Here is a 117862-nt window from a genome sequence, read left to right as displayed (position 1 = left end):
ATTTGCCTCTCATGCCCATGCCCCCACCTTGCCCTGCCTCTGCCCTGGCAGAAGGAGCCACCCTCCCTTTCCCACCTGGTGGCTTCCCTTTAGGGTTCCAGTCTCTGAGAGGGACAGCTGCCAAGGGAACAGAAGCCACTCCTAGTTGCTGTGCCTGGGAACCTAAGTGGGTGCCAAGAATGAAGCGAGGGAATTAGGACCTCGAGGGGCACCCAAGGGTGGGACTGGCAGGGCCATGGCGCGGATCTTCCATCCAGCTCTACCTTCAGCAGCCACTGGAGCTTGGGGTTTCCTTTCCTTTGACCTCAGGGCACCCGGCCCAGCTCAACCTGGCCCTGCAGCTTCCCTACTGCTGGGAGTAGCCATCTGGGCTGACTTCTGACTCCACCCACCCCACCCGACGGAGCTGGCTGGAGTGCAGTGGCGTGACCTTGGCTCACTGCAACCTCCGCCTCCCGGGTTCTAGCTATTCTCCTGCCTCTACCTCCCAAGTAGCTGAGATTACAGGCGCCCGCCACCATGCCCAGCTAATTTTTGTATTTTCAGTCAAGATGGGGTTTCGCCATGTTGGCCAGTCTGGTCTCAAACTCCTGACCTCAAGTGATCCACCCGCCTCACCATCCTAGAGTGCTGGGATTGCAGGCATGAGCTACTGTGCCCAGCCATAAACATCATCATTTTAAAGTGTACTATTCAGTGGTTTTTAGTATGTTCATGGTGTTGTGCAGAACTTGCCACTATCTAATTCCAGAGTATTTTCATCACCCCAAAGGAAACCCTGCACCCATTAGCAGTCAAATTCCATCCCCTGGCAATCATTAATCTAATTTATTTTCTGTAGGTTTGCCTATTTTGGGCATTTTGTATAAATAGAATCATACAATACATCCTCTTTTTGTTTTTGAGACGGAGTTCCGCTCTTGTCACCCAGGCTGGAGTGCAGTAGCGCAATCTGGGCTCACTGCAACCTCCGCCTCCCGGGTTCAATCGATTATCCTGCCTCAGCCTCCTGAGTAGCTGGTATTGCAGGTGCCTGCCACCACACCTGGCTGATTTTTATATTTTTAGTAGAGACAGGGTTTTGCCATATTGGCCAGACTGGTCTCAAACTCCTGACCTCAGGGTTCAGCCTCCTGAGTAGCTGAGATTACAGGTGTGTCTCGAGCTCCTGACCTCAGGTGAGCCACCTGCCTCAGCCTCCCAAAGTGTTGGGATTACAGGCATGAGACACTGTGCCTGGCCCATGCCCTTTTCTGTCAGGTTTTGTTTGGTTTTGAGACAGTCTCGCTGTGTCACTCAGGCTGGAGTGCAGTGGCATGATCTCTGCTCACTGCAACCTCCACCTCCCGGGTTCAAACAGTTCTCCTGCCTCAGCCTCCCGTGTGGCTGGGACTACAGGCGCCCGCCACCATGCCAACTGATTTTTGTATTTTTTGTAGAGACAGGGTTTCACCATGTTGCCCAGGCTGGTCTCGAACCGCTGACCTCAAGTGATCCACCCACCTTGGCTTCCCAGAGTGTTGGGATTACAGGTGTGAGCCACCGCGCCCAGCCTGTCAGGTTTGTTTCACTTAGCATGATGTTTTCAAGGTTTGTCCCTGCAGCAGCACGTATCAGTCCACCATTGTCTTCTGTGGCCGAGACCCCGCCGTGTGGCTGAGACCCCGCTGTGCGGCTGTCAGTCCGCCATTGTTTCCTGTGGCCGAGACCCCGCCGTGTGGCTGTCAGTCCGCCGTTGTTTCCTGTGGCCGAGACCCCGCCGTGTGGCTGTCAGTCTGCCGTTGTTTTCTGTGGCCGAGACCCCGCCGTGTGGCTGTCAGTCCGCCGTTGTTTTCTGTGGCCGAGACCCCGCTGCGTGGCTGTCAGTCTGCCGTTGTTTTCTGTGGCCGAGACCCCGCCGTGTGGCTGTCAGTCCGCCGTTGTTTTCTGTGGCCGAGACCCCGCTGTGTGGCTGTCAGTGCGCAGTTGTTTTCTGTGGCCGAGACCCCGCTGTGTAGCTGTCAGTGCGCAGTTGTTTTCTGTGGCCGAGACCCCGCTGTGTAGCTGTCAGTGCGCAGTTGTTTTCTGTGGCTGAGACCCCGCTGTGTAGCTGTCAGTGCGCAGTTGTTTTCTGTGGCTGAGACCCCGCTGTGTAGCTGTCAGTGCGCCATTGTTTTCTGTGGCCGAGACCCCGCTGTGTGGCTGTACGGTATTGGTATTTTGTTGATCAGTGCATCCACTGTCGGGTTTTCCCACTTGTTGACTATTATGAATAGTGGAGGCTTGGGTACAAGCTTTGTGTGAACACCTGTTTTCAGTTATCTTGCGTATGTTCCTAGGAATGGGGAGGGGCTTTAGATTTATGAAGGAAGACAAGGCAAAGAGAGGGAGGGAGGAGGGACAGAGGGTGAGAGACGGGTAAAAGAAAAGAGGGAAGGACAGAGGGAAAGAGGGAAGGGAGGCAGTGATGGACCTGGAATGGTGCTTCAGAGCCAGACCATGGTCTTGCTAAGGCATTTGGACCTGATTCTTTCTGCCCCAGAGAATCTTGGAAGGGTTTGCCTCCCACCCCCTGTGCCTCACCCTGACCACCCAACAAGGACCAACTTAAGAGGAGTCCCAGGTGCAGCCCCAGTATCTAGGAGCACGTAGCAAAGGGGTGGTTTGAGCAGAGAAGGGCTCAGGGGAGGGGCCTGGATCTGTTGGGGCAGGTTGGGAGGAAGAGGGGCACCAAGTGGGCCATTAGAATACTGGAAACAGCACTCCAGTGAGACCTGGGCATTGGAGGGGTAGATGTGGGAGTCACCGCAGTCAAAAGCCACGAAACTGGAGGCGCTGGGAGGGTGGCCGAGAGAGGGATGGGCAAGATCGTGCCATGGAGAGAATTTTGGCCAGCACTAGCACTTAGCATCACCGATCAACAAGGCACAGGGTGGGATTGGCCTGGGGGCAGGGGAGAGGAGGGGTGGCAGCAGAGAGGTGCTGGGATTTCTGGCTAGAGAGACCACCGGAAGACACCCATGGTTGTTCATGGCGAGACTCCCAGCTGCATTCAGGCATTTGGGCCCTTCTGTCACCGCCCTTGGTCTTTCTGGGTCTCCAGTCCCCAAGCGACCATGCCTACTGCTGCTTTCTTGGGTCAGCCCTGGAAATGCCCAGGGGTCTAGGGGCTGGCCTCCCCTCGGACCCACCTGGACCACTGCCGGCTCTGAATTCCCCCATCCTGCGCCGCCTCTTCCCAGGGCTCTAGGCTCCTCCCCACCCAGAGCCTGCCTGACAGCTGAGGCCTTGCAGCTGCCCAGGCCAAGGGGCCACTGGGAGGTCTCAGAAACAGCTGCTGCCCATGACCCCTCTGACCCTGGCCCCTGCACACTGCTCCCTGAGATCCCAGGTTTCTGCCCAGCGGCCAGTGGGGCCCAGCCAAGCCCCATCGTCTCTGCTTACTCCCATCGCTCCCAGATCTTCCCAGGGGCTGAAGCATTTCATGCTGAGTCAGCAGGCCCCACCCGAAGAGTGAGAAAAGCTGCTGAGTAAAGGCGCCCCTAGCCCCGCTCCTGCCCCAGAGGAAGTGCCTTTCCGGGGTGGATGAGGGGTACACCTGCCTCCATCAAGCAGGCTGGGCCCTGTTCAGCAGGGTGGGGACCCTGCCCTCCCACCACCTGCCTCCCACCACAGAGCAGGGCACGAGGGTGACACAGGGGGCAAAGGGAGAAGGCACCGTCACTCCTGATTCCCGGCGCATAGGGGGAAAAGGCTCAGTCACTCCTGATTCCTGGCAGCTTCTTCCCTTGAAGGTTCAATTTCTCCCTGAGGACTTGAGGCCCCTTCAAATTGTCTGCCCCTTAGAATGTTTCTAGTAATAGTAGTTGCCTCTGGGGATGGGTGTCCAAGAGCTAGGGGTCAGGAGCAGGAGGGCTCGGAGAATGATTTGTCATGTCCACACTCATATGCTGTTTGAATTTTTTTTTTAATTTTTTTGGAGACAGGGTCTCACTCTGTCGCCCAGTCTAAGTGCTGTGGTGCAATCACAGCTCACTGCAGCCTCAACCTGCCAGGCTCAAACAAGCCTCTCGCATCTGCCTCCTGAGTAGCTGGGACCACAGGTGTGCGCCACCACACCCAGCTAATTTTTGAGTTTTTGGTAGAGACAGAGTTTCGCCATGTTGCCCAGGCCAGTCTCAAACTCCTGGGTTCAAGCAATCCTCCTGCCTGAGCATCCTAAATTGTTGGGACTACAGGCATGAACCACCACACCTAGCTGTGTTTGAAATTTTTTACTGTGTGTCTGGATTACTTTAAAAGAAGGTGGGGGCCAGGCGCGGTAGCTCACGCCTGTAATCCCAGCACTTTGGGAGGCCAAGGTGGGTGGATTGCGAGGTCAGGAGATTGAGACCATCCTGAGTAACACAGTGAAACCCCGTCTCTACTAAAAATACAAAAAATTAGCCAGGCGTGGTGGCGGGGGCCTGTAGTCCCAGCTACTTGGGAGGCTGAGGCAGGAGAATGGCGTGAACCCGGGAGGCAGAGCTTGCAGTGAGCCAAGATTGTGCCACTGCACTCCAGCCTGGGCGACAGAGCAAGAATCCGTTCTCCAAAAAAAAAAAAAAAAAAAAAAGGAAGAAGATAGGACGGGCACACTGGCTCATGCTTATAATCCCAGCAATTTGGGAGGTTGAGGCAGGAGGATTGCTTGAGTCCAGGCAGTAGAGATTGCAGTGAGCGGCCGGGCGCGGTGGCTCAAGCCTGTAATCCCAGCACTTTGGGAGGCCGAGACGGGCGGATCACGAGGTCAGGAGATCGAGACCATCCTGGCTAACACCGTGAAACCCCGTCTCTACTAAAAATACAAAAAACTAGCCGGGCGAGGTGGCGGGCGCCTGTAGTCCCAGCTACTCCGGAGGCTGAGGCAGGAGAATGGCGTAAACCCGGGAGGCGGAGCTTGCAGTGAGCTGAGATCCGGCCACTGCACTCCAGCCCGGGCTACAGAGCAAGACTCCGTCTCAAAAAAAAAAAACAAAAAACGAGATTGCAGTGAGCTGACATTGTGCCATTGCACTCCAGCCTGGGCAATAGAGCAAGATTCTGTCTCAAAAAAAAAAGAGGAGATGGGGTGGGGAGAATAGACACATACAAATGTTTATATGTAGATCCAGCTTTCTGTAAGCACCCCACACCCGACAGCTGTTGTAGCATCCACTTTCCTGGGAGGCAGGCTCTCAGAATCCCTGCTCCCTGAGGGCAGGGACTGTCATGTTCACTGTTGTCTCACTGGTCCCTAGACAGTACTTGGCACATAGTAGGCCCACAAAGAAACTCCTGCAGAAGCAGTGCCTTCCCATGACATGCCTCCTCTCCACCTTCCAGAAGCAGGCAGCTTGGAAAGAAAAGCGGTGGGAGGCCCGCCTGTGGGGACAGCACAACACCCGCTAAGGGCCCTGCAGGATGGAGGTCTTTTCTTGGCAGCAAGATGTGAAGACGACTGAACGGACAGAATCTCTGCTGCCACCCAGAGCTGCCACTCCAGCACGGAAACCTGTAAACAGTGGACACTGCAGAGCATCAGATGAAGCCAAATGTGTCAGACGGAGAAAACCAGAGCAGGCCAAGGGCAGAGGCACCTGGTGTTGTGGGTGCTGCACAGAGGGGTCACTGACTCCCGGCTTTTATTTCCTAAACATTTGCCTCCATACAGCCCCTTCTTGCTATCCCCAGCATCCTACCATCCACCCATCCATTTACCTAACCATCCATTCTTCCATCCATCCATCCATCCATCCATTCATCCACCCACCCACCCATCTATCTGTCCATTCACGTAACCATCCATCCTTCCTTCCATCCATCCATCCATCCATCCATCCATCCATCCACCCACCCACCCACCCATCTGTCCATCCACGTAACCATCCATCCTTTCTTCCATCCATCCATCCATTCATCCACCCACCCACCCATCTATCTGTCCATCCACGTAACTATCCATCCTTTCTTCCATCTATCCATCCATCCATCCATCCACCCACCCACCCATCTGTCCATCCACGTAACCATCCATCCTTTCTTCCATCCATCCATCCATCCATTCATCCACCCACCCACCTATCTATCTGTCCATCCACATAACCATCCATCCTTTCTTCCATCCATCCATCCATCCATCCATCCATCCACCTACCCACCCACCCATCTGTCCATCCACGTAACCATCCATCCTTTCTTCCATCCATCCATCCATTCATCCACCCACCCACCCATCTATCTGTCCATCCACGTAACTATCCATCCTTTCTTCCATCTATCCATCCATCCATCTATCCATCCATCCATCCATCCACCCACCCACCCACCCATCTGTCCATCCACGTAACCATCCATCCTTTCATCCATCCATCCATCCATCCATCCATCCATCCACTCATCCACCCACCCACCCATCCATCCACTCATCCATATTCACTGGGTGCCTACCACATGGCACACACTCTAGGGGACTGGCTATGGGCCAGTGGAAGATGGACATGAACCAAATGACAATGACATGGAGAGGACCATGGTCCAGAGTTTCCCACGGTATCACAAGGGGACCCAACATCGATGGGGGTCCAGAAAGTTTCCCTAAAGGGAGACATCACAGCTGAGAGCCACAGGAGGCATGGGGGTGGCCAGGTGAGGTGGAGGGAGCCAATCCCGGGGCTCATGGAGGAGCGTGTGCAGGGACCTAGCCCTGGAGGCTGGGCACAGCCGACAGTTGACAGGCACGTGTTCAGGGCAGCAGGTGCGGAGCACTGGCTGGAGGCTGAAGAGGCTAGCAGGGGCCCTGCTGCAGGTTGTGGCCATGGCAGTACATGAACAGGGCACGTGGCAGTCAGAGTGGTGTTTCTGTCTATCACCATGTGGAGTGGAGAATAGGCAGCACATCATCCTGGCCCCCAAAACCCTTGGGGGCTCCATTGTCCCCCCACCCCCACCCTGTCACCCAAGTTTTAAGCCTGAACTGGGCCTGATGCCCCCTTCTTCCTCCATGGCCCCAGTCGGGGCTAACCTATCACCTAATCTCACCTTCCAACTTCATTATCTCCATCTCCAGCTCTCACACCCCTCCTCAGGGCCAAGTTTTCTTTCACTCCTACACTAACTGTCGCCAGAAGTGGCCTCTGCCTCTAGTCTGGCCTCCCTCCAGGCCCCACTCTCCAAAGCTGCCCGGCACCACCTCCCTAAGGGAAATTCTGCAGTTCATTCACCAAAAAGAAACACATGTGGCTCTTAAGCAAATGAAAAGGTGGCCAGCCTCACGCGGCATAAGAGACGCAAACTCTAACCACACCCAAATTCCTTTGTTTTGTTTAGTTTTTACCTTTCAGATGGACAAAAATCAAAATAGGTGGAAACCAGGGGCTGGTGAGGCTGAGGAGAAACAGCTCTGTCGACTGTGTGGGGGCCTGGTACCTGGCACAGTCTCCGAGAAGGACAAGCTGACAGAGCTGACAAAATGACCACTGCAAGCTGGGCATGGTGGTGCATGCCTGTAGTCCCAGCCATGCAGGAGGCCAAGGCGGGAGGATGGCTTAAGCCCAGGAGGTCAAGGCTGCAGTGAGCTATGATGACACCATTGTACACTGTACTCCAGCCTAAGTGACAGAGCAAGACCCTGTCTCTAAAATAACAATAATAAGACACTACTGCACGTATCTTTTGCCCCCTAATCCTCCCAAGTCCCTTCTGGGAATGTATTCTGCAGCAGCGCTCACGCATGTGTGAAAGGGCTTTTGTACAGACGACTCACCACGGCACTGCCTGTCTTGGGAAAGGGCTGGAAGCAACCTGAAGCTCCCTCTGCTGAGAAGTGCATTTGTAAATTACCACACACCCTTGTGCTGGAATACCGTGCGGCTGTGAAAACAAGGACACACTCTATGTATTGATGTAGAGTGGTCTCCAAAATATAATGTTAAATGGAAAACGCAAGGTGTCAAACAGCACGAACAGCAGAGGGTCAATGAAAGGTGGCTTCTCACAGTCCCCAGCAGGACTGCCCTCCGCCAGCTCCCACCAGGGCCTGCAGTACTTTGGGGCTCTACTTGTCTGAATATTGACATTTGTGTTTTTAAAAAAATGAGAGGGGCTCTGCTTGTACATGCAAGAATATCCCTAGAAGTGTTTACAAGAAACTGATAACACCCGTTGGCTGTAGGAGAACGGAGACCTGTCCCTTAAGGACAGGGATGAGGAGACTTCTTGCCTCTTAGGACTTCTGAATTTCTTTTTCTTTCCTTTTTTTTTTTTTTGAGACAGAGTTTCACTCTGTCGCCCAGGCTGGAGTGCAGTGGTGTGATCTCGGTTCACCACAACCTTCGCCTCCCAGGTTCAAGCAACTCTCCTTCCTCAGCCTCCTGAGTAGCTGGGATTGCAGGCGCCCGCTACCATGCCTGGCTAATTTCTGTATTTTTAGGAGAGACGGGGTTTCACCATGTGGGCCAGGCTGGTCTCGAACTCCTGACCTCAGGTGATGCGCCCCCTCTTGGCCTCCCAAACTGTTGGGATTACAGGTGTGAGCCACCGCGTCCAGCCAACTTCTGAATTTTGGTTTTTTTTGTTTGTTTGTTTGTTTGTTTTTTTGTTTGTTTTTTGAGACGGAGTCTTGCTCTGTCACCCAGGCTGGAGTGCAGTGGCCGGATCTCAGCTCACTGCAAGCTCCGCCTCCCGGGTTTATGCCATTCTCCTGCCTCAGCCTCCCGAGTAGCTGGGACTACAGGCGCCCGCCACCGCGCCCGGCTAGTTTTTTGTATTTTTAGTAGAGACGGGGTTTCACCGTGTTAGCCAGGATGGTCTCGATCTCCTGACCTCGTGATCCGCCCGCCTCGGCCTCCCAAAGTGCTGGGATTACAGGCTTGAGCCACCGCGCCCGGCCCTGAATTTTGAATCACATGAAAGCATTACCTCAGCCAGGCGCATTGGTTCACCCTTGTAATCCCATCATTTTGGGAGGCCAAGGCAGACGAATTGCTTGAGCCCAGGAGTTCAAGACCAGCCTGGGCAAGATGGCAAAACCCTGTCTCTATAAAAAATGCAAAAATTAGGCCGGGCGCGGTGGCTCAAGCCTGTAATCCCAGCACTTTGGGAGGCCGAGGCGGGTGGATCACGAGGTCAGGAGATCGAGACTATCCTGGCTAACATGGTGAAACCCCGTCTCTACTAAAAATACAAAAAACTAGCCGGGCGTGGTGGCGGGCGCCTGTAGTCTCAGCTACTTGGGAGGCTGAGGTGGGAGAATGGCGTGAACCCGGGAGGCGGAGCTTGCAGTGAGCCGAGATCACGCCACTGCACTCCAGCCTGGAAGACACAGCGAGACTCCGTCTCAAAAAAAAAAAAAAAAAAAAAAAAATGCAAAAATTAGCTGAGCATGGTGGCATGTGCCTGTGGTCACAGCTACTCAGGAGGATTGCTTGGGCCCAGGAAGTTGAGGCTGCAGTGAGCAGTGATCACACCGCTGTATTCCAGTGATAGAGCAAGACCCTATCTCAAAAAGAGAAAAAGAAAAGAAAAAGCATTACCTAATCAAAAAGTAATTATTTTTATGTGTTTATTTATTTTTGAGATGGAGTCTCACTCTGTCGCCTAGGCTGGAGTGCAGTGGCACAGTCTTGGCTCACAGCAACCTCCACCTCCCAGGCTCAAGTGATTCTCCTGCCTCAGCCTCCCGAGTAGCTGGGACTACAGGCGGGTGCCACCGCGCCTGGCTAATTTTTGTATTTTTAGCAGAGACAGGGTTTCACCATGTTTCCCGTGCTGGTCTCGAACTCTTAACCTCAGGTGATTCACCCGCCTCGGCCTCCCAAAGTGCTGGGATTACAGGCATGAGCCACTGCGCCTGGCCTCAAAAAACAATTTAAATGAAAGAAAATGTAGTTCTGATGGCATTGTACCTGTACACACAGATCCTCGTTGCCTTTCCCATGGCATTCGGCAATTCTCATGAGTGATCACCTGCCTTTAGCTCCTCTGCAATGGGCCCTTCATTCTCAGTGGCAAGTGACAGAAGCCCAACCCTAATTGTATTAAGCCAAAACTGAAATGTGTTGACTCGTAGAATGGAAACTGCTTCAGGCATGACTGGATCCAGCAGCACAGGCAATGTCATTGAGATTCATTCTCTTGGTGCTGTTTTCTTCTATGTTGGCTTTATTCTTAGGTAGGCTCTCCCCTTAGGGTGGCAGAGCTGGCCACCAGCAGCTCTGGCCTGGCATCTTGGCATCTGTGACCCTAACAGTCCCAGCAAGTTCCTGGGCTCTTTGATGTCATATGCCAGAGCCTTTCCCATGACTCAGATGGGCTAGGCACAGGACTCAAACCCACTTTTAGAGCTTGGGGGTATGGGTTCAGTCACACTGGAGACTAGAAAACTGAGGGACAGTCATCAGAGTGAGAGATGGATGCCGGGCAGGAAATATAGTGCTTACCCACTACCCTTTTGGCCTGGCCCCTCTCCTATGCCATGGGCAACTGGACATCTCTTGTTTTCTGATCATACCATGACTTTACTTGCAATCCTCCTGGCCTTTGCCTTGCCAGGCCTCTGCCTGCTTCCTCTGGAATGTCCTTCCTTTTCTGTGCCTGGAAAACTCCTATTCATCCATTTGTGACCTGTTCACATATCACCTTCTCCTTAAAGCCCTTCTCACTCTCCCATCTGCTTTCCCACCTGTAGCAGACAGATCTCATGGCTGTCCTCTTTGGTTTTTCATTCAATTCCCAGTCATTGGCTGAGTCTGCTCCATGCTGGCCTGGGAAGGACAGAGGGCAGAATCAATTATTTGTTTCTCACGCAGGCTATCTGTTCCCTGAGGGCTGGGCCCAGCTTTGGCCACCTGTGCCTTCTCTAGTCCAGCATAGCCCTAGGCACAAGAGAAATGCAAGCCTAGGTTTTCAGAATGAGTAAGGACAAGATACCTGGAAGGCACAGAAAGTGTGGAAGACAGCCTCTGCTGACTCCACAATTTACTCCCTAGGACAAAATGACAGCTTTGGGGCTGGGACACTCCCAGAGGGCTCCCCGCCAGAGGGAGGAAGTGCTTGGGCTGGTCCCTGCTAGGACAAGGCTGTCACCACGCTGGAAACCCCCATAGCCCTGGGCCCGAGACCAAAATCCAGATGCAAAGGAAAGTCCCCCCAGCAAGGCCCTGCCACCCAACTCCCAAGGAGGGGTCCCAGGCAGAGGCAGCAGCTGGAGGTAACTCCGAGGGTGACCTCTCATCTCAAATCCCAGCCTGCAGTGGGTCACAGTTCTCTGAAGTGGGGTGAAGAGCCAGGAGGGTAGGGCTGGAGTTGGCAGGAGTCTAGGGGAGGAAGGAAGCAAGAAACAATCAAGGAAAAAATCCAACCCAGGTCTGGGGTTGGCTCAGGCCACAGGGCCCTGCAGGCTGAGCTCAGGCTGGGACGTCGGAAGCTTCCGGAGGGTGGCTAAGCACCTTCTCAGGTCTCTGCCACCCTGCATCCTAGCAGAGGGACTGGGGCACCTCCAGAGACCCCTGTCACCTCTTAGCATTTCCCCTAGATGCACCCCCAAGATGCGCCTCCCCTAGATACCACCCTTCCCTGTGACTCTGCTCCCAGACCCTAGGTCCCTGCTATCTCATCTGCCTCCCAGGGTCCTGGGTTCCAGGTGGTGCGGCCATGGAGAGCTGGCTTCAGCCTCCCCGGGGGTAGGAGGGAGCTTCCCTGCTGGTCCCTCCAATCTGGCCAGTGTTGCGGGAGGGGGCTTCCAACTCCATCCCCCAGGTCCCATGGGGGTGCTATGGCCGCTGATGATGGCGATTTCCAGGAAAGAGAGGCTGGGAGGGGAAGGAAGGGCTGAGTCAGTCCCTGTGTAGTGATCACAGTGGGGGAGGCGGCTGTGGGGTTGGTGGGGGAGCCTATTGGGCCCATCTCAGGACAAGGGAGAGGCTCCAGGCTGAGGAGACGGAAGCCAAATACCCTACTCTGGATGTTTCTCCATTGTGGCCTGCTCTGCCCCTCCCAAATGCCCCCCTTTTTTTTTTGTATTATTTTTTAGACGGAGTTCACACACTGTCCCCGAGGCTGGAGTGCAGTGGTGCGATCTCAGCTCACTGCAAGCTCCGCCTCCCGGGTTCACGCCATTCTCCTGCCTCAGAGTAGCTGGGACTACAGGCACCCGCCACCACGCCCGGCTAATTTTTTGTATTTTTAGTAGAGACGGGGTTTCACCGTGTTAGCCAGGATGGTCTCGATATCCTCACCTCGTGATCGGCCTGCCTCGGCCTCCCAAAGTATTGGGATTACAGGCGTGAGCCACTGTGCCCGGCCTTTTTTTTTTTTTTTTTTTTTGAGACAGAGTCTGCTCTGTCACCCAGGCTGGAGTGCAGTGGTGTGATCTTGGTCACCGCAACCTCCGCCTCCCAGGCTCAAGCAATTCTTCTGCCTCAGCCTCCCAAGTAGATGGGACTATAGGCGTGCACCACCACGCCTGGCTAATTTTTGTAATTTTAGTAGAGACAGGGTTTCACCATGTTGGCCAGGCTGGTCTTGAACTCCTGACCTCAGTTGATCTGCCCACATTGGCCTCCCAAAGTGCTGGGATGACAGGTGTGAGCCACTGCACCCAGCCCCAGATGCCCTTTTGGATCCTCTCCTGAACTACCGGGGTGTCCAGGAGCCCTTCTGGCTAGGACAGTTCAGGCCCTGGCTGAGGCATCAGACCCTGGGGTCCAAACTGGGGGATGCAGCACTTGACCTGAGTGTCTCTTGGGTAAAAAATGCAGGCCACACTTCCCTGTGGCTCAGGCTATTCCAGCCTCCCTACCCACACCCCAGGCCCCTACATACAGCCTGAGAACTTGCACAAAAAAGCCAATTTTAGGAAACGAAATCCTGTTTTATACATGGCCTTATGAATTGCAGGGCTCCCATGGCGGTGCTGGGTGTACACACAAAGATCCTGTCCATTCAGCAGAACCTCCCCAGGGATTCCCTGGGCCCCAGCCAAGTGACAGCCGCATCTGTGAATGGGGAGAAAGAAGCGCCCTCCCTGCGTGCTTGCACAGCGCAGAACCCGGGGCCAGGCACCGATCACTTCTGCAATGTGGACTTGGTCAGGGCCCCTGCTCTGAATGACAGCAGGAGTGGATCGAACGGCAAGGGGAATGGCACTGGGCCGAACACTTCACATCCAGGTGGGTTGAAAACAGAGTGCAGGTAGCATTTCTAGTCCTGGTTGGAAGGCTGAGGGAGGAAAGCAAGAGCTTGCACCAGGTTTGGGGGCTCCGCTGCTCTCTATCCCTACTCGAGGGTTCCCTAATCACCCACCCAGCCCAGAACTTCTTCAAAGAGCTCCGGGTTGGTCCCCAGCTGTGTGTGGCCTTGGGTGAGTGGCTTTGTCTCTCCCTCTTCCATCCCTGTAACTTGTTTTGTCCCCAGCTCTGAATGGAGCATCTGACCCTTCCCTGACCCCTACCCTCCCCAATCAATGGAGGACTCTCAGCAGATGGGCAGGGGATGGGGGCTTGGCCTCAGCCTCATTCCCGCAGGCTCAGGTGGCTTCAACATTACAGCCATTCCGATCAAGCAGCACAGCCAGCTGGCCAGGCCCCAAAGCTCTTGTTCTCATGTTTCCGTGAAACCATGTCACTTGAGGGGCTGCGTATTCCCACAAACAAAATACGTGCACGTCCATCCCTTATCTGGTTTGGGACTTGCCTGAGCTGATGCTACCACCCCATATTACAGACAAGGAGGCTCCGAAAGGGAAAGTCCTTTGCCTGTGGTCACAGAGCAAAGCAACAGCAGAGACAGCTCAGAACCTGACTGATGGCTCAGAGGCCAGGACTCAAGGCACTGAGCTGCTCCTCCTCTCTGAGAGCTGCGTCCTGGGGATGGGCAGGAATGATGATTGTGAGGTTAGAAGCCTGAGAGGAGAAGGAGGGGCCAGAGCCCACATGCCTTGCCACTTCTAGGCTCAGCAAATCACTGTCAGTGCCCTGAGCTTTAGTTTCCATCTGTAAAATGGGGATCGTGATTCAGGCTCTGGCCACGTCACTAGGCACCCCCAGGAGGATGTAAGGAATTCAGGAACAAGAAGCAATGGGTAAAGGGCACAGGGCGGCCTGGGTGGACTGGCGCCTGGCAAAGCCTGATGGCAAGAATGGGGAGAGGCACACCCTTTACCCACCCCCACCACAGCTTGGCCCAGGGCCATCATCCCCACTTACTCAATGGTCCAGGCCTGTTTTCCTCCAACCTGCCAGGCCATTCCTGGCAGAATCCACCTGATCAATACTCCCTGCAGAGTTGAGGGCACGCTCAAGATTAAAACCTGAACTTTCCTGGATTCGTTTTCTATCACTGCTACAACAAATTATCAGACTAGGTGGCTTAAAACGACAGAAATTTGTGATCTTACAGTTCTATAGGTTAGAAGGTCAATGTGGGGCTGGGCGCAGTGGCTAATGCCTGTAATCCCAGCACTTTGGGAGGCTGAGGTGGGCAGATCACTTGAGGTCAGGAGTTCGAGACCAGCCTGGCCAACATGGTGAAACCCTCTCTCTACTAAAAATACAAAAATTAGCCAGGCATGGTGGTGGGCTCCTGTTATCCAGGAGGCTGAGGCAGGAGAATCGCTTGAACCCCCCCAGGAGGTGGAGGTTGCAGTGAGCCAAGGTTGCGCCACTGCACTCCACCCTGGGCGATAGAGCAAGACTCTGTCTCGAAAAAAAAAAAAGGCCAACATGAGTCTCACTGAGCTAAGATCAAGGTGAGGAGGTGAGGGCAGGGCTGTGTTCCTTCTGGAGCCTCTAGGGTAGATAGGGTAGAATCTGTTTCCTTGTCTTTTCCAGCTTCTGAAGGAGTTCCTTGGTTTGGGGCCTCTGCCTCCATCTTCAAAGGCAGCAGCATAGCATTTCTCTGGCTCTTCGGTCATCATATCTCTTTTTTTTTTTTTTTGAGACGGAGTCTCACTGTGTCACCCCAGCTAGAGTGCAATGGTGCGATCTCGGCTCACTGCAACCTGCGTCTCCCAGGTTCAAGCGATTATCCTGTCTCAGTCCCCCCAAGTAGCTGGGACTACAGGCACGTGTCACCATACCCGGCTAATTTTTTGTATTTTTAGTAGAGATGGGGTTTCACCGTGTTAGCCAGGATGGTCTCGATATCCTCACCTCTTGATCCGCCCGTCTCGGCCTCCCAAAGTGCTGGGATTACAGGCATGAGCCACCGCGCCCGGCCCATCACATCTCTTTCTCTGTCTCCTGCTTCTACTTTTTTTTTTTTTTTTTTTTTTTTGAGACGGAGTCTTGCTCTGTCGCCCAAGCTGGAGTGCAGTGGCGCGATCCTGGCTCACTGCAAGCTCCGCCTCCTGGGTTCACGCCATTCTCCTGCCCCAGCCTCCCGAGTAGCTGGGACTACAGGCGCCCGCCACTGCGCCCGGCTCATTTTTTTTTTTTTTTTTTTTTTTTTTTTTTTTTTGAGACGGAGTCTCGCTCTGTCGCCCAGGCTGGAGTGCAGTGGCGCGATCTCGGCTCACTGCAAGCTCCGCCTCCCTGGTTCACGCCATTCTCCTGCCTCAGCCTCCCGAGTAGCTGGGACTACAGGCGCCCACAACCGCGCCCGGCTAATTTTTTGTATTTTTAGTAGAGACGGGGTTTCACCGTGGTCTCGATCTCCTGACCTTGTGATCCGCCCGCCTCGGCCTCCCAAAGTGCTGGGATTACAGGCGTGAGCCACCGCGCCCGGCTCATTTTTTTTTTTTGTATTTTTAGTAGAGACGGGGTTTCACCGTGGTCTCGATCTCCTGACCTTGTGATCCGCCCGCCTTGGCCTCCCAAAGTGCTGGGATTACAGGCGTGAGCCACCGCGCCCGGCCTCCTGCTTCTACTTTTAAAAACCCTTGTTATGACACTGGCCCACCCAGATACCTCAGCATAAGCTCTCTGTTTTAAAGTCACTGATTTGCAACCATAATTTCATTGGTAATTTTCTTTTTTTTTTTTTTTGAGACGGAGTCTCGCTCTGTCGCCCAGGCTGGAGTGCAGTGGATCGATCTGGGCTCACTACAAGCTCCGCCTTCCGGGTTCACGCCATTCTCCTGCCTCAGCCTGTTGGGTAGCTGGGACTACAGGCGCCCGCCACCACACCCAGCTAATTTTTTGTATTTTTAGCAGAGAGAGGGTTTCACCATATTAGCCAGGATGGTCTCGATCTCCTGACCTCATGATCTGCCCACCTCGGCCTCCCAAAGTGCTGGGATTACAAGTGTGAGCCACTGCGCCCGGCCCTCATTGGCAATTTTCATTTCCATTTCCCATGTAACAAAACATATTCACAGATTCCACAGGTTCAGATGCGGGCTTTTTTTTTTTTTTTTGAGATGGGGTTTTGCTCTGTTGCCCAGGCTGGAGTGCAGTGGCATGATCACAGCTCACTGCAGCCTTAACCTCCAGGTTCAAGCAATTCTCCCACCTAAGCCTCCAGAGTACCTGGGACTACAGGCTTGAGCCACCATGTCCAGCTACTTTATTTTTTGTAGAAACAGGGTCTCACTATGTTGCCCAGGCTGGTGTCAAACTCCTGGACTCAAGCGATCCTCCCACCTTAGCCTTCCAAAGTGCTGGGATTATAGGCATGAGCCACAGCACCTGGCCAGATGTGAACATATTTAGGGGGGCTGTTATTTTGCCTACCACGATCCCCTTCTTCCCATCCAGACCTCCCAGCTTGTCTGGCATCTTCCCCCACCACCAGCATCCTGCCTTCCTCCCTGAGGTCTTCCTGGCCCTGCCTCCCTAAAAGCCCTTCCCACAGTGACAGCATAGAAGCCAACCATTCTGGTCACACTGAGCTGGCATAGCTGTCATCCTCTAGAAAGTGAGGTCTGTCCACCCCATCACTACCCACCACGTCCTCCACCCCACTCTTCTTAGCACTTACCCACCTGGAAGAGTATCATGATGTACCTGGGAACTTGGATTTCCCCATTTCCCTTCTCTGGGCTGCAGGTCCCAATCCAGAGGCTGAATCCCCAGGGACAAAAACAGCGCTGGGCACTTGGTAGATACTCAATAAATTTCTCTTGAGTCACTGAGCGGTGCAGTTGCCTTCAGTCTGTCTCCAGCACCCTGTGGGGTGCCTGCCCTTCAAAACATGTTTCTGGGCCGGGCGCGGTGGCTCACGCCTGTAATCGCAGCACTTTGGGAGGCCAAAGTGGGCAGATCACCTGAGGTCAGGAGTTCGAGACCAGCCTGGACAACACATAGAAACCCCGTCTCTACTAAGAATACAAAAATTAGCCGGGTGTGGTGGCACATGCCTGTAATCCCAGCTACTCAGGAAGCTGAGGCAGGAGAATCTCTTGAACCCAGGAGACAGAGGTTGCGGTGAGCCTCACGCCATCGCACTCCAGCCTGGGCAACAAGAGCGAAACTCCGTCTCAAAAAAAATAAGTTTCTGGCCCTGTAAGAATGACTGACTGACTTAATGAACGAATGGACCAGGAACTAGTCTGAGTATGAGCCCCACCTTCACTCTGGAAGCCTGACAGCAAAGACGGGGGTCCAGGCCACGCGGCCTCTGCCTTCCCATATTCTCTTTTCTCGTGGAAGGTAAACTCATCAACTCGCTTGTAAGTTTGTAGTATTCTTTTTTTTTTTTTTTTTTTTTTTTTGAGACGGAGTCTCGCTCTGTCCCCGGGCTGGAGTGCAGTGGCCGGATCTCAGCTCACTGCAAGCTCCGCCTCCCGGGTTTACGCCATTCTCCTGCCTCAGCCTCCCGAGTAGCTGGGACTACAGGCGCCCGCCACGTCGCCCGGCTAGCTTTTTGTATTTTTTTAGTAGAGATGGGGTTTCACCCTGTTAGCCAGGATGGTCTCGATCTCCTGACCTCGTGATCCGCCCGTCTCGGCCTCCCAAAGTGCTGGGATTACAGGCTTGAGCCACCGCGCCCGGCCTTTTTTTTTTTTTTTTTTGAGACGTAGTCTCGCTCTGTCGCCCAGGCTGGAGTGCAGTGGCCAGATCTCAGCTCACTGCAAGCTCCGCCTCCCGGGTTCACGCCATTCTCCTGCCTCAGCCTCCCGAGTAGCTGGGACTACAGGCGCCCGCCACCTCGCCCGGCTAGTTTTTTGTATTTTTTAGTAGAGACGGGGTTTCACCGGGTTAGCCAGGATGGTCTCGATCTCCTGACCTCGTGATCCGCCCGTCTCGGCCTCCCAAAGTGCTGGGATTACAGGCTTGAACCACCGCGCCCGGCCAAGTTTGTAGTATTCTAACGTAGGCGCTTCCAAGGCCTCATTCATTCCCAGGAAGTCACTGAATATACTTGTGCCATCGCCTCCCCGATCCAGCCCTGCAGGGAAGGATTCTGTCCAAGGTCTCTCTGCGATTTCTGAAGAATTCGGTCTTCAGGGAGCCTGTCTCTCGGCCTTTCTAAAACCGAGGGTTTTAGTTCCCATGGGCACAGCCGGAGTCCCGGGAGGCCACCCTGCGCCATACGGACCTCAGCCGCCTGAACCAGGACAGGACCCCAGGGCGCGCGCGACCGCTGGACCCGGGAGCTGCACCTCCCACACCCGGAGCCCCGGGCGGTGCCCGGAGTGGGGCGGGGCCTGGGCAGGGATGGGGAGGCGCTTGGCTGGCGCGGCCCAGGCATTGGCTCCGCGGGCCGGGGCGGGGCTGCGGGGTCCGCGGTGGGCTCTGTAAGTTCACCGCCGGTCGGGTTCCGCAGCCGCGCTGTCCAGCTCCTGAGACTTTGCTGTCCGCCAGTCCGCCGTCTGCTTGCCTCACGGTGAGTTCAGGCTGGGATTTTCGCAACTCCGCGGCCCCCCCGCCCCCGAGAGGCCCATCTCTGTGGCGCCCCGCCCCAGCTCGCGCCCTGGCCCTGCCTCTCACCTCGCTCAGGTCCTTTCGAGGGCGCCTAGGGCTCCATGGGTTTCCCGCCTGCATGTGGGTGCCCGCAGCCTCGCCCGTGCCCGCCACGGTCCGTGGGGCGCCGCGCATCCCGACCCCGAATTCCCCGTTCTGCCCTCCATTCTGTACCCGGGCCCCCGCCCCCCTCCCGAGACCCAGGGGTGCCCCGCCGCCCAGCGTCCCCACCGGGGCTGGGGGCCATATTTTTAGCCGATGGTGAGGTGTCCTCCTATCTTTAGCTGCGGCCGCGAGTGTCCTGAAACGGATCCGTGCTGGGCTGGGCTGCGCCCGGGTAGGAACGGGGAGGGGTCGGCGCCGGAACCCGAGCCGGAGCTAAGGAGCCGGACCCGTGGGAGGAGCGGGGGCCCGCACGCCCGAGCTCTGGCCCTGCGCCAAGCGGACACTAGGACATCGCCCAGGCCGGAAAGCACGGGGGCGGTTCCTCCCAGAGCTTAGAGACTAGGGCAGGGTCCCCAATCGCCTCCTTTTTCTCCGATTGTGGGACCAGAAACCCCGAAGCAAAAAGATCTCGCAGGCAATCCCCGTCTGGTACTTGAACGCGCAGCTCCTTGGGGAGCGCCTGCCTGGAGCCCGGGGGGAGGGGCGTTGGAGACCCCGGTGCGCTCTCGGAATCCTCCGGGACACGGGGCGCTCAAGGGAGCACGCGCGCCACCTGGCGGCCGCGGAGCCGAGCGCCTCTCCAGAGGCACGGGGACCCCGGAGACCCAGCGGCCGGCTAGAGGGACTCTGCATCCGCGAGGTCTAGGAGGGCGGGAGGAGGTGGATGCCTGGGGCCAGCCGCCGTTCGTTTTTGATATTGTTCAAAGCACTGGCCCCGGAGAACCGAAGTGCTTGAGGAAGGAAGGTCTTGTAGATATTTGCTGAATGAATGATAGAACCTACAGTAACCCGCTGAACCCCGCTGTTGTACACTGGTGCTCTCATTTGCAATATTGCAGTGGGATCTCCAGTAGCCCTCTACTTCATTGGCTTCATTGTCAGCCCATTTTATAGATGGGAAAGGTGAGACCCAGAGAGGAGAGGCGTCTTCCTGAAGGTTACAGAGGAAGTCCCAGGTGGAGCCGGATTTAAGGACAGTCTCTTGATTTGGGGGGGAGGGAGGTGTGAGGTGGCCTAATATTCCTCATGATTGGAGGATCCCTGCCTGCCGGAAGTCATTTTCTCGTTGGGAGGTCCAGGGCTCCTGTCCAGGGCAATCACAGAGAGCTAGGATGCTCCTATCTGCTCCCCTACTGCTGCAGGGAGCTCCCCTCCCAGCCCGCATAGCCCTGTCCTGATGGAGAGCTCATTCTCATATCTCTAGACACATGAAAGTTGGGCAGATGGGGGCAGCCAAAGGTCAGAATGTAGATGGAGGAGGTCTGGGGACCCACTGTTCCCAGCCTAGCTGTTTCTCTCCCGCTCCCCAACCATATTATGGAGGTAGGCGTGGCCCACTGCATGGAAGCCACACGGACCAGGCTGGGTACCCACTCTTCCACTTCCTAACTGGATGACCTCGCCAATGTTACTTAACATCTCTGAGGTTCAGCTTTGACTTCTGTAAAGGGCGATAATGACCCCACCATGCTGTGGCTAGAAGTATTAAAATGGGAAACTGTGCGTGACAGGCTGGATCCTAGGGTCTTGCGGTTGCCAAATCTGAATTCTTCCGGTGTGAGGGTTGTAATTCCCAGCTCTCCCCTGGGCCGCTGATGCTGGCCTCACCCTTAATTCTCCCCACATCTGGAATTGGGTGTGTACATCTGGCTGTGAGTGAGACAGCTGTCAGGGACGCCCAATTTGTTGTGGAAACACTCAGGCTGTCTTGGCACTGCTGTGTGATGGGGTTGGGGGTGTGGGGAGGACCTGGCCAAGGCTCTGGGCACATCCCACCAGTCAGCCCCACCAGGACTTCTCTCCTAATGAGCAACAAGTTGCATGTTTGTCAGCATGGCCCCCAGGCCTGGCATGGTTGACACAGGATGAATGCGTGACGGGATTCCAAGACCTCAGGGTGCTCATGCGTCCCCACCCTCCCCCCAGCTCCTTGCAAGCTGAGCTGGATTTCTACCATGGGAAAGTTATTCGTTTGTTTCCTGTTAAGCTCCAGGTGCTCTGGGAGGGGCAAGATGTCCGGCCTCTGTGGCTCAGTACGACTGACCCGGGTGTCCGGTCCTGGGGTGGGGTTTCCTGAGCAAGGGCCTCAGCTGGTGGTGGGGGTGCAGTTGGACTCTGCTTCTCCTGCATCCTCCTTCCTCCTTCCTGCTCCCTCCTCCCAACCCCCTCACCCCCACCCTCACCCTGTCCAGAATGAAAACTGAGGCAAAGAACTGGCAAGAGCCACCTTTGGTGAGCCCTGGCTGGGGCTGGTGGTGGGGTGTACAGGAGGGTGGGCACATCTGGCTTGAATTCCCACCCTGCCCTTACTCACTGGGTGACCTTGGACAAGTTTCTCTCTTTGCCTTTTATGCTGAGTCTACATCTGGGCTTGTGTGTACCGGACCAATGAGGTCCCACATGCATCCCCCACCCTCAAGCAGAGGGACTGCTGGCTTCATTTCTTTTTTCTGTTAAATCAGTATGACACCCCTTCATAGCTATTTATTTTTCTACATTAAAAATAGCTTAATTTTTTTCTGACTACATAAATATTATGTGCATATAAATAATACATTGCTTATTAGTAAGAATTTGAATTCATAGAGGTCTGAACAAGAAAGGAAATGTCAACCTGAAATTCTACCACTTTGAGATAACCATTGTTAACATCTGGATGACCATCTTTTCATATTTATATATACTACACACATTGATCATGTCATAGTCATGGAACCAAAATATTACAGGTTATTTTTATTGATGACTCCTTTCCTCCCACATCAGTGACCCCACACCCCATCCCTGCTGTGTACCCTAGTCAAGGTAGCCCATATGGCAACCTAGGGCTGGCCTTCTAGATTTTTCTCTGTTTTTTTTGTTGTTGTTGTTGTTTGTTTTGAGGCAGAGTCTCACTGTCACCCAGGCTGGAGTGCAGTGGCGTGATCTTGGTGCACTGCAACCTCTGCCTCCTGGATTCAACCAATTATTCTGCCTCAGCCTCCTGAGTAGCTGGGATTACAGACGTGTGCCACCACACCTGGCTAATTTTCATATTTTTAGTAGACACGAGGTCTCCCTATGTTGGCCAGGCTGGTCTCGAACTCCTGATCTCAGATGATCTGCCCGCCTCGGCCTCCCAAAGTGCTGGTACTACAGATATGAGCCACCGCACCCAGCCTCTTTATATATATATATATATATATAGGATAGAATTCTACACAGACCTGTACACATGCAGGTGCATAACATGCATATGTATCAGAGCGGGGAGGCAGGCAGTCAATTCTTTCAATAAACGGATCGTCTATATCATGTTTTTGCATTTTGCTTCTCTCTCTCTGCAATGCCCTGTGGGAATCCTCCAAAATTTTTCACCTCTAGGTTCACCTCAGGTTCAATTTTGAATTTTGACACCTCTGATTTTTCTTTTTATTTCTTTTTTATTTTTTTTTGACGGAGTCTTGCTCTGTAGCCCAGGCTGGAGTGCAGTGGTGTGATCTCAGCTCACTGCAACCTCTGCCTCCTGGGTTCAAGTGATTCTCCTGTCTCAGCCTCCCGAGTAGCTGGGACTACAGGCGCCCGCCACCTCGCCCGGCCACCTCGATTAAGCCACCATGCCCAGCCCCAACACCTCTGATTTTTTTTTTTTTTTTTTTTTTTTTTTTTTTTTTTTTTTTTTTTTTTGAGACGGAGTCTGGCTCTGCCGCCCAGGCTGGAGTGCAGTGACCAGATCTCAGCTCACTGCAAGCTCCGCCTCCCGGGTTCACGCCATTCTCCTGCCTCAGCCTCCCGAGTAGCTGGGACTACAGGCGCCCGCCACCTCGCCCGGCTAATTTTTTTTGTGTTTTTTAGTAGAGACGGGGTTTCACTGTGTCAGCCAGGATGGTCTCGATCTCCTGACCTCGTGATCCACCCGTCTCGGCCTCCCAAAGTGCTGGGATTACAGGCTTGAGCCACTGCGCCCGGCCACCTCTGATTTTTAAATGGGGTTGATAATAGGGTGGTTGTGTTGATTAATTGAGATGTGTCTGCAAAGAGCACAGAAGAATGCCAGGTACAGAGCAGAGCCCCCCTCACCTAAAAAATATACGTACTCAGGCCGGGCGCGGTGGCTCAAGCCTGTAATCCCAGCACTTTGGGAGGCCGAGACGGGCGGATCACAAGGTCAGGAGATCGAGACCATCCTGGCTAACATGGTGAAACCCCGTCTCTACTAAAAATACAAAAAAACTAGCCGGGCGAGGTGGCGGGCACCTGTAGTCCCAGCTACTCGGGAGGCTGAGGCAGGAGAATGGCGTGAACCCGGGAGGCGGAGCTTGCAGTGAGCTGAGATCCGGCCACTGCACTCCAGCCTGGGCGACAGAGCGAGACTCCGTCTCAAAAAAAAAAAAAATATATATATATATATACGTACTCCCCACTCCACCTTCTCTTTAGGTGCCAGGGTAGGGAGGAGGGCCAGAAACTATCCTAGACTCAGCCCCTGCCCATAAGGAGCTCCTAATAGGGAGAGGAGAAAACGCGACCCCGCCTCCAGGTGGGATACAATTGGGTCAAATGGGAAGTGCCAGCCACCCAACACCCTTGGCCAAACGCCTGCTGTGCTCCAGGTCCCTGCCAGGCCTGGGCAGGAGAGACAGTGGTCACAAAGCTCTCTGTCCTTGGTCAAGTAGGGAGCCAAGGCCATTTGTGAGGCACCCCACAATCTGGCACTTACATTGTGGGGCACACGTGATATGCAGTGGAGGTGGGGGGTATGGCATGAGTACCTGGATAAGGGTGATGAGATCTACCTTGCCGGGGACCCAGGGCAAGAGACTAGAGTAAGACTTTCTGTGTGACTTTGGACCTGTCATTCAGGTTCCACCTCAGTTTCCCACCTGTAAGGGGAGGGGCTTGGCCCTGGTGGTGAGTCTCTAAGATGCAGTGGGTCTTAGAGTGAAGACATGCTTCTCCCAGCACAACTCCCTGCAAGGGGAGTGCCCCACCCCCTCAGGCTCCCATGGCTACCACAAGAGGCCCAGAAACAAGACAGATGTTTCTGGCCAGGAACAGTGGCTCACACCTGTGATCCCAGCACTTTGGGAGGCCGAGACGGGCAGATCATTTGAGGTTAGGAGTTCAAGACCAGCCTGGCCAACGTGGTGAAACCCCATCTCTACTAAAAAAAAAAATGCAAAAACTAGCCAGGCGTGGTGACACATGCCTGTAGTCCCAGCTACTCAGGAGGCTGAGGCAGAAGAATTGCTTGAACCCAGGAGGCAGAGGCTGCACTGAGCTGAGATTGCGCCACTGCACTCCAGCTTGGGCAACAGAGTGAGACTCCATCTTAAAAATAAAAAAGATCGGCCGGGCGCGGTGGCTCAAGCTTGTAATCCCAGCACTTTGGGAGGCCGAGGCGGGCGGATCACAAGGTCAGGAGATCGAGACCACAGTGAAACCCCGTCTCTACTAAAAATACAAAAAATTAGCCGGGCGCGGTGGCGGGCGCCTGTAGTCCCAGCTACTCAGGAGGCTGAGGCAGGAGAATGGCGGGAACCCGGGAGGCGGAGCTTGCAGTGAGCCGAGATCGCGCCACTGCACTCCAGCCTGGGCAACAGCGTGAGACTCCGTCTCAAAAAAAAAAAAAAAAAAAAAAAAAAAAAAAAAAAAAAAGATGTTTGCGTCTGACTTTCGTCCTGCTGTCTCTGACAGGTGTGCACCCTTTGTGTTTCAGCTCCTCAGCCCTGGACCAGGGACAAGTAACCCTCGGTGACAAGACCAAAGTGCACTGCTGCCCACACAGCTCCTACCTTTCTGGCTTCAGTTCTTCAGAAGAGTTTGTCGTCCTTTGGGGAGAACGTGATTTTTGTTATCTCAGCCCTCTGACTTCATTGATCTCTAATCTTTTTTAATTCCTTGGGCCAACTTTGGTCGTGCCCCACCCTGTAGCCAGGAGCCCTTTGGTGAGCTTTGGGCACCAGCAAACCACCCCTTGGAACGGGTGTTTCCTCTGGCTGAGAGTTTGAGAGGAGGCGTGGTCTCCGCAGGCAGCCTGTAGCCTCACAGCCAGGCCTGGTGGTGAGGTCACCATGTCCACCAAGGTGCCCATCTATCTGAAGCGTGGCAGTCGCAAGGGCAAGAAGGAGAAGCTTCGGGACCTGCTGTCCTCGGACATGATCAGCCCGCCACTGGGGGACTTCCGCCACACCATTCATATCGGCAGTGGTGGCGGCAGCGACATGTTTGGTGACATCTCCTTCCTGCAGGGCAAGTTCCACCTCCTGCCAGGGACTGTGGTAGAGGGGCCTGAGGAGGATGGCACCTTCGACCTCCCCTTCCAGTTTACTCGCACCGCAACTGTGTGTGGGCGGGAGCTTCCGGACGGCCCATCACCTCTGCTTAAGAACGCCATCTCCCTCCCGGTTATTGGTGGACCCCAGGCTCTCACCCTGCCCACAGCCCAGGCTCCACCCAAGCCCCCTCGCCTGCACCTGGAGACCCCTCAGCCTTCCCCACAAGAGGGAGGGAGTGTGGACATCTGGAGGATTCCAGAGACTGGCTCCCCCCACAGTGGGTTGACTCCGGAGTCAGGGGCTGAGGAGCCCTTCCTGTCCCATGCCAGCTCCCTACTGTCCCTGCACGTGGACCTGGGGCCTTCCATCCTGGACGATGTCCTGCAGATCATGGATCAGGACCTGGATAGTATGCAGATCCCCACATAGGACCCAAGGCTGACTAGGCTGGGGGCCCAGGTGGGGCTGAGCCAGGAGGTGGGGTATGGACACGGCCCTGGCGGTGGAGTCAGGGTCCCAAGATCCCACCTGTGTGGTCGCTGGCCAGTGATTCTCCTTCTGAGCCGTGTTTCCCCTCTCCCTCCCTCTCCCCGTGGGCAGGACAGGCCCCATCGTTTTCCTCTAGTAACCACATGGACACGTCCTGAAGTCAGCCCAGGGCGCCCTGAGCGTCTTGGGGCACCTGGACCCCACCACAATACTCCTTCTTCCCTCAGGTCCCTGGGTGAAGGCTTTGCTGAAACCGACCCCCATTTTCACCTCCCTTCTGCCTCAGCCCCGTTGGATGCCCTGACTGGGGGCAGGGGAAGAGACAGGGCACAGCTGGCCGCAGGGCTCGGCCACTGGGCGAGCTGTTCCGGGCCTTTGGCTTTGCATCCTGGACAGGGACTGCCCTGTCAGGGACCAGATGCGTCCTGCCTCATCCCCAGTTCCATCCCTTCCCCACGTGACCGGGGATTCTGGTTGCAATAAAACATGCTGCTGCTGGTGGCTGAGCTCCCTGTCCCCTTGCCCCAGGTTTCCTCATGGAGGTAGACAGTCTCCCAGAGCTGAGGGCTCGCCTCTGGAGACCCCAGCCCCAGAGGGCTTTGTGGAGGACAGGCCTTGCCCTCAGGAAGGTTGTACCTGACGCTGAGCCTGTTGTGAGAATGCAACAGGAGCAAACCAAGTGTTGCTGTGGATATTCCAACATTGATTCAGATGTTTGGGAAGAGGTGGCTGAGCACTCAGATAGGCTCAGCACTGTGCCAAGCCTGGGGCCAATCCCTGCCCAGTCAGCTGGGGTCTGGTGGGGGACACCCAAGAATAAAATAATAACCACAAAGTGTGCAAGGGACCAACAGCTTCTCCAGCTTCAGAGCATCGAGGGAGCATGCAGGAGGGATGCTTGGAGCTGGGAGGGTCTCACGGTGCTGCTTCAAGATTCATCCCATCCACAGCTGTTTACTGAGCATTTCCAGTACACAAGGCATGGCTCCGGGTGCTGGGGATACAAGGCAGATGTCATCCCTGCTCTCTGGGAGTTTAAATTCTAGTTGGAAGGGGGATATTAAATTGGTAAACAAATAAGAGATGATTTCCAGCAGTGGTAAAAACTTCGAAGAAAACAACATGATCAGGAATGCCTAGCAGGGAGGGCAGGGGGTATCAGGACTCATTAATGTGATCAGATGTGATTCTGAGCCAAACCAGAGCTACCAGCTAGAAAACTCATGTGTAAGCACAGGCACTGAGGAACCAGAGTGAAGACAGAGCCGCCACCACACAGCAAAAGAGTGTGGACCTCCAAGTTGCACTTAGCCTGAGACCCAGTTTCCCCATCTCTAAAATGGAGCAGGCCAGGCATGGTGGCTCACATCTGTAACCCCAGCACTTTGGGAGGCCAAGGTGGGCAGATCGTGAAGTCAGGAGATCGAGACCGTCCTGGCCAACATGGTGAAACCCCGTCTCTACTAAAAATACAAAAATTAGCTGGGCGTGGTGGCACGTGCCTATAATCCCAGCTACTAGGGAGACTGAGGCAGGAGAATCACTTGAACCTGGGAGGCGGAGGTTGCGGCAAGCCAACATTGCACTACTGCACTCCAGCCTGGCGACAGAGTGAGACTCCATCTCAAAAAAAAAAAAAAATTAAATGGAGCCACTGATGGCTACCTCACAACGTTACTGAGAAAATTAGGGATAACACTACTAGCCACAGGGAAGTTTTGTTTTTGTTTTGGTTTGGTTTGGTTTGTTTTGAGACAGAGTCTCACTCTGTTGCCCAGGTTAGAGTGCAATGGCGAAATCTTGGCTAACCGCAACCTCTGCCTCCCGGGTTCAAGCTACTCTCCTGCCTCAGCCTCCCAAGTAACTGAGATTACAGGTGCACGCCACCATGCCTGGCTAAATTTTTCATTTGTTTGTTTGTCTGTTTTGTGATGGAGTCTCACTCTGTTGCCTGGGCTGGAGTGCAGTGGCACAATCTTGGCTCACTGCAACCTCTGCCTCCTGGATTCAAGCAATTCTCCTGCCTCAGCCTCCCAAGTAACTGGGACTACAGGCACCCACCGGCACGCCTGGCTCATTTTTTGTATTTTTAGTAGAGACAGGGTTTCACCATGTTGGCCAGGCTGGTCTCTAACACCTGAACTCAGGTGATCTGTCCACCTTGGCCTCCCAAAGTGCTGGTATTACAGGCACGAGCCACCATGCCCATCCAGGAAAGGTGTTACAAATGGTTGCAATGTGTTATGAAGGAAGAAGCTGGAGCTCGGGAAGGGCGGGACTGTGAAGCTGGAACACAGGCTGGTGTCAGCGGGGATAGTTTTGCTGGCCAGGCTGACGCTGAGACGATGGGACACTGCTGAAGGACATGAAAGCAGGAGAGGTAGGTGGTCAGATGGAGACTTGAGGAAGAACACCACCCAGGCCAGGTCGGGGATGGAGGTGGCCATGGCAGGCATGACCAGGAGGAGTCGACCCAGGTGAGGATGCTGGGGACAGAGAGGAGGGGGGTGGCCTAAGGTGGGGCCCAGTGGCCCCTTCTTCCACCCTCAGCCAGTTCTTTTCCAACTGTATGACCCTCAAATCCCAGACACCCACCACTCCCCCAGCCTTTCACAGACATTACTGTGTGTGTGTGTGTGAATGTATTTTTTCTTGTTATTATTTCTGGACATCTTATTTATGTATTTCGAGATGGAGTCTTGCTCTGTTGCCCAGGCTAGAGTACAGTGGCACCATCTCGGCTCACTGCCACCTCTGCCTCTGGGTTCAAGTGATTCTCCTGCCTCAGTCTCCCGAGTAGCTGGGATTACAGGCGCCTGCCACCATGCCCGGGTAATTTTTGTTTGTTTTGTTTTGAGATGGAGTCTCACTCTGGTGCCAGGCTGGAGTGCAGAGTCGCCTATCTCAGCTCACTGCAATCTCCGCCTCCTAGGTTCAAGTGATTCCCCTGCCTCAGCCTCCCAAGTATTTGGGACTATAGGCTCGCACATCACGCCCAGCTAATTCTTTGTATTTTAGTAGAGACAGGGTTTCACCATGTTGGCCATGTTGTGATCCTCCTGCCTCGGCCCCCAAAAGTGCTGGGATTACAGGTGTGAGCCACCGTGCCTGGCGCCGAGCTCATTTTTATAGAACAATTTTTGTATTTTTAGTAGAGACAGGATTTTGCCATGTTGGCCAGGCTGGTCTCAAACTCCTGACCTCAGGTGATCTGCCCACCTTGGCGTCCCAAAGTGCTGGGATTATGGGCGTGAGCCACTGTGCCTGGCCTTTATTATTATTATTATTATATTTTTGATACAGAGTCTCACTCTGTCACCCAGGCTGGAGTGCAGGGGCACGATCTCGGCTCACTGCAACCTCTACTTTCTGGGTTCTCCCCCAGCCTCTTTGGTAGCTGGGACTACAGGCGTGTGCCACCATGCTCAGCTAATTTTTGTATTTTTAGTAGAGACGGGTTTTCACTGTGTTAGCCCTGATCCACCTGCCTCGGCCTCCCAAAGTGCTGGGATTACAGGTGTGAGTCGCCGTGCCCAGCCGTTTATTTTTATTTTTGTTTTTTGTAGAGATGAGGTTTTTCTATGTTGCTCTGGCTGGTCTCAAGCTCCTGAGCTCAAGTGATCCTCCTGCCTTGGCCTCCCAAAGTGCTGGAATTACAGGTATGAGCCACTGCACTCAGCCCGCATTTTTTTTTATTGTGGTAAAATATATATAACATAAAATTTACCTTTTTTTTTTTTTTTTTTTTTTTGGAGGCGGAGTCTCGCTCTGTCGCCCAGGCTGGAGTGCAGTGGCGGATCTCGGCTCACTGCAAGCTCCGCCTCCCGGGTTCCCGCCATTCTCCTGCCTTAGCCTCCCGAGTAGCTGGGACTACAGGCGCCGCCACCACGCCCGGCTAATTTTTTTGTATTTTTAGTGGAGACGGGGTTTCATTGTGTTAGCCAGGATGGTCTCGATCTCCTGACCTCGTGATCCGCCCGTCTCGGCCTCCCAAAGTGCTGGGATTACAGGCTTGAGCCACCGCGCCCGGCCAAAATTTACCATTTTAAGTATACATTTCAGTGGTATTAACTACATTTAGGTTATTTTGCAACAATCACCACCATCCATCTCCAGAATTGTTTTCATGTTTTCTTTTTTTTTTTTTTTTTTTTTTGAGACGGAGTCTGGCTCTGTCGCCCGGGCTGGAGTGCAGTGGCCGGATCTCAGCTCACTGCAAGCTCCGCCCCCCGGGTTTACGCCATTCTCCTGCCTCAGCCTCCCGAGTAGCTGGGACTACAGGCGCCCGCCGCCTCGCCTGGCTAGTTTTTTGTATTTTTTAGTAGAGACGGGGTTTCACCGTGTTCGCCAGGATGGTCTTGATCTCCTGACCTAGTGATCCGCCCGTCTCGGCTTCCCAAAGTGCTGGGATTACAGGCTTGAGCCACCGCGCCCGGCCTGTTTTCATGTTTTCAAACTGAAGCTGTGTCTCCATTAAACATTAGCTCCCATTCTCCCCGCCCCCTAGTGCCTGCAACCACCATGCTACTTTCTGTCTCGTCCAGCTAATTTTTAAAAAATATTTTTATAGGCCGCATGCAGTGGCTCACACCTGTATTCCCAGCACTCTGGGAGGCCAAGGCAGGCAGTCACAAGGTCAGGAGTTCGAGACCAGCCTGGCCAACATGGTGAAAACCCCTCTCTACTAAAAATACAAAAATTAACCAGGCATGGTGGTGCGTGCCTGTAATCCTGGCTACTCAGGAGGCTGAGGCAGAAGAATTGCTTGAATCCGGGAGGCAGAGGTTGCAGTGAGCTGAGATTGCACTGCTGCACTTCAGCCTGGGCAACAGAGCAAGACTTTGTCTTGGGAAAAAGAATACACCAGCATCATCTCTGGGTTTTTCTTCCAAGCTGCTAACACCTATTCTGCATGTTTTGAAACTGGTGCAGGGTTAGCAATGACAAATACCTCACAACTCTCATCTGCTAAATATGATTTTAAGACATAGGAGGCCCGGCGCAGTGGCTCACACCTGTAATCCCAGCACTTTGGGAGGCCGACGCAGGTGGATCACGAGGCCAGGAGTTCGAGACCATCCTGGCTAACACGGTGAAACCCCATCGCTACTAAAAATACAAAAAATTAGCCAGGTGTGGTGGCGGGCGCCTGTAGTCCCAGACACCCGGGAGGCTGAGGCAGGAGAATGGCGTGGACCCAGGAAGCGGAGCTTGCAGTGAGCCAAGATCGTGCCACTGCACTCCAGCATGGGCGACAGAGAGACTCCACCTCAAAAAGAAACAAAACAAACAAAGACATAGCAATGGTAACATGTGTCCTGCTTCTGAAATATTAAAATGAGGGGGGAGAATATGTGCATCTTGGAATTGGTGAAATAAGGTATATTGGAAAAATGATAGCCAGTGTGGTGGCTCACGCCTGAAATCCCAGCACTTTGGGAGGACGAGGCAGGCGGATCACTTGAGGTCAGGAGTTTGAGACCAGCCTGGCCAATGTGGTGAGACCCCATCTCTACTAAAATTACAAAAATTAGCTGGGCATGATGGCGGGAACCTGTTATCCCAGCTACTCGGGAGGCTGAGGCAGGAGAATCACTTGAACCTGGAAGGTGGAGGTTGCAGTGAGCTGAGATTGCACCACTGCACTGCAGCCTGGGCACCAAGAGCAAACTCTCTCAAAAAAAAAAGGAAAAGAAAAGAAAAGTGACAAGTACCAATGACCAAGCCCTGAGGACTCTGACAGAGGCTGAACAGAGGAAGAGGGTGAAAGGAAATGCCAGTGGGGAAGGACAGCCAGGAAGGAAAGGCGTCTCAAAGATCTGGAGAAGAAGGGGCCGGGCGCGGTGGCTCACGCCTGTAATCCCAGCACTTTGGGAGGCCGAGGCGGGCGGATCACAAGGTCAGGAGATCGAGACCACGGTGAAACCCCGTCTCTACTAAAAATACAAAAAATTAGCCGGGCGCGGTGGCGGGCGCCTGTAGTCCCAGCTACTCAGGAGGCTGAGGCAGGAGAATGGCGTAAACCCAGGAGGCGGCGCTTGCAGTGAGCCGAGATCGCGCCACTGCACTCCAGCCTGGGCGACAGAGCGAGACTCTGTCTCAAAAAAAAAAAAAAAAAAAAAAAGATCTGGAGAAGACTTTGAAAAGCAGAGAGTGGCCAACGGTGTAATGCGGGTCGACAGGCCCATGAGGACAGAAAATAGATCTCTAAATCTGCTGAAAGGGAGGTCGTGGTGACAGGAGCTGTTTCAAGTGAACAGGTGGGAACAAAGTTCCCATTAAACTGGATGGAAGCGGGACCTAGAAACAAGGTAACAGAGATAGGGAGTACTATTTGCTTTTAAAGGGTGAAAAAAGGTGATAGTTGAAGATTGACTTGGGCTGTTTTTTGTTTTTTGGTTTTTGGTTTTTTTGAGACAGAGTTGGCTTTGTTGCCCAGGCTGGAGTGCAGTGGCACAATCATGGCTCACTCACCTTCGACCCTCCTGTGCTCAAGCAATCCTGTCACTTCAGCCTCTAGAGTAGCTGGGAACACAGGTGCACGCCACCACATCCGGGTAATTTTTAAATTTTTAGTAGCGAGGAGGCCTCGATATGTTGCCCAGGCTGGTCTCGAACTCTTGAGCTCAAAGCAATCCTCCTGCCTCCGCCTCCCACGGTGCTGGGAGCCACCGTGACTGCCCTCCTCCTGCTCTTTTTTCTTTTTTTTTTTTTTTTTGAGACAGAGTCTCGCTCTGTCTTCCAGGCTGGAGTGCAATGGCATGATCTCAGCTCACTGCAACCTCCACCCTCCAGGTTCAAGCGATTCTCCCCCTTCAGCCTCCCGAGTAGCTGGGATTATAGGTACCTGCCATCATGCCGGGCCAATTTTTGTATTTTTAGTAGAGATGGGGGTTTCACCACGTTGGCCAGGCTGGTCTCGAACTCCTGACCTCAGGTGATCCACCCGCCTCAGCCTCCCAAAGTGCTGGGATTACAGGCCTGACCCACCGCGCCCGGCTCCTGCTCTTATTTTTTTATTTTATTTTATTTTTTTTTTTGAGACCGAGTCTGGCTCTGTCGCCCAGGCTGGAGTGCAATGGCGCAATATCGGCTCACTGCAAGCTCCGCCTCCCGGGTTCACGCCATTCTCCTGCCTCAGCCTCCCGAGTAGCTGGGACTACAGGCGCCCGCCACCACGCCCGGATAATTTTTTGTATTTTTAGTAGCGATGGGGTTTCACCGTGTTAGCCAGGATGGTCTCGATCTCCTGATCTCGTGATCCGCCCGCCTCGGCCTCCCGAAGTGCTGGGATTACAGGCGTGAGCCACCGCGCCCGGCCCCGCCTCCTGCTGCTCTAAATAGACGAGGCGGCCCTCGAACCGAAGCTCCGGGACGCACGCCAGTCTCCGGTTGCGCCTGCGCGTCGGGCTCCCGTGGGGTCCTACCCGGCCCCCGGGAACAGGCCTAAAGTTCTTTCTTCGGTGCTCGCTCTCGTGAGCGCGCCCGGAAGGCGCCTGCGCAGAGGGCGAGGAACCTGGTACCCTGGTGCGGTCCCGGCGCCTGCGCGCTGCGGACTTTGGGGCCTCCCGGCCCGAGGTAGAGGAGCAGGGAAGATGGCGGCTGTGGTGGAGAATGTAGTGAAGCTGTGAGTGGTGGTTTCTTTCTCTCCTAGGGCGGCAGGTTTTGTAAAGGGCCTGGGAGTAGGGGGCTGTGGGGAAAGGGACTAGGCGGAGAGAGGGACATCCCCGGGAAGGCCATGTTGCGACTCCTGGTGGGGAGGGCAATAGGAGACTCCGGAGAAGACGTTGCGCTTCTTTGGAAACTTGTGGAGGCCCTGATGGGGGCACACTGGAGCCCCGACGGGCAGCCTCTCTGCTGGGCTGTGTGGCGTCAGCGTTCCTCGGGGCTGACGGTTTCCAGAGCATGGCGCCCTGCCTGCACGCGAGACTCACCGTCCCGGTCCTCTCCCGAGACGCCTCAGTCCGGAGGAGCGGGGCCGAGGCCCGGGCGGCCCCACGGCTAACCCGCCGCCCATCCCGCCCCGTCCCGTCCGCTGCAGCAACAGGCTCGGCGGCCCCTGTGGGGTGCACTGCGGGGCTGGCTGTTTCAGTTCCAAGCAGCCCCGTGATGTTTGGGAGGATCTTGGGTGGCAGGTACCTAAGACTACAAATATTCTTGGGAAGCATTTGTCGAGGAGCGGATCCAAAAGGGGAGTGGGCCTTGGCGCCTTCCAGTGGCAACCATCAAAAACCTGCAACTGAACCAAAGCCGTTCAGGACAGCTTAGTAGCCTAAAGGGGCATCTAAGTGGGCATTCTTCCTATGATGCGATACCATTGTGCTGGTCAGATTTCAAGCAAAGTTAAAGTTAATAGCTGTTGGGGCCATGGACACTGACCTATGAACTGCTTCCTGTGAGTTAAAGATGCTTTGGGACTGACTTGATTTATTCCTACAGGAGAATCAGAATGAGTTTTAGATTGGGTTAATGCCCGGTGGGCGAATAGAGCTTCTTTTAATGGGTATATTGGGCTTGGTGCAAGGGTGGGAAAATTGAGTGGTGTCTAACTGTCCAGTCAGGGTTTTTGGATTTTGGCTGGGTGATGAGGTAAAGGTTCGGTAAGTATTCTAAGGGACTCACAGCTTCTCATCTGTCTTTGTCGTGGCCTGAGCCCCTCTCTTCCTAGGGGCCTTTTTAAAGAGTAAGTTGCTTCTCCCTCCTGCCTGAAGCCTTTTCTTTGAGAATGCTTTCCCACTTCCATTAAGCTAAGTGCCTTTCCTCCTCTTGTGGTTTTTTTTTTTTTTTTAAGTTGCTTTCTGCTCTATCCTGCTGTCTCTTTCAGCCACCCCTCCTCCCAACACTATTGTCTTTCTGATCTGCCCACTCCAGTTTCCCCAGCTCTCTCTTCAGGCTGACATTTTTCTCAATTTAGAAATGACACTGTTGATCTACCATTTATCCAGTTATCCTTTCTGACTCAGATGTTCTTTCTTTGTTTCCCTGTGTCTTTGTTGACTTCCCTCATCCCATTGTAAGGGGATGTTTTACACAAGTTTCTCCAAAAATAAAAAGAAAGATTCTCATTGTACTGGAGGAGTATCAGACTTGCCTAGGTTTTGAGAGTTAAACATAGTGAGGCTCTTTGTGTTGGAAGGTTTTCCTCGGGGAAATAGGGTTGCCAGTGCTTTCAAGTTGTGTCATAAGTGAGGGGTTGCCCATTTAAACAGAGCATGACATCTTGTTTCTCTTTGAAAAACTGTAGAGATTGTGAGCATCACCAGCCACTAATTCCTGAATGCCAGTAATGAGAAACCAACTCTCTCCTCCTCATTTCTAGCTGCACAGGGCCTCAGATCACAATTAATACGTACTCCCGCAGAATTATCCCTTTAAGAAGGGGCTTCCATTCTTCCAGTTCATTTGGAGATAATTTTCTGGCACTTCTCTTGATTATAGTGTACGTAGTCTTCTGACAGCTGATGTTATACATTGAGTATGTTGAGGTCGGACCACTGGCTCATCTTTTCTTTTTTTTAATTTTTTTAGACAGAGTTTCGCTGTTGTTGGCCCGGGCTTGAATGCAGTGGCACGATTTTGGCTCACTGCAACCTCCGCTTCCTGGGTTCCAGCAGTTCTCCTGCCTCAGCCTCCCGGGTAGCTGAGATTACAGGTGCCCACCACCACATCTGGCTAATTTTTGTATTTTTAGTAGAGATGGAGTTTCATCACGTTGGCCAGGCTGGTCTTGAACTCCGGACCTCAGGTCATCCACCTGCCTCGGCCTCCCAAAGTGCTGGGATTACAGGCGTGAGCCACCGCGCCCGGCCTTAAGAATTTTCTTATTTGTTTCTGTCCCTGCCAAATGTGACGTCAGAAATGGAAGTCTTGGCTGGGTGCAGTGGCTCACGTCTATAATCCCAACACTTTGGGAGGCTGAGGCGTGCTGATCGCTTGAGGTCAGGAGTTCGAGACCATCCTGGCCCACATGGTGAAACCCCATCTCTACTAAAACTATAAAAATTAGCCAGGTGGGGTGGCACACACCTGTAGTCCCAGCTACTCGGGAGGCTGAGGCACAAGAATCGCCTGAACCCAGGAGGCGGAGGTTGCAGTGAGCTGATGTCACACCACTGCCCTCCGGCCTGAGTGACACTTTAAGACTCTGTCTTAAAAAAAAGAAAGAGGCGACTGGGCGCGGTGGCTCTGTAATCCCAGCACTTTGGGAGGCCGAGGCGGGCGGATCACAAGGTCAGGAGATTGAGACCATCCTGGCCAGCATGGCGAAACCCCACTCTACTAAAAATACAAAAATTAGCTGGGCGTGGTGGCATGTGCCTGTAATCCCAGCTACTCGGGATACTGAGGGAGGGGAATCGCTTGAACCCAGGAGGTGGAGGTTGCAGTAAGCCGAGATTGCGCCACTGCACTCCAACCTGGGTGACAGAGCAAGACTCCATCTCAAAAAAAAAAATGAAGCTGGGCCGGTGGCTCACGCCTATAATCCCAGAACTTTGGGAGGCCGAGGTGGGCGGATCATGAGGTCAGGAGTTTGAGACCAGCTTGGCCAACATGGTGAAACCCTGTCTCTACTAAGAATACAAAAATTAACTGGGCATGGTGGTGCACGCCACTCGGGAGCCTGAGGCAAGAGAATCGTTGGAACCCAGGAGGCAGAAGCTGCAGTGAGCCGAGATTGCGCCACTGCACTCCAGCCTGGGCGGCAAAGCAAGACTCTTGTCTCGAAAAGATATATATGTATATATATATAGAGAGAGAGAGAGAACAGTGTTAATGTTAACTTGACATTTCTTGGTACTGGAGCCTTAAGTTTTTGTTGTTGTTGTTGTTTTGTTTTGTGTTAAGAGACAGAGCCTCCCTCTGTCCCCCAGGCTGAAGTGCAGTGGTATAACCTTGGTTTACTGCACCCTCAACTTCCTAGGCTCAAATGATTCCCCTACATCATCCACCCCAGGGGACCACAGGCCTGCACCACCAAACCTAGCTGATGGTTTATTTATTTTTAACGTTTTGTAGAGATGGGATCTGACTATGTTGCCCAAGCTGGTCTCTAAGTCTTGGTCTCAAGAGATCCACCGGCCTTGGCCTCCCATAGTGATGGAGCATGAGCCACTGTGCCCAGCCTCCCTTAAGTTCTTAAGAGCTCACTCTCATCCTGTCCTGTTCTCTCTTCATCAGATTCTCCCCTCACAAACACTTCCATGTTTCATTCCCAGCCCTTGTATCCCCAAGACTGTTTGCTTTACCTTTTGAGATCCCACGTAGCTCACAAGAGCCCTGACAGAACATCTTTCATTCATTCCTCCCAATACTGTTTCCAGCCTCCTTGCTCTGACTTTGCAGCCCTCGCCAGCCTGGCCCTGCCTTCCATTTGACTTCCAGTGTCAGTATCAATTCCCATCAGCAGAAACAAAGGAGCTGCGGCACTCAGCCTTGTTTATCCAGTTTTATTCTGTGTGGTGAAGACGTGGCTGCCTCCTAAAGGCGAGCTCGCAGAGGCGAGGCTGCTTTATCCATTCTGCTCTCCAACGTGAGATTCGTGCCTACCTCAGATTACAGTCATTACAGCTCATTGAATCATACCAGGCCGTATTTGTGGCGTTGCCATCTCTGTGTGTGCTATATGTCTTTTTTACTTGCTGGGCACATGGTAAGTTATGCAGTGGTCTATTGTGGCTGCTCGCTGAAGGCCCCCATCACATTCCAGATCAGGATTTTTTGGTGTAGCCCGAGTTACGGACAGAAACCACAGAGACTTAATCTGTTTGCTGTTTCATCCACAGGCTGTTTCTTGTAAAATCCTGATATGTCAAAGCTCATTTGGTCCAACCTCCTCAATCTATAGAAGAATAGCCAAGGTCCACCTGGGTTGACTAAATGTCCATGTTCATGTGGTGACTTGCAGGCCAGCCAGGTCTTTTTACTCTCAAGTCAGGTCTGACTGTATCTCAGACATCTTCGTGAGTATTGGGGATACTATGAGAAAGAAATCAGTTCTGCCTTTGGTTTAAGATTGATTGACACCAGGTACTGTGACACATGCCTCTATTCCCAGATACTTGGGAGGCTAAGGCAGGAGGATCACTTAAGCCAGGAGTTTGTGTCTAGCTTGGGCAACATAGTGAGACCTTGTCTCTAAAAAAAAAAAAAAAAAAAGATTGATTGAATATAAATATGAACTGATAGAGTTTGTTTAACCTCCGTTACCAAAGTGCTGGTTAAACCCTGCAAGATGAGAACAAGATAGGTTCTATGTACATGCTTCTTAGAACCTGGCACTGTGCAGTTTTCCAGTTTTCCCCTTAAAGGTTTACCCTTGATTCAGATTTCAAATTGAGTCTTTTGAGACCAAGGAGATTTTTTCCTATATAATTTTATTTTGTAAGAATAGAGAAGCACCCTAAGATGGGCCTTAGAGCAAACAAGTTTCTTATCAGTGATGGCGCTCAATAAAAACTTCAAGGAACTTCAGGTACTTGTAGATATCTTCCATAAATGTAAAATTAATTAGTTGATTAAAAACCTAGTTCAAAATTCAAAAGCTATAAAAAGGCATATGGAAGGAAATGGCCTAGTCACCCACTTTTTCTCCCTGCTGACCTGCAGTTTCTTTTCCATTTTGTTACATAAATGATAGCTTTCTTTGACACTTCTCAGCAGTGTACCTTGCTTTGCTTTTTGTCCCTAGTTAACTTGAAATTCTTTAATATCAGTATGTGAAGAGCTTCCTTCTTATGGCTAAATAGAATTTCATTGTATGGATTTACTAGTTTGCTGAATACATTTTAATAAGTCCCCTAGACCTTGAACTCTTTCCCTCTGGAGCAGACCCTGGGGCAAGGATGTGGGAGCATGTAGTTTATTTGGGAGGTGATTCTAGGAAGGAGGAAATAAGGAGGAACTTAGTGGGGACTATTGTTTGCTTCTCAGCGTCATAAGGGTTAAGAGAAACAACATCTTAACTAGCACAGGGCTGGGCTTGTGAGACACATGGAGTGAACATTAGTTCCTTACCCTCTTTGGGGGTTAGACTTAAGTCTGATTAGACATATGATGAAATCATGTGTTCCTGATAGTAATTTATTCGTAAAGTAATTCCTAATGGTGGCCTAGAAAAGGGGCTTGGTGTCCCGTGAGGCAGAAGTGGAGGCAAATAGAATGGAAGAGACAGCCTCCCAGTCCCTTGAGCCTTCTAGAGAAGCAGATGACAGGGGAGAGGAATAGCTCAGCACCCTATGCTCCCCACTCCAACACACACGCCTGGTTTCTATCTTCTCTGCAGCCTTGGGGAGCAGTACTACAAAGATGCCATGGAGCAGTGCCATAATTACAATGCTCGCCTCTGTGCTGAGCGCAGCGTGCGCCTGCCTTTCTTGGACTCACAGACCGGAGTAGCCCAGAGCAATTGTTACATCTGGATGGAAAAGCGACACCGGGGTCCAGGTGAGGGTCCAGACTTGGGAGAAGGAGCATAAGGAGGAAGGAGCCTCCTCATCTTAGGTGATGAGACAGTTGATAGGGTTTTCCCTACTGCCTTCCACCTATGGATGAATATGGTCTTCCTGTGGTTAGAAACGCAGGGAGGATGAAGCAGATAGGTTGATACCAGCATCTTTGTTTTCTACCCTGCTGAGGCCATTGTGTGTCTGGAGAACTATGTATTAGCCAAGGCCCCTAAGCTTATATATCTATTTTTCTTTTCCACAGACTGTTCCATCTAACCCCCTAGGCCCTCACTGTCAGAATTCCTCCCTTGCTCTAGAACTCAAAAGGGGGGGACTACATATTTAGAAAGTGTTTGGTATTATTTTCTAATACTGGGTTAGGGCCTGACTTCTATCTTTCTTCCTGCCGTAGGATTGGCCTCTGGACAGCTGTACTCCTACCCTGCCCGGCGCTGGCGGAAAAAGCGGCGAGCCCATCCGCCGGAGGATCCACGACTTTCCTTCCCATCTATTAAGCCAGGTAAGGCACATACTTCCTGCGCAGAGGCGTGGCCTGCTGCATGGTGAGAGCCTGCTAATCACTACGATATACCAGGCCCAGTACTAGATCCCAAATATACTCAAGTGAATATGATGTGATTCTTTCCTTTAAAGAGCTTAGTCTAGAAGGGGAGACAGGTAAACAGATAAGTTATGGTGCCAAATGAACTAGGGTGTCTTAATTCCTGGGCATCCGGGGAACAAAAGACAGTGACAGACCTTTGGTAAGCCCTAGCATTATGTGGACTCAGAGCAGTCTGCTTTCAGCCATTCTGAGCTTTGCTTCATCCTGATCTTGCTTGCAGACGCAGACCAAACCCTGAAGAAGGAGGGGCTGATCTCTCAGGATGGCAGTAGTTTAGAGGCTCTGTTGCGCACTGACCCCCTGGAGAAGCGAGGCGCCCCGGATCCCCGAGTTGATGATGACAGCCTGGGCGAGTTTCCTGTGACCAACAGTCGAGCGCGAAAGGTACAAGATTACCCCTGTGGCTAAGGGAGCTTTGATGGAAATCAGCCTCCTCTTCACTGGGGCCATGCAGTTTCTAGAACTGAAACAGAAGCTGGGGTCCAGGAAGCAGGCCCCTGCAGTTCTGTTCTTACTTCAATCCCTGGTTATTGTCAGGTACTGACTGGCTTCTCTTTTGCTTCTAAGTATAGACTCTCACTCATTCATCCACTTTTATCACAGAACGTTATTATTATACACATATATAATTTTCATTTAAAAAATTAAAAGAGGCCAGGTGCAGTGGCTCATGCCTATAATCCCAGCACTTTGGGAGGCCAAGGCAGGAGGATTGCTTGAGCCCAAGAGCTCGAGACCAGCCTGGGCAACAAAGTGAGACCCCATATCTACAAAAAGTAATAATAAAAAAAATTACCCGGGCATAGCGGCATGTGCCTGTTGTCCCAGCTACTAGGGAAGCTGAGGTGGGAGAATCGCTTGAGCCTGGGAGTTGGAGGCTTCAGTAAGCCGGGATCATGCCACTGCACTCCAGCCTGGGCAACAAAAAAAAATTAAAACCAGAAGGTACAAGAATAGTACAAAGAAATACCGTATACTCTTTACCTAGATTTATCAGTTTCACATTTTGCCACATTTGCCTTATCTGTCTTTGCTAAACCGTTTGAGAGGAAGATGCATATATCAAAAACTTTTCAGTCTAGGCAACATAGCAGGACCTTGTCTCTACTAAAAATAAAAATAAAAAATTAGCTGGGCATGGTGGCACACACCTGCAGTCCCAGCTACTCAGGAGGCTGAGGTGGGAGGATTGCTTGAGCCCAGGAGATTGAGGCTGTAGCTCTGCTCATGCCACTGCACTCCAGCCTGAGTAACAGGGAGACCCTGTCTGGGGAGGGAGGGAAACAAACTTTTATCCCTAAATACTTTACTCTTTTATCACAAAAGTTTGTGTCACAAAGTTTTTTGGTCCCTGAGGTTGCACAGTGAAACACACTTGGTCTCTGCCAACAGAGAAGATAAGACTATATATAAAAATAAGAGCTATAAATATGCCAGCATTGGGCTAAGTGCTTTCTCATGCCCTTTCTCCTTTAGTCTGTACAACCTTATGGGGGAGGTCCTGTGTTCCCCATTTCACAGACAAGCTGAAACAAAGCAGTTTAAAAACTTCCCATGGGCTGGGCACGGTGGCTTACGCCTGTAATCCCTTTGGGAGGCCAGGCAGGCAGATCATGAGGTCAGGAGATCAAGACCATCCTGGCTAACATGGTGAAACCCCGTCTCTACTAAAGATACAAAAAAAATTAGCCAGGTGTGGTCGTGGGCACCTGCAGTCCCAGCTACTCAGGCATGAACCCGGGAGGTAGTGCTTGCAGTGAGCTGAGATTGCACCACTGCACTCCAGCCTGGGTGACAGAATGAGACTCCGTCTCAAAAAAAAACTTCCCATGGCCAGCCACGGTGGCTCACACCTGTAATCCCAGCACTTTGAGAGGCCGAAGTAGGTGGATCATCTGAGGTTGGGAATTCAAAACCAGCCTGACCAACATGGAGAAACCCCATTTCTACTAAAAATATAGTATTAACCGGGCATGCTGGCGCATGCCTGTAATCCCAGCTACTTGGGAGGCTGAGGCAGGAGGATCACTTGAACGCAGGAGACGGAGGGTGCAGTAAGCCAGTATTGCGCCATTGTACTCCAGCCTGGGCAACAAGAGTGAAACTCCGTCTCAAAAAAAAAAAAAAACTTCCCACAAAGTCACACAAATAAGCAACAACATTTTCATTTAAACTAGGAGGCGAAGGCCGGGCGCGGTGGCTCAAGCCTGTAATCCCAGCACTTTGGGAGGCCGAGACGGGCGGATCACGAGGTCAGGAGATCGAGACCATCCTGGCTAACACGGTGAAACCCCGTCTCTACTAAAAATACAAAAAACTAGCCGGGCGAGGTGGCGGGCGCCTGTAGTCCCAGCTACTCGGGAGGCTGAGGCAGGAGAATGGCGTAAACCCGGGAGGCGGAGCTTGCAGTGAGCTGAGATCTGGCCACTGCACTCCAGCCCGGGCTACAGAGCAAGACTCCGTCTCAAAAAAAAAAAAAAAAAAAAAAAAACTAGGAGGCGAGTGTCAGGACAGAACCACCAATAATGTGCTCCCAGGGTGGCCAATCAGAGGCAGGAGAGGGCATGGCTGCTTGTGGCATTGGGGCAGCCTTTTGGAAGCATGCTATTTGTTTTTTTTTTTTTTTTTTTTTTTTTTTTTTTTTTGAGACGGAGTCTGGCTCTGTCACCCAGGCTGGAGTGCAGTGGCGCGATCTCGGCTCACTGCAAGCTCCGCCTCCCGGGTTTACACCATTCTCCTGCCTCAGCCTCCGGAGTAGCTGGGACTACAGGCGCCGGCCACCTCGCCCGGCTAGTTTTTTGTATTTTTTAGTAGAGACGGGGTTTCACCGTGTTAGCCAGGATGGTCTCGATCTCCTGACCTCGTGATCCGCCCGTCTCGGCCTCCCAAAGTGCTGGGATTACAGGCTTGAGCCACCGCGCCCAGCCTGGAAGCATGCTATTTGATTTGGCCATGTGTCATGGTAGGGAAAGCATTTCAGGCTAAGGAAATAATGTGAAGCACAGGGGAAAGAAATCCCAAAGTATGGAAGGGAGCAGGAGCAGGATTGTAGGGTGCTTGAAGGGCGTTGGTGAGAAATGAGGCTCATTCACCTGTGGGTGGGACCAGGTCACAGAGGAGGTTCTGGGTGGCCTTGGCCAATCTCATCATAGGGGAGCTTTTGGATGCACATATTTCTACCCATGCTAACCCTGCTGTCCACTCAGCGGATCCTAGAACCAGATGACTTCCTGGATGACCTCGATGATGAAGACTATGAAGAAGATACTCCCAAGCGTCGGGGAAAGGGGAAATCCAAGGTGAGGGGCCAGCGTGCTACCTGCATCTTGGGACAGGGTGGCCTAGGGAATTCCTTGTTTTATTTCAAGTGAGATTAGCAGCCACTTCCCAAAGAGTCTAACTCCTCAGGCCCAGCTACCGCAATAAGGGTGTCTCTTTGCTCTTCTTGGCAGGGTAAGGGTGTGGGCAGTGCCCGTAAGAAGCTGGATGCTTCCATCCTGGAGGACCGGGATAAACCGTATGCCTGTGACAGTGAGTGCCTCACAAGTGGGTGGGTAGACCTTGCCTTGGACCCAGCTCCTGCTCAGGCTATGAGAGGAGGGAGGGTTATGTTTTTGCCCAGAGTATTAAAACAAACCTGGGTTCTTGTCCTGCCTGCTGACTGCTTCCGTCTGAGACCCCTGGGAGGCCTGGGGCCCTGCTATATGACGGGTGGGACCTGCATGCTCTGGGAAAGATTTCTGCCATCTTCTGGGGTGGGGTTGCTTGTGGGGGCCACAGCAGGCAGGGTTGGCCTCTCAAGAGACAGCCTGCAGGTCTCCTGGCCTCAGTTAAGCCAGGGCCCCAGGGGTCTGACACTGAGTTTTTCAACGTCTGTTCTCTTTTTCTTTCTCTCTGCCTTGCCCCGCTTCTGTCCCTCCACCCTGGGAGCACCATCGCCGCTGGGGTTTCTCTCTCGTTTGCTCCGCTTTCCTGCTGATGCTGCTCCTGTCTCAAGTGTATCAAGGCCTTCTTCTCATGACTTTTCTTTCTGTCTTTCAGATAGTTTCAAACAAAAGCATACCTCGAAAGCGCCCCAGAGAGGTAGCTCTCTCAACTTTTCAGACTTGTGGTTTTCCTGTCCCTTTTTCCCTCTTCCCTTGTTCCTCCTGCCTTTCTCATTTCCTGGGATGCTAGCTTTAAAATCTCTGGAATGGCATGGGGGTAGGAGCAGTGGAACTTCTGCTGTGCTCTACTCCTCAAAGTCCTGGAGGCTGCCTTTACCACTGCTTGTCTCCCACGAACCTACTCCTAGAGCTGCTCAGCCCAGTGCATGGGGTGGCTTCAGAAGCATTATCAGGAGCCCATTACAATCAGACCCTTCCGCTCCCTCCCCAGATCAGGCACCTGGTGGTCAGCTCATGTTCCCCACTGCCCCACCACCTCCTGCCATCCTCTCTCCCCATTCCTTTCCTGCTGGCCCCCTTGCCCTTCTTGGTATTACCTGTCAAGATGACAAAATGCCTCGTGGGGATCTGCTTTCCTTGCTGATTGGCAGGCCTGGACAGGGCAATTATGTGGGAGTGTGTTTGAATTTCTCTGGGGACAACTGCCCAACTGGCTTCATTGATAGGATATCCCCAAGAAACCCACCCCTGCTTGTTTACGCACATTCAGAGGAGATGGGCTCCATGGTCTGTGTGGGGTAGCTGAGCCTCCCACGTTTACTGATGGGTAAAAACGTTTGGAGTTTTATCCGCTTTTCCCCCTTCCTGCCACACCAAAGACTTATAGGAATATCCTTCCCTTTCCTGACCTGGAGCGTCCCAGACTGTTACTATATCCCAGAGCAACTAACTAGTGATGGGGCGAGGGCTAAGCCCCCAAAAGTCAACATGGAAGAGCAGTGGTGGCCATGGGGTTGGAGTTTAGGAGGTAAAAGAGTCCCAGAGGCTAGAGAGCCCCAGGGCTTGATGCTCGTGGCTGAGGGAAAGGGGCCATCACTTAAGGCCTGTCCCAGAGTAGAGCTGCTAGGGGAAGGGATGGTTGCCCTCTGCCTCAGGTGGAGCCCCCACAGTTTGCAGGGGTGGGGACATGTTACTCTTGTATCCTAACACCTTTCTCTGCAATCTTCTCCCCACTCAGTTTGTGGAAAACGTTACAAGAACCGACCAGGCCTCAGTTACCACTATGCCCACTCCCACTTGGCTGAGGAGGAGGGCGAGGACAAGGAAGACTCCCAGCCACCCACTCCTGTTTCCCAGAGGTCTGAGGAGCAGAAATGTAAGCTGAGGTGTCAGAAGTGGTGGGCAAGCAGAAGTTGGCCTGGTTATGAAAACCACTCCTTGCATGGGTGTTGAGTGGCTCAGGGACCCCATGGGCGTCATCAAAAGTCTTTCTCTCTGCAGCCAAAAAGGGTCCTGATGGATTGGCCTTGCCCAACAACTACTGTGACTTCTGCCTGGGGGACTCAAAGATTAACAAGAAGACGGGACAACCCGAGGAGCTGGTGTCCTGTTCTGACTGTGGCCGCTCAGGTACTGCCTCCCGTGAAGGCTGCTGCTGTGCCCAGTCCCCAAGGGGCTCTTGGCTTGCTGGCCTCTAGTGCTGTCATAACCAGCCCACCTCACTTTACCTAACCAAGAGAAGATGTAGCCACAAGCAGGAGCTCCTCTCTTCCCCCTGCATTTCCAACTGTCTGTCTCACTCACTTCCCCCACTATAGGGCATCCATCTTGCCTCCAGTTTACCCCCGTGATGATGGCGGCAGTGAAGACGTACCGCTGGCAGTGCATCGAGTGCAAATGTTGCAACATCTGCGGCACCTCTGAGAATGACGTGTGTATCCCCGCCCCCTCCTCAGCATGGCTCCTTCTGGGCTTTTACTGCTGTTTGCACAGTTCCCTCTAAAGTGAGCTTTCTTTTTTTAAAAAGGGAGCAAGATCCCTCCTACATGCCACATGCCCCTCCCTAGCATCTCAGTCAGAACTCTGATTTGTTGCCAGATTAATATATATATTGAGTGCTGATTTTATGTCAGACACTGTTCTAGGCACTAAAGATACTAAAGACAAACAAGGTCCCTGCCGCATGAGATTTACATTCTTACAGGAACAACAATAAGCAAGGATGTGAGATTTGTATAATGTGCCATGAAAAAAATGAAACCAGTAATGTGGCAGAGAATAATTGCATAAGTGATTTATTTTGATGGTGAGGTTTGGCTCTTCTGGGAGGGGGATGCTGGTGTTGAAATTTTGGTGATACCAAGGAGCCAGTCAAGCAGATTTGGAGGTGGAGCAGTCCCAGGAAAGGAGCAGCCAGTGCCAAGGCCTTATAGTGGACAAGCCAAATGATAGGGCATGGGAGAGGATGGCGGGGGATGAGATGAGAGAGGCAAGCACTGCCAGATCTGTGGGGCCTTGGATTTTATTCTAGGTACAATAGGACACTGTCAAAGGGTTTTAATCAGGGAAGTGACATGGTTATTTATGTATGTATTTATTTATTTTATTTATTTATTTTTTTGAGACGGAGTCTTGCTGTGTTGCCCAGGCTGGAGTACAGTGGCACGATCTTGGCTCACTGCAACCTCTGCCTTCCAGGTTCAAGCGATTCTCCTGCCTCAGCCTCCCAAGTAGCTGGGATTACAGACACGTGCCACCACATCTGACTAATTTTGTATTTTTAGTAGAGATGGGGTTTCTCCATGTTGGCCAGGCTGGTATCGAACTCCTGACGTCCGGTGATCCGCCTGCCTCAGCCTCCCAAAGTGCTGGGATTATAGGTGTGAACCACCGCGCCCGGCTGTTTATTTATTCCTTATGTATTTATTTTTTTATTTTGAGACAGAGTCTCTCTGTCACCCAGGCTGGAGTGCAGCGATGCAATCTTAGCTCACTACCACCTCTCCCTTTAGGCTCAAGCAATCCAATCCTTCCACCTCAGCCTCCCAGGTACTGGGACCACAGATGCACACCACCATGCCTGGCTTCTTTTTTTTATATTTTTGATAGAGACAGGGTCTTGCCATATTGCTGAGCTGGTCTCAAACTCCTGAGCTCAAGCAATCCTCCCACCTTGGCCTCAAAGTGCTGGGATTACAGGCGTGAACCCACCATGTTTGGCATTGTCTTATATTTTATTTTATATTTATTTATTTATTTCAAGATGGAGTTTTACTGTTGTCACCCAGGCTGGAATGCAGTGATACAATCTCGGCTCACTGCAACCTCTGCCTCCAGGTTCAAGCAATTCTCCTGTCTCACCCTCTCAAGTAGCTGGGATTACAGGCGCTCGCCACCACGCCTGGCTAATTTTTAGTAGAGACCGGGTTTCACCATGTTGGCCAAGCTCGTCTCGAACTCCTGACCTCAGGTGATCTACCTGCCTCAGCCTCCCAAGATGGTGGTATTACAGGCGTGAGCCACCGCGCTTGGCCCTTGTCTTATATTTTTAAAAGAAGACTTTGGCTGCTGTGTGAAGGGTAGACTGTAGGGACAAGGATGGAGGCTTATGCATATAATCCTAACACTTGAGAGGCTGAAGCGGGAGGATCACTTGAGCCCAGGAATTCAGAACCAGCCTGAGCAACATAGGGAGACCCTGTCTCCACAAAAAAAATTAAAACTTAGTGAGGTGTGGTGGCACACATGTTAACCCCAGCTGCTTTGCAGGCTGAGGTGGGAGGATAGCTTGAACCCAGGAGTTTGAGGCTGCAGTGAGCCACGATCACACCACCACACTCCAGCCTGGGCAACAAAGCGAGACCTTGTCTCAAAAAGAAATAGTCACTGGGCACGGCGTCTCACACCTGTAATCCAAGCACTTTGGGAGGCTGAGGTGGGAGGATTGCTTGAGCCTGGGAATTGAGGACCAGCCTGGGCAACATAAGGAGACCTTGTCTCTCCAGAAAAATTCAAAAATTAGCTGGTGTGGTTGTGTGTGCCTATAGTCCCAGCTACTTGAGGCTGAGGTAGGAGGATCACTTGGGCCCAGGAGGTCAAGGCTGCAGTGAGCTGTGATTGCACCACTGCACTCCAGCCTGAGTGACAGCAATACCCTGTCTCAAAAAAATATACCTATAGAGCTTGGGCTTTAGGAAAAAAAAAAAAAACTGGAGGCGATTTGATCGATTAGGAGCTCTGAAAGGACTCAAGTGAGAGATGACAGTGACTGGATCTGCGGTAGAGAGGGACAGCGTGGTTCCTACATAAGATTCCTGCATCTGTTCTTACCTGCTACCTACCCCTCTTGGAAATAGCCATGTCACAGAAGCCCTCCCACTTCCTGTAGTGGCCTGAGGCACATCAGTCATTCAATCCCCATCCTCTTCCCTCTTGCCTACTTCAGGACCAGCTGCTCTTCTGTGATGACTGCGATCGTGGCTACCACATGTACTGTCTCACCCCGTCCATGTCTGAGCCCCCTGAAGGTAAGTTGCCCAGATCTTTACTCAGAACAATTATTTTATTAGTTACTTGGAAAATACTGAGTTCTATGTTCTTTATGTTATCACTTACATATTCTTCCAACTTAGGGAGTAAAGCCCCTTGCCTTGGCTCAGTTTAGAATGCCTTCCTAACATTTCAACTTAAAGGGTTTAGTGTTTGCACATTATCAGCTACATTTACAACAGAAAATCCACAGCCCAGAAGAAAGCAGATGCTGAGCCGAGATCAGTCACCCAGAAGGAATGATTTATTTTCTTCCAACCAGTCATGGAAACTCAAGTGGTAGATTATCTGATGTGAAGCTTCTACAGTCAACTCTTGAAATTTGATGGATTTGAGCATTTATTTCCTATACCTTCCCCTTCTGAATTGGGAAGGGACTTGACTTTGGAGCCTGAATTCTCCCATAACTTACAGTAATAATGGTCCAAGTTTATGGAAGCTATTCACTGAAACCAGTGGTGGCACCAAGAATTGGTTGCATCTCCACAAGTCCCCTTCCAGCTGGATTTCTGTGCATAAACTCCTCCTGTACAGAAATTCAGGAGCTTACTCAGAACACAAATGCCCAGGAGCTGTTACTGTGCACAAAGGATGTGGGCCAGCATTACAGGCAAGAGAAAGTGTTTCATTGTGTGATGTAAGCTGACTTGTAACATATTGGTCAAACTGCTGTCACCCCTCTAGAGAATGAGGCCACTGACAAAGTCTGAGAGTCCTTTAACAGCTGCAGGGGAGTACTCAGCTTCTGTCAGGCCCAGTTTATGAATCTGCTTTGGGGAGAAGTCGCGTGTTTATGTTTTGTTTTTAACCATCATACAGACTATCTATATTACAAAATGGCTTTCCTATTAAAGTTCCGTGGGACATTGAGGTGGTGGAGAGCTGCGGGCCCGAGCGTCCTCACTGGAGTGTTAAGGCAGCTGAGGGGCAACCCCTGGAAGTATCAGATGTTCTAGGTTCTAAGTCAGGGTCAACAAGCTACAAGCTACAACCTATGGGCCACATCCAGCCACAGCCAGCTTAAACAGCTTGCAAGCTATTTCTTTTCTTTCCTTTTCTTTCTTTTTAATTTTTATTTTTTGAGACAGTGTCTTGCTCTGTTGCCCATGTTGGAGTGGAGTGGCATGATCTCAGCTCACTGCAACCTCCACTCCCCTGGGCTCAGGTAATCTGGTAATCCTCCCACCTCAGCCTCCTGAGTAGCTGGGACTACAGGCATGCCACCACACCCGGCTAATTTTTGTATTTTTAGTAGAGACAGTGTTTTGCCATGGTGCCCAGGCTGGTCTCGAACTCCCGGGCTCAAGTGATCTGCCCGCCTCAGCCTCCGAAAGTGCTGGGACTACAGGTATGAACCACTGCGCCTAGCCTGAAAAAAAAAATGCCCTTAAAATGTAAAAACTGGGCCGGGCGCGGTGGCTCAAGCCTGTAATCCCAGCACTTTGGGAGGCCGAGACAGGCGGATCACGAGGTCAGGAGATGGAGACCATCCTAGCTAACATGGTGAAACCCTGTCTCTACCAAAAAAATACAAAAAACTAGCCAGGCGAGGTGGCAGGCGCCTGTAGTCCCAGCTACTCGGGAGGCTGAGGCAGGAGAATGGTGTAAACCCGGGAGGCGGAGCTTGCAATAAACTGAGATCCAGCCACTGCACTCCAGCCCGGGCGACAGAGCGAGACTCTGTCTCAAAAAAAAAAAAAAAAAAAAATTAAAAACTGGCTGGGTGCTGTGGCTCACCTCTGTAATCCCAGCACTTTGGGATCTATTGAGCCCAGGAGTTCAAGACCAGCCTGGGCAGGATGGCAAAACCCTGTCTTTACTAAAAATACAGAAATTAGCTGGGCGTGGTGCTGTGCACTTGTAATCTCAGCTACTAGAGAGGCTGAGGCAGGAGAATTGCTTGAACCTGGGAGGCAGAGGTTGGAGTAAGCTGAGATCATGCTACTGCACTCCAGCCTGAGCAACAGAGCGGAAACTCTTGTTTTGACAAAAAATAATAAAGGGAATTAAAAAAAAAAAAAAAAGATGTGCATGAGACTATATGTGGCTCACAAACGCTAAAATATGTAACACTCTGGCTCTTTACAGAAAAGTTTGCCAACCTTATTGACCTTTGGGTTAGAAAGGACTTACATTTTTGAGTCACATGTTTCTGAAGAGCTGATAAAAGCTGTGGATCCTTTCCCCTAGAATAATGTCCACATGCACATATGTATAATTTTGCTTATCATTTCAAGGCATTAAGGACTAATTTTATTCAAAAAAATTAGAAGAATTCGGCCATAGTAAATATTAATAAACAAGGAATGAACCAATTGTTTTTCTTAAGGGACAATTATTTTGTGTTTTTTCGTGAAACTACACAAGTCTTAAAACTGAGGTAGCGGGCGGGCGCGGTGGCTCAAGCCTGTAATCCCAGCACTTTGGGAGGCCGAGACAGGTGGATCACGAGGTCAGGAGATCGAGACCATCCTGGCTAACATGGTGAAACCCTGTCTTTACCAAAAAAATACAAAAAACTAGCCAGGCGAAGTGGCGGGCGCCTGTAGTCCCAGCTACTCGGGAGGCTGAGGCAGGAGAATGGCGTGAACCCGGGAGGCGGAGCTTGCAGTGAGCTGAGATCCGGCCACTGCACTCCAGCCTGGGCGACAGAGCGGGACTCCGTCTCAAAAAAAAACTGATGTAGCTTGACAAACCTCTGTCTTCCCAGGCCCTCTTCATACTCCCAGAGCTTCTGATTTAATAGGGCCAAGAGGGCGTGGGCACTGGTATTCTGAAGTCCTCTAGATGATGATTTCTTTCATCTCCATTGAGGAGGATATTTCACAATATTTGAAGACTTAGAGGTTTATCCCAGCTCAGGAAACCATGGAACTTTCCTGCCGCAGAGCATCCCTCATCCTACCTGTAGCTGATCCTGCTATAGAGATGGGGTATCAAGAGCAGAGGAATTGCAAGCAGATAGGGATTGTGTGGGACCCATCCTGACCCCATTTTGCTTCTCTGCAGGAAGTTGGAGCTGCCATCTATGTCTGGACCTGTTGAAGGAGAAAGCTTCCATCTACCAGAACCAGAACTCCTCTTGATGTGGCCACCCCCTGCTCCCCGACATATCTAAGGCTGTTTCTCTCCTCCACTTCATATTTCATACCCATCTTTCCCTTATTCCTCTTCTCCTTCACAAGTCCAGAGAACCTTGGGGTGGTTGTGCCAGGCTGCCTTTGGCAGCTGCAAGCTGAGGTGGCAGCTCTGACCACCTCTGGCCCCAGGCCCTCAGGGAGAAAGGAGCAACACACTGCCCCTAGGCGTACGTGTGGCCCAGTTTCTCTCTGCTCTCCATTAAGTGCATTCACTCTGCTTGCCTTGGGCCCAGGCCCTGGTGATCACAGGGTTCAAACAGTGTCCTCCTAGAAAGAGTGGGAGAGCAGCTCACTTCTCTCTGTTTTTCCTCCACTCTGGTCTCCAGAGTTTTCCCATCCCCCAGAGGCAAGCCAGGCCAGGGAGCTGGGAGCGAGCAAGCTGAGGCCACGTCCACAAGGAGCTTTCCATGCCCCTGTGCCGCATAGCCTCACCTCTTTCCTCCAGAGTGGCTCTCTGCGGCCCTCTGTTCCTGCTCCAGAGGGTTCTTTGCTGGAGTCAGGATGTTCTCAGTCACCCTCCTGGCTCTGCCCTGTCCCACTCCACCCTACCCCAGGGGGAACAGCAGCTTCACCTTGTTACTCCCAGTGCTCTCTTGGCTCACTCTTATGGGCGGTCTCCAGTGACTGAAGCATTCCCTACCCTTGGAATTTCTCATCTTCTGCCTCCCTTCTTATTCCTTTCGGCTTTGTGGGGAGAGGGGAAGGATCAGGGGGCCAGGCCAGCAGCTCGGGGGCTACAGGGAGATGGATAATGTGCCTGTTTTTTAACACGACAAAAAAGCCTACCTCCAAAATCCCCTTTTTGTTCTTCCTGGACCTGGGCATTCAGCCTCCTGCTCTTAACTGAATTGGGAGCCTCTGCCACCTGCCCCGTGTATGCTGGCTCTCAGCTCATGGGGAAGCCACATAGACATCCCTTTCTTCCCTTGCACGCTCGCTAGCAGCTGGTAAGGTCTTCACACCCTGATTCCTCAAGTTTTCTGCTTAGTGGCACTGACATTAAGTAGTGGGGGGACAGTCCATGCCAGGACACCCTGGAGTAGCCTTCCCCGTTGGCCGCGGGCAGGCCCTAACTCACTGTCGCTTTGGAGTTGAGGTGTCTTTTTTTTCTTTCTTTAGTTCCTGTATTCTAAACATTAGTAAAAATAAATGTTTTTACACAGAGCCCTCTGCTGGATGGTTTATCTCCTGCCTCTCTCCATTAAGAAGGCCATTTCATGTTAAGATTTCCATGATGGTGGTTTTTTTTTTTTTTTTTTTTAAAGTTTTGAAATACAGCTTTTTTCTCCCAAATTAAAATTTTTTTGTGGAACCCCAATATGTAAAGCAAATATAAAATTGGTTATTTTGTTAGTCTTAATTTATTACATAAATTCAAGTTTATAACAATTATTTGTTATAAAGAACAATGAAGCTGTTTTGATCAATACAAAATTTGGGTTAAAATCAACTTTAACATCCATTTTTGTGTTTCAGTTGGTTTGGAGAAAATTCTGTTAGTCTTGGATACATAGATGGAAGTGGTGACAGGTTTATAACAGTTGACCTTGCAATCTCAGACATTTAAAGCAGGACCAGAAGTTTATATAATAATAAGCAAACTAATGACATCACCATGGGACACACAGAAGTTCTTGCAGGAGCAGGGTCTGTGTGGCTTCAGTTGCCTGCAGTGCTCCCAGGCCAGAGCAAGTGCCCGAGGGTCTGAACTGCCTGCAGTGCAGCCCTGCAGCCTTTCCCAGGGCACGTTGATGTGCACAAAGTAAGTTTCCCTGAAGACAAAGTGAACATGTTGACAGCTTACGTGGCAGCATCTATGTCCTGAGTGTGTGTTTTAGAAGTCCAACTGTTGTTTTTATGTTTTTTTTTTTTTTTTTTTTTTGAGACGGAGTCTCGCTCTGTCGCCCAGGCTGGAATGCAGTGGCCTGATCTCAGCTCACTGCAAGCTCCGCCTCCCGGGTTCACGCCATTCTCCTGCCTCAGCCTCCCGAGTAGCTGGGACCACAGGCGCCCACCAGCTCGCCCGGCTAGTTTTTTGTATTTTTTAGTAGAGACGGGGTTTCACTGTGTTAGCCAGGATGGTCTCGATCTCCTGACCTTGTGATCCACCCGTCTCGGCCTCCCAAAGTGCTGGGATTACAGGCTTGAGCCACCGCGCCCGGCCCTGTTTTTATGTTTTTAAAGGAAATACTTGAATCAAGCAGTTATGGGCCCCCTGAAGTATCCTTTTTTCTAGAACATTCTGAAAGTCATCCTTGCGTATGGAAAGCCTAGGCCTACCTGCACTGTTATGTTCAGTAAATAAGCAGGGTGCTCTGGACTGGGGATTGTGTGAGGAGCAGAGCGCAGCCCGTCCTCATGCTTGTCCACTGAAGTAGGCCAGGCGGAGAGGGAGTAAAGCAATGAATGCTCTTTGGCGGCTGAGTAGTCCAAGAGCCAGAAAAGAAATGTTCAAATTAAGAAGGCTATAGCAGGCCAAAGTGAGGAAATTTAGGGTTTGCTGGAGGTGGGATTTGAGATGGGTCTTGGAGAGTTGGACAGTGTCAGCCGGTAGGATGGGGTTGCAGACGGAAGCCTGTGAGAAAGGCAGAGGATGCGGAGCAGCGAGGCTGGAGAGCAGCTGGGCTGCGGATCAAGACGTCTGCGTTTAATTAGGGACTGAAGGTTAGCAGGGAAGGGAACGATACCAGATCTTGAATTTAAGAACTTGAATCTTGTAAAGTACCAAATGTAATAAAAATTAGTCCTTAGTCCTAAATCAGAACTGGCCCAGGCATACAGTGTTTCCGTGGCCGACAGACGAGCCAGCGCTGTCCATGGTAACCAGCTTTTGTGTGGCTTAAAGCTTGCATCCATTTTCTCCTTTCATCGTTTTCCCAAAACAACTCCGTGAGGGCCGTTAGCCCTGCTTGGTAGACGAAGAAGCCGAGGCGGCCTAGGGTCACGGCCAGGGAGCCTTTGAGACGCCCAGTCAGCTCGGTGGTCCTCATGCCGCCTACAAGGCTCGTCGGGCCCTCGAGGTCCGTGGCTACTGGAGGCGCCCGGGGATGTCCGGCAGGTTCCTGGCTCCGCCTCCCGCCCCTCCTCGCTAGAAGCTCCGCCCCCAGGGGGGCTCGACGAACCGCCACTTCCGCGGCGTCCATTGAATCTTGGCCGGGGGAGGGACGGGGCGCCACTGAGGGCCAATCTGCTTGGGCCGGGGCGGGGCTGCAGCGGGTGGGTGCAGAAGGGCCGCACCGCGGACTTCGGAGCCGGGAGAGAGCCCGGCGCGGGCGGCGCGCACGGGGCCCTGCTGTGCGCGCGCCCGCCCGCCGCCCGCGCAGCCCCTCGGCCAGCTGTGCCCTCGGGGTCGTGGCGCCCATCCCTCCCCTGTTCTGCTGTCGCCGCCCGGACAGGGGCTCGGGAGCCGGGCTAGGGGCAGGGGCTGGAGCCGCGGGACCAGCGCCTGAGGTGGGTGCGGAGCGGGAGGCCGGGCGGGCGGGCGCCTGGGGCCACCCCGCCGACAGACTCCGGGTCGAGGGGGAGTGACCGGCCAGGGCGCGGAGCCCGGCTGCCGGCCTGCCTGGGTTCAGGCGATAGTCCCGGCGCCCTGGGACCCTCCCAGGCGACCACCCTCCCAGCGGGGACACCCCGCCCCTCCGCTGCCGGCAGCCTCCTCAGGCCTCCCGCCCTTTGTCGCTCGTGCACCTGCGCCCTCGGCCCTGCCCTCTCGCTCCCCTCAGGGCGGACCCTCGCCCAGCCTCCCTTTCAGGACCCGGCACCAAATTAGCCTCGCTCCTTCAGACCCCCTCTGTCCCCTTTGTCGTCTGTACACCTGTCACCTCAACTCTGTGTGCATCCACCCACCTCCCCGCCCCCAGCGGCGTCATCTGAATACAGCCCAGGCCGCCTCCCACTCCCTCCCGGGGACTCCTCCCCTGCTGCCCTGTAGCCCACACCTGCCCCCTCGGCCCCAGCCCCAGGCCCTCCCGCGTCCGTGCGCCTTTGTTATCTCTGCAGCTGTCCCCTCCACTCTTCATCCTTCTCCCCCAGTGAGGCCAGACCCCAGCCCAGACTCCCCTGTCCTTCTGAGCGGAGAGACGCCCCTCCCCAGCTCTGCCCTGGCATCCTGGGGACGGGGCCAGCTGGCTTCCACTCGGCCTAGCCACTTTCCTGCCTCTTCCGGCGGGTCCAGTCTCCCCTGGTGCCTGCGCACGTCCTCATCTAATCTCTTTTCCCTCCTGCGCTCCTCTCCTAGCCCTCCCGGCCTCAGCTTACTCTACCCGCTCATTCTTTCCTCCCCGCACAGGTGCCCCGGAGAGGCCATGGAGCTGAGCAGCAAGAAGAAGCTTCACGCCCTGTCCCTGGCCGAGAAGATCCAGGTGCTGGAACTCCTGGATGAGTCCAAGATGTCCCAGTCGGAGGTGGCCCGGCGCTTCCAGGTTTCCCAGCCCCAGATCTCGCGCATCTGCAAGAATAAGGAGAAGCTGCTGGCGGACTGGTGCAGCGGCACAGCCAACCGAGAGCGCAAGCGCAAGCGGGAGTCCAAGTACAGCGGGATCGACGAGGCTCTGCTCTGCTGGTACCATATTGCCCGGGCCAAGGCCTGGGACGTGACGGGGCCCATGCTGCTCCACAAAGCCAAGGAGCTGGCCGATATCATGGGCCAGGACTTCGTGCCCAGCATCGGCTGGCTGGTCCGCTGGAAACGCCGAAACAACGTCGGCTTTGGGGCCCGCCATGTTCTTGCTCCTTCATTCCCCCCTGAGCCACCTCCCCCAGGCCTCACATCCCAGGCTCAGCTGCCTCTTTCCCTAAAAGACTTCTCTCCAGAGGACGTGTTTGGCTGTGCTGAATTGCCCTTACTGTATCGGGCAGTGCCCGGCAATTTGGGTGCATGTGATCAACTACAGGTGCTGCTGTGTGCCAACAGCAGGGGCACTGAGAAGCGGCAAGTATTGCTGGGGGGGCTCCAGGCTGCCCCGAGATGCTTCTTTGGGGTCCGCAGTGAGGCTCTGCCTGCCTCCTACCACCCTGACCTGGGCGTCCCCTGGTTAGAGTGGTTGGCACAGTTTGACCGGGACATGGGACAGCAGGGCCGACAGGTGGCTTTGCTGCTGGCTGCCCGAGTGGTGGAGGGACTGGCAGGCCTGCCTGGTCTCTACCACGTGAAGCTCTTGCCTCTGGCCGCCTCTAGCACCACGCCTCCCCTGCCCAGCTCAGTGGTCCGGGCCTTTAAGGCCCATTACCGACACCGGCTGTTGAGCAAACTGGCTGCCATCCAAAGCGACAGGGATGGCACCTCGCTGGCTGAGGCCGCGGCGGGCATCACCGTGCTGGACGCCTTGCACGTGGCGTCTGCCGCCTGGGCCAAGGTGCCGCCTCAGCTCATTTTCAGCAGCTTCGTTCAGGAAGGGCTGGCTCCCGGCAAAACGCCCCCGTCCTGGCACAAAGCCTCTGAGATGCCACCAGTTCCCGGCGGGCTGAGCCTAGAGGAGTTTTCCCGCTTTGTGGACCTGGAGGGTGAGGAGCCAGGGCCTGGAGTGTGTAAAGAGGAGACAGGCACCGAAGACGAGGAGAGGGACAGAGAGGGTGCCTTTGAGCCCCCGCCCACGAAAGCTGATGCCCTCCGGGCCCTGGGCACCTTGAGGAGGTGGTTTGAGTGTAACAGCACTTCTCCTGAGCTGTTTGAAAAATTCTACGACTGTGAGGAGGAGGTGGAGCGGCTTTGCTGCCTATGAAGGCACCTTTGCTGCTTGCCAGAGCCCCCTCCTCTCCTGTTTCCCATGGAAACGGCCTCTTCAGAAGGCAGATCCGGGCTGTCTCTTTCCTGTGGAAATAGAACTGTCATTAAGGTGTAGAAGGGAGAGAAGTTGGGACACCAAGTCTGAGCTTGGAGTGGCAGTCGTCCAAGCCCCAGGAAGAGAGCTCTAAAGATGGGGCTTCAAGGGTAGGAATCCAGGCTACTTAGTTTCCTTGCTTGAAAGTTATAGAGCCTTAGAAAGGGAGTTAGTCTAGAGGCGGGCGCTTAGAAAGCTGGAGTGTGGGCTTTTTGGACAGACTTCTTCCTTGAACTCTGTTAAAAACAGTTCTGCTTCTGGAAATAAAGTTTTTAATCAGATAAGAGGCCAGGGTGTTATTTTCGTGGGAGAAGGGTAAAAATTTTCCATTCAGATTTAGAAAATTAATTGCTGATGGTCGCTGCGGTGTAGCTGTCTGTCCATGAGCAGTAGGGATCCTCCTCTTCCTGATATTCAACAGCAAGGACTCTCAGGGCACGGGCACTGCTTGTGGGCTACCCTCCTGAGAAGGAAGCTCCAGGACAGACAGATCCCAGCTACTAGCCCAGAGAAGCTGCAGCTCCAACAGTTCCAATAGCTCTCAGGTTGTGTGGGGTTGGGCAGGCTACGGACATGTCAGGGAAACAGAAAGGAGCTGGAATTGGAATGGAATAGTCATTCATTCTTTTTTTTTTTTCATTTGCTCAATTCACAATATCACTTCAGCAAGGCGTCCTATGTGAACAAGTTGCAAAGATGGTGTCTCTGCTGGGCAGAACCTTGCAGCCCATGACAGTGGAGTGTGATGAAGGCTGTAATAACGGCTGTTCAGAGTGCTTGGCCCCACAGAGCTAGGGAGACTCCAGGGGGAGGCGAGCTTTGAGCTGCAATTTGAAGGGTGTCCCAGACCAAGGGACAGCATGCGCAGAGTCTGACTGGAGTGAAGGAGCACAGTGTGCTGGGCGGGGGCAGGCAGGTCTGCCAGGGCATGGCATACTTGCGGAGGTAGGGGCGGAGTGCAAGGAGAGACCTGGAGGGTAGGAAGGGCCTTTAGCCAACCAAGCTTAGGGGTAGGACTGAAGGGGTGGTCTGCTCCTCTACACCTGTGGGCGTTTCTCGTTAGGTGGAATGAGAGACTTGAGAAAAGAAATGAGACACAAAGTATAGAGAAAGAAAAAGTGGGCCCCGGGGTAGCTCGGCATACCGAGGACCCACGCCGGCACCGGTCTCTGAGTTCCCTCAGTATTTACTGATCATTATCTTTACCATCTTAGAAGTGGCAGGATAATAGGACCTTCATAGGGAGAAGGTCAGCAGTAAGACATGAATAAAGATCTCTGTGACATGAATAAGTTTAAGGAAAAGTGCTGTGCCTTGATATGCATATGCAAACATCTCCATAAACCTTTTTAGTGCATAAAGAGCAGCATTGCCACTAGCACGTCCCACCTTCAGCCCTAAGGCGCTTTTCTCCTTTCTCAGTAAACAGAACATACAATCGGGTTTTACACCGAGATGTTCCATTGCCCAGGGACGGGCAGGAGACAGATGCTTTTCTCTATCTCAACTGCCAAGAGGCCTTCTTTCCTCTTGTACTGGTCCTCCTCAGCACAGACCCTTCACGGGTGTCAGGCTGGGGGACGATCAAGTCTTTCCCTTCCCACGAGGCCATATTTCAGCCTATCACATGGGGATAAACCTTGGACAATACCTAGCTTTCCTAGGCAGAGGTCCCTGTGACCTTCCGCAGTGTGCTTGTCCCTGGGTACTTGAGATTAAGAGAATGGTGATGACTTTTAACCAGCAAGCTGCCTTCAGGCACTTGTTTAACAAAGCACACCCTGCACAGCCCCAAATCCATTCAACCTTGAGTCACCACAGCACATGTCTCTTGCAAGGACAGGGTTGGGGGTAGAGTCACAGATTACCAGCATCTCAAATACAGAACAAAATGGAGTCTCTTATGTCTACTTCTTTCTGTATAGACACAGTAACAGTCCGATCTCTCTTTCTTTTCCCCACAGTGACAATGTAGATAAGCCGGGAGGGCATTATACAAAGTGAAATAAGCCAGGTACAGAAAGACAAATACTGGGCCAGGCTTCCTGCGTGGCTCATGCCTGTAATCCCAGCACTCTGGGAGGCAGAGGCAGGTGGATCACCTGAGGTCAGGAGTTTGAGACCAGCCTGGCTAACATGGTGAAACCCCATTTCTACTAGACATATAAAAATTATATAAAACAAATATTGATTTGTTTAAAGGGCCTTAAGAGGAGTGATCCTGTCTATCTTGTTCTGTAACCTATATTGCAGCAATTTTCTATTTCTCCCTCTAGTTTGAAGGCAACTTAGGAACAGGACTGTGTCTTCCTTATCTTTGTTGCCCGGGAGACTTAGGTACCATCCGAACATAGAAGGTGTTCATTAGAGGCTTGGAAATACACTGAAATAACACATAACATCTTTGTCCTTCCCTCCCCTGCCTTGGTGTACATGTGGCAACACTTGCAGAATTGGATAGGATTGCCTGGCCTTGATAAAAGCTGAGGTAGGTTGGGAATAGTAGATGCTGCCTTTGCTGCCTCTCTTTCCTTTCTATCCTACCTCTTAGGATGTCCAAGCAACTGTGGGAGCTTCCTAACTTACTTGGTCTTGAATTTTCACATTTGCTCCCCATCTCCCCATCTGTTCTTCACACAGCAACTAGAATGAGATGATGATGATGATGATGATGATGATGATGATGATTTGAGACGGAATTTCACTCTGTTGCCCAGGCTGGAGTACAGTGGCGTGATCTCAGCTCACTGCAAGCTCCACCTCCTGGGTTCATGCCATTCTCCGGCCTCAGCCTCCCAGGTAGCTGGGACTACAGGCGCCTGCCACCATGCCCGGCTAATTTTTTGTATTTTTAGTAGAGATGGGGTTTCACCGTGTTAACCAGGATGGTCTTGATCTCCTGACCTCATGATCCACCTGCCTCGGCCTCCTAAAGTGCTGGGTTTACAGGCGTGAGCCACCGCGCCCGGACTAGAATGAGATTTTTTAAAAACATAAAACATAGGCTAGGCACGGTGGCTCACACCTGTAATCCCAGCACTTTGCGAGGCTGAGGCAGTGGATCACCTGAGGTCAGGAGTTTGAGACCAGCCTGGCCAACATGATGAAACCCTGTCTCTACTAAAAATACAAAAAAATTAGCCGGGCTTGGTGGCGTGTGCCTGTAGTCCCAGCTATTCGGGAGGCCGAGTCTGGAGAATCGGCAGAGGTTGCAGTGAGCTGAGATTGTGCCACTGCACTCCAGCCTGGGTGGCAGAGTGAAACTCTGTCTCAAAAACAAAACAAAACAAAACAAAAACATAGGCTGGGCGCCATGGCTCACACCTGTAATCCTAGCACTTTGGAAGGCCAAGGGATTGCTTGAGACCAGGACTTTGAGACTGGCCTGGCCAAGATAGAGAGAGAGTCTCTCTATAAACAAATTTTTTTTTTTTAATTAGCTAGGTGTGGTGTGCACACTTGTGTATTTGTAGTCCCAGCCACTCAGGAGACTAAGGCATGAGGGTTGCTTAAGCCCAGGAATTTGAGGTGGCAGTGGGCCGTGATTATGCCACTGTACTCCAGTCTTGGCACCCAAGTGAGACCCTGTCTCTAAAAAAAAAAAAACAAGAAACCAGAAACACACATATAAAACATATCTTGCGGGGCCGGGTGCGATCGCTCATGTCTGTAATCTCAGCACTTTTGGAGTCTGAGGCGGATGAATCATGAGGTCAGGAGTTTGAGACCAGCCTGACCAACATGGTGAAACTCCATCTCTACTAAAAATTAAAAAAAAAAAAAAAATTAGCTGGGCGTAGTGACGGGCACCTTTAGTCCCAGCTACTCGGGAGGCTGAGGCAAGAGAATCGCCTGAAGCCAGGCGGCGGAGGTTGCAGTGAGCCGAGGTCACGCCACTACACTCCAGCCCTGGCGACAGAGTGAGACTTTGCCTCAAATAAACAAAAACATATCTTGTTCCTCCTTTATCTAAACCACACAGCTCCAACCCACCCCACAAAAAAAAAAAAGAAAAGAAAAGAAAAGGCAAACCAACTTCCTATTTTGCTTAGAATGCAATCTAAACACTCCCTGGTGAAAGGTGCCTGTCCACCTCTCTGACCTCCTCCCCTCCTTGGCCTCCCTCACTTGCTGCCATAGGCACTGCTTTCTGTTTCTTAACCCTGTGAAGCTGTTTCTAACCATCTGGATTGGTACCCACAGTTCCCTTTGCAGAGAAATCATTCACAACGCAGCTCACAGGTCATTTTCCTGACTACGCACCGTCACTCTCTCTGACATCATTATTTTATTTTCATCTTGATACCTTTCGCTGTCTAAAATGACTGTGCTCATGGATTTAATGTCTATTCTTGCTCTCCCTCTTCTAAAAAGTAAGGGCCTTGGCCGGGCGTGGTGGCTCACGCCTGTAATCCCAGCACTTTGGAAGGCAGAATCAGGTGGATCACCTGAGGTTGGGAGTTCGAGACCAGCCTGATCAACATTGGAGAAACCCCGTCTCTACTAAAAATACAAAATTAGCCAGATGTGGTGGCACATGCCTGCAATCCCAGCTACTCGGGAGGCTGAGGCAGGAGAATGACTTGAACCTGGGAGGCAGAGGTTGTGGTGAGCCAAGATGGCGCCACTGCACTCCAGCCTGGGCAATGAGAGCAAAACTCCATCTGAAAAAACACAGCAAAACAAAACAAGACGAAAAACAAACAACAACAACAAAAAGTAAGGGCCTTGACAGACGGGATCCTCTCTGTCTTATTCACTATTGACGTTACAGTCCCAGAACAGGGCCTGAGCCACAAGCTAAGCGTTCGGGGAATATTGCTTGCATGAGCAGATGAAGTTATCTGCAATTGGGAAATGTCTGCCTTATGACAGCAATTCAAGGAAGGAAGAGATTAATTATGGGTCTTTTTTAAAAAAAAAAACTCTGGGAAGAGACCAGCTGTAAAGCGTTGTGTTATATTCTGCTACTCTGACAGGAGTGGGACACCTGAGGACAGAGAGCTAATCTGTCTGCTCTCTGTTGCTTTGGTAAGACCTGGAGAGATTGTGTATTTTTTTTAGACAGAGTTTCGCTCTTGTTGCCTAGGCTGAAGTGCAATGGCGCAATCTCGACTCACCACAACCTCCACCTCCCGGGTTCAAGGGATTCTCCTGCCTCAGCCTCCCAAGTAGTTGGGATTACAGGCATGCACCACCACGCCCGGCTAATTTCGTATTTTCAGTAGAGACGGGGTTTCTCCACGTTGGTCAGGCTGATCTCAAACTCCCGACCTCAGGTAATCCACCAGCCTTGGCCTCCCAAAGTGCTGGGATTACAGGCGTGAGCCACCGTGCCCGGCCTGTAATTTTCATTTCAACATTTAAAAAGAGATGTAGGGCCGGGCGCGGTGGCTCACGCCTGTAATCCCAGCACTTTGGGAGGCCGAGGCGGGCGGATCACAAGGTCAGGAGATCGAGACCATGGTGAAACCCCGTCTCTACTAAAAATACAAAAAATTAGCCGGGCGCGGTTGTGGGCGCCTGTAGTCCCAGCTACTCGGGAGGCTGAGGCAGGAGAATGGCGTGAACCCGGGAGGCGGAGCTTGCAGTGAGCCGAGATCGCGCCACTGCACTCCAGCCTGGGCGACAGAGCGAGACTCCGTCTCAAAAAAAAAAAAAAAAGAGATGTAGGGCCAGGCGCAGTGGCTCACACCTATAATCTTAGCACTTGGGAGGCTGAGGTGGGCAGATCGTCTGAGGTCAGGAGTTTGAGATCAGCCTGACCAACATAGAGAAACCCCATCTCTACTAAAAATACAAAATTAGCCGGGCATGGTGGTGCATGCCTGTAATCCCAGCTACGCTGGAGGCTGAGGCAGAAGAATTGCTTGAACTTGGGGGCAGAGGTTTGTGGGGAAAAGAAAGAGAGATCAGCCTGTTACTGTGTCTATATAGAAAGTAGACATAAGAGACTCCATTTGTTTCTGTATTTGAGATGCTGTTAATCTGTGACCCTACCCCCAACCTTGTCCTTGCAAGAGACATGTGCTGCGGTGACTCAAGGTTTAATGGATTTTGGGCTGTGCAGGATGTGTCTTTGTTAAACAAGTGCCTGAAGGCAGCTTGCTGGTTAAAAATCCTGCCCGTCCCTGGGCAAGGGAACATCTCGGTGTGAGACCCGATTGTATGCTCTGTTTACTGAGATAGGAGAAAACCGCCTTATGGCATAAGGTGGGACTTGCTGGTGCAATGCTGCTAAAAGGTTTATGGAGATGTTTGCATATGCATATCAAGGCACAGCATTTTCCTTTGAACTTATTCATGTCACAGAGATCTTTATCCATATGTCTTACTACTAATTTCCTCCCTAAAATGATCCTATTGTCCTGCCACTCCCTTATCTTTAAGATGGTAAAGATAATTATCAATAAATACTAAGGGAACTCAGAGACCGGTGCCAGAGTGGGTCCTCTGTAAACTGAGCGCCGGTCCCCTGGGCCCACTTTTTCTTTCTCTATACTTTGTCTCTGTGTCTCATTTCTTTTCTCAAGTCTCTCGTTCCACCTAACGAGAAACACCCACAGGTGTGGAGGGGCAGGCCACCCCTTAAAGGTTACAGTGAGCTGAGATCGTGCCATTGCACTCCAGCCTGGGCAACAAGAGCAAAACTCCATCTCAAAAAATAAATAAAATAAAATAAAAAAGAGAGATATGGGCTGGGTGCGGTGGCTCACACCTGTAATTCCCAACAGTTTGGGAGGCCAAGGCAGGTGGATCACCTGACGCTGGAAGTTTGAGATCAGTCTGACCAACATGAAGAAACCCTATCTCTACTAAAAATACAAAATTAGCCCAACGTGGTGGCAGGTGCCTGTAATCCCAGCTACTCAGGAGGCTGAGGCAGGAGAATTGCTTGAACCCGGGAGGTGGAGGTGGCGGTGAGCTGAGATCATGCCATTGCACTCCAGCCTAGGCAACAAAAGCAAAACTCCATCTCAAAAACAAACAAACAAACAATAAATAAATAGGCTGGGTGCAGTGGCTCACACCTGGGTAATCCCAGCACTTTGGGAGGCCAGAAGTTTGAGACCAGCCTGACCAACATGGTGAAACCCTGTCTCTACTAAAAATACAAAAATTATCTGGGCATGGTGGTGGATACCTGTAATCCCAGCTACTCGGGAGGCTAAAGCAGGAGAATCGCTTGAACCCGAGAGGCGGAGGCTGCAGTGAGCCGAGATCGTGCCACTGCACTCCAGCCTAGGCGACAGAGCAAGACTCTGTCTCAAAAATAAATAAAATAAAATAAAAAGAGATATGTCAGAACTGGAAAAGTTTCAGAAAAGAACAATTTATATGAATTCAGGGTAGAAAAAAATAGACCCTATGAGGAAAGGCTAAATGATTTGGGATCTCAGCCTAGAAAATGGAAGGCCGGCAGGTGGCTTTGCAAGTGTTTGAAAGGGAATGGTTAGTTCAAGCTGCCAGGTGTGGAGGTGATCAATTAGGACAACGAAGCAAGCTGAAGTAACACAAAAGCTTCTTTTCATTCACTGCAACTGTTGGAACCGAACTGTCGATTCCTTCCTGGGCAGGGGTCGCCCGCGAAGGATCACCGACACGAGATTCACAGCAGAGAGTTATTTATTACTAGCGCGCTAGGGTCCCAAGCTCTAAGTTGGCCCTGGGACCCTGACTGCTTGTTACAGGCTGTTTATATAGGCAAACACAAGTTCAAACACAGCTTAGGGCGCGAAATTCAAACAAAACTTTAGGCGCGTGGTAATTGGGTCTGTCTGTGGCCTGAGCAAGGTGTCTTGTTCTAATTGGTTAGAGCAGGACCTTATGAGGTTTTTTCCTGGAGTTGTTGATTCCGGGAACTTCGAGGCAGGGTGGGACCCCATGAGGTTGTTTCCCGGAATTGGCAGGGTGGGACCCTATCAGGGTGGGACCTTATTGAGGCAGGGTGGGACCCTATCCAGAGCCACCTGGTGTTAATTTTTTTTAAGTTCTTTTTTTTTATGAGGCCTAGTTTCTAAGTTTTATGCGGCCTAGTTTCACAACCTACAAGCAAGAGGCAAAAACAGGTCCCAGCTCCCCAGCGTTCCATTTTACAGAACAGCACGGGACGAGGGTCAGACAGGAACAGTTTCACCGTCAAGGAGTTTCAGAATAAAAAGAATAAAAGCTCCTTGCTCTTTACAGACCTGACCTGAAGTGGACTTTAGGGAGGCAGGGGAGAAGGGCTGGAATGAGAGCTACTGAGTCGAAGCAGAGAAAGGATCTCAGCCATTGCTTCCAGTCAGGAGGTCTTGGTAGAAGCTGTTGGAAACTGCCTCAGCCCAGGTCCCCGAATAGAGGTGCCCGTCTGGGAATGCAGGTGAGCTTAGGAGCAGGGCAGTCTGGGGGCCTGGAGTCTTTGACTGCAACTCTCTCCGGAAACCTGCAATGCACAGGCAATGCACTAAACTGGGGTGGGAGGGCAGCTTCCCTCCATGAGGCCTGCCAGGCAAAATTCTTGTGATTGCCAATGGTGGAGACTGAAAGGTCACCCTTAGGATTTTGGCATGCAGCTTGTATTTTTATTTTTATTTATTTATTCTGTTTTTGAGAGGGAGTCTCGCTCTATCTCCCAGGCTGGAGTGCAGTGGCGTGATCTTGGCTCAGTGCAACCTCCACCTCCCAGTTCAAGTGATTCTCCTGCCTTAGCCTCCTGAGTAGCTGGGACTACAGGTGCCCACCACCACGCCCGGCTAGTTTTTTTATTTTTGACAGAGATGGGGGTTTCACTATGTTGGCCAGGCTGGTCTCGAACGCCTGACCTCAGGTGATCCACCTGCCTCAGCCTCCCAAAGTGCTGGGATTACAGGCATTAAGTCACCGTGCCCAGCCAGTATTTTTATTTTTATTTTTTATTTTTGAGACGGAGTCTCATTCTGTCACCCAGGCTGGAGTGCAATGGTACGATCTCCGCTCACTGCAACCTCTGCCTTGTGAGTTCAAGCTATTCTCCTGCCTCAGTCTCCCAAGTAGCTGGGATTACAGATGGGCGCCACTATGCGTGATTAATTTTTGTATATTTAGTAGAGACAGAGTTTCATCATGTTGGCCAGGCTGCTCTTGAACTCCTGACCTCAAATGATCCACCAGCCTTGGCCTCTCAAAGTGCTGGGATTACAGGCATGAGCCACTGTGCCCAGCCTGCAGCCTGTATTTTTACCAGCTAGAGTCTGTGTCCAAAGCCCATATCCTTTCCAGATAAAACCATTTTCTTTTCTTTCTTTTTTTTTTTTTAAGACTGAGTTTCACTCTTGTTGCCCAGGCTGGAGAGCAGTGGCAACATCTTGGCTCACTGCAACCTCCACCTCCCGAGTTGAAGCGATTCTCCTGCCTCAGCCTCCTGAGTAGCTGGGATTACAGGCATGTGACACCGCGCCCGGCTAGTGTTTTGTATTTTTAGTAGAGATGGGGTTTCACCATGTTGGCCAGGCAGGTCTTGAACTCTTGACCTCAGGTCATTCACCCACCTCGGCCTCCCAAAGTGCTGGGATTACAGGTGTGAGCCACCACGCCCAGTCAGTAAACCATTTTCTTTATATCCTACTCCCAGGATCTGGCTCAGGCTTCACCTTCTCTCACCTGGATCAGTCAGAGTCTCTCTGCCTCTAGGTTTTACATCTTTGACACACCCTACACAGACTCCGTTCTTCTAGAACCCCTTGTTCCTGCCTATCTAAAACCCTCTGATGGCATCCTATGTGGGGAAAAGAGAGATCAGACTGTTACTGTGTCTATATAGAAAGAAATAGACATAAGAGACTCCATTTTGTTCTGTATTTGAGATGCTGTTAATCTGTGACCCTACCCCCAACCCTGTCTTTGCAAGAGACATATGCTGTGGTGACTCAACGTTTAACGGATTTTGGGCTGTGCAGGGTGTGCTTCGTTAAACAAGTGCCTGAAGGCAATATGCTTGTGAAAAGTCATCACCATTCTCTTAATATCAGGCATAAGCCACCACACCTGACCCAGTCCCTTTAAATATATACCCAGAAATGGGATGGCTGGATCATATGGTAGTTCTACGTTACATTTTTTGAGGAACTTCCATGCTGTTTTCCATAACAACTGAACCAAGTACGTCCTCACCAACAGCGTGCAAGGGTGAGGACCTTCACCAACACTTATCTTTTTTTTTTTTTTTTGAGACGGAGTCTCTCCCTGTTGCCCAGGCTGGAGAGAAGTGGTGTGATCTCGGCTCACTGCAAGCTCCGCCTCCCAGGTTCACACCATTCTCCTGCCTCAGTCTCCTGAGTAGCTGGGACTACAGATGCCTGCCACCACAACCAACTAATTTTTTTTTTTTTTTTTTTTTTAATAGAGACGGGGTTTCACCATGTTAACCAGGATGGTCTCAATCTCCTGACCTTATGATCCGCCTGCCTCAGCCTCCCAAAGTGCTGGGATTGCAGGCGTGAGCCACCGCACCCAGCCTATCTTTTCTAGGCCAATGGCAGGTGATATGTGGTTCTGATTTCCATTTCTCTGATGATTGGTGATGTTGAGCACCTTTTTGTAAATTTGTTGGCCATTTGTATGTCTTCTTTGAAAAAATGTCTGTGAAGGTCCTTTGCCCTTTTTTTTTTTTTTTCTTTGAGACAGAGTTTTGCTCTTGTTGCCCAAGCTGGAGTGCAATGGTACGATCTCAGCTCCTGCAACCTCCACCTCTCAGGTTTAAGACATTCTCCTGCCTCAACCTCCCGAGTAGCTGGGATTACAGGTGTGCGCCACCACGCCCAGCTAATTTTTTGTATTTTTAGTAGAAATGGGGTTTCACTATGTTAGCCAGGCTGGTCTTGAACTCCTGACCTCAGGTGATCTGCCTACCTTGGCCTCCCAAAGTGCTGGGATTATGGGAATGAGCCACTACACCCGGTCATCCATTTTTTATTTTATTTTATTTTAATTTTTTTTGAGACAGAATCTCGCTCTGTCGCCCAGGCTGGAGTGCAGTGGCACAATCTCGGCTCACTGCAAGCTCCGCCTCCCGGATTCATGCCATTCTCCTGCCTCAGACTCCCCAGAAGATGGGACTGCAGGCGCACACTGTCACACCCGGCTAATTTTTTGTATTTTCAGTAGAGACGGGGTTTCACCATGTTAGCCAGGATGGTCTCGATCTCCTGACCTCGTGATCCGCCCATCTTGGCCTCCCAAAGTGCTGGGATTATAGGCGTGAGCCACCACACCTGGCCTGTTTATTTATTTTATTTTTTTAATTGGGTGATTTGTTTTTTGCTATTGAGTTGTCTAAGGGAATTTTTTATTAGTTGGACTTAATCTTAGGAAAACCTGAAGATCCTGATTTAGGATGCGCTCTGTTTGAAAAATGTGTAGTTGCCAGGTGCAGTGGCTCACGCCTGTAATCCCAGCACTTTGGGAGGCTGAGGCAGGTGGATTACCTGAGGTCAGGGGTTCAAGACCAGCTTGAGCCACATGGTGAAACTCTACCTCTACTAAAAAATACAAAAATTAGCCGGGCGTGGTGGCGGGTGCCTGTAATCCCAGCCACTCGGGAGGCTGAGGCAGGAGAATGGCTTGAACCCGGGAGGCGGAGGTTGCAGTGAGCCAAGATCGCGCCACTGCACTCCAGCCTAGGCGACAGAGCAAGACTCCTCTGAAAAAAAAAAAGAAAAAATGTGTAGTTACTCCCACTAGACACAAGGGGACACTACTAGCATGACACATTCATTTCCTAGAGGCAGGCATCCCAGACCTGAAGGGAGTACAGGGAGCAGGCACAGGTTCTGAATTCATGGGTCCAGGTATTCCTAAGTTTTTTCCACCACAAAGGAAAGGGGCAGAGTTTGTCGATCAATTCCCTTACTGGCGGGTGGAGGTTTTCTGGTCTACCTTTCACTGCATGGGTAGCCCCTTCCAGGATCCATAGGAATCTACTACGAGCCTTGGTTTCGGCTGCCCCACCATATGTGGACTCAAGGTCTAATCTGTTCCCCGAGGTTCCTTAATCTCCAAGGTCATGGAGTCATCAACATTTGGCCAGGCCCCAGTTCCAGCACCCTGATTTACACCCTTTCTTGTTTTCAAGGGATCCTTGGGAAGTTCCCTTACTTTTTGCAAAGTTAGCAATGGTTTTGTTTTGTTTTTGTTTTTGTTTTGAGATAGAGTCTTCCTCTGTCACCAGGCTGGAGTGCAGTGGCATGATCTTGGCTCACTGTAACCTCTGCCTCCTGGGTTCAAGCCATTCTCCTGGCTTAGCCTCCAGAATGGCTGGGATTACAGGTGCCCGCCACCACACCCAGCTAATTTTTGTATTTTTAGTAGAGATGGGGTTTCACCATGTTGACCAGGATGGTCTCGATCTCCTGACCTCGTGATCCACCCACCTCGGCCTCCCAAAGTGCTGGGATTACAGGCCTGAGCCACCACGCCCAGCAGTAATGGTTTTAAAACTATGTTTGTTTGTTTTTTGAGATAGGGTTTCATTCTGTCACCCAGGCTGGAGTGCAGCCAGGAGACCATGGCTCACTGCAGTCTCAAACTCCTGGCCTTAAGCAATCCTCCTGCCTCTGCAGCGGGATAATTAAGGAATCAGAAAGACCGAGAGGTTGAAGAGGAATTATTTAATTACTCAGGTGCACAGACCCAGTCGGATTAACATCCAAAGAACTGAGCCCCGAACAAAGAGTCTGGCTACCTTTTAAGCATTTCGTGGGGCAGGGGCAGATTTGTGCAGGGGGAAGCATGTTACAGAAGCGAGAAAGAAAGACAGTTATTTAATTAAGACATGCATTACATTATTTCTTACTTTTCAAGGAACAACATGTTTTTTGACTTGAGATGATCTGTTTGGTGACCTTGCAGCTGCACAGCTAGAGAAACAGAGTTCACAATGCCCGGGAAAGCGAGAGATAAGGCTCACTAGCCACAGAAAAACAGGCACTCAATTTTTAAAGGACTTTAACTCTTTCTCTTCCTCAGGTGGAATTGGTTTTTCTTACATACAACGGAGTTTTTGCTTACACTTTTTTTTTTTTTTTTTTTGAGAAGGAGTCTCACTCTGCCACCCAGGCTGGAGTACAGTGGCGCGTTCTCAGCTCACTGAAAGCTCCGCCTCCCAGGTTTACGCCATTCTCCTGCCTCAGCCTCCCGAGTAACTGGGACTACAGGCGCCCGCCACCACGCCCAGCTAATTTTTTGTATTTTTAGTAGAGATGGGGTTTCACCATGTTAGCCAGGATGGTCTCGATTTCCTGTGCTTGTGATCCGCCTGCCTCGGCCTCCCAAAGTGCTGGGATTATAGGCGTGAGCCACCGCGCCCGGCCTGCTTACACATTTTTAAATTTATTTTAAGTCTTGTTCCACCTCAGCTTCCTAAAGTTAAAAATTATGTTTATTATCACTGATAGGGAATCTAATCGCTTTCCAGTAGGAGAGCACTACATAAATTCTGGAGCACCAGCCTGCCACAGGGGAAGTGGGGAAGACTAGCTTGCTTCCTTTTATTTATTCATTCACTCATTTGTTCAATAACTTATTTTTGAGACAGTGTCTTGCTCTGTTGCCCAGGCTGGAGTGCAGTGACGTCATCATGGCTCACTGCAGCCTCAACCTCCCAGGCACAAGCAATCCTCCCATCTCAGCCTCCTGAGGAGCTGAGACCACAGGCGCATGCCATCAATACCCAGGTAATTTTTTTGGTGTTTTTTTGTTTTGTTTTGTTTTGTTTTTGAGACAGAGTCTCACTCCATCACCCAGGCTGGAGTTCAGTGGTGCTATCTTTTTTTTTTTTTTTTTTTGAGACAGAGTCTCGCTCTGTTGCCCAGGCTAGAGTGCAGTGGCACGATCTCGGCTCACTGCAAGCTCCGCCTCCCGGGTTCACGCCATTCTCCTGCCTCAGCCTCCCGAGTAGCTGGGACTACAGGTGCCTGCCACCTCGCCCGGCTAATTTTTTTGTATTTTTTTTAGTAGAGACGGGGTTTCACCGTGTTAGCCAGGATGGTCTCGATCTCCTGACCTCGTGATCCACCCATCTCGGCCTCCCAAAGTGCTGGGATTACAGGCTTGAGCCACCGCGCCCGGCCGGTGCTATCTTGACTTACTGCAACCTCCAGTTCCCAGGTTCAAGCAATTTTCCTGCCTCAGCCTCCCAAGTGGCTAGGACTACAGGCACGCACCACCATACCTGGCTAATTTTTATATTTTCAGTAGAGACGGGGTTTCACTCTATTGGCCAGGCTGGTCTCAAACTCCTAACCTCAGGTGATCTGCCCACCTTGGCCTCCCAAAGTGCTGGGATGACAGGCATGAGCCACTGTGCCTGGCCATTTTTTTGTAGTTTTGCAGAGATGGGGGTCTCACTATGTTGTCCAGGATGGTTTCAAACCCCTAGGCTCAAGTGATCCTCCCATCCCGGCCTCCCAAAGTGCTGGGATCACAGGTGTGAGCCCAGTTGTTGGCATCCAGCCAACAACTATTTACTGAGCACCTCTGTATGCCAGTTAGAATTTTGACAAGAGCTAACACAGGGGTCTTTGCTTCCCTGACCTCATAGTTTAGAGGAGAGGCAGATATAACCCAAGGGTTACATGAATGAGAGTGTGTCATTATAGACTGATGAAGGGGGACAGTGTGAGGACACGGGCCAGTGGTTCTCATGGCGTTGCTCTCAGCAGCAGCAGCAGCAGCAGCATCTGGGCGACATAGTGAGACCCTATCTCCAACATAATGGAAGGCAAATCTTGGACCTGCCCCAAGCCTACTGAATCAGAAACTCGACGGTGGGACCCAGCAATCTGTATTTTCACAAATTCCCCAGGGGATTCCAAACAACAGGCATAAGTCAAAGGAATGTGATCAAGGTTTCCCTAAGGAAGTGTGGTTGAACTGACAGCTGAAGGCTGGGTGGGAGGCACACAGGCAGGCAGAGGGCATGTGCAGCCAGGCACAGTGGCTCATGCCTGCAATCTCAGCACTGTGGGAGGCCGAGGCAAGAGAATAGCTTGAGTCCAGGAGTTCAAAAAAAGCCTGGGCAACATAATGAGACCCCATTTTTACAAAAAAAAAATTAAAAATTAGGCTGGGCGCAATGGCTCATGCCCGTAATCCCAGCACTTTGGGAGCCCAAGGCAGGCGGATCACCTGAGGTCAGGAGTTCGAGATCATCCTGGTCAACATGGTGAAACCCCGTCTCTACTAAAAACACAAAAAAATTGCCAGGTGTGGTGGTGGGCGCCTGTAATCCCAGCTACTGAGGAGGTTGAGGCAGGAGAATCTCTTGAACCAGGGAGGTGGAGGTTGCATGAGCCGAGATCATGCCACTGCACTCCAGCCTGGGCGACAAGAGCAAAACTGTCTCAAAAATAAATAAATAAATAAATAAATAAATAAATAAATAAATAAATAAATAAATAAAATTAGACTGGGCGTAGTGGCTCACGTCTGTAATCCCAGCACTTTGGGAAGCCGAGGTGGGTGGATCACAAGGTCAGGAGTTTGAGACCAGCCTGGCCAATATGGTGAAACCCCGTCTCTACTAAAAATAAATAAATAAATAAATAAATAAATAAATAAATAATAATTAGGCTGAATGCAGTGGCCCACGCCTGTAATCCCAGCACTTTGGGAGGCCAAGGCAGGCGGATCACCTGAGGTCAGGAGTTTGAGACCAGCCTGACCAACACGGAGAAACCCCGTCTCTACTAAAAATACAAAATGAGCCGGGTATAGTGGCACATACCTGTAATCCCAGCTACTCTGGAGGCTGAGACAGGAGAATCACTTGAACCTGGGAGGTGGAGGTTGCGGTGAGCCAAGATCGCACCATTGCATTCCAGCCTGGGCAACAAGAGTGAAACTCTGTCTCCAAAAAAAATAATAATAATAAAATATAATATAAATAAAAATTAGGTGGGCAAGGTGGCACACACTTGTAATGCCAGCTACTTGGGAGGCCAAGATGGGAGGATCACTTGAGCCTGAGAGGTTGAGGCTGCAGTGAGCTTTGATGGTGCCATTGCACTACAACCTGGGCAACACAGCGAGACTCTGTCTCAAAAAAAAAAAAAAAAGAAAAGAAAAGAAGAAGGGCATGTGCGAATGTCTTGTGATGGGAGGGAGCCTGATGTGCTTAAGGAACCAAGCGAAGGTGCACGCCTGCGAGCCTTGCGGGCTGCGGGAGGGAGCTTGCCCCGGTTCTGCAGAGGACTGGGAAGCCACCGAGGAGCAGGGAAACTTGGGGAGAATCGTACTGCCAAAAGTTAAAGCACGTGGGCCAGGTGTGGTGGCTCACGTCTGTAATCCCAGCACTTTGGGAGGCTGAGGCGGGCAGATCACAAGATCAGGAGTTCAAGACTAGCTTGGCCAAGATGGTGAAACCCCATCTCTACTAAAAATACAAAAAATTAGCCGGGCGTGGTGGCGGGTGCCTGTAATCCCAGCTAGTCGGGAGGCTGAGGCAAAGAATTGCTTAAACTCGGGAGGTGGAGGTTGCAGTGGCCCGAGATCTTGTCACTGCACTCCAGCCTCGGCGATAGAGCAAGACTCCGTCTCAAAAAAAAAAAAAAAAAAAAAAAAAGGTAAAGTACATGTTCAGATCTGAGACAGGACCAGGGCTGTGCTATTAGGATTGGTAAAGAGGGAGTGGAGGCCAGATGCGGTAGCTCACGCCTGTAACCGCAGCACTTTGGGAGGCTGAAACAGGAGGATCACTTGAGCCCACGAATTTGAGACCAGCTTGGGCAGCATAGTGAGACCCCATCTCTAAAAAACTGGGAAGGAGTAGAAATCTTTCAAAGGGTTAAGAGGAGTTAGGGGCTGGGCGTGGTGGCTCAAGCCTGTAATCCCAGCACTTTGGGAGGCCGAGGCGGGCGGATCACGAGGTCAGGAGTTTGAGACCAGCCCGGCCAATATGGTGAAACCCTGTCTCTACTAAAAACACAAAAATAGCCAGGCGTGGTGGCAGGTGCCTGTAATCCCAGCTACTCGGGAGGCTGAGGCAGGAGAATTGCTTGAACCTGGGAGGCGGAGGTTGTACTGAGCCAGAGATCGCGCCATTGCACTCCAACCTGGGTGACAGAGTGAGACTCTGACTCAAAAAAAAAGAAAAAAAAGAGGAGTTAGGGACTCTTTTGGCATGGCGTGGGGGAAGGAGAGCTCCTCTGAGACATCAGCCCAGGCTGAGAGCTGAGGGCAGCAGGGCAGGCTGGGGGAACTTGAGGTGCCTTTGGGATACCCCAGGATGTGTGACCAGAGACAGCAGTGTGGGCCTGGCACTCAGGATCCTGAGCAGACTGCAGACACCAGTTAAGTCACATTCACAGTGTGGACCCCCTTGGCTCAGCTGTTTCCTGAGTCTGGTCGAAGTGATTTAAGCAGAGTCATCTCGTGGTTGTGTCCTCTCCCCCTTTCCCTGCGCATGTAGCTTTCCCCAGGCTGGAGTGCAGTGGGGAAAGCCACAGGGAGTGTCACTACACACGTAAGTTAGTCTTCTGGAATTTCTTCAGCTGTGGTCACTGCTAAAAAAAGAAGTATGACGCTGGACAACAGGAGTCCAGTGGGACTTCGTTTAACACGTTTGCTCAAGTTATCAGCTCTTTGCAAGTGACCGACAGACTCCACCTCCTTTGTAACCTCAAAGCATGTTCACAGACTATCTCCTAGTTCTTAGGGATTTCTTCTGTCTAAAAGAGTTCTCAAAAATAACAGCAATCTCAAATACCATCTGTTAAATCCCTAAGCAATTTCACATGCATCTTATGAGACCCTGCTGATTAAAAACTTTTTTTTTTTTTTTTGAGACGAAGTCTCGCTCTGTCACCCAACCTGGAGTGCAATGGTGCAATCTCGGCTCACTGCAACCTCCGCCTCTCTGGTTTGGGCAATTCTCCTGCCTCAGCCTCCTGAGTAGATGGTACTACAGGCGCACGCCACCACACCCGGCTAATTTTTTGTATTTTTAGTAGAGATGGTGTTTCACTGTGTTAACCAGGATGGTCTCGATTTCCTGACCTCGTGATCTGCCCACCTCAGCCTCCCAGAGTGCTGGGATTACAGACACGAGCCACCATGCCTGGCTAGATTTCATGGTTTTGTTTTTTGAGATGGAGTCTCTCTCTGTCACCTAGGCTGGAGTGCAATGGGGTGATCTTTGCTCACTTCAACCTCCACCACCCGGGTTCAAGTGATTCTCCTGCCTCAGCCTCCTTAGTAGCTGGGATTACAGGCATGTGCCACCACACCTGGCTAATTTTTGTATTTTCAGTAGAGATGGGGTTTCACCATATTGGCCAGGCTGGTCTTGAACTGCTGACCTCAGGTGATCTGCATGCCTTGGCCTCCCAAAGTGCTGGGATTACAGACGAGACCCACCACCCAGCCAAGATCTAGATTTTTAGAATCTCTCTGGTCCCTTCCTGCCCAATCTTTGTCTTTCTGCCCTCCCCTCCAGTGGTGGCATCTCCTCCTGGGGCCTCTGTGCAGGAGGAGTGAGTTATTCGCTCACTAATCGCGCCATACTAAACCCTCAACTCACTCCAGGACTGTTCTCCCAGCCCAGCGGGTAGCCTTTGCTATGGGTTGGCGGAAAGAACCTGGGCCTGGAACTCCCTGGTCCCACCCGAGTCTGGCCACTCTCTCTGGCTGTAAAGGTGGAGTTTAGAGGAGGGGCACTCCAGGCTCTTTAGGAGATGCCTCTGGATAGAACCAGAGAGGGAGAATGGGAGCCCATTTAACTAAAGCCAAAAAATAGATGTTTTTCGTTGTATTCCCTTGCTAACTGTTTTTTTTTTTTTTTTTTTTTTTTTAGTTTAGGAGCAGATGTTTAATAGGCAAAGGACAGAGGAGAACAGCTCTCTCTCAGAAACAGGGGCGCCCAAATGGGAATTCCCGCTGACTAGTAATTTGATGAGAAATAGCAAACAACAGAGGACCACTCTTACCTGCCCTCCTGCCTACTTTCTGCACTGTTTATAGGAGTCCACCTCCTCCTCCTCATGCGTCCTGTTTGCTTCCTTCAAGCCTCTGGCTGCCCAATGGTGTTCTGACACCTGCTGTACCATCACTGCAGTGTCCAGCCTGGAGTCCCTGGCACTGTGGTGCTGCTGGGTGGGCTCAGAGATTGTCCACTTGGAAGGGATCACAGAGGAAAGCCAGGCGCGGTGGCTCAGGCCTGTAATCCCAGCACTTTGGGAGGCCAAGGCGGGTGGATCACATGAGGCCAGGAGTTTGAGGCCAGCCTGGCCAACATGGTGAAACCCCTGTCTCTGCTAAAAATACAAAAACTAGCTGCAGATGGCTGGAGGCCAGCACAGGATCTGGTGAAGGAGAGCTCCGACGAGCACGTGACGGAGCATGGTCCCGGCGGGTCTAGCCCAGGGTAGTGTGGGGGCAGTTGAACTTAGGCAACTCACGGAAGACCCCCATGTGCCCAGGTGGAGCAGGGTAGCTAAGTAACTGGACGCTGGGGCTGGAAGCTCAGAGGCATCCAAGCACATCGTATGACTTACCCATGGTGTGGCCTAGGACAAGCTGCAAACTGTCTCTGAGCCGAGGCTGCCTCTCTGCCAGCTGTGATCATTACACTGTGATTGTTTCTACAGGGAGGCACCGGTAAATGGCGGGAATTCAGGTCACCATGAGGTGCACTCACGTTGGTCTCAGACCAGATAGGGACATTAGTGGGTACAAATGGCCCTTGATGCTCAATTTTGTTGTCAGTTAAAAGAACCCTCTCAGCCAGTTTTTAATTCCCACTGAGCAACTGAGATGGGTAAAGAAAACGACAGTGGCTCGCACCGGTAACCTCAGCTCTTTGGGAGGCCAGGGTGGGAGGGCTGGCTGTGCTCAGGAGTTCAAGACAGCCTGGGCAACATAGTGAGACCTCCTCTCTACAAACAATAAAAATAAAAAATTAGCCAGGTGCAGTGGCACACACCTGGAGCCCCAGCTACTTAGAAGACTAGGGTGGGAAGATCGCTTGAGCCCAGAAGTTCAAGGTCGCAGTGAGCTATGATGGCACCACTGCCCTCCAGCCTGGGCAACAGAGTGAGACCTGTATCTAAAAAAAGAAAGAACAGAGAAAAAAAGAAAAAGAAAACAAGTGCCATCAGCTGGGAGTGGGCAAAGCAGACAGACCCCCAGCTCCCAGCATCCTCCACTGCAGGTGACCTCAAGACAGGTCAGAGCAGGCAAATGGGGGCTGGGAGATTCAACAGAAAGCTGTGTGGCAAGACCAAGAAAGCAGGTGTGGCAGCTGGCGTGGGAGAGACAGGTCAGGAGTACAGTCGCATCATTTAATGAGCATTTATTGCACATGTCTGTTCAAGCACCAAGCTCAGGCTGGAAACCATCCAAAGCACAATCCCTGACCTCAGGGAGCTCACAGTCCAGTGGGGAAGCCGAGAAGCAAATTAACGACTCTGAAGAAGCGCAGGCAAGTGCTATGATCAAGGCAGGTGTGCGGGTGGGGTGTCTGGGAACCCCAAAGTCAGCCTCAGGTGGGGAGGCGAGTCAAGGAAGGACCGGGAGACCAGGTTCAGCCTGGGTCTCAGAGGAGAGTGGGGCCAGCCCGGGGAATGGTGGAGTCACCCTGCCGGGCACTGCTGGCCAGGCCCAGGCAATGAGAGCACAGCTTGTTCAGGGTCCAGGAAGCAACCCCAGGAGAACGAAGCCTCGTGGGGAGGGAGGAACCTGGAGGGTGGAAGGAGTCTGGGCTTTTCCTGAAGGTGATGAGAGCCACTGAAGGATTCTGGCCAGAGGAGACATAGGGTTATCCTATCATGGGGGAGAGAGCTTTGAAAGGCAGGGAGGTGGGAGGCAGCGGGGACTCTCAGAAGTGAAGTCTCAGATCTCCTTAAGAGGTGAAGGCGGCCGGACACGGTGGCTCACACCTGTAATCCCAGCACTTTGGGAGGCCGAGGCGGGTGGATTACAAGGTCAGGAGATTGAGACCATCCTGGCTAACATGGTGAAACTCTGTCTCTACTAAAAATACAAAAAATTAGCTGGGTGTGGTGGTGCCCGCCTGTAGTCCCAGCTACTTGGGCGGCTGAGGCAGGAGAATCGCTTGAACCTGGAAGGTGGAAAGGCGGAGGTTGCAGTGAGCTGAGATCGCTCCACCACACTCTAGCCTGGGCAACAGAGCAAGACTCCATCTCAAAATAAAAAAAAAAAAAAAAAGAGGTGACGGTACAGGACAGGGGCTGGGATGTTGCCAGCTCACTTGTGCCTCATGCTCCCTGTTTCACAGATGTGGGAGGCAAAGGAGTCAAGGCCAGCTACACAGGGAGGCTGCCCAGGCCCCCTGGCTTCTGGCTCCTGCAGGCACCTGCCCAGCCCAGATCTGCTCGGGTGGGAGGTGCCTTGGTTAGGAAGGGCTGAGCCTCTTGCACTGATTTGCAAGCTGCAGATTTTCAACCTGGCCTCCAATCTCAAACTGGCTTCCGGGCCGTGGGCCTGATGGGGAGCCATTGGCATTGCCGCAGGGCTCATCCCCACCAGCGGAGGAGATATTCGTAGCTGAGGAAGGTGACAGCATTGACGGGAAAGGCGCGGGCACTGTTGATGGTGACCCCCCGGAAGAAGACCCCCAGTCCTTCCTGCCGGACACTGCTCACCATGCAGTCCAGCACCCCCTGGTATACTCTGCGTCTCAGCCCGTCCATCTGCATCCGGGACTTGATCACGTCTAAGGGCGTGGCTGCCACCCAGGAAGCAATGCCTGCAAAGCCCCCTGCCACCAGCACTGTGGCTGAACCTGGGGCAGAGGGAGCCCAGAGCAGGGGTCAGACCAAGAACACAGCATCCTCCCCAGACCCTAATCTCCTTCCCCAGTCCCCGCTGGCCTCTGCCTGCTACACACACCTCTGTCCCCCGTCCTCTCACACCACTTTACTTACTGGGATTCTGGCCTTCTGGTGTGTACTGGTGACAGAGCCCTTCATAGGTGATGAAGTAGATCCCCATCGTGGGGGTGTCCCTCAGCATCAGGGCCCAGGCTCCTCGGAACAGCCCCCGGTACCCCTCCTCCCGGAAGATGGAGGCTGCACAGTGCACGGGCCCCTGGTACTGGGGTGGGGTGCTACCCGGCTGGGCCACTGGCTCTGTCTGGTTTTGTAGCCGGACTTTGATGAGGTCAAAAGGAGCCAGACAGTAGGCCTGTTGGGGACGAAACATGAAGGCCCCAGGTGGGGCTTTGGGCTGGGAACTGGCCCCTTACATTCACAAGAGGAAGGATGCAGGCAGACGACTGCATCATCCGGTTCCTCAGGAACCCTGCCAGTGCCCAGCCTCTCACGTGCACGTGTGGCTGGGATGGCCAGGATGTCTGCATGCGATGGGGACAGGCCACCTCCCTTGGCATCAGGCCCAAGAGCGAGAGGCACTGCCCCCTCCTCATGCAACAGTGACCCACTTGCCTGGCCTGCACCAGGCACTCAGAGCAAGCCCGGATTCTTTTTGCAGGAGCAGGTTGGTTTCTGGCCTCCCTAAAGCTGGCAGTGAGCATACCTGCACAGTGAGCAGGGGCAAGTGAAGGATTCAGCCTGTGACTGTGAAATAGCAAAGAGGCCACCCTCTCCCAGGGTGAAGGAGGTCCCCTCGCGAGTGTTGTTCTCCTGCACCCACTTCTCAGAGGCCCGGGGGGCATGGGGGCCAGCCCTTCCTGCCTCTGGAGAGGCAAGACTCCCTCCCATTAGCATTCCACCAAAGAGGCTTCCGAGTGTGGGAAGGTGGGTAATGGGGGGACTTGGCAGGTGCTAGAGCTCTTAGCATCGGCGGAAGCAGACACTACACAGATTTGGGATGGAATTGGGGCTGGGGTCCTGGTAAGGGTCAGTGCTGGGGGGATGTAGAGAGTGATGGCGGCAGTTAAGGTTTGGGTCAGAGATGCCACTAGGTCAAGATGGCTTTCGGAGTCCAGGTGAGAGTCAGAGTCCATGTTGAGGCTAGCCTATCTAGGAGGGACTTAGGTGTTTTTCGCTCGTTTGTTTTGTGACAGGTTCATGGGCTCAGTTCCTCAGCCCTGGCGATGGCTGATGGCGACGGGGACTGGCGGTCACCTCCGGTGCTGGTCCTTAGGGTTTGGCAGGCCAAGTCTTCGCTTGTTTACTTTGGCCCTGGCAGGAAGGGTCATAGGTTGGGGACCATCCCTTGGGAGATGGGGCCTTGTGCCACCCTCCAGAGCGTGCTGGCAGGGCTGAGCTCAGGGCTTCGGGGGGTGTTCTGAGCCCTGAGCTCCTGGGGGCTGAGGACAGGGCGAGGCTGATGACAGGTGACAGTCCCACAGGGTGGTGGAATGTCAGATGCTATTTCAGAAGGTTAGCTTTGGCCAAGCCCAGGGCAACATCTGTGCCTGTCAGAGGCTGCCAATCCCTGCCTCTTCTTCCACTCCACACTAAAACACATTTTTCTTCTAAGACTCTGGTAAACGGAAGCCACAGGTTTGACTGTAAACCCAGGCTCCATCAGCAGCCCTCACAGTCCCCACTTCTGCTTTCCAAAGAGCTGGAGGGGGCAGGGTGACTTAGAAGCTGGGCCTGGCCACTTAGCTGAGGGCCTCGGTTCTCTTCCTTGTGTTTGTGGGATGTGGCTCGTGGGACTCAGGAAACCTATAGGTGACACCTCGCACAAGAAGGGGCAGAAGAAAAGCCAGGGCCTCCGGGGGTCTCATTAATCATTAATTCATTTGAAGGAGCAGCCTGACTTTGTCCTTTGTCCTTGCTCTCTGCCCCATGAAGTGTGACAGGGAACTGGGGGCAGCCGCCCAGGAGAGGGCAACCCTGGCTCGCGGTGGGGCTGTGAGTGGGTACCGGGCGCACCCTGTGCCTGCTTATGTTCACAGGCACCTGTCAGTACCGGCTCCCACTGGCGGCAGCTGGTCCCTCTTCCCTTCATCTGCCCCTCTAAAGCCTAAAGCCCAAATGACGGCAGTGACTTAATAGCTAATGCCCTGCTGGGCCGGGGCCTCAGGTGAGGCTCCCAGGTCATGGCCACGCAAGCGCTGCAGGCAAAGGGTAGAGCCAACGGGACCGGGGGAGTGTCAGGACCTCATCAGGACCTGGCCAGAGGGGCTGGGCTCACAGCTCTGTGGGGGGCTGGCAGTTCTCCAGGGTCAAAGGTCTCCTTGGGGAGTGGGGTCCCCACAGCCCTGAGTCTGGCAGACCCCTCTGGAGGAGGGCAAGCCCTGTCAGCTGGAGCGAGTGGCCCAGGCTGCTTCTCCCAGCACCCTCTTGGTACTGCCCGCCAGCTCTGTCTGCCTTTTGCCTCTTCCGTTCCCCACAGCGCTCCCCCAAGGGCCTGCAGCCTGGAAAGCCACAGCACAGGCCTCTTGTTCCCCTCCAGGAGGCCTGTGCCTCCATAGCTGTGGGTCACCAGAGCAGGGCGGAAGAGGACAGATCGACATGACCATCCCTATGACACTCGTGTGTGCCCACCCACTGCCCCCTCACCTGCAGGAACCCCCCGGTGCAGCCCGCTAGGAAGATGTGCATGTAGCTGGGTGGCTGGGCCCGCCGCTCCTGGTGGGAGGTGGCCGTGAGCAGCAGCAGGGTGTTGCTATAGACCCCAAACAGGACAGAGTTGACCACAGCTATGCTGGCAATGGGGAAGCTCATTCCCTTGAAGAAGCCCAGGAGCTGCAGGGAGACACCGTGGCACTGGAGTAGGCACCGTGGGGCCTCCCCTTTGTCCTCTCCAGCCCTGGAAAGGCAGCCTCTGGCTGGAAACTGCTCCCAAGTCCTGCCACAGGGAGGTGGGGACAGGTGGGGACAGGCTGAGGCTGAGCCATTGGGGTGCCAGGCTACCACCCAGGCCCCCCAAGGATCCCAGACATGGTCTTCTCTCCTCCAGGGGCAGAACCCTGCTGGAGCGGGAAGCTGGCACCAATGGCCCCAGATGCCTCCCCCAAAGGGGGAGGACCCCAAAGGAGTGGTTCACTCACGGACTCATGGCGGTAAATCTTGACCATGCAGTCAACAATGCCCCGGTAGGTGGTCTGGGTCTGCAGGCGCACCTGGGTGGGAGAACAGGGCAGGTGGGGTGGCGGGATGGGCAGGTGGGCCAACCTTTCCCTCTGCCCCCTCAAGCAGGATGCCAGCCAGCAGGAGAGGCAGGAAAGGCAAGATTAGCCAGGCCTGATCTCAGGGCACCCTGACGTCTGGGTTAGGTGCGATCTTTCATTCCTCTGGTGCCTCTCCTAAACTCACCTTTACAGTGTCAAAGGGGTGTCCCAGGACCAAGCCCAGAGCTCCTGTGGTGACAAGAAGGTGCTATGAGTGAGGGCCCTCGTGCCAGGCCCAGGAAGCAAGTCTGTGCCAAGAGGAAAGAGGGGTTCAGGCAGGAGGAAGGAGAGCAGAGCCATCTCAGACATGTGCAGCCACCTTCCTGCCAAGCTCCAGAGACTCCAGCTGCCCCGACACCCCCTCCACGCAGGCACTGGGCCAGGAAGGCACTGGGACAAGGGAGTAAGACCCCAGGCCCCACTGAGGATGCACACCCAGGAGGGAAGAGCCAGCCAAAGATGCATGTGTCCTCTCTGGAGCCCATACCCAGGTATCCCACTGCCAATGAGATGTGGGACTCTGGGCGAATCACCCAGGTTCCTGCCTCTCCGAGAGCTTTACTCTTTTTTTCTTCAACTCATAATGTTGTCGCCAGGATCCAGAGCAGGCCCTGCTGCCAGCTGGCCACGCAGAACTGCAGGGCCCTGATGGGGGTCATGCTTGGGCACCTGCGGAGGAGCTTCTCCCCTCCCGTCCACCTGCCCACTGCTAGCCCTGCCCTCCACAGCGGAGGCTGGTTCTGGAGCTTAGGGGAGGTCGCACTCCCAGGAGGCAGGTTCAGAACGTCCCTCTCTTTCTCCTAAGAGGAATGCCACCTGGAAGCTGGGCTGGGACCACAGCACAACAGGCCTCAGGGCCCCGGACTGCGGCCCACAGCCAGGTAGGGCAGAGGCCCAGAGGGAGCTCGGGACAGCAGGTGAGGCCAAAGGAGAGCTTCCTTTGTGAGCTCCACAGGGTGGGTCTGGAGAGCAGGGCTCAAGGTATAGGTGCTCACCTGGCTCTCCCGCCCTCTGCAGGTGTCAGGCAGAGTGACCTTGGAAGGCAGAGGCAGCACCTCCCACCTGCACCTTCTCTTCTCCCCATCGGCCAATCCCCGGAGGACTGGGGACAGCTGGCTCTGGGGCGCTCCAGGGAACCCCGACTTTTTGTTTTTTTAAAGACAGGGTCTTGCTCTGTTATCCAGGCTGGAGTGCAGTGGCATGATCATGGCTCATCGCAGCTTCAACCTCCTGGGCTCAAGGGCTCCTCCCACCTCAGCCTCTGGAGTAGTTGGGACCACAGGCATGCGCCACCAAGCCTGGCTAATTTTTTTCTTATTTCTTTTTTTTTTCTTTGAGATGGAGTCTCGCTCTGTTGCCCAGGCTAGAGTGCAGTGGTGTGATCTCAGCTCACTGCAAACCTCTACCTCCCGGGTTCAAGCGATTCTCCTGCCTCAGCCTCCCAAGTAGGTGGGATTACAGGTGCCCACTACTGCACCTGGCTATAATTTTTGTATTTTTAGTAGAGTTGGGGGTTTCACCATGTTGGCCAGGCTGGTCTCGAACTCCTGACCTCATGATCCACCCACCTCGGCCTCCCAAAGTGCTGGGATTACAGGCATGAGCCACAGGGCCCAGCCTCTCATTTCTTAGAGAGACAGGGTCTTCCTATGTTGCCCAGGCTGTTCTCAAACTCCTGACCCCAAGTGATCCTCCTGCCTCAGCCTCCCAAAGTGCTGGGATTACAGATGTGAGTCACCATGCCCTGCCTTTTTTTTTTTTTTTTTTTTTTGTGGCAGGGTCTCATTCTGTCACCCAGGCTGGAGTACAGTGGTGCAGTCATAGCTCACTGCAGCCTTGAACTCCTGAGCTCAAGCAATCCTCCTGAGTAGCTGGGACTACACCATGCTCAGCTAATTTGTTTTTTGATTTTTTGTAGAGACAGGGGCCTCCCTATGTTGCCCAGACTGGTCTCAAACTCCTGGGCTCAAGTGATCCTCCTGCCAGGCCGGAACTCAGACTTTGGTCTCCACTCCTCCTGTGTCACCCATCTTCCCCAGGGAGTGACCTACCATTGGGTGTGATGTGACAGAAGGAAGAAAAATGTCTCACCAGAGATCCAGCCAGCCACAAACTCCTCCACCGGCATTGTCTGGGCTTGCAGAAACTGGCGGCTCCAGCAAAGGAGACAGAGTTGAATTTCCCCCCTCCCTCCCCTGGCCCACGCTAATAACCTCCCACTAATGTTTAACCCTGGCGGGAAGGTGAGATGTGGCCTGGTGCCCGGACCTCCAGCAACTGGCAGAGGGGAGCGAGCCAGCTCCGGTGACCCTGGCCACCTGGAGGAGTCGTGCAGAGTACAGTCTCACGGGCCAGGCGTGCCAGGACCACAGGGGCCTTGATTCCCCAGCCTGGCCAATGATCCTGGCTCTGGAGATGGCAACTGGGTCCCTGCCCCATGGTCGGGCCCCTCCAGGGCTGCCTTAGTCAGCAAGAAGCAAGCCCCTGCCTGCCCAGCCAGCCCAGCTCCACTCCCATTCATCGCCACCAAGGGGCACGGCCGCCCCCATGCCACAGAGAGAGGCCAGGTGCGGAGGGAGCATGGCCACCAGGGTAGGCCCAGCCCGCAGCTGCCGGCTGCGTGGCAGGGTGGGGAGGAGCCACTCCCAGGAGTGACTCACCAGGCCTGGCTGTTCTCTCCAGGGTTGTTTACGATTCCCCCGACTCCCCCGTGTGAGTCAGAAACACAGCCTTCCTTGGCCTCCTCCTTCCCAGGGGAAAGATGGGGGTTTTGATCATTTAAAGTGCATGTTGATCTGCAATGGCCCCATTCTGCTCAGTCAAAACCAAAACCCTTTCAAGGATCTGTGAGCCACAGGGTGCCGCCCATTCTCCTCTGACCTCACGTCCTGCCACCCACCCCCTTGCTTTCTCTGCTGCAGCCACCCGAGCCTCCAGATTCTTCTTCAGTCAGCCTTCTGCCTCCAGGCTCTTCCCTCTTCCTGGGCACTCTTGCCCCGGCACCCCTTCAGCTGGGGCTCAAATGTCACCACCTCGGTGAGGTCTGCCCCGTCTCCCCAGCTGGAGGCACTGCTGGCTCTTCCTCTCTTTCTCCATCACAGTTATCACCCCAACATGTGACAGGAAGAACTTGTCTGTCTGGGCAGGGATCTCTGGGTGTTCTGTTCACAGCAGGTGGCACGGGGTGGGCGCTCAATAAATCCTGAGTGACTGAATGAATGTAAATGTCAGCGAGCAGCATCAGCGGCAGCCTTGGGGCTCCAGTTCCCTCTTCTCACCGCCAAAAGGCCCTGGGGAACATCAAGGCCCAGTGACACCTGCATCATCCCCTCCACATCTCCCTGCAGCTCCTAGTCTCCTATGGGAGACGCCCAAGGCCCAGTCCTGCTCACACCTCTCCTCTCATTGTGGCTAAGGTAGAACCCAGCCACCCCTGCTGCTTTCTCGTGGGTGGACAGATTCTGGAAACAGGACCTCCCACTTCCTCCCTCTGGAGCTGCCTGGGGCTCCTTGGGCCACCCACAAATATCGTCCTGAAAGACCATCCCCAAAGACTGGCCTCTCGTGGTGGCTTGGGCTGCAGTCCTGGTTCTGCTTCCTATTCCTGAAACTGCCTTTGCAGAAACTATAACTGATACAGGCCGGCTGCAGTGGCTCAGGGTGCAGTGGCTCACGCCTGTAATCCCAGCACTTCGGGAGGCCGAGGCAGATGGATCACCTGAGGTCAGGAGTTCGAGACCAGCCTGACTAACATAGTGAAACCCTGTCTCTTCCAAAAATACAAAAATTAGCCAGGTGTGGTGGTGGGCGCCTGTAGTCCCAGCTACTTGGGAGGCTGAGGCAGAAGAATCGCTTGAACCCGAGAGGTGGCGGTTGCAGTGAGCCAAGATCACGCCACTGCACTACAGCCTGGACGACACAGAGAGACTCCGTCTCGGGGTGGGGGAAACTATAACTGATACATTTATTACAGTGAAAGAGATCTGACCTAACTGACTCCATCTTGCTTCTAACTTCCAAGCTGTCCTTTTTCACTCCTGGCCATAGGCTGAACTAACTGGGAGGAACTCAGTTTATAGTTTAGCTTTGAAACAAAGATGATAACAGCCCTTTCCCAAAACAAAACCTGTTCCTGCCTGGGGACTAGACTGCCTTTGTAGGACTAACAAATTAGCCACAAGATTAGAAATTATGGTTTAGGAGTCATACAGCTAGAGACTGCAAGATTCTGACCCTCCCCAAATTGCTCCTGGGAATAACATCACTATTGTAAAAGCTCAGATCAGGGCCTGAGATATTTTGCAGACCCTGCACTTGATGATCAGCGGGCACCACTCAGATCCATAAACTGGCTCATCTGGTCTTGTGGCCCCCACCCAGGACCTGACTCAGCACAAGAGGACAGCTTCAACTCCCTGTGATTTCATGAGACCCAACCAATCAACACTCCCAACTCACCGGCCCCTACCCACCAAATTATCCTTAAAAACTCCGTCCTGGAATTCTCAGGGAGACTGATTTGAATCACAGTAAAACTCCAGTCTCTCGTACAGCCAGCTCTGCATGAATTAAACTCTCCTTATTGCAATTCCCTTGTCTTGACAAACTGGCTTTGTCTAGGCAGAGGGTAAGGTGAACCCAGTGGGTGATTACATGATCTCCCTGAGCGATGTTAAGCAGCCCCTTCTGTGGGCCTTGGGGTCTATTACCGTTTGCCAAAGTAGGACAGCAGTCGGGCTAACTGATGTCTAAGCCTCTCGGCTCTAAAGGCTGGAAGCCACCTCCTCCCTCATTTCAGAACGGGTCTCATTCTCTTTTCCAATCTCACCGCCTCACCCCAGTTCAAGACCCTCATTCCCACTTCCCTAGGGCCTTCCTGAAGGGAAGCTCACCCACGCATGGCGTCATCTTGTGAATCTCTAGCTCACAACCTCCAAAATGTTCTTACTGTCTGACACACCTGCCCCATATCTGTCATCCTGGGGTTCAAGGCCTCCCCCATGGTGCCACCCACCTGCTGTGCTCTGACACAGCGGGGGTCTTTCCTGGGGTCCTAACCATGCTCGTGCAGTTCCCACTACATGGCATGCCTTTCCTTCCCCACCATCAGCCTCCCGGACTCTCTCCCAGTGACCTTCCTTGGCTAAACCCAGGTTCTAGCCTCCCCACCACCACCACAGAGACTCCCCGGTGTCAGTCTTTGACATAAAACAGAGATACTATACTCACCTTTTAGTGAGTTCTAAGGATTAAAGCACTTTAAAAAGTGGCTGGCAGCTGGGCTCGGTGGCTCAAGCCTGTAATCCCAGCACTTTGGGAGGCCGAGACGGACGGATCACGAGGTCAGGAGATCAAGACCCTCCTGGCTAACACGGTGAAACCCCGTCTCTACTAAAAAATACAAAAAACTAGCCGGCCGAGGTGGCGGGCCTCTGTGGTCCCAGCTACTCTGGAGGCTGAGGCAGGAGAATGGCATGAACCCAGGAGGCGGAGCTTGCAGTGAGCTGAGATCCGGCCACTGCACTCCAGCCTGGGCGACAGAGCAAGACTCCGTCTCAAAAAAAATAAAAATAAAATAAAATAAAAATAAAAAAAATAAAAAGTGGCTGGCACATAAATGGCAACTGCTAAGACTTATTTCCACTCTCAGGAAGCGTGAGAATGACACAGGAAACGGGGAAAGGGCCTGGCCCCGTGCCCCACACACAGCAAGACTTTTCCTGCTTGTAGCATTTCATAGTTCTTAAAGCAATGCTGTCATCTTCTGTGGTTTTATTTATTTTTTTGGAGACAGAGTCTCGCTGTTGTCCAGGCTGGAGTACAGGGGCAGGATGGCAGTATCAGAGCTCACTGTGATCTTGAACTCCTGGGCTCCAGCGATCCTCCCACCTCAGGCTCCTGAATGGCTAGGACCACAGATGTGTGCCACCACACCTGGCTGATTTTTGGGTTTTTTTTTTTTTTTTTTTTTGAGGCGGAGTCTGGCACTCTTGCCCATACTGGAGTGCAGTGGCCCGATCTCGGCTCACTGCAAGCTCCGCCTCCTGGGTTCACGCCATTCTCCTGCCTCAGCCTCCCGAGTAGCTGGGACTACAGGCGCCCGCCACCTCGCCCGGCTAGTTTTTTGTATTTTTTAGTAGAGACGGGGTTTCACCGTGTTAGCCAGGATGGTCTCGATCTCCTGACCTCGTGATCCGCCTGTCTCGGCCTCCCAAAGTGCTGGGATTACAGGCTTGAGCCACCGCGCCCAGCCTTTTTTTTTTTTTTTTTCTTTAATTATTTTCTTTTTTTTTTTTTTTTTTTGAGACGGAGTCTCGCTCTGTCGCCCAGGCTGGAGTGCAGTGGCCAGATCTCAGCTCACTGCAAGCTCCGCCTCCCGGGTTCACGCCATTCTCCTGCCTCAGCCTCCCGAGTAGCTGGGACCACAGGCGCCGCCACCTTGCCCGGCTAATTTTTTGTGTTTTTTTAGTAGAGACGGGGTTTCGCCATGTTAGCCAGGATGGTCTCGATCTCCTGACCTTGTGATCTGCCCGTCTCGGCCTCCCAAAGTGCTGGGATTACAGGCTTGAGCCACCGCGCCCTGCCTGATTTTTGGGTTTTTTTACAGATGGGGTCTCACTATGTTCCCCAGGCTGGTCTTGAACTCCTGCCCTCAGGTGATCCTCCTGCCTTGGCCTCCCAAAGTGCTGTGGTTTTAAATGTGCTGTTCTCCTGGGCTTCTTCCTCTTTCCCCTCTTCCTCAACTCACCAATTATTATTTATTTATTTTTTTTGAGACGGAGTCTCGCTCTGCCGCCCAGGTTGGAGTACAGTGGCCGGATCTCAGCTCACTGCAAACTCCGCCTCCCAGGTTTACGCCATTCTCCTGCCTCAGTCTCCCGAGTAGCTGGGACTACAGGCGCCCGCCACCTCGCCCGGCTAGTTTTTTGTATTTTTAGTAGAGACGAGGTTTCACCGTGTTAACCAGGATGGTCTCGATCTCCTGACCTCGTGATCCGCCCGTCTCGGCCTCCCAAAGTGCTGGGATTACAGGCTTGAGCCACCGCGCCCGGCCTCAACTCACCAATTAAACCACAACAGACACTTCCTGAGGGCTGGGCCATGTCTCCCCTCAGTCTCCATCCCCTGACCTAGCACAGGCCCTGCATCCAGTAAGCATTCAAAACAACACCGAACTCTTCTGCTCCCGCTTCACTCCAGCTGGGTCGAGAGGCCATGGAGATACAGTGTGTCCTGGTCTGAGGGTCCCAGAGCTGAGAACCAGGAAGGAGATGCCTGCCCTCACTGGACACCCTTCCCTGCAGCCCATGTCTGAGTTCCTCAAGTCCTTAGGTCACATCAGCAAGGCAGATGTGGAGTCATGGGCTCAGCTGTGGGGCAGTGTGGATCACAGGAGGGCAGGCAGAGCTGCTTCACATGCCGAAGAAGGCAGGACTCAGCCAGGAGCTAGAGCTGCTTTCCAATCCCAGGGAACCAGGGCAAAGTGAACCCACCGCTCTCTGTTCCTGATCACCAAGCCCACTGCTGTCACTTGAAACAACTTCTGGTTCTTCTGGCCCCAGAAGGTGCTCCATGGACTTATTTTTCTCCATGAGTTCCACATCTCAGATGCATACACGTTGCATTGCCAGGACATGTCAGTGACATGGCCCTGAGGGTAGGTGGTTTCACACCTGCCTCTTTGGGGCCCCAAGTCTCCTCCCAGCCTGGGAACACCTCAAGGTCTCCTAGGCTGTTATATAAGATTGCAAGGGCTCACGTGACTGCTCCCTAGAAAAACAGAGTGTCTGTCCTGGTTTTCTGACATAGACATATATTAATAATCATTTGAGAGTAGAGATAGTCCTTGGGAGTCCTTCAGTTCAAACTTCTCATTTTACAGATGAGGAAAACTGAGGCCCAGAGGAGAAGGGACTTGTCCAGGATGAGAATGGGCCAGGACCCATTCTCCTGACCACTGCCGAGAGAGCTACGAGTTACAGGCCACTGCCAGCGCCGCGTGGATCCCTGGCACGTGCCACGAAGTGTCCATTTCACAGGCAGGGAACTAGCCTGAAGTCCCAGCGTGGGCATGCCAACGCCCCTACCCTGATTCTCGAATCTTCGCCAAACCCTCTTACAGGCCAACACTCGGGGCCTTTGTGAGGGGAAACTAGCCCTGGATCACTCGGGTGGTGGCGGGGCTTGTACGTGACGCCACCACCCCACAGGCGTGACGAGACACGCGAGGCTGGCGTCCGGGCATGCGCGGGCCGCGCGGGGCGGCCCTGGGCTCCCATTGGCTCCCGTCAGCCGGAGGGGCGGGGCCTCGCGCGCCGCGCTTCCTCCAGCCTCAGCTTCCGCGTAGCTTCCCGGACAGCTGGATCCTGAGCGGGAGCCAGAGTGCGGCCGGTGGCGGGCTTGGCGGCGGTGCAGGATTCCGGGCAGGAGCCTGGCCTCTCAGGTGGCGGGCTCTGTGTCCCTGGGTGGTGAGAGCACGGCGACGTCTGGCCCGGGCCCCCGTCCCCGGCTGGCGGTGCGCCTTGTCCTGCCTGGGCATCCCGGTCGACCTCCGTTCTTGACCGTAGCAACCCGCACCCCTCCCACCAGTGCCCGGTCTGCACTCTTGGCCCCTCCAGGCAGCGCCGCTCAACCTTGCGAACCCAGCCCGGGACCCCTTACCGTCCTCACTGAGAGCTTGAGGAGACCTCCAACTCCCCCGTCCCTGGCTCCCGGTAACTGCTGTTTCTCTTTGCCTTTGCAGATGGACGGGACAGAAGGCAGTACCGGGCAGCCCGGCCCCGCTGAGCGGTCCCACCGAAGCAGCGTGTCCTCCGTGGGAGCCCGAGGTGGGTCCCGCCCGCATCTCCTCTCTTCCACACCCTCCTGGGACCCTAGCCCCGGAGAAGTGGCTCTGGCTTGTCTTCTTTTTCATTAAAGATAATTTATGTATCAACTAAGAAATAATAAGGTACATTCAGATGTGGAAAACTCACAGAAGTCAGAGGCTCTGTCACTAGTTTACTGGCCAGGTTGGGTCCTCGTGAATCTCACATTCATTTGTAAAATGAGCTTATTTAACATAGCTGTGAAATTCAAATGAGATTGTATGAATGAAAAGTGAGGTCTGATGTGGTTCACGCTTGTAATCCCAGAACTTTGGGAGGCCAAGGTGGGCAGACTACATGTGCCCAGGAGTTCGAGACCAGCCTGGGCAACATAGAAAAGTGACACGTTCACTTTCTCTGTGTCCTTTCTTTGTGTTTGTTCGTTCTTTCTTTTCTTTCCTCTCTTTCTCTCTCTCTTTCTCTCTTTCCGAGTCTGGCTCTGTTGCCCAGGCTAGAGTGCGGTGGCGAGATCTTGGCTCACTGCAAGCTCTGCCTCCTGAGTAGCTGGGACTACAGGCACCCGCCACCACTCTTGGCTAATTTTTTGTATTTTTAGTAAAGACGGGGTTTCACCGTGTTAGCCAGGATGGTCTCGATCACCTGACCTCGTGATCTGCTCGCCTTGGCCTCCCACAGTGCTGGGATTACAGGTGTGAGCCACCACACCCAGCTGTGTCATTTCTTTCTCCCAAATAGCCTTTTGAAAGCAGGGATCAGGCCTGGCACGGTAGCTCACGCCTGTAATCCCAGCACTTTGGGGGGCCGAGGCAGGCAGATCACTTGAGGTCGAGAGTTCAAGACCAGCCTGACCAACATGGAGAAACCCTGTCTCTACTTAAAATGCAAAATTAGCTGGGCATGGTGGCGCATGCCTGAAATCCCAGCTACTCAGGAGGCTGAGGCAGGAGAATCGCTTGAACCCGAGAGGCGGAGGTTGCAGTGAGCTGAGATTGCACCATTGCACTCCAGCCTGGGCAATGAGAGTAAAACTCCATCATCTCAAAAAAAAAAAAGAAAAAGAAAAAGAAAGCAGGGATCATGATCTTCATTTGATAGGGAGAAAACTGGGCCCTAGGGAGGTTAAGTCTCAGGCAGGCTGTGGAAGCTGTCCAGGTGATCACGTACTGCAGCTTCCAGTGCCTCAGTTCTCCTTGCCTGTGAAGTGGATCTGAACCTGAGCCTCCTGGAAGTGATTTTTTGATCTCTGAGAGTAGCTGCTGGAGCATAACAGACTGGGGGTCCAAGAAGCACCTTCCCTTGTGTAGACGAGAAACCGTGCCCTTCCACACACTCTTGGAGGGAGGAGTATTAGCTCTACTTTTACAGATGAGGCAACTGACACTTAAATTGGCTCGCTGAAGTTGGCCAGCGACCAGGCAGGGATGGGAACCCGAGTATGTCGGCCCCAAAGCTCGGCGTTCCTTCGCCTTGCCTGCAGTCCCAGGGATGGAGATTTGAATCTGGTTGCTCTTCTAGGTGTCTCCGTTTGGCTCTGGAACCCACAAGTTGTCACAGGGAACTCTCAGCTATTTGGGCTGTTCTTCCCTAGGCTGCTTCAGGCTGACCTGAAAGACCCAGTATTGACTCCTGAGGCTTAAAGAGTCCTAAGACTTGAAGAGTCCTAAGGAAGCTGAGAACTTGCTTTAACCTGGGTGACCTAAGGAATCCTCTCTTCCCATCTTAGCCTGAGTCAGAGAGAGACTTGCCTGAGGACAGCAGTGGGTTACCAGCTCTCGCTGCTGCCAGACAGACAGACAGACTGCCATAGCCTCAGGATGGTTTCAGCCTCTCTGTGCCGTAATTTCACATCTGTGGAATGTTCTTGTTCAGGGCAGAACAGCTGAATCCTTGGGGCAGCTATGGCGGTGAGGGGCAGGTTTGCAATGGCCAGGCTTAATTTTAATCTTGGGGGATTGGGGTGGGGCTGGTCTCTGGGCAGGAGTTACTGGGTTTCTGGGTGGTTTGAGGGCGTCAAGGAAGCACTAATAGACAGCAGCCATGATAGGGTCTTTTGGGGCTGCTGGGGCTCTGCCTCTGGTGTGGACTCTTGTCTCAGGAGTGTATCCCTGGTCACCCCTGAGGGGTGTAGGGTGGGGGCTCCAGCCCCAGTGGGTGGTAGAGGGTACCTGGTTGGCCTGGCCTGGTTGTGCCAGGCAGAGGCCTCAGCTGAGCCTGCCTGGCCTCCATCACAGCGGCTGACGTGCTGGTATACCTGGCGGATGACACAGTGGTGCCCCTGGCTGTGGAGAACCTACCCTCGCTCAGTGCCCATGAGCTGCACCGCGCCGTCCGCGAGGTCCTGCAGCTCCCGGACATTGCCCTGGATGTCTTCGCGCTCTGGCTGGTCTCCCCTCTGCTGGGTAAGGCTTGGCAGTGAGGAGCCCAGGCTGGAGGGTTGGAAGAGCACTGACCAGTACAGGAGGGAGGGGCAGTGTTTGGAGCTGCTGGCCACTGCGCATGGGGGAAGGTGGGACTTGGGTTTATCCTGAGCTGTCCACCCATCTAAGCACCTAGAGCCCTGAGAAGGCCCCCGCTCCTGGCCCTGCTGTCTGTCTTTCTGCTGGTGGTGGAGGGGTGGCCACGCCTGCCCCCCAGGTCATGCTGGGGCTGGGCGGTCTGGGAACGGTACTGCAGGAGGGAGGGAGGAAGGGGGCCTTGTCTGCCGAACATAACCTTTGCCACAACCTGGGTGGTGTTTGGGAGCCTTGATTTCACCTTATCCTCAGGCCCAGGCCAGTCTTGCAGATGAGGAAGTTGTGGTTAAGGTGGTGAGACCACTGTGTGGCAGGAGCAAGACAGATTCAGACCTGAGTGGCTTCCCGGTCAGCCTCTTTGAACTGTTTCTGTTCCTTGGGGACAGGGAGGAGAAGGGACATGGCCCAGGAAATAGGCCCCTCTGACCCTGAGGCTCTTAGCGAGGGTGGGAAGAGTAGACTTGACTTCTCTGGGAGGGGGGCCTCCAGCCCTGCCTGGCTGGCCTCGTGACCACCCACATCCTGCCCTTTCAGGCTGAGATTGCAAGATGGAGGGACTTGGGGGCAGTGGCTCTCTGGACCCTCAGCCCGGGGTCCCTCAGTGAACAGGGTCTCTGAGCCTGCTGGTTCGCACAGGAGGGGGTCAAGGAAGAGGCTGCCCCATGTCGTTGTTTAGTAAATCGGTGCCGTGGTCAGGCGAGTTTTCTTAGCTTACACATTCCCTTCGTTGTAGAGGAACGCAGGCAAGAAGGGGGTGACCAGTCCCAGGACAGCCTGGGTCAGGCCCAAGGGTTATGTCTTCTGCGGTTGCTGGTGGGGGGAGAGGGAACATTTGGCACCCCCATTCCCCACCCTTATCCTCCCCTCCACCCTTTCCCCTCTGCCAGTAGGAGCTTCCTGCTGAGCTGCTGCTGGGAGCTTCTCGCCCATCCTCTTCCTGCTGCCCCGGCTCCTCGGCCGCACCATGCCCAGCCCAGTCACCTCCCCTTCACCTCCGGGCCTCGGGTCAGGACTGTGGGCCCCTTGGTTTGTGTCTGAAAGCTAGGGGTACAGTTCTGCATGGGTCGGCCCCTGCCCTGCCTCAAGAAGGTCCCCGAGCCTGCTGGGCAGCCTGTCTCCGCCTCTCACCTCCTCCGTCCCCGCTCCCTCCTCGCCACATTCCCGCTCTCCCACAGCCAGAGGCTGGAACTGACATGAATGGGCTGCTTTGTTGCCCAGCCCACGCAGGAGGATGGTGGCAGAAGACCCCGGCACATAGTCAGCACCCACTCTGTTCCCAGGCTGGGTTCAGGGAGGTTGAAAAGCCACTTCAGCTGTGACTTGGGCCTCCCAGAACCCTTGCCCCCCTGTCCCCACACTCCTGATAGGGTGAACCAGTGACAGATGCTCCAGGGCCGCAAGTGCCCTGCAAGGGCAGGGAGGGGCGCCGGCTTCTGGAGCTGCCCTTCATACCGGATGTTTTGGCAGGACTTAGCCTTCTCAATGCCATTGTCGCTCTGCATGGAACAGGGCTCCAGGGACCTTCCGTCCCATTTAGACAACAGCCTCCAGGCAGGAAGGCCCCATCTGGAAGTCTCTGGGACTGCACTGAAGACAGGAAGGAGTCTTTTGAGCTGCTGGGGCTTGGGGTTAAGGCTGGTCAGGGCTGGGCTGTAGACAGCAGGAAGGGCATCCTTATCTCCAGGGTGTCTCTAGGCCCCATCTAGTCAGTTACTGCGCTCGTTCCACGAGGACGTGCAAAGCCTCTCTCAGGCTACGTGGTATTCTAGATGCTGGGAATACTGGAGGGAAGGCACTGGTGGAACTTAATTTAACTTTATTTTATTTATTTATTTTTTATTTTTTATTTTTTTGAGACAGAGTCTCACTCTGTTGCCCAGGTTGGAGTGCAGTGGTGCAATTCTGGCTCACTGCAACCTCTGCCTCTTGGGTTCAAGCGATTCTCCTGCCTCAGCCTCCCGAGTAGCTGGGATTACAAGCAAGTGACACCACGCCTGGCTAATTTTTGTATTTTTAGTGGAGACGGGGTTTTGCCATGTTGACCAGGCTGGTCTTGAACTCCTGACCTCAAGTGATCCACCCGCCTCAGCCTCCCAAAGTGCTGGGATTACAGGCGTGAGCCACCGCGCCCAACCACCATTGGAACTTTAGAGCCTAAAGTATGGTGAAGGGAGGTTTAGGAAGCAGAGCTCTGTTCCTGGTTTAGCCACTAGCCCCATGTGGCCTCAGGCATTGTGCCTTCCCGAGCTTCAGTTTCCCCGCTGTAAAGTGGGTGATCTCTGTGTCCTCCAACCCTGACATCCTTTGAGTTTCCAGACAGAGAGAGCATGAGGACTCTATGAGGGGAGTTGATGAAGCCCTTTCACCCAGTCAATAGGGAGGCGACTACTGGGGGTAAATAAATGGTGTTTCCCTACTGGAGATGGTGACATGGGTGGGGCCCAGGGTTTAGGTTGTAAAGGAGGGCTGTGGAGCCTCTGGGAAATCTGGACCAGAAATGATGGGACCAGAAATGATGGGACAAGAAAAATGATGGGACAAGAAAGGGCTGCAGAGGCTGGATGCAGGGATGAGTCGAAGGGCTGTGGGAAGGGCTGTGGGAAGGGGGCCCAATTGGAGGCTGTGACTGCTCTTCCAGGTGGAAGGCCCAGATAGCCCAAAGAGCAGAGATGAGGACCCCTGGCCTCAGGCCAGCAGGAGAGGCGATCGGCCATCAGTGGGGACCACGGAAGGGTAGAGCGGGGAGATGTGGATCAGGCAGGGCTCAGGAGGCTTGGAGCAAGCTCTGGCTTCTGTACCCCGGTGACAGACATCCCCATACATCTCTGGATGAACTTGGAAGTGGCCTCACACCTCTCAAAGGCAGAGACCCCCATGGCCACTTTTTTTTGGTGGGTGCTGGTGTGTGAGCTGAAAGGCTTTGTCCCTCCTGGCCTGAGGCACTGAGTCCTGGGTCCGGAGCGTTGGTGGCATGGGGCAGCCTGGAGTTTGAAGGGCTGGACTGGTGCACTTGGTCATTCTGCCAACCCCTGGTGAGGTCACTGCACCCCAGGGATACAGCGGTGGACAAGTCCGCAGCCCTGTGGGTGGCAGCAGCAGGGAATGTCAGGTAGTGATCAGCCTGTGAAGGCAAACAGATGTGGCGCCATCGGGGTGATGGTAAATTTTGAGGAAGGGCTGCCTTAGTAGTTAGGGGTCCAGGGAAGGCGGTCCTTGAACTAAGACCTGAGTCAGCCACAGGAGGATCTGGGACAAAGGAGTCCAGGAAAAGAGGAACAGCAGGTGCAGAGGCCTTGGCACAAGCAAGCTGGGGATGACTTGAGATTCAAGTCAGGAGATTTAAGAAGGCCAGGGTGGCAGGAGCAGCGCGGGAGAGGCAGTGAGAGGAGATAAGGTGGGAGGGCCAGGCAGGAGCTGGGTTGCGGGTGGGCCACAGAGGTGCAGAGCTTGCAGGATGGAAGGTCGGCTAGAGCTCCTTGGAGGTGTTGGGGGTGGGAAGTGACGACGGGGAGGCCCAGGCTCTGCCAGGGGGAGGGCAAGGCAGCCCCTCGGGTCTCTGGGCCCCAGTTGCCAATTTCAGGTTCTGCTTCCTGATGGCATTGCGGGTTCCTTTGTGCCCTAGCACCTTCCTTCGGCCAAAGCCTCCAGCTTCAGCTTGCCCGGGGGCTGCAGTGAACAGTTAGTGGCTGGCTGTGCCTGGAGCCAGGCCCTCGTCGCTTGCTGTGTGACTTTGGACAAGGAACTTGACCTCTCTGAGGCTCGTTTGCTCCATGGGTGAAATGGGAGATAGGGTTATTGCAGAGTAAATGGCTCTGGACCCTTGGCACCTGCTCAGTTACTATTGGTTGTGACTGTTGTCATGCTATGCAGTGTGAAAGGTGGGAGGGCAGCCGCTGGACTGGCCGGAGGCTGCATGGGCCGCTCCCCCTCTCGTCCTGCAGAGGTGCAGCTGAAACCCAAGCACCAGCCCTACAAGCTGGGACGCCAGTGGCCGGAGCTGCTGCTGCGCTTCACCAGTGCCCCGGACGACGACGTGGCCATGGGTCGGTGCTGCTGCCTGTCTGTCCTTGTCTCAGGACCACCTGAGTCTGCAGCTCTGGCTCCCAGCCCAGCCAGGGCCCTGCCAGCAAGGAGCTGCCCTGACTGAGGGGCAGGGCCTGCGTCTCCCCCAGGCTCCGATAGCCGCCACTGGCAGGGGAGGACGGGGTCCCTGAGAGAAGCCCCAGTGGGGGTGGGCTGGGAGCTGCGGGGGCACGTTGGGATGAGCTGCGCACTCCACCCTCTGCACAGCCCTCCAGTTTTCTCAGCCGGGGTCGGTGAGGTTGGTGGCCGGGGCCTGGGCCAGTCAGGGGAGAGGGGAGGGCTAAGCAGAATGGGGATGCCTGGCAGTGACCTAGCCTGTCTCCCCAGATGAGCCTTTCCTGCAGTTCCGGAGGAACGTGTTCTTCCCAAAGCGGCGGGAGCTCCAGGTGAGGCAGGAGCCCTGGTAGCCCCACCAGGCCCAGCCCCTTGTGCCCAGCCTCCTTGTCCCTAGACCTCTGGACATTCGCACCTCGCCCCAGCCCAGCTGAGCGGCTCTCCCTGCCACACCCGCCTGCAGATCCGCGACGAGGAGGTCCTGCGGCTTCTCTATGAGGAGGCCAAGGGCAACGTGCTGGCCGCGCGGTATCCGTGCGACGTGGAGGACTGCGAGGCTCTGGGCGCCCTGGTGTGCCGCGTCCAGCTCGGGCCCTACCAGCCCGGCCAGCCGGCAGCCTGCGCCCTGAGGTGAGGGCCTGTGTGACCTGAGGCGGGGGCGCTGGATGGGGGAGTTTGTCCTTGGAATCGAACTTACAAGCAGTCTTCAAACTTACAAGCAGTCTTTGGTCTCGCAAATTGGGGCAGGGTCCTGGAGTCAGGAGGCCTCAGCCCCGCATGCTCACTCGGGCCCTAGGCAGTTGCTCTGCCCCTCAGCCTCCTTTTCCTCACCTGCCCTGGGTAGGAGCCTCAGGTGAAGTGAAGTCTGGGAGAAGAATCTGGAGCCCTGCCTCCGGCCGAGGTCAGAAGAGCTGGGCTTTTGGAGTCACAGCCAGAGACCAACCAAATACTGACCCTTTGTCACCAGTAACAGGCCAGCTTAGTTCCAGACTCCTGGGATGTTCCCCAGGCAGTCAGCATGCTGGTTGTCCACCCCCCAGCCCTTTCTCCAAGAGCCGAGCTCTCTGCTGTGTAACTTAGCAGGGCCTTGGGTGGTGAGGATTGAGTCTGCCCTGCCAAAGTCCAGGCCAGTCTCTGGTCTCCATGGAGGATTATCCTGAGGTTTAGAAATAATTCCAGTGAAGGGGCCAGGCATGGTGGCTCACGCCTGTAATCCCAACATTTTGGGAGGCCAAGGCAGGCAAATCGCTTAACGTCAGGAGTACGAGACCAACCTGGCCAACATGGTGAAACCCCATCTCTACTAAAAACAACAAGTAGCCAGGTGTGGTGGCGTGCACCTGTAATCCCAGCTGTTCGGGAGGCTGAGGCAGGAGAATCACTTGAACCCGGGAGTTGGAGGTTGCAGTGAGCCAAGAGTGTGTCACTGCACTCCAGCCTGGGCAACAGAGTGAGACTCTGTCTTTAAAAAAAAAAAAGAACTGAGCGCTCTGACTGCAGCTTATCTGATGGCTGGTCCCCAGCCCACACAGTAGCCGCTGCCTGAGGTGGGGAATCAGCTGCGGTTATGCCAGGGCCTCTCCTGCTTCGTGTGTCGAGGGGAGATGCCCTTTCTTTTGTGAGCCTGTGCTGGTTGTAGATTGGCGTTTTCACGTTTTTATCTGGCAGAACAAAGCATTGAGAGCATTAAAACCTCTGCACCGGTTTTGGTTATAAAAGTTCCACCAGTTCAGAAATCCCAGCGGTCCTGACTTGGTGACACAGACATTGCTCTGAAACCCTCCAGCTGCAGTCTGATTCCAGGCGGGTGGGGGCTCTTTGCTTGGCCTCCAGATCTTCCCTCAGCCTCTCGCCTTTGCTGTGAGCTGCAGACCTGGGCCCGCCTCCTGGGCCTCCTTCACTTGCCTGGCTGCCCTGTGTGTCTGTGTGCCCTTCCAGGTGGGGGTAGGGGGACCTCTGCAGTGCGGGGCACACTGCGTGCGCTCAGGGTGGTGGGCTCCTTCCTTTCTGGGGGCGAAGTCTGTCCCTTCGGCTGCTATGAGTTTCCTGGGTGGGTATGTGGTAGCCAACCAGGCAGGAGGCAGGAAGGGTTGGGAGACAGGACCAGGCCCTGTGGGGGACCCTGGCGCACATGGGGCTGCAGTGCAGAGGCTGCTGGCTAAGGCAGGACTGGTGGGAAGTGCAGGAAAGGGGGGGCCCGGGTTCCTGTTCCTGGCTGGAGATGCAGGCATCTGGAGCTGCAGGATGAGCCTTTGGCTTCAGACAGTGACCTCAGGTTGGATGGGCAGAGGGACAGCCCCAGGTGGGCCTCATAGGGAGCCCCATCACAGTCCTTGGCCTGCACTTGGAGAGCTTGTCAGGTTTTAGGGCCGGGGGAGCTCACCCAGGACAGGTGGGGGCATCACCATCCCCACTCTACAAAGGAAGCGGGAGCAGAACAGGAGGTGCCTCTCACCAGCTGTACAGCTGCTCGTGGCAGAGGCAGGCCAGCCCTGGAGTCTGCCCTACAGAGAGGGGCCAAGAACCGAACCCCCTCCGTCTGGCGCCTGGGTCTCCTCCTGGGCTCCTTACCCAGCGTCTGATTTGGAAGTAGATGTGTGTCCGCTTCCTCCAGGCAGCCCTGCTTCCCCGCCTTCCCCTGTGAGCCTGGCACCTCTAGTTGGGCTGCTAGCACCCGTCTTCCTTCCTCCACAGGGAGAAGCTGGACTCCTTCCTCCCTGCCCACCTCTGTAAGCGGGGCCAGGGTCTCTTTGCTGCCCTCCGGGGCCGCGGGACCAGGGCCGGGCCGGGCGAGCAGGGCCTGCTGAACGCCTACCGCCAGGTGCAGGAGGTTGGCAGCGACGGCGGGTGCGAGGCCGCCCTGGGCACCCACTACCGTGCCTACCTCTTCAAGTGCCACGAGCTGCCCTTCTACGGGTGAGAGGCACAGCACCGCGGTCCCCCAACCCCCCGCAGACTGTCCTTGGGCTTTGCTAGCACAGCTGCCAGTGAGCCCACTTCTGCCCCAGCTGAGCTGTGTCCCCATGAAGTGGTGTCTTGTCCCGAGCACCTCAGGCCCCACCATCCCAAACTGGGCACCTGTCCTCCTCCCCTTTCCCCTGTCAGGGGCTGGGACCCTTTGGACGGGTCCTCTCCTCCTACCTGGCACAGTCACCTGGTCACTGGCCCGGCCGACCTCGCCTTCAGCCGGCTGTGTCTGTCACACAAACAAACAGCTCTGTGCACCTACTGCACACGCGCTCCCTGGGCACTGGAGGCCGCTCAGAGCCAGACACCATGCCCCTGCCTGGTGAAGCTGACGTTCTAGTGGAGAGAGACGAGAACAGAGAGGTTGAGGAGAGCCTGTCAGTGGGCACAGGCGGCAGCCAGGAGACCAGAGGGTGGGGTGTGGCTCGGGCCCTGTGGTCTGAACAGGCGAGATGGTCAGATGCAGGGCATCTGAGGGCAGAGTGACAGGATTTGCCAGATGGATGTGCAGTGGACGAAGCAAAGGAGAGGAGGCAGAGAGGACTGGCCTAAGCCCCTGGCAGATGGTTTCGTCATCGGCTGAGCTGGGGGCGGTGCTGTGGAGCGGTCAGGGAAAGTTTAGGAATGTGATTGTTTTTGTTTTGAGACAGGGTCTTGCTCTGTCACTCAGGCTGGAGTGCAGTGGCACAATCATAGCTCACTGCAGGCTCGACCTCCGGGGCTCAAGCAAGCCTCCTGAGTAGCTGGGACCACAGGTGTGTACCACCATGCCTGGCTTTTTTTTTTTTTGAGATGTAGTTTTGCTCTTGTTGCCCAGGCTGGAGTGCAATGTCATGATCTTGGCTCGCTGCAGCCTCCGCCTCCCGGGTTCAAGCGATTCTCCTGCCTCAGCCTCCCAAGTAGCAGGGACTATAGGCACGTACCACCATGCCTGGCTAATTTTTGTATTTTTAGTAGAGACGGGGCTTCACCATGTTGGCCAGGCTGGCCTCGAACTCCTGACCTCAGGTGATCCGCCCACCTCGGCCTCCCGAAGTGCTGGGAGCCAGCACGCCCGGCTTAATTTTTGTATTTTGTGTAGAGACGGGGTTTTGCCTGTTGCTCAGGCTGGTCTGGAACTCCTGGGGTCAAGTGATCCTCCCGCCTCAGCCTCCCACAGCACTGGGATCGTAGGCGTGAGCCACCGTGCCCGGCTGGGAGCTTGCTTTGGACATGTTGATTTTGAGATGCTTGTTAGGCGCCCCACTGGCAACTTTGAGTGGGCATCTGGTGTCTAGTGCAGTCTGAACTGGAGCTCATATTTGGTGAATCCTATGCATATGGATGGCACCTGAAGCCTGGAGAGATGCTGGGAGGCAAGTGTGGGCCAGGTGAGAAGGGGCCCTGGGCCCCTAGCAAGGCAGGAGGGCTCCACCCGCAGTAGCTCCGAGCGCACGTCCCGCTTGTCCTCCTGGCAGCCAGCAAGGGATGTGGGCTCCAGCCTGGTGGGCGAGCGTAAGCAGGGATGGAGACAGCGAGTGTGACCAGCTGTCACAGCCCTGCTGTAAAATGGGGTGAAGAAACAGGTCTTGTAGTGATTTTGAGGAGGAGGTGACAGCCATGTGTGCTGACTGGCAGGTGGCCCTCTCCTGGCTGCTTCGGTTTCCTCAGTGAAATCGGAGGTCTGGCCATCAGCTGAGCCTGGGGGACAGAAGTCTTCCAGAGGAGTCTGGAGCGGACGGCCCTAGGATTCAAGGTGGCCTGTGCTGGTCTCCGGCTCCGTCCCATTGCATGGAGAGAGCGGGGTTTAACTTGGGCTCTGGCTCAGTGGGTGGTGAGGGCAAGGGTGAACCCGAGGGATGGGAGAAGGCAGGGCTGCAGGAGGGACAGGCGGCAGCTCTTCTCAGTTTTGAGCCCTAGAGCCACTCCCCTCACCTCCTCGCGCTTCCCAGCAGGCCCCTGCTGCTGAAAGGTGTCTGCCTGGACAGTGGCCAGCCGGCTCTCCTGGCCGCCTCCTGCAGCCCTGGCCCCCAGACCAAGTGCCAGGCCCACATGACTGGTTTGCTCCACGCCTGGGGCCACGCGCTTCCCTCCGCCTGCAGTGCCCACCCTTCTGTGTGCCATCAGGCCCTTCTCCCTCCAGTCACACACTGCCAGCTCAGATGCTGTCTCCCCACGAAGCCTCCCCTTCATCCCACCTCCGTTTCTCCCTTCCCCAGAGCGGGTTTAGTCACCCAAACAGCAGAAGCTTCTCAGGGCCCAGGCTGGGGCCTCAAGCAGCCTCCCTCAGCATTTTTGATGCCGGCCAGAGGCTGACCCCAGTCTGCTCCCTAGATGTGCCTTCTTCCACGGCGAGGTTGACAAGCCGGCCCAAGGCTTTTTGCACCGGGGTGGGCGCAAGCCAGTTTCTGTGGCCATCAGTCTGGAAGGCGTGCACGTCATCGACAGCAGAGAGAAGGTACCGCCCCCAGCTCCTCCAGGGTGGAGAGGATGGGAGGGGGCTCCTGACTCAGGCCTTCCTGGTTCCTCTGGCCTGTGGGGGCCTGGGGGCAAGGTGGGTGGACTATCTGGGAGGGACCCTGCCTCCCTCAGATGTCTTTGTAGCCCCTGAGGGTGATCCTGGGTCCTCTTGCCCAACATGCTAGGTTGTGGCGTGGCCGGGGCAGGGGAGGCCGCAGCTGGGACTTCCACCCCTGAGTGGAGGGAGGGCAGCAGGGCCCTCTGTTCTGCCCGGCTGATGGCTAGAGAGCAGCCTGGTGCTCCAGAAGACCCCGTTGCGGGGGAGCCCTCTTCGGCTGACCATGTCCTCTTCCTGCGTTTGGTGGCCAGCCCTGGGTAGAGGACCGCGTCAGCAGCCAGCCCCGTGGGGCAGATTACCTGTCCCTGGCAGAAATTCACCCCTAAGCCAGCAGGGGAGTTTTGACTGGCTTCTGGTTGTCCCGGAAGAGGGACCTCAGCCCCTCCTGCCATCTGTGCCCTGGGAGGCAGGGCCCAGCTCAGCCTCATGCTAGATGCCACCCCCGACCTCATAGAAGAGGCTCCCCTTCCCCACCTGCCTCCTCTCCCACGTGCATCCCCAGCTGTCAGGGGCTTGGCCCGCTGGTGGGACTGTTGTGGGAGAGGGGATCTCAGCCTCCCTGGACCGCAGCCCCCGGAAGGCTCTGATGAAAGCTGAGGCTCTGGCCGGGCGCGGTGGCTCAAGCCTGTAATCCCAGCACTTTGGGAGGCCGAGACGGGCGGATCAGGAGGTCAGGAGATCGAGACCATCCTGGCTAACACAATGAAACCCCGTCTCCACTAAAAATACAAAAAAATTAGCCGGGCATGGTGGCGGCGCCTGTAGTCCCAGCTACTCGGGAGGCTGAGGCAGGAGAATGGCGGGAACCCGGGAGGCGGAGCTTGCAGTGAGCCGAGATCGCGCCACTGCACTCCAGCCTGGGCGACAGAGCGAGACTCCGCCTCAAAAAAAAAAAAAAAAAAAAAAAAAGAAAGCTGAGGCTCTCTCCTTAGAGAAACACACGAACAAATGTAGACTCAGCCTTGGAGAGGCCCACACCCTGGCCAGGTGTCCCCTCCTGGTGGTGTCTGAGTGGGATGGGGTGGGGAGCAGACCTCTGCCCAGGGGTCAAGCCTGGCTCTGTGTCTCCTACTGGCCAGCACGTCCTGCTGGGCCTGCGCTTCCAGGAGCTGTCGTGGGACCACACCTCCCCCGAGGAGGAGGAGCCCATCCTGTGGCTGGAGTTCGACGGAGACAGCGAGGGCACGCCTGTCAACAAGCTCCTCAAGATCTACTCCAAGCAGGTAGCGCGGGTGGTGCCTGCACACGGGTGGGGAGGCCGGGCCCAGGTGTCCTGGGTCCCAGACGATTAGAGGCACCAGGCTGGCAGGGAAGGAGGTGAGAAGCTGCCTTGGGCCTGAGGATGAAAGCGGCCTGGGTACAAGGGGTGCCTTGACTCCTGCTGACCCAGAGCCGCCCTGGGAGTCAGGAGGCCTGGTCTGCGGACTCCACACCGGTGGCGGTGGCAGCTGTGGGTTCTGGCAGCTGTTTGTTGAGGGCTTGCCCAGTGCTTTGAGACCAGCCTGCACCCTCCCCTCCTGTCCCCAAGAGCAGTGCTGTTGTGACGCTGCTCACAGTCACCCACGGTGGGCGTGGAAGCACTGGGCCTCTCCAAGGCTGTGTTTGATTTTCCCCTTCATTCGGCGTGTTTTACTCAGCACCAAGCACCTCTTCCACCCCAGCCTCCCTCCCGTGCCCCTTCCTCTCCCACTTGGGTCACATCAGAGGCCCCTCCCTGCCGCAGGGCCCTTTCAGGACTGTTCCCACCCCGTCCTGCCTTCATCTTGGGTCTCTCTGGATCCTTCATCCCACACCTCTCCAGCTTCCTTTTGGTGCCCTTCCCCACCTTCACCCCTCCCTTCACAGCCAGACCCCACCCCTGTGCCTCCCACGCTGGGGGCTGCTCCTAGACCCATGGGCCTCCGCTTTGCCACAGGAGGCCCCTCCCCCTTCTCAGCTTAACCACACGCTCCTGGAAGCTTCTTTCCGCCCCCACCAGCCGCCTCCTCCCCCAGCTTTCCTTGCTGCTCCCCGTTTTCCTGGCCCCCCTCGAGGGCACTCCTGTCCCTGCCTCATGGCTTTGAACTCCAAGATATTCTCGCCTTTATGTTCAAAGTTCACAATTTTCTTTTCTTTTCTTTTTTTTTTTTTTTGAGACGGAGACTGGTTTATGCTTTTTGTTTCCTAAGAAATTTTGCCTAACCCAAGACCACAAAGATTTTGTCACGTTTTCTTGTGGAAGTTGTGTAAATATAAGCCTACCAGCCATCCCAGTCAATATTTTACATCAGGTGTGATATACAGGTCAGTGTTCATGTTTGTGTTTACAGATTCTTAATTGTTTCGGTGTCATTTGTTGAAAAGACATTGAATTGGCGGGCACGGTGGATCATGCTTGTAAAACCAGAACTTTGGGAAGCCAAGGTGGGAGGATCTCTTTAGGCCAGGAGCTCAAGACCAGCCTGGCCAATATAGCGAAACCCCCGTCTCTACGAAAAATACGAATAATTGGCCAGGTGTGGTGGCACACGCCTGTAATCCCAGCTACTACTTGGGAGACTGAAGCACGAGAATCACTTGAACCCAGGAGGTGGAGATTGTGGTGAGCTGAGATGGTACCACTGCACTCCAACCTAGGCAACAGAGTGAGACTCTATCTCAAAAAAAAAAAAAAAAGAAAAACAGACATTGAATTGCCCTGACCTCTTTGTTGAAAATCAATTGGCTGTGCATATATGGGTCTGTTTCTGGATTCCCTCTTCTAAACCACTGATCTATGTGTGTCTTTCACTAATAATCACATGATATATTGATTTTTGAACCTTTATAATAAGTCTTGAAATCAGGTAGACTGATGTTCAGAACTTTGTTCTTTTCAAAATGGTTTCAGCTATTCCAGTTCCTTTGCATTTCCATAGAAGTTTTAGCATCAGCTTGTTGATTTCTAGGACGTTCCCCGATTCACCCCCCGAAAAAAGGCTGCCTAGGATTTTTATTGAGATTGCATTGATTACTTTGGAGGTAACTGACCTCTTAAGTCTTCCATTCCATTTATTTCTGTATCTCCATTTATTTGCTCTGATTTCTTTCATTAATATTTTATAGTTTTCGCATATAAAGCTTCTATTTCTTTTGTTAGATTTATCCCTGTCTTTCTTTCGGTGCTACTGTAAATGCCACTGTTTTTAATTTCAATTTCCAATTGATCATTTCCTTATATAGAAATATAATTGTGTTTTTTTGTTGTTGTTTTTTTTTTTTTGAGATGGAGTCTCACTCTGTCGCCCAGGCTGGAGTGCAGTGGCACGATCTGGGCTCACTGCAAGCTCTGCCTCCCAGGTTCCCGCCATTCTCCTGCCTCAGCCTCTGCGAGTAGCTGGGACTACAGGTGCCCGCCACCACAACTGGCTTATTTTTTGTATTTTTAGTAGAGATGGGGTTTCACTGTGTTAGCCAGGATGGTCTCGATCTCCTGACCTCGTGATCCGCCCATCTCGGCCTCCCAAAGTGCTGGGATTACAGGTGTGAGCCACCGCGCCCGGCCAATTGTTTTTGTTTTTTTTGAAACACTCTCGTTCTGTCACCCAGGCTGGGGTGCAGTGGCGCAATCATAGCTCACTGCATCCTCAACCTCCTGGGCTCAAGCTGTCATCCCAAGCCACAGGTGTGTACCACCGTGCCAGGCTAACTTTATTTTATTATATTTGTAGAGACAAAGTCTCACTATGTTGCCCAGGCTAATCTTGAACTCCTGGGCTGAAATGATTCTCCCACCTTGGCCTCCCAAAGTGCTGGGATTACAGGCGTGAGCCCCTGTGTCTGCCTGGGCCTTTTTTTTTTTGAGACTGAGCCTCGCTCTGTCGCTCAGGCTGGAGTGCAATGGCGCAATCTCAGCTCACTGCAACCTCCGCCTCCTAGGTTCGAGCGATTCTCTCACCTCAGCCTCCTGAGTAGCTGGGATTGCAGGAGCCTGCCACCACGCCCAGCTAATTTTTGTATTTTTGTACAGATAGGATTTCACCATGTTGGCCAGGCTGGTCTCAAACTCTTGACCTCAGGTGATCCACCCGCCTCAGCCTCCCAAAGTGCTGGGAGTACAGGCATGAGCCATGGCGCCTGGCCTGGCCTGGGACTTTCTATGTGGACAGTCATGTGGTCTGTGAGTGGGGAAAGCTGGGTCTCACTTTCCTATCTGTGCCTCTTGCTTGCCTTGCCTGACAGTGCCTCTGACCCCCAGTGTAGGATGGATAGGTGTGAGCAGGCGTCCCTGACGCACCCGGCCTGAGAGAAAGCATTGTCTTTCACTGAATACGTGGGATTTTGCTGTGGGTTCTTCAGAGATGTGCTTAATCAGGCTGAGGAAGTTCCTTTCTGACTCTGGCTTGCTGAGTTTTTTCTTGGACGGATGTTCAACGGAACTTCCTCTTTCAGCTGCATGTGAACGGCAGGCTCCCTGAGCCTCAAAGGCATGTTGCTGTGCAGTTTTTGTTCTAGGGAACTTAGAAGGCTTCCCTGTTAGGGTTGCAGCTCAGGACTCCGTCCCCACCAGCTGCCGTCCCCTCGCCAGCCCACTGCCCTTTGGCTGGTGGAGTCCACTCGGTGAGCAGAGGAGTGCGGGTGGACTGAGCTGAGGGCGGGGAGTGTGGAGAGTCCACCAGGCCTCTGCTCTTCCTTCTGGGCTGGGCAGCAGTGCCCCCTCCTCACCCACCCAGAGGGGTTGTGGCTGCCCTTAGAAAGGCAGGAGCCAGGCTAGTCTCCGCAGGGCCACTCCCGGCGTCTGACCCGGCCCCACCAGTCAGGAGCACAGGTGACCGTTCCTGTCTACTTGGACTCACCTTGTCCTAGGCCTGCAGCAGTGCCTGGCACGTGGGAGGCACTCAGGAAATACCTGTGTCCTGACTAAGGGGCACCACCCTCTTGATGCCCTCTGTCTGTGACTCCCTCAGACCCCTGAGGGCCCTGTCCTTGGCGCCCAGCTGTGCCTGCTGGTACCCGGCTGCTGTATCTTTTCTGTCAGTGTGCCTCATGCTTCACACCTGTTGAGTAGGAGTCACTTTTGAAGAATGTGCTGGCGGGGAGCTGCCCGCCCCTGCCCTGTGACATCTCGCCCCTTCCTCCTGGCTACAGGTTTTCCTCCCAGCCAGCACTACCCGCCTCCCCGCCCCGCCTCCCCACTCTTCCTCCTCTTTGCAGCAGCCGGGCTCCTTTCCCCCTCCCTCCCCACCTCTTCTGCCCACAGGGTCAGCCTTCCTGGGCTGTGCCTTCTGACTAGAATGTTCTTTCTTTCCCACCCGAACTCCCAGACCTGGGGACCCCTCCTCATCCACCAGGACTCACCTTCACAGTCATCCGAGTGGGACACCTCCCCTGCCTCCCCACTCCCTCCCTCCCTCCTGAGCGATGTGTGTCCCCTCCCCTGCTTCCCCAACCAGAGAGCAAAGCTCATTTCAGACTCAGCAACAGGCATGGAAGGGGGGTCTGGCCAGGCATCACACTGCTCCCTCCTCCCCAGGCCGAACTGATGAGCAGCCTCATTGAGTACTGCATTGAACTGAGCCAGGTGGCGGAGCCCGCAGGCCCCCAGGACAGTGCGACAGGCCCGCCCTCGGACCCCAGCTCCTCACTGGCTCCTGTTCAGCGCCCCAAGCTGCGGAGGCAGGGCAGCGTCGTGTCCAGCCGGATCCAGCATCTCTCCACCATCGACTACGTGGAGGACGGTGAGCAGCCCTTCTGTGCACATGCACACACAAACACGCATGCACATGCACACGCCGGGGGGCGTTCCTGAGGACAGGCATTGCAGAGCAGCTCCAGACCCAGTGTGAGCTGGCCTCCATCTCAGGACCCAGCTGTGAGCAGGGCGAGCCTGGGCCTTGGCCATAGTGCCTTTCCTGTCCCTTCTCACTGCCACGTCACGACGTGTTCTGCAGCATTGTCCAGGATGTGATCCGGGAAACTACTCAACATCTGTTATTAAAGTGTTGGGTAGGCAGGGCACGGTGGCTCACACCTGTAATCCCAGCACTTTGGGAGGCCGAGGCCGGAGGATCACCTGAGGTCAGGCTGGCCAACATGGTTAAACCCTGTCGCTTCTAAAAATACAAAAAAGTTAGCGAGGTGTGTGATGGGCACCTGTAATTCCAGCTACTTGGGAGGCTGAGGCAGGAAAAACGCTTGGTTGAACCTGGGAGGCAGAGGTTGCTGTGAGCCGAGATTGCATCTTTCCACTCCAGCCTGGGAAACAGAGCAAGACTCCGTCTCATTCATAAATAAATAAATAAATAAAGCGTTGGGTAAATCACTGTTGTGACCACATCCTGGGGTGTTCAGTGCAGCTGGTAAAAATACAGTACCCAGGCAGGGGACAGTGGCTCACACCTGTAATCCCAGTACTTTGGGAGGCCAAGATAAAGAGGATCGCTTGAGCCCAGAAGTTCAAGACCAGCCTGGACAACAGAGTGAGACCCTGTCTCTACAAAATATACTTAAAATTAGCTGAGCATGATGGTATATGCCTGTAGTGCACCTTCTTGGGAGGCTGATGAGGCAGGAGTATCTCTGAGCCCGGGAGTTGGAGGTTTGCAGTGAGCTACGATTGTACCACTGCACTGCAGCCTGGGTGACAACAATGAGACCCTATATATATTTTTTTAATTAATTTATTTATTTATTTATTTATTTTTGAGATGGAGTCTCGCTCTGTCACCCAGGCTGGAGTGCAGTGGCGTGATCTCGGCTCACTGCAACTTCTGCCTCCCCGGTTCTAGCAATTCTCCTGCCTCAGCCTCACGAGTAGCTGGGACTACAGGTGCCCGCCACCATGCCCGGCTAATTTTTTGTATTTTTAGTAGAGATGGCTTTTCACCATGTTAGCCAGGATGGTCTCGATTTCCTGTCCTCATGATCTGCCCGCCTTGGCCTCCGAAAATGCTGGGATTACATTAGTGAAACACCATGCCCGGCCCGAGACCCTATTTTTAAAAAGGAATACCCTGGCCGGGCACAGTGGCTCACGCCTGTAATCCTAGCATTTTGGGAGGCCAAGGCGGGCGGATCACCTGAGGTCGGTAGTTCGAGACCAGCCTGACCAACATGGAGAAACCTCATCTCTACTAAAAATACAAAATTAGCTGGGCGTGGTGGTGGGCACCTGTAGTCCCAGCTACTTGGGAGGCTGAGGCAGGAGAATCGCTTGAACCCAGGAGGCAGAGGTTGCGGTGAGCCAAGATCATGCCACTACACTCCAGCCTGGGCAACAAGAATGAAAGTCTGTCTCAAAAAATAAATAAATAAATAGGCCAGGCGCGGTGGCTCATGCCTATAATCCCAGCACTTTGGGAGGCCGAGGCAGGCAGATCACGAGGTCAGGAGATCGAGACCATCCTGGCTAACATGGTGAAACCCCGTTTCTACTGAAAATACAAAAAAGTAGCCAGGTGTGGTGGTAGGTGCCTGTAGTCCCAGCTACTCGGGAGGCTGAGGCAGGAGAAGAGCGTGAACCTGGGAGGCAGAGCTTGCAGTGAGCCGAGATTGCACCACTGCACTCCAGCCTGGGCAACAGAGTGAGACTCCATCTCAAAAAAAAAAAAAGAGGCCGGGCGCGGTGGCTCACGCCTGTAATCCCAGCACTTTGGGAGGCCGAGGCGGGCGGATCACAAGGTCAGCAGATCGAGACCACGGTGAAACCCCGTCTCTACTAAAAATACAAAAAAAATTAGCCGGGCGCGGTGGCGGGCGCCTGTAGTCCCAGCTACTCAGGAGGCCGAGGCAGGAGAATGGCGTAAACCCAGGAGGCGGAGCTTGCAGTGAGCCGAGATCGCGCCACTGCACTCCAGCCTGGGCGACAGAGCGAGACTCCATCTCAAAAAACAAAAAACAAAAAAAGAAAAATGAGTAGCCTGGGCGCGTTGACTCACGCCTGTAATCCCAGCACTTTGGGAGGCCAAGGCGGGTGGATCACAAGGTCAGGAGATGAAGACGATCCTGGCTAACACGGTGAAACCCTGTCTCTACTAAAAATACAAAAAAAATTAGCCGGACGTGGTGGCAGTCGCCCATAGTCCCAGCTACTCAGGAGAATGGCGTGAACCCAGGAGGCGGAGCTTGCAGGGAGCCGCAATCACACCACTGCCCTCCAGCCTGGGCGACGGTGCAAGACTCTGTCTCAAAAGAAAAAAAGAAATGAGTAACAGGACAGCATGTGCGCAGCCACACGCATGAGGCGGGAGGGCCCAGCTGTGGCCGTCAGCGGCTGTAGCTTTGACTTTTTCTTCGTACTTCTTGGAGCACGTAAATCTTTTACAAGTTTTGTAATTTTTAGAATAATTGTTTTTTCTTTTTTTCTGGAGGCGGAGTTTCACTCTTGTTGCCCAAGCTGGAGTGCAGTTGTGTGATCTCGGCTCACCGCAGCCTCCACCTCGCGGGTTCCAGCGATTCTCCTGCCTCAGCCTCCTGAGTATCTGGGATTATAGGCAGGCGCCACCACGCCCAGCTAATTTTGTACTTTTAGTAGAGATGGTGTTTCTCCATGTTGGTCAGGCTGGTCTCGAACTCCTGACCTCAGGTGATCCGCCCACCTCGGCCTCCCAAAGTGCTGGGATTACAGGCATGAGCCACCATGCCCGGCCCTAGAATAAGTTTTATAATCAGAAAAAGCAAACTTTTTCTACAGTGTAATTTGGACCACTGTGTGGCATTTCTTAGCATAGTTTTAGCACGCTCATTTTCACCCAGTCCTCTGCTTGTGGGCATTACAGCTTTCAGCGTTCGGCTCTTCTAAACAGCACATCTACGGCAAAGTGTTTCCTTAGAATCTGAACTGTTTCCTCAGGATACGTTCCTAGAAATGGCCTTGCTGTTGTAAAAGTGTGCAGATTTTTCTTTTAAACAGGGTTTCACTCTGGTGCCCAGGCTGGAGTGCAATGGCCTAGTCAAGGCTCACTGCAGCCTCTACCTCCTATGTGCTCAGGCAATCCTCCTTCTGCAGTCTCCTGAGTAGGTGGGACTACAGGCATGAGCCACTACTCCCGGCTGATTTTTAAATTCTTTGTCAAGACAGCATCTCACTATGTTGCCCAGGCTGGTCTCAGATTCCTGGGATCAAATGATCCTCCCACCTTGGCCTCCCAAAGTGCTGGGATTACAGATGTGAGCACCATGCCTGGGCAATATGCTGATTTTGAAGAGGCTTTTCATACCTGCCACCTTCCAGAGAGGTTGTACCCAGGTGTACCCTCCACAGTAGAGAAGATGGCATCTGCCTCCTATGCCCTCACCCACAATGAGTGTAATCATTCCGAGCCAAAGGAAACTTGTCTGGGCTGGTGTTTGAACACAGTGAGATTGGAAATTTTTTTTTTTTTTTGAGACGGAGTCTTGCTCTGTAGCCCGGGCTGGAGTGCAGTGGCCGGATCTCAGCTCACTGCAAGCTCCGCCTCCCGGGTTTACGCCATTCTCCTGCCTCAGCCTCCCGAGTAGCTGGGACTACAGGCGCCCGCCACCTCGCCCGGCTAGTTTTTTGTATTTTTAGTAGAGATGGGGTTTCACGGTGTTAGCCAGGATGGTCTCGATCTCCTGACCTCGTGATCCGCCCGTCTCGGCCTCCCAAAGTGCTGGGATTACAGGCTTGAGCCACCGCGCCCGGCTGGAAATTTTTTTTTTTTTGAGACCGTCTTGCTGTGTCGCCCAGGCTTGAGTACAATGGCGCAATCTCGGCCCACTGCAAACTCTGCCTCCCAGGTTCAAGCGATTCTCCTTGCCTCAGCCTCCCGAGTAGCGGGGATTGCAGGCGCCTGCCACCATGCCCGGCTAATTTTTGTATTTTCAGTAGAGACAGGGTTCCGCCATGTTGGCCAGCCTGGTCTCGAACTCCTGACCTCAGGTGAGCCACTGCGCCTGGCCGATTGCAAATTTTTACATGCTTGATCATATTTAGATTTCCTTCCTGAATTACTGATGATTTCTTTTGCTTATTTTTCTTCTGTTGCTTGACTTTAAAATTAACATCTTGGCCAGGTGAAATGGCTATAATCCCAATACTTTGGGAGGCCGAGGCACGCAAATTGCTTGAGTCTAGGAGTCCAAGACCAGCCTGTGCAACATAGCAAGACCCCATCTCTGTTTAAAAGATTAGCAGGGCATGGTGGTGCACACCTGAAGTCCCAGCTAGTTGGGAGGCTGAGATGGGAGGATCACCTGAGCTAGAAGGGTTAAGGCTTCAGTGAATTATGATCACAACACTGCAGTCCAGCCTGGGTGACAGTGAGACCCTGTCTAAAAAAAAAAAAAATTATTATTAACGTCTTGTCCAAGCACGGTGGCTCACACCTGTAATCTCAGTACTTTGGGAGACAGAGGCAGGAGGCTCACCTCAGCCCAGGAGTTTGAGACCAGCCTGGGCAATCGAGCAAGACCCTGTCTCTACACAAACTAAAAAAACATTAGCCATGGCTCACACCTGTAGTCCCAGCTACTGGGGATGCTGAAGTGGGAGGATCAGTTGGGCTTAGGAGGTAAGGCTGCAGTGAGCCATGATTGTAACACTGCACTCCAGCCTGAGCAACACAGCCTGTCTCAAAACAAAACAAAACAAAAAACACAAAGGTGGGACATGGTGGCTCACACCTGTAATCCCAGCACTTTGGGAGGCCAAGGCAGGTGGATCATGAGGTCAGGAGTTTGAGACCAGCCTGGCCAATATGGTGAAACTCCATCTCTACTAAAAATACAAAATTAGCCAGGCACAGTGGCCCTGTCACACCTGTAATCCCAGCACTTTGGGAGGCCGAGGCGGGTGGATCATGAGGTCAAGAGATCAAGACCATCCTGGCCAGCATGGTGAAACCCCATCTCTACTAAAAATACAACAATTAGTGTGCGTAGTGGTATGCATCTATAGTCCCAGCTGCTCAGGAGGCTGAGGCAGGAGAATCGCTTGAACCTGGGAGGCGGAGGTTGCAGTGAGCTGAGATCGCGCCACTGCACTCCAGCCTGGGTGAAAGAGCAAGACTCCGTCTCAAAACAAAACAAAAAACAAAAACTAACATCTTACAGCAATATGGTACTTTTGTTTTAATTAATGACCCGGTATTGCTATTATTAGCCAAAGTCAGATTTCCATAGTGTTTTCCAGACGTTCCTCTGTGCCAGGATCCCACCAGGACCCCACACTGCATTAGCTGTCGCATCTCCCCAGGCTTCTCTTGGCTATGAAGACCTTCCTTGTTTGTGATGACCTTAGGTCGGCAGTGTTAGGGAGCGCTGCTCAGGTATACTGTAGCACGCTGAGGGGGGCTGAGACTCGGATGAGGAGAGCTCAGTCTGACCAGGCTCTGGAAGGAGCCGTCATGCTGGATCCAGAACCCGGCTTCCTGGGCCTGAGCCCCATCACACAGGGACAGCACCTCTGCTCAGTGTGCCCTCCCGTTCCCTCGCAGGCAAGGGGATCAGGCGAGTGAAGCCGAAGCGCACCACGTCCTTCTTCAGCCGGCAGCTGTCCTTGGGCCAGGGGAGCTACACCGTGGTGCAACCCAGCGACAGCCTGGAGCAGGGCTGAGGACACCGCACCCGGCAGGAGGAGGGCAACTGGGGGCCCTGGCCCGGCACTGTCCTCCTGAGGGGCAGGGGCTGGCTGCAGCAGTCTCATGGGTCATGCACATGGGGTGGGCTGCCTCAGCAAATTTCTCAGACCACAGAGAAGTGACTGGGCCCGGGCTGTGCAAAGCTGGCCAGGGCCTTCCGCAGGGCCCCTCTGCAGCCTGCCCGCCCTTCCCCCAGACACTGGGCCCTGCTGCTATCTCAGGACCATCTGATCAAGCTGCAGCTGCCACCTCACCTAGAAACATGCCTTTGTGCCCACCTCAAGATGGGCAGTGTCCCTGTTCCGAAGTACCCCGGTGGCAGCTCCAGTGGCAGAGGACCAAGGATTGAGGTTTGGGACCTGAAGGTCCAGTGTGTGCCTTTGACCTCTTCCCTGAACTTGGGTGACCAGTCCCCGCCTTCCTCCTGCTAGTGCTCCACCCCCTGTACTTGGATGACCAGTTTCCTGCCTGCCTTCTGCTGGTGCTCCACCCCCGGCCACCAGGGCCACCTGCCAGGCTGGGCCACCACTCTGAGGAGGGTGGGAGGGGCCTCTCTGGATTGAACCAGGAGAGAAACACGGTGAGGGCCCCCACCACACCTCCCTAGTTGAATCAGGAATGGAGGGAGCCAGGCAGGACCCTACCTGGGATCCTGTGCCCCTCGTTCTGGGTCTCCTTTGCAGGCACGAGACACCAGAAGGAGCATGCCTTTCTGGTAGTCTTTGGTGATGTCACTGCTGGGAGGTGGCTGTCCTGTGGACCATCTGGCCTCCAGACCCACACTCACAGTCTGAAAAACTGAAAATCTCCGGGTGGGCACTCCCTGGAGCCCAGGCAGCTCCCCTAGCGGACCGGCCAGACCTGCCCTCTCCTCCCCGTGTCTGGGTCTTCAGGTTTCAGTTTGGTCTTTGGTCATTTGAGTTGTGCCGGGGCAACGCCAGGAAGCCCCTTGGGTAACCTCTGCTGCGCGCTCCTTCCCAGGCGGCGCCATGAATTCCTCTGGGGCCAGTGCATGCCCAGAAAAGCCTGGGCTACACAAGACAGTCTCTTTCTCGAGGACACTTGGAAAGATGACTTTGATGTGGGTGCTTGGCTTCTCTGGTCCCAGCTTGCCCTCCGGGCAGCAGGGGCTCTGTCTTGTCCCAGATGAGCTGAGCCGGAGAGGAGGGCTTTCCCAGCCCTGGGACCCTCCGAGGTGGGTGTGCGGGTCTCACAGGTGCTTCCTGGGACTTCCTGTGGCAGCACAGGGCTTGCCTTTGTCTTCTGTTCCCGGTGGAAAGCCGTGGGAGAGGAAGCTTCTCCAAGTATCAGAGCCCGTTCACCACCCTCTCTTTGGTAGCTTGTGAATGTGCCAGGTGTTTTGAGGTGGGCTTGCCTTCCGGCAGCATGGACTTTGTTAAAATAATAGGCGGAAAGAAGAGGCCTGGGAAGTGCCCCTAGCCTATTGGAATGTCCTGGCCACAGGGTCATGTCAGCTGCCAGTTCTCGTCTCCCCTCCCGGAGTTGCTTGGTCTCACCAAGCCGCCTGCCCACCTGTTCTGGTGGCTCCAGTGCAGGTTGTCCCAGCCCCACTGCTTTGATTCCAGGTGATTTTTTTTTTTTTTTTTTTGAGACGGAGTCTTGCTCTGTCACCCAGGCTGGAGTGCAGTGGCACAATCTTGGCTCACTGCAACTTCTGCCTCAAGCGATTCTCCTGCCTCTGCCTCCTGAGTAGGTGGGATTACAGGTGCGTGCCACCACGCCCCACTACTTTTTTCATTTTTAGTAGAAACAGGGTTTCACCATGTTGGTCAGGCTGGTCTTGAACTCCTGACCTCATGATCCGCCTGCCTCGACCTCCCAAAGTGCTGGGATCATAGGCATGAGCCACCGCCCCCAGCTGATTCCAGGTGAAATCTGATGGGCGGGCAAGGGCGTGTCAGTGTGGTGGGTTGGAGTGTGTGTGTCTGAGGACACAGATGACGTGTTTTCCCTTCAGCTTCTTGTTTTCTGAGCATCCATTGTGCCTTAACATTTTCTGCTTGTCCTTTGGGACACAGCAGGATTTTACTCATTCTTTGAATGTTCTCATTCTTTTGTATCATGTGACTTATTAATAAAATCAGTTTCTAACAAACTCTGGGGCGGCTCATGATATGAAATAATGAGGGTGTGTCCGTGACAGTCCAGGAGTTGATTACAGGCTGCATATTTGGTTTTCGTGAAACGTGTATCGAGGTGTGCAGCCCTCAGGCCGGCCAGTTTGATGCCCATGGAGCACCCGAGTGAAGCTGTCTTGGTGGCTTATAGTACTGCCAGGCCCAGGTTGCCCAGGAGGGGCTCTGGGGTTCCTTTGGGGACCAAGGTGGGTAACTGCAGATGCTCATGCCCTTCCTAAGGGCACCTCATGCTTCAGGCCTGGCAGGAGGCCGTTTGTTTCCCACAGATCCTGCTGTCAACACCTACCTGGGAGGGAAAGGACAGCAGCAGACCCCCCTGAAGGACTATGAGCCCTGCAGCAGCCACCCAGGACCTGGGCCTGCAGGAGGAGCACCACTGGGAGATTGAGGTTCACAATGAATGTTTCCAGAGACGGGAGGAGTATGCCACCTGTCCCTTTGGCAGCGTGGTCGTGGGAACAGGGCCGTCTCCTTGGGTGTCCATGACAGTGAGTGGCTTGTCCTCTGTGCGATCGTCTTTGCCTGGCAAGGCAGCACAATGCCATGACCATGGGTACCTGTGACCTTTCATGGGAATAACAGTGCCAGGCACAGTGGCTCACTACTGTAATCCCAGCACTTTGAGAGGCCAAGGCGGGAGGGTCACTTGAGCCTAGCCTGGGCAACATGGCGAAACCCCATCGCTACAAAAATAAATAAATACAAAAATTAGCCAGGCATGGTGGCACAAGTGTGTCATGCCCAACTGCTTGGGAAGCTGAGACTAGAGCATCACCTGGGCCCAGGAAGTCGATGATACAGTGAGCTGTGTTTGCACAACTGTGCACTCCAGCCTGGGCAACAGAGCAAGACCCTGTCCCCAAAAAACC

General features: G+C 53.5%; 5 protein-coding genes across 29 annotated transcripts; 4 read left to right on the top strand and 1 right to left on the bottom strand.

Moving 5' to 3' along the window:
- The first annotated feature begins 18617 nt into the window (after window positions 1–18617).
- Window positions 18618–26256, top strand: LOC105469566 (CDC42 effector protein 2). Its single transcript, XM_011720784.2, has 2 exons — window positions 18618–18762; window positions 24703–26256. The coding sequence occupies exon 2, from the start codon at window positions 25058–25060 to the stop codon at window positions 25688–25690; it is 633 nt and encodes a 210-aa protein (XP_011719086.1). The 5' UTR covers window positions 18618–18762; window positions 24703–25057; the 3' UTR covers window positions 25691–26256.
- A 6975-nt stretch (window positions 26257–33231) lies between these two features.
- On the top strand, window positions 33232–52559 carry LOC105469567 (double PHD fingers 2). 2 transcript variants are annotated; one of them, XM_011720785.3, is made up of 12 exons: window positions 33232–33377; window positions 39033–39193; window positions 39608–39715; window positions 40041–40204; window positions 43027–43119; window positions 43273–43351; window positions 43862–43903; window positions 44945–45082; window positions 45208–45336; window positions 45525–45637; window positions 48152–48233; window positions 51265–52559. In XM_011720785.3, exons 1-12 carry the CDS (start codon window positions 33346–33348, stop codon window positions 51339–51341), a joined length of 1218 nt encoding a protein of 405 aa, XP_011719087.2. In that variant the 5' UTR covers window positions 33232–33345; the 3' UTR covers window positions 51342–52559. The 2 variants fall into 2 exon arrangements, with proteins under 2 accessions (XP_011719087.2, XP_011719088.2); XM_011720786.3 differs by lacking the exon at window positions 43862–43903.
- Window positions 52560–54619: 2060 nt separating this feature from the next.
- On the top strand, window positions 54620–59330 carry LOC105469568 (tigger transposable element derived 3). The gene is made up of 2 exons (XM_071074297.1): window positions 54620–54845; window positions 55684–59330. The coding sequence occupies exon 2, from the start codon at window positions 55700–55702 to the stop codon at window positions 57113–57115; it is 1416 nt and encodes a 471-aa protein (XP_070930398.1). The 5' UTR covers window positions 54620–54845; window positions 55684–55699; the 3' UTR covers window positions 57116–59330.
- Window positions 59331–69825: 10495 nt separating this feature from the next.
- LOC105469569 (solute carrier family 25 member 45) lies at window positions 69826–85428 on the bottom strand. Of its 20 annotated transcripts, none has more exons than XM_011720797.3 (7): window positions 84935–85428; window positions 84326–84420; window positions 82420–82463; window positions 82155–82226; window positions 81664–81952; window positions 79114–79372; window positions 69826–78971 (listed from the first exon to the last, which is right to left on the bottom strand). In XM_011720797.3, exons 4-7 carry the CDS (start codon window positions 82160–82162, stop codon window positions 78703–78705), a joined length of 825 nt encoding a protein of 274 aa, XP_011719099.1. In that variant the 5' UTR covers window positions 82163–82226; window positions 82420–82463; window positions 84326–84420; window positions 84935–85428; the 3' UTR covers window positions 69826–78702. The 20 variants fall into 20 exon arrangements, with proteins under 20 accessions (XP_011719099.1, XP_011719104.1, XP_011719091.1 ...); XM_011720802.3 differs by having other exon boundaries at window positions 81664–81732; window positions 84366–84420; window positions 84935–85427; XM_011720789.3 differs by having other exon boundaries at window positions 81664–81849; window positions 84366–84427; window positions 84935–85425.
- Window positions 85429–90585: 5157 nt separating this feature from the next.
- LOC105469570 (FERM domain containing 8) lies at window positions 90586–116950 on the top strand. Of its 5 annotated transcripts, none has more exons than XM_011720807.3 (11): window positions 90586–90717; window positions 91018–91102; window positions 93334–93501; window positions 97557–97658; window positions 98026–98084; window positions 98216–98382; window positions 100447–100668; window positions 103033–103156; window positions 104356–104499; window positions 108768–108972; window positions 114691–116950. In XM_011720807.3, the coding sequence occupies exons 2-11, from the start codon at window positions 91018–91020 to the stop codon at window positions 114807–114809; spliced, it is 1395 nt and encodes a 464-aa protein (XP_011719109.2). In that variant the 5' UTR covers window positions 90586–90717; the 3' UTR covers window positions 114810–116950. The 5 variants fall into 5 exon arrangements, with proteins under 5 accessions (XP_011719109.2, XP_011719108.2, XP_070930394.1 ...); XM_011720806.3 differs by having other exon boundaries at window positions 90591–90742; XM_071074293.1 differs by lacking the exon at window positions 114691–116950 and adding an exon at window positions 109400–109903 and having other exon boundaries at window positions 90591–90742.
- The last annotated feature ends 912 nt before the right edge of the window (window positions 116951–117862 follow it).

Source organism: Macaca nemestrina, chromosome 12, assembly GCF_043159975.1.
Source record: "Macaca nemestrina isolate mMacNem1 chromosome 12, mMacNem.hap1, whole genome shotgun sequence".
NCBI classification, from domain to species: domain Eukaryota; kingdom Metazoa; phylum Chordata; class Mammalia; order Primates; family Cercopithecidae; genus Macaca; species Macaca nemestrina.
The sequence above is the reverse complement of the archived record's forward strand: the minus strand, read 5'-3'. Positions and strand labels throughout refer to the sequence as shown.

Excerpts from the sequence above, each read along its gene's own strand:
- LOC105469568 (XM_071074297.1), top strand. The coding sequence starts at position 55,700 with ATGGAGCTGAGCAGCAAGAAGAAGCTTCACGCCCTGTCCCTGGCCGAG.
- LOC105469567 (XM_011720785.3), top strand. The coding sequence starts at position 33,346 with ATGGCGGCTGTGGTGGAGAATGTAGTGAAGCT. Across the intron at positions 43,120-43,272 it reads GGGGAAAGGGGAAATCCAAG|GGTAAGGGTGTGGGCAGTGC; the intron begins GTGAGGGGCCAG and ends TCTTCTTGGCAG. Across the intron at positions 48,234-51,264 it reads CATGTCTGAGCCCCCTGAAG|GAAGTTGGAGCTGCCATCTA; the intron begins GTAAGTTGCCCA and ends GCTTCTCTGCAG.
- LOC105469569 (XM_011720789.3), bottom strand. The coding sequence starts at position 84,402 with ATGCCGGTGGAGGAGTTTGTGGCTGGCTGGATCTCTG. Across the intron at positions 79,373-81,663 it reads GCACCGGGGGGTTCCTGCAG|GCCTACTGTCTGGCTCCTTT; the intron begins GTGAGGGGGCAG and ends CGTCCCCAACAG. Across the intron at positions 78,972-79,113 it reads ACCAGAAGGCCAGAATCCCA|GTTCAGCCACAGTGCTGGTG; the intron begins GTAAGTAAAGTG and ends CCTCTGCCCCAG.
- LOC105469566 (XM_011720784.2), top strand. The coding sequence starts at position 25,058 with ATGTCCACCAAGGTGCCCATCTATCTGAAGCGTGGCAGTCGCAAGGGC.
- LOC105469570 (XM_011720807.3), top strand. The coding sequence starts at position 91,018 with ATGGACGGGACAGAAGGCAGTACCGGGCAGCCCGGCCCCGCTGAGCGG. Across the intron at positions 98,085-98,215 it reads CAAAGCGGCGGGAGCTCCAG|ATCCGCGACGAGGAGGTCCT; the intron begins GTGAGGCAGGAG and ends ACCCGCCTGCAG. Across the intron at positions 104,500-108,767 it reads TCAAGATCTACTCCAAGCAG|GCCGAACTGATGAGCAGCCT; the intron begins GTAGCGCGGGTG and ends CCTCCTCCCCAG.